At 35.5% G+C, this 120,522-nt stretch overlaps 4 protein-coding genes and 1 long non-coding RNA gene across 9 annotated transcripts; 1 reads left to right on the top strand and 4 right to left on the bottom strand.

Moving 5' to 3' along the window:
• Nucleotides 1-15,822: 15,822 nt before the first annotated feature.
• On the bottom strand, nucleotides 15,823-45,737 carry LOC127867472 (tetratricopeptide repeat protein 30A-like). Of its 3 annotated transcripts, none has more exons than XM_052408630.1 (17): nucleotides 45,580-45,737; nucleotides 45,257-45,322; nucleotides 44,530-44,739; nucleotides 44,143-44,199; nucleotides 43,252-43,320; nucleotides 41,834-42,005; nucleotides 41,297-41,425; nucleotides 39,796-39,828; nucleotides 38,111-38,313; nucleotides 35,902-35,967; nucleotides 30,538-30,657; nucleotides 29,615-29,691; nucleotides 25,720-25,930; nucleotides 24,769-24,840; nucleotides 20,433-20,536; nucleotides 18,131-18,339; nucleotides 15,823-16,854 (listed from the first exon to the last, which is right to left on the bottom strand). In XM_052408630.1, the coding sequence occupies exons 1-17, from the start codon at nucleotides 45,631-45,633 to the stop codon at nucleotides 16,730-16,732; spliced, it is 1,977 nt and encodes a 658-aa protein (XP_052264590.1). In that variant the 5' UTR covers nucleotides 45,634-45,737; the 3' UTR covers nucleotides 15,823-16,729. The 3 variants fall into 3 exon arrangements, with proteins under 3 accessions (XP_052264590.1, XP_052264588.1, XP_052264591.1); XM_052408628.1 differs by having other exon boundaries at nucleotides 39,787-39,828; XM_052408631.1 differs by lacking the exon at nucleotides 39,796-39,828 and having other exon boundaries at nucleotides 45,580-45,736.
• On the bottom strand, nucleotides 34,038-35,868 carry LOC127867473 (uncharacterized). The gene is made up of 2 exons (XR_008043509.1): nucleotides 34,942-35,868; nucleotides 34,038-34,491 (listed from the first exon to the last, which is right to left on the bottom strand). It is a non-coding gene; the product is annotated as an uncharacterized LOC127867473 (long non-coding RNA).
• Nucleotides 45,738-51,928: 6,191 nt separating the features above from the next.
• LOC127867474 (uncharacterized) lies at nucleotides 51,929-66,497 on the top strand. The gene is made up of 8 exons (XM_052408632.1): nucleotides 51,929-51,962; nucleotides 53,693-54,409; nucleotides 55,917-56,062; nucleotides 57,366-57,536; nucleotides 59,203-59,238; nucleotides 59,708-59,803; nucleotides 62,364-62,454; nucleotides 64,964-66,497. The coding sequence occupies exons 2-8, from the start codon at nucleotides 53,722-53,724 to the stop codon at nucleotides 66,292-66,294; spliced, it is 2,559 nt and encodes an 852-aa protein (XP_052264592.1). The 5' UTR covers nucleotides 51,929-51,962; nucleotides 53,693-53,721; the 3' UTR covers nucleotides 66,295-66,497.
• Nucleotides 66,498-77,039: 10,542 nt separating this feature from the next.
• LOC127867475 (uncharacterized) lies at nucleotides 77,040-110,603 on the bottom strand. Of its 3 annotated transcripts, none has more exons than XM_052408635.1 (7): nucleotides 110,468-110,603; nucleotides 103,522-103,576; nucleotides 94,836-95,518; nucleotides 94,343-94,472; nucleotides 88,092-88,275; nucleotides 86,876-86,954; nucleotides 77,040-82,818 (listed from the first exon to the last, which is right to left on the bottom strand). In XM_052408635.1, exons 3-6 carry the CDS (start codon nucleotides 95,491-95,493, stop codon nucleotides 86,898-86,900), a joined length of 1,029 nt encoding a protein of 342 aa, XP_052264595.1. In that variant the 5' UTR covers nucleotides 95,494-95,518; nucleotides 103,522-103,576; nucleotides 110,468-110,603; the 3' UTR covers nucleotides 77,040-82,818; nucleotides 86,876-86,897. The 3 variants fall into 3 exon arrangements, with proteins under 3 accessions (XP_052264595.1, XP_052264593.1, XP_052264594.1); XM_052408633.1 differs by having other exon boundaries at nucleotides 94,343-94,475; XM_052408634.1 differs by lacking the exon at nucleotides 103,522-103,576 and having other exon boundaries at nucleotides 94,343-94,475; nucleotides 110,468-110,578.
• A 2,030-nt stretch (nucleotides 110,604-112,633) lies between these two features.
• On the bottom strand, nucleotides 112,634-120,219 carry LOC127870298 (adhesion G-protein coupled receptor G2-like). The gene is made up of 3 exons (XM_052412930.1): nucleotides 119,695-120,219; nucleotides 116,656-117,407; nucleotides 112,634-115,625 (listed from the first exon to the last, which is right to left on the bottom strand). Exons 1-3 carry the CDS (start codon nucleotides 120,008-120,010, stop codon nucleotides 113,190-113,192), a joined length of 3,504 nt encoding a protein of 1,167 aa, XP_052268890.1. The 5' UTR covers nucleotides 120,011-120,219; the 3' UTR covers nucleotides 112,634-113,189.
• Nucleotides 120,220-120,522: the final 303 nt, after the last annotated feature.

A 120,522-nucleotide genomic window follows, 5' to 3' on the forward strand; every position in this document is an offset into this window, starting at 1 on the left:
AATCCAAGTAATCTTTGTTATTCGTCACGAAATAACCACATATATCACAAAGAAGCAGGGATAGTTGTGCACCTCGTGATCGACTCGATAGTTTGAATCGAAAGTGAATTGTGTGTGAGTTAGCTACGTTGTAAACAAATGTAGTTCCTTGTATTATACAACTTAAGGTCATATTGATATCATAAAACTTAAAGGTTTGCAATTCAATATGATTAAATTTGTAATTAATAACGCTCGACACTTGGTTACAGAACGATATTCTGATAAAAAATGATTATTTGATCAGCGGTTATTTTTGGAACGGAGTAATACACTGACCTTGGTTACACTACAGTCATGATCAAGTACGACAAACACTCATGAAAACTTATTTTGTTTAAATAAAAAAAGTTTACTTAATAAAAAGTGGGATAAAAAGAATAATAGGTCAGTGTTGATTATAGATCAGGTTTATCATGCTCGGCACGAAAACGAAAAAGCACTCGCCAAGGCTCGCGCTTTGTTTTCTAAGCCTCGCATGATAAACCTGATCTATAATCAACACTAACCTATTATTCTCTATTTAATTGTCGCATATCATGCTGGGTTTTAGGGAAACAAAATCGCAGAAAATCTTGACTGTCGACTGAATTGTCGCGCGTCGTATTGAGCATCGAGAGAATGTCGCTTGAATGTCGCGAGAATGTCGTGTGTCGACATTCTCTCGACGCACGATATGACGCGCGACATTCAATATGAAATATCGCGAGAATGTCGCCTGTCGACCTAAAAATCACACGACATTCTCTCGACGCACGACATTCTCTCGGCGCCCAATACGATATATCGAGCCAAAATCGCGCAATTGTCACTTGTCGACCTAAAAACCCCTAGGTCGACACACGACATTCTCTCGACGCTCAATACGACGCGCGACAATCATGCGACAATCAATTTTTGAGTGTCGCATATCGCGATGGGTTTTAGGAAAATCTTGGACTGTCGACTGATTTGTCGCCCGTCGTATTGAGCGTCGAGAGAATGTCGCTTGAATGTCGCGAGAATGTCGTGTGTCGACCTTCGAGCGCGGGACTCGACATTCTCGCGACATTCTCTCGACGCACGACAAATCAGTCGACAGTCAATATGATATATCGCGAAAATGTCGCCTGTCGACCTAAAAATCACTAGGTCGACACACGACATTATCTCGACGCTCGACATTCTCTCGACGCTTAATACGATATATAGAGCCAATATCGCGCAAGTGTCATATGTCGACCGTTGTGGGAGTAATTTTTTCATCTGCAAGCAAGGTGCTATAGTATTTTTTTTCAGCTTAAGTAAAAATAGCGGCATCTAGTAGCAACAATAACAGCAGCAGCAACAGCAGAACAGTAGCAGCAGCAAGCAGCAGTAGCAACAACAGTATCAGCAGTAGCAAAAGCTGCAGATGTAGTAGCAGTAGCAGCAGTAGCAGTAGTAACAGTATTAGTAGTTGTTGTAGTAGTTTGTAGTAGCTGCAGTAGAAGCAGTAGCAGCAGCAGCAGTAGTAGCAGCAAGCAGTAGCAGCAACAGCAGCAGCCAACAGTAGTAGCAGTAGCAGCAGTAGCAGGAGTACCAGCAGTAGTATCAGTAGATGGAGTAGCAGCAGTAGCACTAGTAGCAGAAGATGCTGCAGTAGTAGTAGTAGTAGCAGTAGTAGTAGTAGTAGTAGCAGAAGTAGTAGTATTAGTAGTAGTAGTAGTAGTAGTAGTAGTAGTAGTAGTAGTAGTAGTAGTAGTAGTAGTAGTAGCAGTAGCAGCAACAGCAGTAGCAGCAGTAGTAGTAGCAGTAGCTGCAGCTGCAGCCGTAGTAGTAGTAGCAGCAGTAGCAGCTTTAGCAGCAGTAGCTGCAGTAGCAGTAGTAACAGTATTAGTAGTTGTTGTAGTAGTAGCAGCAGCAGTAGGGATAAGCAGTAGCAGCAGCAGCAGTAGGCAGCAGCAGCAGTAGCAGCAGCAGTAGCAGCAGCAGTAGCAGCAGCAGTAGCAGCAGCAGTAGCAGCATGAGCAGTAGCAGCATTAGCAGCAGTAGCACCAGTAGCAGCAGCAGTAGCAGCTGTAGCAGTAGTAGCAGTAGTAACAGCAGTAGCAGAGGTAGCAGTAGTAGTAGCAGTAGTAGAAGTAGTAGTAGTAGAAGTAGTAGTATTTTAGTATTATTATTATTATAAGTAGAAGTAGTAGTAGTAGTAGTAGTAGTAGTAGTAGTAGTAGTAGTAGTAGTAGTAGTAGTAGTAGTAGTAGTAGTAGTAGAAGTAGTGGTAGAAGCAGCAGTAGCAGTAGTAGCAACAGCAGCAGCAGTAGCAGCAGCAGCAGTAGAAGCTGTAGCAGCAGCAGTAGCAGCTGTAGCAGCAGCAGCAGTAGCAGCTTAGCAGCAGCAGCAGTGGCAGCTGTAGCAGAACTAGCCACAGAAGCAGCAATAAGAGCAGTAGCAGGGGTAGAAGCAATAGCAGTAGTAGCAGTAGTAGCAGCAGTAGCAGCAGTCGCAGCAGTACCAGCAGTACCAGCATTAACAGTAGAAGCAGTTGTAGCAGTAGTAGCAGTAGTAGCAGGAATAACTGCAGTAGCAGTAGTAGCAGCAGTAGCAGTAGTAGTAGGTACAGTAGTAGCAGTAGTAGTAGTAGCAGCAACAGTAGCAGCAGTAGCAAATAACTGCATAAAAATTGCATGCTATGCATTTTCCAGATTTTTCATCAAGAGTCATTAACATGAACTTGAATTGTTATCTCTTTCAGGTAGTATATGCCCATGGCAATGTTGAGTGCGAACTGCACATCATAATTATGATATTGGTTCTTGTTCCATGAACAATGTAATCAAAGCACAATGCTCTATAATCTGTAGATTATGTAACTTTTACAGTTGTTTATTAGTCTGTTAACAACCAATTAGTGTAATAGCCTTACATATAGATGATGCAAGTGTTGTTTATTCATAGATAAATAATTCATGGAACTGGGAAATAATTTGATCTGGAAAAAAATGAAAATTGGGAACCTTGATTCTGAATTTTGTCAGACAGTTTTGTTCCGTGAATATAGGGTATCATGTTTTGCGTTCATTATGTTACGGATTTTGTTGTTCTTCTGGTTTAAAATATATAAATAAATCACATGAAGAAAAAAGAAGCTAGTTGTTAAAATTGTATTTCTTATATAATTATATAACACAGCAAAACATAACTGCAAGAATGTTGAGTGGACACATTATTAAAATAAAAGTATCGTTCAATCCAGTACAATAAAATATGCATCATTTAACAAGGACAAATCATAAATTATTACATGCAACTGTGTCATGAATCAAAAGTAGAGAGCATTTAGACGGCTATAATCTAAATAATGCATGCGCCTAAATTGTTTTACCAGATTGCATGTTCAGTCCACACTAATCAGGGAGACACTTTCCGCTTTTGTCGTATTTTTCTATGAGCGAAAATCCAGTTATGGCAGAACGTATCGCGCCTGTGCGGACTACACAGCCTAATCTGGGACAACACTATGTACATGCATTAAAATCTCTTTTTACAGAGCGAGTCTCAAGTATTTATTAAATGATTAATTAAGTCTTCTTACGTGATTTTTTAAGAAACACTCCAAAATCTCTCAGTAAAACATGATTTATTTGATAGCAGGCGCAGGAAAATTAATTAAACTTGAGTAAAATTATTTAGGAAATGTACATGAAGTTCCAAGCTTAACTAAACAGCACTTTCATTTCAAGCTATATATCGAATAAATGTCTTGTTACTCGATAGTGTGCACGAAAATCGTCGATATTTTCTGGTATTCCCATGTAATTTGGTACTGTTTGATGTTCTTGTTTTGAGAGAGTATACTCAAAATAGTTAGTATACTGTATTATTGAATAACCCATCCAAACTAAAGTGCATTCCATCACTCACCCTACCAAACATGCGTATTACAGCTTCCGTTTCCAGACTAAAGTGAGCGATCGAAGTCGACCCTAGTTTACAGTAAAGATGGTATAGTTTTACGGCAAACGAAGTTAAACTCCTTGTCTCTAATATAGATAATAGCATATAAAAAATATAAAAAATAACAAAAATATGGGCTTCCATCCTAAGCTTAGAACCAGAAGACAACATGTGTTTATTGCATGGGATTTCAGCCGAATAAACATCTTAATGTGACTTGAACACTAACACGTGGGTGCAAAATAGCGTGAACCCAAACAACCATACTCGCAACAATCACGCACCAATGACTAAATTTTGACTACTACTCTAGTAGTGCTATTTTACTGCTGCAGCTACTACTCCTACAACAACTACTTATACTGTCAATGCTGGTGATGCTGGTGCTGCTACTGCAATGCTACTGCTACTATTACTATAACTTCTACTACTTCTACTACTACAAATACTTCTACCACTACTACACGTCTCACTACCACTTCCACTATAACCAGTCTCACTACCACTTCCGCTACTACCATCACTAATACTACTACTAGTACTGCTACTGCTACTACTATTACTTCAACTACTACTACTACTACTACTATTACTACTACTACTACTACTACTACTACTACTACTACTAATACTACTACTACTACTACTACTACTACTACTACTACTACTACTACTGCAACTACTACTACTGCTACTACTACTGCTACTACTACTATTGCTACTACTGCTGCTACTTCTGCTACTACTGCTACTACTGCTACTCCTGCTACTGCTGTTACTCCTGCTACTGCTACTACTACTGCTGCTACTGCTGCTACTGCTGTTACTGCTACTACTGCTGCAACTACTATTACTACTACTACTACTACTGAAAATAATAATAACAAATATAATAATAATAATAATAATAATAATAATAGTATTAATAATAATAATTATTATTATAATAATACTGCTACTGCTGCTGCTGCTATTGCCGCTACTGCTGCTTCTGCTACTGCTGCTGCTGCTGCTGCTGCTACTGCTTCTACTGCTGCTACTGCTACTACTGTTGCTACTGCTGCTACTGCTGCTGCTGCTACTGCTGCTACGTATGCTGCTGCTACTGCTTCTTCTGTAGCTACTACTACTACTACTACAACAACTACTAATACTGATACAACTGCTACTGCTGCTACTGCTGCTACTGCTACTACTGCTGCAGCTGCTGCTACTGCTGCTACTGCTGCTGCTGGTGTTGCTGCTGCTGTTATTGCTGCTACTAGATGCCGCTTTTTTTACTTAAACTGAAAAAGTTACTATAACACCTTGCTTGCATATGAAAAAATTACTCCCACACCGGTCGACATACGACACTTGCGCGATATTGGCTCGATTTATCGTATTGAGCGTCGAGAGAATGTCGGGTGCGTCGAGAGAATGTCGTGTGTCTACCTAGTGATTTTTAGGTCAACAGGCGACATTTTCGCGATATATCATATTGACTGTCGACTGATTTGTCGTGCGTCGAGAGAATGTCGCGAGAAAGTCGAGTGTCGCGCTCGAAGGTCGACACACGACATTATCGCCACATTCAAGCGACATTCTCTCGACGCTCAATACGACGCGCGACAAATCAGTCGACAGTCAAGATTGTCTGCGATTTTTTTTCTAAAACCCAGCGTGATATGCGACAATCAAATATTGATTGTCGCATGATTGTCGCGCGTCGTATTGAGCGTCGAGAGAATATCGTGTGTCGACCTAGGGGTTTTTAGGTCAACAAGCGACAATTGCGCGATATTGGATCGATATATCGTATTGAGCGTCGAGAGAATGTCGTGCGTCTAGATAATGTCGTGTGATTTTTAGGTCGACAGGCGACATTCTCGCGATATATCATATTGAATGTCGCGCGTCGTATCGTGCGTCGAGAGAATGTCGAGTGTCGCGCTCGAATGTCGACACACGACATTCAAGCGACATTCTCTCGACGCACAATACGACGCGCGACAATTCAATCGACAGTCACGATTTTCTGCGATTTTTCTCTCTAAAACCCAGCGCGATATGCGACACTCAAATATTGATTGTCGCATGATTGTCGCGCGTCGTATTGAGCGTCGAGAAAATGTCGCTTGAATGTCGTGTGTCGACCTCGAAGGTCGACACGCGACACTCAACTTGGCCATATCCTAATTCCGTAAGATTGTCTTCTAGCAGCTTCGGATGAACGGTGTAGTTCTCATTACAATCGTGATACATCGGCTATCTCCGGACTCCTCCGTTAGATAGGCAATAAAATTTAAGCAATAAATCGTCTGCTGATCCAGAGTGCGTTCTTCCGACGCTACCCGAAGCAAGTCTCGCGATAGCTCGTAAATGTTCGGATATCATGGCGGGATATTAGCATGGAATATGTCGCACAAAAAATACAAACGAGCATTTTGCATCTCGTTAAATCTATGTTACCATACCACATCTAGCGTTAAAATTTTGGCTGTTTCTAACAGGAACACTGAATTTGTATGGGTTAACTTTTTTCCCGAAATATTTTTCGAAATATTCATTGATTTTGAGTTTTGAAAAAAGAAATTTTAACGTGATTAAAAACACGAACATTGGCAAATTGTTATGGGTCTGTGCAGACTCACTCTGTTGCCATCCCTTCAAATTCCGCCTTTGCTCTAGAAAAAAAGTCGATATAGCGCTTTCATTCAATAAAAGCTGAAATGACATCTCTCGTAATTCACTGAAAAGCTAAACAAATTGCTGCAGATTACAGAGCAGTGAGACGCGATCTGGCTATTAATCTACGTTATTCTAGACATATGTAGCCTGCATTCTTTCTGTAACAAAATACGTGCATTTTCTTCGCAGACAACGTTAATGGATTGAGAACATGTCTCAAATGTGTGTGTAAATACCATAACTATAATTTCATGTTAAATTATTATCATAATTGCCCTGACCTCTCCATCTCAACCACAGTCATTAATGCGTACGTGTAGGTCACTAAAATACAGATACATTATTGAAACCTGTACAGATAACGTCACGTTTGCACTTCATTGAAGGCTACCTGGAAGACTTTTAAACTTTATGAAAAGAATTGGATCACTTCGAAATCCAGAATGTTGCTGCTTTTCATGCTCTCATCTTTTTACATCCAACGTGTAAATGAAGTTTTAAAAAGAAATGTTTCTTGTATGAACGGCTGGAAAGCAGCAATTGACAGTTTTAATTGCATTGTACTGTATACGACAAGCTCCTTAATTTCGCATTAATTACTACAATCCACCAAATACTGATTTGAATATTTCATGTCTGGCTTTGTGCTTCTTTTCTCTAGCCACACGTTGTCTGCATATCTGCATAACTTTTGAAAATAAGACATGATCTAATAAAAATAAAAAATAAAAATAACAGCTTTTACTTTTTTCCAATTAAAGTACCAGCAATTGTATCGGACATTTGAATATATGACTACAGTGATTTGTTAAAGGGGCCTTTTCATAGATTTTGGCATGTATTTTAGTTTGTCATTAAATGCTTTATATTGATAAATGTAAACATGGGATATTAAAAGCTCCAGTAAAAGATAAGAATAGAATTAAAGAAAAAAGCAACCCTCAACGGGGCTCGAACCACTGACCCCTGGAGTAAAAGTCTATCACTTAGACAACTCGGCCATCCGTGCTCATACAATGATTAACTAAACATGTACATACCGCAATATAGTTTAAATGATAATTTGAAGGAAGAACAAGAATGTTGAATAAAAATCTTCCCAAAGATTCGAACCTGGGGCATATGGAGGTATAATTTAACGGTTTACAGCTAGACGAATAAGGCAGAAAAGAACCAATATTTAAACATCGCTTTAGGTGAGGAATGTTTTATACATTGTTTAATATCATTCACACATTCGCGTAAGAATATTAAACATTTGTTTCTTTTGGAAAAAAAGGAATTTATAAAGATTGATTTCTGGAACCATATTGCAACAAATACACAACGTCAATCTAAAAACACAATAATACGCCAGTAGTACTGATTTTATTGATTTAGACACGTCCCTTGGTCTCATATGTGCGGCTGTACGTAGAAGAAGGCGGATTAATTTGCGGTGGTACTTCAGTGGTCGATATAAGTGTCAGTAGCCTTTGACGGATGAGACAACATTGCAAGACGGGCGAACCAATCATGCCTTGGTCATCAGCCATTGTCTCTTTTTAATCAGGTCCCAGCAGTTGTTGTCCAAAGAACGTCCGTGCTTCCATTACAGCCGCTTTAGTAACGACGCAAAGCTATTTCTGCAATGATACTAGTTCCCCTATAGTGCAAGTAAAACAAGTTAAACTTGCAATGCTTTTTAAACACCCGCGCACACTGATGGCACAGGATATTTAACGCTGACAGAAAAAAAAAACATAATTATTTAAGCATATCCAATGACATGGCCACATTATTTCCTGTATTAGATATATAATTCTATGCGATAATATCATTCTTCCAATACATTGACAGGTACTTATCGTCGTATTTGAGTAAATTTGCCGATTCAGTAAAATCTCCTCAGCAAGTCAACCCGTCAAGAAACTTCAAATGATGTAAGTGCATTGTTACTTGGGTTATTTGAACTCCGGAGCGTCACTTAGGACACATTAAATTGTCTTTTACAAGTCGATGCTATCATTATAAAGGTTATAAAACGCATCTAGATCCCGAGAGATACCTTTCCTTGAATATCCAGAGTTGAATTTGGTAGACATTTAAGCTTACCATTTGAATCGCGATTATTTCCACATTGTTCAAATGGTGACATCGAAATTTTTGATTGCGATTACCACGCATTTTTTAATTTTGATAAGTATCTTTATATTTCATATTTATATTTGTGGTACTCATCTGGAGAGACATTAACCGATTTGTACAATATTGTGTCTTCGAATAATGACGACACTATTAGGAAATTAACATGTTACCTATTCCATCTTTTAAAGGCGATTAACACTTAAGAAGTATAATATTACATTTATAGAAATATTGAAATTGTATTATATTGTGTTATTGTGTTTTGTATTACGGGTCGGTGGCCTTGATTTACTAAATAAACTCTTCTGTTCTGTTCGATGGTTTTCTTATTTACTGTCAGCGGGATATATATCGCGTTTTCAGCTTCAGAGAAATTGGCGATATGCATACAAAAACTCGAGAATATTTGTCAAGCCGGAAACTTAGGAATTAACAATGATTGTGATCGTTGCCAATATTTTTAACTCAAAACAAAGTAAATTTTTATGTTAAAAATATGTTTATGGGAAATATTCTTTAACAATAAATATATTGTACGTGGAAATAATCCAATAAGGAATTATATACACGCATGACGTTGGTCAGGGATTCGTTTAAAGCACGTGTTTGCTACATCACATAAGGCAACCTGAGCAGCTGAAGGACTATATAAAACCCGAAACAATTCACGAGTACGGATATATTATATCCTTGCGGGACAGTCAGTGTACATGTATAATGGTAGTCATGCAGAATCAAGCTTAATTTTTTTACAAAATGGAATAATCTTAAATACATATTATTAAAGCATGCAACAATAATTTAACCATAAGTTTTTAATATTGCATTACACTTTGAGAAAAACAACACTAGAACTCAGAAACTTGATTCATGATTAACACTCATTGGTCTGGGTATAACGATGTATAAGCAAGATATTTAGCACAGACCCGCATTTCAATTTTAAACTAACTGTTATTTATATGCTACATCGCTTATCGAATAATCCTTACAAGAGATGATTTAATGGTTTAAGTCGGTAGATAGATATCAGAGCTTCTCATTAAATATTCTTTTTTAAAAACCTCGCGACTGTAGTGTACACATGTTCCTTTTAATATTAATTCAAAACAGCGATTCTCTGATAACCATTCAAAAGTATGCCTTTCTTTTTCCAGCAATCGCAACTGTCCCTAAAACTAATATTTCCTGCGCTTTCGTGAGCTTATAAGCTGTTGGTTTAGTGTTTCTGTCGCTTGCGAAAGAATTTGAGTGTCTCAGGGGATTTCAGCAACAGCTCAAAACACAATACAGAACGCTACACAAATCGAGTCACTGTATAATAAACAATCACAAACGAGCAAAGAAATATAATACGAGCCCTGTTTGTATAGTAGTTTCTCGTTATGGTGCATATTTTCCAAAACGGGAAACATTTACCCCTTTAAATGACATTATAAATATAATCATACATATATGTTCCAGAATGATCCTAGCATACATGTATTGCGTAATTATTTTATCTTCGTTAGATTTTAACTGGAATTTCATTAATACAATAACACGGATGGACCACCTGTGTATGACAAGCGCAGTATTAATAAGATAATTACAAAATATCGTTATCGAGTGAAAAGTTCGCGAGGTCTGTGATAAAGGTCACTAATTTCATATAAGACACTATGCATTAACAGTGCAAATGCTCGTTTGTCTTTACAGTGCAAATGCTGCTCACTAGGCCTTGAAATAACCGATTCAAGGTTATCAGACCTGGAAATAATAGGCATGCAAGACGTCATCTGACTTGACAATATAAAGAAGTGAAACTCCAGCTGCTTGAGCAGTATTGCATTCTCTGTAAATTCAATTTGTTGGTCCTTTATTTAAGGCAAGTGACCAATTGCCAAAACAGTACGAAATAGCACAATACGAAACAACATACACACATAGAAGAATAAAGCTGGGGTCACCGCCTTGGAACGGTCAATGCAAAGCATTGACAAACATCATGAGAAAAACAAGTCGCGTTTCCAATTTTGGAAAGCCACTGAGGTTGTTACTGAAGGTTCAGATGCGGGCATTCGATTCATGCACTCGGTCCATGTATTTAGTTTTAAGAAATCAGAATCGAGTTACAGGTGTCTGAACATCTAACAGGCATTAGAATGTGTGTACAACTACACGTAATAAATTCATACCTTGCTTGCTCACAACGGAAGTAACATCAATAATAAGACCGATTAATGAAACTCGTTACTTAAGCAATAAAATTGCTAATGCTTTTTTATATTTTTGGTCATGGTCCCCAAATATTATCTGTGCAGTAGAATAGTACTATAGTACTGTACAATCATAATGCAAATCAAAAGCGTTTTTGCAACCATTTGATGAATTATTTTCGTTTATAGTAAGTATATGTAGTTGAAAGAAGTGTCATCAACTTATTAAAATGGCTGTGATTACATCTCAAAACAAATTCATTAGTAATGGCCTTGCCATCAGTCTTGTTTACTTTTTAATCGGGTCTAGCATTGATTGTATATTATCTTGTATATTATATTGTAAATTATCTCTCATCGCACAAAATAAAACACTTTTTTTTCAATGTGTGTTACACCAGCGGAAATCAGAACGCGTGTAACTATCTGCATCATAGGCTCCGTCAAGGGAAGTTTATATCATGTTTTAAAGCGGGTATATACGATTTTTTATATGTGTTTAATTGTAATATATTGATAAAATATGTTACAATAACACAAAATAGGCAAGAAAAATTATACATTAAAGCCGAATTTCATAAAATGCAGCAAAGACAAATGAGCGCCACGAGCCGATTGTGACGTACATTATGTTCCTACAATAACCGAAGCATTCGTCTTTGTATTAGGATCGGAGATAGTGTTCGTGTGTCGTATGAATAGATATCGTTGCAGAATTTCAAATAAACCGTTAAACTAAGTTTAGATGCACATCGTACATGTATGGCATACATGCTGGCGAATTCGGCTGTACAGCCGTTTTCAATTTCAGAATTTAATATCTGGCTTATTTCGCATTTTTCGACACATGTTCTTCTTAACTTTCATTTTAATTTATATTGAAATACATTTACACCGTTTATATAAATTCATAAATATTTGACTAAATCGTATATACCCGCTTTAAATGGCAAATCGCAGAGCTTTCTAACCATCCGTGCGCTCAATTGAATTTAAATCATGTCGCTGTAAAAAAAAATATATTTGCAGAACCGTAACGTATTATCCACAGCTTCATAATTGTGGTCGCCTTGCAAATAATACAGTTGGTGATTTTTAATAATGGTGAAGTATGACTGGTGTTATGAAATTAGTGTCCATGACGTTTCTTAAAAAATGGTGTTAAAACGGAAAAATATGATTTAAAATAATATATCAATTTTCAGCAATAATCGCAGTTGATTATATGTAATGATGCAACTTCAGTCAGAACAGGAGGAACAACATGATCTAGTATGCAAATTATCCTTCAGGAAAGAAATACATTTTTATTTTCATCCAAAGTGTATGATAAAACGGAACTTATATTAAATGCTATAGGTGTCACTTATGTCGATATCTTGCTCAATGACGTTTAAAAAGACTTTAAAGCGCTTATATAACATGTTTTACCTGTCGTAATTTTTAATTAACTAATGGTATTTATTGACGTCGTAGCTGCTTTATTCGCCGTTGAAGATTTGATAGGTTTGGTCAAACGTTTCACCAACAGTACGACTGGCAAATGACCGAACGTACAGGGTTGGGGCAATATCAACCATACAAAAAAATGCACAAACCGAGAAATAGCATTACATTGGCATAGACTCACATGAAATTATATATAATATAGAGAATTACGGTGTTTTTATTTTCGACACGGACTACACATAAAAGAAACTGCACATGTACTTCACTTTACCATCACATCAAAAAAACATTAAATGAGAAACGATCTGGGATAAAAACAAAGTCAAATCTTAAGAAATTGTAAAAAAAAAGGGGGGGCGTATACTTTTTGCCCACCCTTATAAAACCGCTGTTGCTCTCGGAAACGTTTATATTGCGATTTGAATCAATAAAAGATTGTAATAGATGGAACGACATCCCTCACACCACTCTTAAACAAAAAACAAATTGCAGTTGATTACAGAGCAGTGAGGGACACATTCTGGCTTTTAATTGTTATCATACTAGACAAATGTACAGCCTGCATTATTTCTGTAGCAAAATACTTGGCTTTTCTACAGATACGGAAAAGTGGGTGTATGACAAGTTTCCATCGTGGTCATCTCATTAATCAGCTTATCTCCTACGCAAATGGCAATACAGTAAGAAAAAACAAGTATTGTAATCAGATAAAATGATAATGATTGCTTACATATTTTTATTTATTCCATAGCGATTGACAAGAATCGGCTAGTTCACTCGAAATTTAAGTGAGAGATTTTTGTATACGGTTATATTACACACGCAAGTGTTGTGAATGAGGGTAAATTGGAACAAGTGACTATCAAAGAAATACTGTTAATGGATGTGTTCGTATATTCGTTGCTTTGATTGAAATACGTACAGGATACCATTCGATTTATTAAATGCAAACATAAAACGAACACTACGGTTCTTATTGTTGGTTGGTAAAATCAAATAGATATGCACGATGAACGTTCAACATTACATATAATCAGACCAAGCCATGAAAATGGCTCATATTTCCAATATTGCAAATTTGCGAAATGCGAGGCATCTTTTATAGGCAAATGGTTCAATCGTAAAAGAAATTCTGAGCCAAATAAGAATATATGTGACCGGGTTTATTAGAATCGTGGCATCTCCTGGGACACATTGCACGTAAATACGATAAGACCGGTTTGCTTTCCTGAACGAGTCTCTGTGGGATACATATCCTTTCTTGAGTCAATTACATTTCCGATATGTCTATGGAAACTACTGGTAAGGCGAAGACATTAGTTTAAACGATGAACAAAGGACTGAAATATTCCAGCAATCATTGCGAATATATTTAATACGAATCAAAGCGTGAAATTGGCGATTATTTTATATGGACATTGTTTATCAGAACTTATAGGTTGTACTCGGGATTTAAGCTATCAATGTTCGAAGTGCCACTGATGACCATACTTCATTAAAACAACTTTATTCCATCGCAGAAATCACAACCTGGCAGTTTTTTGCGTCTTATTCTGGAATAGTTAGACATGAAATAGAAAAATTGATTGCTATGAGCAAAAGCATACATATGTTAAGAGTAAAATATTGATTTTTCTTAAGTGATATATAAAAAACAACATCAAAAAACTATATCTATAGTGAGTACACTTTTACAGTAATTGGTATGTCTATTTCCCTTTACCTTAATTCCATTGATACTAATATGTTGTCCTTTCGATGCTTTTAACAAATACAGATAATATAAAACATTTTATATGTGTATGTTTGTAATTGCGTCAAATTTGATGTGTTGAGACTTCAAATATTGAACTACTAGAAATACTCAGAAAGTATTCCAATGTGTTGAACTCCATATGCAAAAGGTCTTCGACTTCTAACTTTTCAGAATTTCATACCATTCCTATTATGCCATCGCTCATGGAGACTGGACCCGTGAGCATAATAATTCTTATTGATATATAGGGCCACTTAAATGGCCGTCACAATTCATCACCGCAAATCGATTGGCATGAAGTAGTAATTCATCTACCATGGCGCCGTCATAAGCTTTCTTACACTTTGGCTCATACATTAGAAATCTGCGCCACAAATATTGCCGATTGTTTCGGTAAGCTTGTATATAATGTGTAATTGATTTGCTTTTGCAGATACCGTAGCGAAACATGAAACACTTGCAAAAGAAAGTAAAATATCAGTGAATTCGTTTCACACTTCCTGGACGGGCAAAGCTGCAACTGTTAGCTCCCTCAGCGATTATGGGGCATATTTTATATATGCTTCTCACGTATGTATGTGCGTGTGTGTTTCAAAGTTTATGAGGACCTTCCGCGCCCGAGGCTTCACTATGAGAGGACCCGGAGTGTGTCCCAGTACTCATACTTAATGAACTCCCATTAGTGGGGTCGAACTTTAAATAAAGCTGAAATATCCAGCTTTTTGCATGTAAATGAAATGCATCAATGTTAGTGGTATTGTGTTATTTTGGGAAACCACAGTACCCCGAGCAAAGACCACCTGTCCAGTATGGTGACCACCGACCACTTACATGATGGGAGCGGGGTTGAACCTCGGTCTCTCAGATACCAACCACTTCGCTAACCGGAAAGCCCAGTATGCATCTCAAATCAATACTCTGCTTTAAGTACACGACAACCCTGTGAGGTAAATAGGCTTTCTGTAGCAGAGATATTGCAGACAGTAGATGACTGATAGTGCATTATCTGTCGACTACAGAAACCAGAGCTCAGACAAATGGAACCATTTCCTGCATTTGCCAATTGATAAAGTTCGATAAATTGCATTTCACATTTTTCTCATCATCAGTACTTTTGTACTTTATTGGACAGGAAAGTGGGCATTATCACTTTCAGTAGACCAAAGAAATTGTTTTTTGTGTGTTTTTAACACTTTTGCCAAAACAAAATGTGCTTACATTTAATGCCGAATTCAGAAACACAATTACACGCAGTCAGGTTTTGATTTACAAAAATGTCAACATGATTCATGATCATGTCTGTGAAAATGTTGTTGTTTGTATTTAATACCAGACTGCGTTTTGATAAACTAAAATGGACGCGAATGAGTCGGCTCGAATGACATGAGCAATGCTCTGTGAAAACGGGGCTAAATGCATGTGCAACTGAGACTTATCAGGTACGACACTGTGCTTCTATATAGTAATTTTCGCTATAAAGTAGTCTTTTCATAGCTACACTCAAGTTAAGGGGGAAAGTGTGGTCCCTGATTAGCCAGTGAGGACTGCACAGGCTATTCTCAGACAACACTTAACGCACATGCTTTAAGACCTGTTCTTCCCAGAGCAAGGTTTTATACATAAACAAAACAATCTAATGAAAAAGACACAAGTCAAGTAACAACAGCCTTGCAAAACAAAATACTTTATTTTGAACGGATATTTAACAGATATACACACACATTTGGTTCTTTAAAATATATTTTAGTTCATACTTATTTCATACAGTCATAATACATTAAGGGCAGTAAATGGTAATTATATTTCGTTTTGATATCTTCCAAAACCTAATAAACTATATTACTGTGTATCTAAATTATATATATTTCTATAAATAAAAAAAAATACGTAACTTTAAACAAGCCATAAATAATTTATTATGTTCTCACATAAAAATAATTAGCTATCACCAAATTAAATATCCCCTTGTTTAAAATAAAACCAGGAGTGGCAGATAATCATAGTAGTTGTAGAATTATAGTTTCATACAAACACAGTTTTAGTTAAAGACTGAATTTAATGTGAATTACACTAAAATTTAATGAATAAAGATTAACATACCCATTATACAAGAAAACTCTACTAGTATAAAATGTTTGGTTGTATTCAAATCTAATTAACAAAAAACATTTGGCATATTAATCCATTTAATAACACAATTTTTACATAGATCTATTTTCAAACTCAGATCCAGTGTGGCTCTTGAAATGTTCACTCCCAACACCCATGAATAAACAACCTTTCTGCCCCTATTAACCCTGGCCCGCTCAGAACCAAAGTTAAAATGGCTATATACAATCAACATAAAACAGCCTGCAAGTAACTCACAGTCTGTTCAGGTTTTATACTGATTGCAGCTCATTAGTACATTGGGCTTGGAAAATGAAAGCCTTAAAACTTATATATTATAGTTAGGATGGTCTTTAATTATATTTGATTTTCTACTAGACTAGAACAGATCAAAGTAAAGTGGTTATTTGAGCAGGAAATGGTTAAAATCTGCCAAGGTAGGCCACGTGTAGGCCCCTGGTGGCCCCTAAATCAGCTGCAGCAGCAGGCCCTTGAGCAGACGGGCCTCGTATGTGACTGTGTTCTTCCCAGGGTGCATGGGCTCTGCCTCTAAGGGCTGCTCTATAAGGGCCTTCACCTCCCGACCATACACTGCAAGGGGCCAGAAATAAAAGCATGTTATAGGAGTTATTTTTTTATAATCACAGCTGTTATTGACAGGAACTATTCAAAACGTTTTGCCATCAGAAAATTCGACCCTAGCAATTTCTAGCTTATGGACAGAAAGATTGTAGGACATAAGCCCCCCAGGACAAAACCCCCCCAATGAAAAAATGAACATTTGGACAATTGCCCCCCAGTAGTAATAACAGGTAGGATATAAGCCCCCCAGTGCTTATTTTGCATCTGGATATTTGCCCCCCAGTGCTTATTTTAGGAGTGGACATTTGCCCCCCAGTGCTAATATCATATGTTGTTTCCATTAGACTAGTATATCTCTGTATTTGGATTCAGTATTATTTCATATCTCATAAATATATAATCATAGAAACTTGGATCATTATAATTCGAAATAAAAAAGGTCCAGAAACTCACTTTAATTGCTTAATCTTAGGTAAAACAAACATCTTAAAGAATTTGAATTGTTTTTTAATTAATCAATCAAAAGGATTATCAGCTTGTTAGTGGTGTTGCATGTGGCTTTGATCATATACTAGTTAATGAAAATTAAAGGCTTCTGTATTTAATCAATCAAAAGGATTAAAAGGTGGTGATAATTGGACATGATTATCTGCTCAATCAAGTAATGTCGTTTAAAATTAGGCACTGGGGGCAAATGTCCACTTCTAAAATAAGCACTGGGGGGCAAATGTCCAGATGCAAAATAAGCACTGGGGGGCTTATATCCTACCTGTCATTTCTTCTGGGGGGCAATTGTCCAAATGTTCATTTTTTCATTGGGGGGGTTTTGTCCTGGGGGGCTTATGTCAGGATCCCGGACAGAAAATAAATGAGGATATAATAAAACAAAATTGTTCTTTCAAGGAGACTTCCAGCCCATCAGGTATTCTTGTCATGGGAATTCAGGCCAACAACGAATGTACAAATGGATTTTTATATACAATTTTGTGTAAAATGGCTCTTTTTATGAAGATATTACAAGCCAGTGTATTCTATAATGAGCTACTTTATGAAGCCAAACTGATTACGAAAAATTTAGGTACAAAAATAATTGAGTTATAAAGTACACAACGTTTTACAGTACATGATAAGTTTGTATGTCAAAAGATTAAAATAATTGTAGTTAAACATCTTACTTTCTCAATACAGGTTAGGTCCAAACAATGTCTGTCATATAGTTAACAACATTTAACAGTACCTGTAAATCATGCATGTTGAAAACAAAAATTGTAGTAAAGCCTCCTACTTTCGCAGCACTCCAGGAACTGAATGCACTCCTGCACGACAGCGTCACGCATCATTATCATGTGCTTCGACATGTTCTCGATCAGCGAGAGGAAACATCGCTTGGCATAGTACCAGGTGTCGGTGCCCAGCTTCTTGTTGTACGGCTCCAGGCTCTTGATCACGCGGGAAATGCCAAACTCGTAGTTGCCCTTCGCGCAGTACAGCGTACTGTAAATCATGAAGGTGATATCTATGACATCTTGTTCAAAACATCAAAAGTCCTTTAATTTTAATTTACAGGGGGGAAGGAAATAGGAAATGTTAAAGATTCTATCCATGCCATCTCATTCAAACCACCATAGGCATCTCATTCAAAACATCAATGGACCTTTTTTAAATCTTAATTTGACATAAAAAAGATCAACACACCAAAACAGTAGAACAATGATGATTATACAGTAATTACACAAGTGATAAAATATGTTTAAAAAACAAAAAAAAAAACAATTTGAAAATGTTTAAAAAACATTAAAATTAAATTAAATTAAAACTGCAAAAGCTTTAATGAAAATGCAGTTCAGATTTATAAAGTATGTAATGAGCTTATTAACACTGAATATTTCACCTTCAAGACTCTAAGTTTTCAAGCACTAATTTATTGTTTAAGTCCAAAAAAAGAAACAATATAATAGTCGCTACTGATTGTGAACATAATTTTGACTACTTTGACCATTTACCACTTAGAAGCAAAGTAAAAATTGCTATGTGCAAACGGCATAACACCAGATTGTATGCTGTTTGCTGCTAATCCAAGATATCTAAGGGTTGGAAATGAAGCCTTTAAAACTTGAATTTAGTAAGAAAGGTCTTAAATTAAATATAACTTTCTAGAGTACTACAGATGCGTGAAAATACGTATCTAAGTGGTAAAGGGTTATAAGGTCCTCTTTTTACATCCCATCTACGCTAACCACCTACCCAATGACAAAGTTGACAATACACAGATGGTAGCTCTTACATCCCATCTACGCTAACCACCTACCCAATGACCAGGTTGACAATACACAGATGGTAAATCTTACATCCCATCTACGCTAACCACCTACCCAATGACCAAGTTGACAATACACAGATGGTAAATCTTACATCTTAACTACGCTAACCACCTACCCAATGACCAGGTTGACAATACACAGATGGTAAATCTTACATCCCATCTACACTAACCACCTACCCAATGACCAGGTTGACAATACACAGATGGTAAATCTTACATCTCATCTACGCTAACCACCTACCCAATGACCAAGTTGACAATACACAGATGGTAGATCTTACATCTGATCTACGCTAACCACCTACCCAATGACCAAGATGACAATAAACAGATGGTAAATCTTATATCCCATCTACACTAACCACCTACCCAATGACCAAGTTGACAATACACAGATGGTAAATCTTACATCCCATCTACACTAACCACCTACCCAATGACCAGGTTGACAATACACAGATGGTAAATCTTACATCCCATCTACACTAACCACCTACCCAATGACCAAGTTGACAATACACAGATGGTAGATCTTACATCCCATCTACACTAACCACCTACCCAATGACCAAGTTGACAATACACAGATGGTAAATCTTACATCCCATCTACACTAACCACCTACCCAATGACCAAGTTGACAATACACAGATGGTAGATCTTACATCTCAACTACGCTAACCACCTACCCAATGACCAGGTTGACAATACACAGATGGTAGCTCTTACATCCCATCTACGCTAACCACCTACCCAATGACCAGGTTGACAATACACAGATGATAAATCTTACATCTCATCTACGCTAACCACCTACCCAATGACCAAGTTGACAATACACAGATGGTAGATCTTACATCTGATCTACGCTAACCACTACCCAATGACCAAGATGACAATACACAGATGGTAAATCTTACATCCCATCTACACTAACCACCTACCCAGTGACCAAGTTGACAATACACAGATGGTAAATCTTACATCCCATCTACACTAACCACCTACCCAATGACCAAGTTGACAATACACAGATGGTAGATCTTACATCCCTTCTACACTAACCACCTACCCTATGACCAAGTTGACAATACACAGATGGTAGATCTTACATCCCATCTACGCTAACCACCTACCCAATGACCAAGTTGACAATACACAGATGGTAGATCTTACATCCCATCTACGCTAACCACCTACCCAATGACCAAGTTGACAATACACAGATGGTAAATCTTACATCTCATCTACCCTAACCACCTACCCAATGACCAAGTTGACAATACACAGATGGTAAATCTTCTTCTGCGGGTCCTGATAGGCCACCTGCTCCTCCTCCTTCTCGATCTTCCTCATCAACTCCTCAGCCTGTAACATGCCACCCACGAGATTAAATGAGACGCGTTCTGAGAAAACTGGGCATAATGCATGTGCGTAAAGTGTCGTCCCAGATTAGCCTGTGCAGTCCACACAGGCTAATCAGGGACGACACTTTCTGCCTAAATTGGATTTTTGCTAAGAAGAGACTTCATTTAAATGAAATATGTCATAAAAGCGGAAAGTGTCGTGCCTGATTAGCCTGTGCAGACTGCACAGGCTAATCTGGGATAACGTTTTACGCACATGCATTATGCCCAGTTTTCTCAGAACAAGACACAAATCTATTAATTTGATGCATATGCCTAAAGTATCGTCCCAGATTAGACTGTGCAGTTTGCACAAGCTTATTAGGGAAAACACTTTCGGCATAAATTCCTCAGCATGCAACATGGCATGCAGCTAATTGAAACACGCTCTGAGAAAACTGGGCATGACACATGTGCATTAGATGTTGTCCGACATTAGCCTGTGCAGTTTGCACAGGCTTATCAAGGACTGCATTTTAGGCCAGCTAGACTGGATTTGCACCTACTTATTATAAACAAAATTTTGCATTTAAGCAAAAAGTGTTGTCAGTGCAGACTGCACAGGTTAATCTGAGATGAAATATTACTGAAAGCCGTGGGCTTATTGAGACAGTCTTGTATCAGAAACCGCTACTGGACCATTACTAGCGGATGATACGGAATAGAACTTCAAGAGTGAATTTTAGTATTTTAACATGTTGACCATTAAAGTCAACCATCACATGTGCACCAAAGAAACATTGACCCTATCATTTTGGTAATAATGGGGACTATAACAAAGGGAGACGTTATCATTTGGATCGAAAAATGGAGATTGCAACGATTGTAGGACATAAGCCCCCCAGGACAAAACCCCCCCAATGAAAAAATGAACATTTGGACAATTGTCCCCCAGTAGAAATCATGCAGTGTCCGACAAATCCATTGCCCGGAGCCCGGGGGCTACCAAAATTTTTCATCGGGCTACTGAAATTTTCCAGCTGACGCCCGCCGGGCTACTATAAATCTATAAGAGCGGTAGCCCGGTTTATTGACAGACATACGTAGAATAAACACGCTGACCATGTGTTTGTACACTGTGTATTGCTTATAATCCGATAACAAAGTGCAATCAATTATCTAATCAGTCACCGATCACTTGCGGTATTGTCTTAAACAGTAACAGTGAATTTTAATCATCCAATCAGAATCAACATTTGTCGTCTGCTAATAATATAATGAGAGCCGGTTGGATAGTTGGCGCACATGATGCAACATCATTTCGCAGTTTGGAATTCTTTGTTAACCGCAACAATGAGTAATAGCGACAACGTTTTTGATGTCGTTAAATATCCAAGGACGCCAAACATTAAATAAATCTAAACAATAGCGGATTCTTCAAAACGGTAATGAAACCGAAAATGAATATTCATAACAACGGTGTGAACGCGGTTAACACCTGCTAATAAGTTTGCATAGTCAATTAATAATTGGATAAATCGACTGTTAATCAATAATCCCATATATGTCCGATTTATATTTTTAAAACCAAATTATGGGTGGGTAATATAGACGATAAGAGTCATAAACACAAACGTTTGAAATTTTCTAAAGTGTCAAATGAATTTCGGCACATGGTTCTATTTAAAGCAAAGACCTATCAATGTATATTGATAGGTCTTTGATTTAAAGATATGATGAAATAAGGTACCAATCAGGACCGTACGTTGTATTGCAACTTGCGTAAATCACCTGCCACGGTTTGCACGCGTTGTGTACAGCTATTTAAGGTTACAAAATTCTACATTTCATAAATGAATTTCTTTGTCCAGATTAAAAGCGCGCGAAAATTGGCGTGGGTGTATTTATTTGTAAAATTATAAAAATTTCGTAGCGGGTACAACATTGAAATCATTTAATTTCCATTAAAAGTTTCGTTGTGAATTTCAACTAAAGAACCGGGGTATCTCGCGAATTATTTGGCATTGACATTTCCTCTTAATAAAATATAATGTAAGCACGCTGTATCGTTACCGATACGCTGTATCAGTTCCTTCATTATTGAAAAAATTATTGTATTGTATACTGACTGCACACGATTGTCGTAACATACGGATGCAATACGTAAATTCGGACAGTACTTAAAGTCAGACACAAGTAAATAAATGATTTAATACTCTTGATTTCTTGAAACTCGGTATTTGTTGTTAAAAAGGGCAATTGCATTGATTAACACCATACGAGTCAATCGTGTTGATCATCTAAACGCTTTATTTACGTTTCCGACTTAACGTGCTGTCGGAATTTAAGTACACATACATGTGCACATACAAGTAATATCTACATGCAGTATATGATTTTCTTTGGTAAATTTACATTTAAGTACACGGTGCCTGTACTGTAACATTAATTTACGATATTGACTGTGTACATCCGACTACTTGCTGTATTATGTATATGTATGTATACATATTATGTATATGTAAATGAAGAAATAAAATAAAGATGAAAACCTGCCTCATCATTTTGTAGATAAAATTTTTATGGGCTACCAAATATTTTTATTGGTAGCCCAGTGGGCTACCTGAAAAATAAGAAATTTGTCGGACACTGCAGAAATGACAGGTAGGATATAAGCCCCCCAGTGCTTATTTTGCATCTGGACATTTGCCCCCCAGTGCTTATTTTAGAAGAGGACATTTGCCCCCCAGTGCTAATATCATATGTTGTTTCCATTAAACTAGTATATCTCTGTCTTTGGATTCATTATTATTTCATATCTCACAAATATATAATCATAGAAACTTGGATCATTATAATTTGAAATAAAAAAGGTCCAGAAACTCACTTGAATTTCCTAATCTTAGGTAAAACAAACATCTTAAAGAATTGTTCTTTAATTAATCAATCAAAAGGATTATCAGCTTGTTAAAGGTGTGACATGTGGCTTTGATCATATACTTGTTAATGAAAATTAATGGCTTCTTTATTTAATCAATCAAAAGGATTATCAATAATAATTATCATAACTTAGTACAAATAATGATAATTAAAGTGAGCACATATAACAACATTTAAAGGCAATTATTTTTGTAGTTACATTGTTTGAGTGACAATTAACTAAAACTTAGTATATAACGAAACTATCACATTTCAAATGATACATTTCATCATGGAAATTATTAAGAGTAATAAAGGGTCTGAGAAATTACTGAAGTATGGGTACTCTTACACCAAAAAGAAGTCTCGTAAAGAATCAATACATTGGGAATGTTCCAAACGCAGAAGCGCTTCATGTAAAGGAACCTTGACATCTAATCTTGATGTAAGTATAATATTAAAATGCTATTTGTTATCTTTGCTATCATAACTTTTAAAATAGCGATTTGCAAAATTAATTCCAGACAGTATTGCATAACTTCACAAATTTAATTATTTGAAGTAAAGGTAAATGTAGTATTTGTAAGCTTTACCAACATTCAAAATATCAATTAATTTACATAATTAATTCCAAACAGTTATACAAAACGTCACAAAATAATTTTATATATAATCAATTAAATGTTTCATTGCTATTATCATTAGTTACAATATTAAATAATTGTTTTTATATATTCAGGTTACTATGGTCACATCATCCATAACACACAGTAACGATGCTGACCACTTAGCCATAGAAGTTATGAAAGTCAGAGAAGGGATCAAATCCAGTGTCGCCTTATTTATCCCTTCCATTATTTAAGCCTTTCAGTGGTGGTAATTGGATAAATGGATTATCATCTCAAAGGTTTTGAGTAATCAGGTGGTGATAATTGGACATGATTATCTGCTCAATTGAGTAATGTCATTGAAAATTAGGCACTGGGGGGCAAATGTCCACTTCTAAAATAAGCACTGGGGGGCAAATGTCCAGATGCAAAATAAGCACTGGGGGGCTTTTATCCTACCTGTCATTTCTACTGGGGGGCAATTGTCCAAATGTTCATTTTTTCATTGGGGGGGTTTTGTCCTGGGGGGCTTATGTCTGGATCCCGATTGCAACATTTTGTCAAACCTGATAAAGTGAAGTAAATGAATCTCCAATATAAACTGAAAAAGATTATATGTTTACTTTCAAATCAAACCGTTTCAAGACAAGGGATTAAATATTTATACCAATTACCAAAATAAAAACATAGTTTATTTGAATTGCACACAATTATATCTTCTCATTACCTCTTCATTCTGGCTGGTCATGATATAGGCTACACACAGGTTGGCCAGGACTATAGCACTGACGTTCAGAATCTGAAACAAACAATCCCATTTTTACAGCCACATATTTTTTTCAAAATTTGAAAAATTAAACATTCAAACACAAAAACTTTAAACAAATCCCCTTAGACTAAGAAACTATAAAATACAATAAACTAAAATAAAATAAACTAAATGTTGGTCTATTTTATGACAAGTTAGTTAAATATAAATTTTCCTCCTGAAGAAAAAAGCATAAAAAATACAAAGACAACAATTAAATTACCAGTACATTGCATGGTAAATCTTGACGGTGGCTTTGTAAAAAACATTCAAGTATTTAAAAAAGATGTCATATTACCAAAAGAAACATTTAAACAAAACAAGTATAAAACAACAAAACTTATTATACAACAACGCCATTTCAACAGTGTTATTAAACTTCAAAGAAGGACACAAAGGGAAACAAATCCAGTTAGGCTTTAATAGAATTTGAATATTATAAGTTCAGGTTCGATAAATCTTTTTTGCACTTAACGAATCTACAATTTATGTATAAGGAAGGCATTCAAATGTAGACCAAACTGACTTTAATTCAAAGAACAATAAGAACATTTAAAAACAAAACGATACATTGCAGATTTGTGAAACAATATATTGTAACCCTTTCCTTCTCCGAAGCATAGTGAACATGGCTATAAGCAAACAGAATAAAACCAGAACAGCCTGTGAGTACCTCGCAGTCTGTTCAGTATTAATGCTGTTTGCTGTTCATTAGTAGCTTATGGTTGGAAATAAAGCTTTTAAAACTTGAATCAAGAAAGAAAGGTCCTTAATTTATTGTTATTTTCTAAGGGACTCAAGACGCGTCAAAGTGCGTATCTGAGTGATAAAAGCTTAAAAAAGCACATCTGAAGTCTATGCATGTCTTACGTTGTCATAGTTTTTCTTGACAATTGGTTCATAGAAGCCCGTTGCCTCCTTGTACTTATTCTCCTGCATGAAGAGCACATGGGCCACGTTGAGCTTCCATGTGTCATGCTCATTACAGAACTCTACTGACTTCCTGAAGATCTTCTCAACTTGCTGATAGTTCTCCATGTCCCAGTAGATCTTAGCCTGCTGCATCAGGATTGGGATGTACCTGGGGTGAAAAGGAACAGCCTTAATATTTGTTGAGAGCACTGTGGGAGGGAATAGGAACAGCCTCATAAATGGATGAGACACAATCTACCTGCTGGTAGTTCTCCATGTCCCTGTAGATATTGGCCTGCTGCATCAAGATTGGAATGTACCTACAGGGGGTAAAAATGAACAGCATTACAAGGGGGGGGGGAATAGAACAGCCTCACTATACCATGTAATGTAACATGCCGGTAGTTGGTCATGTCCTAGTAGATTGCAATATCACCATTGATCTTGGCCTGCTGCCTCAGGATTGGGATGTACCTGGGGTGTAAAGGAACAGCCTCACTGCAGGGTAAATAATAAACACCTCGCTATATGGTGTAATATAACTTTCTGCTCTACATGCCCCAGAACATCTTAGCCTGCTGCATTGTGATCCGAATGCACCTGCAGGGAAAATATGGGTCTTCATTCAATAGCCCTTCTGTGACTTAAAGGGGCCTTTTCACAGATGTTGGCATATTTTGAAGTTTGTCATTAAATGCTTTATATTGATAAATGTAAACATTGGATCTTAAAAGCTCCAGTAAAAAATCAAGAATAAAATTTAAAAAAGGAAAAAAAGTAGCCGGTACCAGGGCTCGAACCAGTGACCCCCGGAGTCCTGGAGTTAGTCTGAAGTAAAAACGCATTAGCTCTCTCGGCTATTCCGCCAGGTATACACAATATATGTATTTTATACCTTATATAAGCAATCTTCGTAGTTTCGTAAATTTAAACGACAACAACAGAACTCTCCAAATTCAATCGTTTCGCGTTGCAACGCTTGATAATTTTAAGGTTTTCAAATCGTCAAAAGATACATATTATGGCTATATTGGACTATGGTAAATGTTCAGTAATACTGTTTCCTCACAAATATCATAACTAAAACGGAATTTGCGAATCTGAAAAAACTTCTTTCAATTTTTTCAATTTACCAAACCGTGAAAAGATCCCTTTAAGTATATAGCACAGACTTAGACCAAATAAATATTACTTCAGAGTTTGATTTAATTAAGTCTGTCAATGGTGCTTATGTCAACAGCCTAACTGGTCCATATGAAGAATGATGTTATTGAGGTGTCAAATTTCAAGTTAGACTTAACAAAAAAATCGTTGAATTGACATCCCCCCAAAAAATAATTTTGTGACAGACATATGGACAACGCAAATTCAATATCCCTCCGATAAAAATAAAGAATATTTAGAACATTACAGTTTTCAGGATATTTTATTCTTAGACTTAAGTCTAGGATGGATTGGTAACAAGGTCTGTTTGTAAAACATGCATGCCCCCCTATATGGGCTATAAGTTGTAGTAGCAGCCATTGTGTGAATACGTTTTTTGTCACTGTGAACAGTGTAGTAGTAGTAAAAATAGTAGTAGTGGTGGCAGTAGTAGTAGAAGTAGTAATAGTAGACATGGTAGAATAAGTGGTGGTGGTGGTGGTGGTGGTGGCGGCGGCGGCGGCGGTGGCGGTGGTGGTGGTAGTGGTGGTGGTGGTGGTGGTGGTGGTGGTGGTGGTGGTGGTGGTGGTGGTGGTGGTGGTGGTGGTGGTGGTGGTGGTGGTGGTAATAGTAGAAGTAGAAGTAGTAGAAGTAGTAGTAGAAGAAGTAGTAGTAGTAGTAGAAGTAGTAGTAGTAGTAGTAGTAGTAGTAGTAGTAGTAGTAGTAGTAGTAGCAGTAGCAGTAGCAGTAGCAGCAGCAGTAGCAGCATTACAATACCAATACTTAAGAATTATCAAATGGGAAAAGGTAACCTAGCACTGGCAGTAAATATGGTGCTCATTTACAGGTCAGATTTGGAATCTCTGCTGTAAAATGAGATTTTGAATGAATTAAAGGGAGGCAAATCTGTAATAAAAAGAACATGCATAAACCGTAGTTGTTTCCCTTGTTTGAACCATGCTAAATCCTTATAATGCCTATTTCCAGTAACTGTGACCTTCACCTGTGACCTTGACCTTTGACCTAGTGACCTCAAAATCAATAGGGGTCATCTGCGAGTCATGATCAATGTACCTATGAAGTTTCATGATCCTAGCCCCAAGCGTTCTTGAGTTATCATCCGGAAACCACCTGGTGGACGGACCGACCGACCGACCTACCGACCGACCGACATGAGCAAAGCAATAAACCCCCTCTTCTTCGAAGGGGGGCATAAATATTTGCCAAGAAAAGCCTCACTATTGGTACAGGGCTAATTTGAGTAACATGCCCTGTGTTCCAACAATATATGGGCAAATGTGATAAAATATACACTGCTTTTTCCATCTCAACGAAGCGCCAAACAATGCCTCTTTTCCCCAATAGAAACCCTTTCAATTGCACACTTTTCCACAATTTTTAAATTTACTGTGGATAATTCTTGCCCAATTTTATTAATAATTATTTGACATATTAAAATGCTTGGTACTTTCATCCTATAAAAAATGGCTTGTAATAACACACAAAATGTGAATTTACATATTAAATTTTAATGAGGCCTCATTTGTGAGGATTATGAAAAAAAGATAAAGCAAACAATTTAAAACATATAAAACATTAACTTAAAGATATATAAAATTCTGCCCTTGTTTATTGCAAATAATTTATAGTTTCATAATGTAATATAATACAGAAATAAATGTTAACATTTCATTTTTGCCAATTAACATTTACAGGAAAACCAGAACACTAAGCATTTAAAGAGCAATAAACGGTAATGTTATACCAATAAGAGTCGTGGACCATTGATATATGTTGTGATCATGTAATTGACCTTTCTGCTAAGGACACAGATGGTGGTGATATTATGTAAGGTGACTATTTTATGTTGAGAAAAAAACATCTTGGGAAATGTGTATAAGAGAAGATCCAACAAGAGCTGTCTCCATAGGATAACATATGCCCCCGATAAACACTTTGATAGCAATAATGAGCATTTTTCGAAACCTAAACGCATTTTTCGAAACCTAAACGCGGACCCTAAGTTCAAGGTCAAAGTCAAAGGGGTCAAAATGTGTGTGCGTATAGAAAGGCCTTGTCAATATACACATGCATACAAAATATGAAGGGACATAGAAGTTTTTTTTCTAAACATAAACGCAAAGTGTGACGGACAGACTGACGGACGGACTGACAGACGGACAGTGCGATCACTATATGCCCTCCTTCAGGGGCATAAAAAATTATACCCAGCTTTCAGGACACAGCTCTTTTTTTCGAGATACCAGTCCTTTATATCATTTATCAATAGAAATAATTTGGAATAATAAATTTATTTGTGTAAAATTATTTAGGCTTTAGAAATAAGTAGGTGTCTAAATAAATAGTATTGCTAATCAATTCTTTGCAATAATTTTTGCTTCATAGTTAAGAAGAGCCTTGCTCTGAAAAAAACGGGCTTTTATACATCTGCCTAAATTGTCAACCACAATTAGCCTGCCCAATCCACATAGGCTAATTAGGGATGACACTTTCTGCCTGAATGGGAATTTAATTTAGAAGCAATTGCCTTCAAAGGAAAAATATCATATAAGCAGACAGTTTTATTCCTAATTAGCCTGTGCAAACTGCACAGGCTATTATGGAACAACACTTTAAGCACATACAATTAACCCAGTTACCCCATAGCAAGGCTCACTGGTAAGTTTTCTCTATTCCATAAGAATTCTACCTTTCCAGAGCTTCGTCATATTCATTCACAGCTTTCTTCACTGCCTCATCATCATGATTGGTCCTGGCTTCTTGCACCTGAAAGATGATCAATAGATTTTCCTTCTCTAAAAGCTGCCTATTATTCATGTCAGTAACATGTCCTCCCAGATTAGCCTATGAAGTCCACAGAGGCTAATCAGGGAGAACACTTTCAGCTTAAATAGTCGTTTCCTTTGAAGGAAGTCTCTTCTTAGCAAAATAATCCTATTAATGTTATCATGTGTTTATTGGTTAAGCTGTTTTTTGTTGTATTTTTCTTCAGCACAGTAATTTTTGTCATTTAACCATGGCTGGTTAGAAGTGGAAAAACCAAGATCCATCCATAATATTAGCACTTGAGGCATGCTTTTGTTATAAAATTTTTTAAATGACATATTACATACATACAATTGAAACATAGCTAAAACTTGAGTGCTATAGAGGGACTGTCCACTAAAGTCCCAAATATATAAAAGCAAACTTTCCAGCTAAAATAAATGAGAAACAACTTCTACTTAAAAATCAATACTAAAGATCTCCAGACAATTTTAGGAATTTGAGAATATACAGCACTTAAGACTGATAAAGAAGAAACACCCAACAGCCAGTTTAAACCAACATTTTTTTACTTTTTAAAACCTTTCATACTAAGATATGAGCTTTAATGCGTTTTAGTCCCTTAGAAAATCAAACTCAATTTAGACTTTTCTTAGCACATTCAAGTTTTAAAGGTTTTATTTCAAACCCAAATAGTACCTCTATGGACGAGCAGCAAACAGCATAAAACCTGAACAGACTGCGAGTTAAACGCAGGCTGTTCTGGTTTTATGCTGGTTGCATATAGCCATTTCCACTTTGCTTCTGAGAGGAAAAGGGTTTAACAAACGTGTTCAAAAATGCTACCTGTTTGGTGAGCTTGCGGAGAGTTTCGGTCTGCTTGGTGGCCATCTCATCTAGTTTCCTGTACGCCTCTTCTGGGGACGTCTGCCTCGTGATAACGGCCTCCAGGAAGTCATACAGGTACTGAGAACACAGAGCATATCATACAGGTACTGGGAACACAGAGCATATCATACAGGTACTGGGAACATAGAGCGAAATCATAGGAAGTTGTACATGTACTGAGAACAAAGAGCAAAATCATAGGAAGTCATAAAGGTACTGGGAACACAGAGTAAAATCATAGGAAGTCTTACAGTCACTTGAAACACAGAGCAAATCAAAGGAAGTTGTACAGATGCTGGGATCATAGGGAAAATCATGATACACAGGTACTGGGAACACAGAGCAAAGGAACACCGTGCAAATACATGTAATGCCATTCAGTCATATGATGAGGTATGTGACATGTCAAGCCAAAATGGGTCTTTTGTCATCTGCAGCCAGCATAGCTCGAGAGCAACCCGTGCAATTGCATAGTCTGGTTTGGAGCTAAGCTGTCTGCTATAAAGTCATGCAATGTTTTGTGGTCTCATTAGCGGACAGATTAGCTCTTTACCATACTGCACTGCTCATATTTGAGTCATTGTGCTAGCGGACAGATTAGCTCTTTACCATACTGCACTGCTCATATTTGAGTCATTGTGCTAGCGGACAGATTAGCTCTTTACCATACTGCACTGCTCATATTTGAGTCATGGTGCTAGCGGACAGATTAGCTCTTTACCATACTGCACTGCTCATATTTGAGTCATGGTGCTAACGGACAGATTAGCTCTTTACCATACTGCACTGCTCATATTTGAGTCATTGTGCTAGCGGACAGATTAGCTCTTTATCATACTGCACTGCTCATATTTGAGTCATGGTGCTAGCGGACAGATTAGCTCTTTACCATACTGCACTGCTCATATTTGAGTCATGGTGGACAGATTAGCTCTTTACCATACTGCACTGCTCATATTTGAGTCATGGTGCTAACGTTAATGATTTTCATGTGGTTGAGTGTGTGTGATGTTTTTTCAGTTTTTATCAACTTAAGAGAGATTTTTAAACTAGTTTAGCTAAATTAAAAAAATGCATTTTTGCCCTGATATTAAATGCTGGCTTTCTTGGTCTATTGAGAGTCCAGAGTTTAGTTATTTTTAACAAATATAATTATTGGTTCTCACACTGAATCTGCCTCCAAAAACACTTAAGAACATTATCATTATGAAGCAATTAATCCTTAATTGTTTAAAAAAACATAAGCAATTGCATTTGATTTATACTAACTTCACCCATGCATATACAACAAAGACTTTTTTTGCGGATTAAACAAAATGAAATTAACATGGTGAGATGGTTTATTGTGATTTTACAAAATATTACTATTAAAAAAACCCAGTTCTACTGCATGCTAGACCTTGTTTAATATGTCATAAAACAAATACAAGTATTTTTTATTTTAAAACATGTGTATTTTAGCTTTTTGAGCATTTTGCTTGGTTACTTTATGTGCGACAGATCTATTACTTTAATATGCTGAAATGAGATTGCAGAGTCCACTAATTTCAAAGAATTAAAAACAAACTTTCTAGTTTTATCTTGAAGCTTAGACAACTAGTAATTTTCTTTGCTGATTTATTAAATTCATACAGGAAATTTATTCGTAAGCAAGCTTTACAAATTCCTAAACTTGTATAAAATATGGTATAAAATTTAAACTCATGTCATGTCATATATATACATGTACTGGATGAATTTCGTGAAAACAAGCAAATTCGTTGAATTGGTATCCCCCGCCATTATACTTCTGGACAAGTTTTCTGGACGGATGGACAATGCCAACATGCATCATCCTCTTATCCATATATATACTCATACCAAGTTTCAATGAAATCCGTCAAAGCACTTCCAAGATATGGCTCCGGACACACAAAAAGCGTTTTTTCAAGATACAAAGGGCCATAAATCCGTTATTTTATGATGGTATACAATGCCATTTGGAGTGCATCATCCTCTTATCCATATATATACTCATACCAAGTTTCAATGAAATCCGTCAAAGCACTTCCAAGATATGGCTCCGGACACACAAAAAAGCGTTTATTCAAGATACAAAGGGACATAAATCCGTTATTTTATGATGGTGTACAATGCCATTTGGCGTGCATCATCCTCTTATCCATATATATACTCATACCAAGTTTCAATGAAATCCGTCAAAGCACTTCCAAGATATGGCTCCGGACACACAAAAAAGCGTTTTTTCAAGATACAAAGGGCCATAAATCCGTTATTTTATGATGGTGTACAATGCCATTTGGCGTGCATCATCCTCTTATCCATATATATACTCATACCAAGTTTCAATGACATCAGCAAAAGCACTTACAAGATATGGCTCCGGACACAAAAGTGCCGGCCGGACGGAAGGAAGGATTGAAAGAGGGACGGACAGATGGACGGACAATGCCAAAACATATATTGTTATGTGACTGTCTATCTGTGTACAAAAGGTACTTGAGAGTTTGTAAAAACATCTATACATATACAAAATGTATACCTCAGAAATAAAATAAGATATTCCATTTTTTCATAAACATGAAAAATAACTGAACATAAATTATATCCAACAGATTAAACAATTTGTTTTCTAATTCCATTTCTTGCTCACTGAATCATGACCTTAAAATGTTTGTTACAACATTTGCCATTTGGCTCATGAATAGCAGTACAAGTTGTCTTATCATATGATAAAATATCTAATAGGAGACTCAAGCTATGCCTTAATCTTATGCTAGCAATCAAACAAAATACAAGTACTTTCCTACTAACAAATTAGCACAACGCAAAATAGTTTGGATTCAATATTACATGCAATAAAACAGCAAACACAGATGCAGAAAAATATGAATTACGACAGAAATACTCAAACCTGCGAACTGCTGAGGGACTTTCCTCGTGAATACTGTAGTAACATTTCAAAGAACCCACACTTAATGCACAAAACTAGCATATATCTTCTCCACACAAAATCTTTTAAAAATTGGGCTTAACTTTGCAATTTCCAGACATCAGAGTTTATGAGCCTTTTCATGTACTGATACTTAATTGAGGGGTAACTTAAAAGCTACCATTTAAAAGCCCATCATTTAACAATATAGCTTAAAAAGATGGTTTCTTCTGTTAGACAAAATAAAAAATTATAACAATTAAACTTTAAATGTTCAAAAGTAATTCAAAAATGTAGAACTGAACTTGCCTGAAACCTTGGCTAAAACAAGACATTAAATAAGTGTTATTACTGCAAACACTGACTGTATATAAATTAAGAAAATAATTAATTTTCTAAAGTAACATAAATACTCAAATTTAAAGAAAATTATGAAAAATATTGCGTAAAATAAAGTTAACACATAACAAGATATGTGTTTGTCAGAAACACTATGTCCCCTACTGCGCTGCTTTAAAGCTATATATTTGATCTTTGATCTTGAAGGATGACCTTGACCTTTCACCACTCAAAATGTGCAGCTTCATGAGATACACATGCATGCCAAATATGAAGTTTCTATCTTCAATATTGCAAAAGTTATGGCAAAATGTTAAAGTTGGAGCAAACAAACAAACCAAAAGACAGGGCAATAACAATATGTCCCCCACTTATTGTGGTGGGGGACATAAACAAGAGCACCGCATAAACGGGGGCCACGCTCGGCTGCAAAAGCTTGTCATAAAATATATATTTTTTTTTTTAGGAGTCACAGTGACTTGACCTTTGACCTAGTGACCCAAAATGGGTGTGGCATGTAGAACTCATCAAGGTGCATCTACATATGAAGTTTCAAAGTTGTAGGTGGAAGCACTTTGATTTTAGAGGCAATGTTAAGGTTTTTGTTAAAGTTTTATATTAGAGGTCACAGTGACCTTGACCTTTGACCTAGTGACCTAAAAATGGGTGTGGCATGTAGAACTCATCAAGGTGCAACTACATATGAAGTTTCAAAGTTGTAGGTGGAAGCACTTTGATTTTAGAGCCTATGTTAAAGTTTGATATTAGAGGTCACAGTGACCTTGACTTTTGACCTAGTGACCCTAAAATGGGTGTGGCATGTAGAACTCATCAAGGTGCATCTACATATGAAGTTTCAAAGTTGTAGGTGGAAGCACTTTGATTTTAGAGGCAATGTAAAGGTTTTTGTTAAAGTTTTATATTAGAGGTCACAGTGACCTTGACCTTTGACCTAGTGACCCAAAAATGGGTGTGGCATGTAGAACTCATCAAGGTGCAAAAACATATGAAGTGTCAAAGTTGTAGGTGGAAGCACTTTGATTTAAGAGCCTATGTTAAAGTTTGATATTAGAGGTCACAGTGAACTTGACCTTTGACCTAGTGACCCAAAAATGGGTGTGGCATGTAGAACTCATTAAGGTGCCTCTACATATGAAGTTTCAAAGTTGTAGGTGGAAGCACTTTGATTTTAGAGGCAATGTTAAGGTTTTAGCACGACTCCTACAGCGGACGGCGGACGAGCTGGCTGTGACAATAGCTCAGGTTTTCTCCAAAAACAGCCTCGCTAAAAATCAGTGTTCCTTATTGCAATAACCAAAATTTCAAAGTTAGATGTGGTATTTTAACATAGATTTAACGAGAAAATGCTCGTTTTTATTTTTCGTGCTACAATATATTCCATGTTAATTTCCCACCTACATATCCGAACACTTACAAGCAAATGCAAGACTGGCTATGGGCAGCATCGGAAGAACAACGTATTCACGAGAACTATGTTGTACTTCCCGAGCTGCCCGAAACCAATATCTCATTCTCTCATAAATGTACGGTTATCGCAGCACATGAAATATATTATGACCAAACAAAAACTAGCATTTTGTATTGCATTTAATCTATGTTACTATATCACATCTATTGTTAAAAGTTTGGCTAATGCTATAAGCAACATTTATTTGGTATGTGTGACCTTTATTTTTCGAAATATTTGTTGATTTTGAGTGTTCATGGGCTTCATTTCCAACCCTTAGATACTAATGAGCAGCAAACAGCATAAAACCAGAACAGAATGCGAGTTTTTCGCAGGCTGTTCTGGTTTCCTGCTGGTTGCAAAAGCCATTCTCACTTTGCTATGGCTGGGGAAAGGTTAAAACTGCCCACACCAAGGTACACGAACTCAGAATACAAAATGAAATTCATCAGAATTGAAATGTTCACAATGCATACTGCCATCTTAAAGATATCTTTGAGAACAAGTACAAAGTTTACGACGTAGAATTACACCACTAGAAAAAGGGACGTCAAAGTTATGCAACACAACAAAGATTACTCACTGATGACAAGAACTTGTATGTCAGATGAGCATTTTCTGCCAGAACATCTGCCGCCAAATCATAGTACTGCAATAAAAACATTCACTTTTTCAAAAATGCATGCAATATGCAATACCATTTTCTTATGAAAGCAGATCCATACATTAGTTTATATAAATAAATGAGCCTCGATTTGGGAAAACAGGGTTTAATGCTTGTGTGAAAAGTGTCATCCAAGCTTAGCCTGTGCAGTCTGCACAGGCTTTTTATGGCAGATACTGTGAAATAACATGGTATTTTTTTGTTTAACCCTTTACCACTTAGATACGTATTCTTACGCATTTGTAATCCCTTAAAGAATTACATTTAATTTAAGACCGTTCTTACTAGATTCAAGTTTTAAAGGCTTCATTTCAAACTCTAAGATACTGATGAGCAACAAACAGCATAAAACCTGAACAGACTGCAAGTTACTCGCAGGCTGTTCTGGTTTTATGCTGTTTGCACAATCCCTTCTGCAAAAATCCAGTTTAAGCGGAAAGTGTTGTCCCTGATTAGTGTGAAGACAGCATAGTCTAATCTGGGACGACACTTTACACATATGCATTTAGTCACGTTTTCCCAACGGGAAGCTAATATATAACATGCGCATTGAGCAGATATGGCAACAAGGATAATTTTCAGTTATAAGACATAATCAGTAAATTCAGTGATGTTTTTTTGTAAGAGCAGAATTCCCATCATTTCTAAACAGTTTTATGTACAGAAGTTATTTTACATGAACTTGAGATTTTTCTGGTTACACCCCAACACATCGATAGCACCATGCAAATAATCTATTCTATAATTATACTATAAAAGAAACCAGCTCATAGATTGTTTAATCATAAACAAACCGCTAAATGTCATTAAGTGATCTACACTCAAATACATAAAAAACAAGACATTTTTTAAAGCAACCATTAAAAATACACTTATTAAATGATAATCATAATTTTGAATTTATTATGCTGTTTTAAACATAGTTATGCCCCTTTAAAAGCGACCTTAACTTCCTATAACCTGGAAAAGACTCATTTAAAGGCTGATTTCTCTAGACCCTTGCTCTTGGAAAACCAGCCTTAATGCGTGCGTGTAAAGTGTTGTTCCATATTTACTTGTTCAGTCCCCAGTTCTTATCTAGTAGGACACTTTCTGCTTTTATGGAATTCTTTGGAATACAACAACAACAACAACAATAAACACAATGGGTAATAAAGTTGTAAACAATTAGCGCTAATCATTACTATTCTACCTAAAAGACGTTAACGCATTCTTAACAGCTTTACTTCATTCAAATTTACAACAATGTCACATGTTAGTTAAGTATATTATATAATGTGCACCCCTTTGTGTCAAAATCGGACTTATACTTCACACACTACCCACCTCATATTTCACATATACCACCCATCTCATATTTCACACATACTACCCATCTCATATTTAACATACTACCAACCTCATATTTCACATATACTACCCACCTCATATTTCACATATACTACCCACCTCATATTTCACATATACTACCCACTTCATATTTTACATATACTACCCACCTCATATCTCACATATACTACCCACCTTGTATTTCACATATACTACCCACCATAGATTTCACATATACTACCCACCTCATACTTCACATATACTACCCACCTCATATTTCACATATACTACCCACCTCATATTTCACATATACTACCCACCTCATATTTCACATATACTACCCACCTCATATTTCACATATATTACCCACCATATATTTCACATATCCTACCCACCTCATATTTCACATATACTACCCACTTCATATTTCACATATACTACCTACCTCATATTTCATATATAACTACCCCACCTCATATTTCACATATACTACCCACCTTGCATTTCATGTATACTACCCACCTCATATTTCACATATACTACCCACTTCATATTGCACATATACTACCTACCTCAGAGTTCACAGAGACTACCCACCGCATAGTTCACATATACTACCCACCTCATATTTCACATATACTGACCCACCTCATATGTCACATATACTACCCACCTCATTTTTCACATATACTACCAACCTCATATTTCACATAGTACTACCCACCTCATAGTTCACATATACTACCCACCTCATATTTCACATATAATACCAACCTCATATTTCAATAATACTACCCACCTCATATTTCACATATAGTATCAGCAGATTGCCGAACGTCTCTGGTGGGAAGGGGTTCTGCTGCAGGAGGAACTGCAGTTTTTCAAAGCCCTGGGTCGGGTCCTGGTCCATGTTCATGAGTGCTTGGTTGTGGAGGGAGACTGCATCCAGTTCCTCCTCTCCACGTGGCGGCATGTCGGTCAGGGCCTCGCACGCCGCCTCAACTGAAAATAAGTTGATCATATGTGTCTTGTTCTGTGAAAATTGGGCAAACTGCATATGCGTAAAGTGTTGTCCCAGATTAGCCTGTGCAGTCCGCACACGCTAATCAGGGATGACACTTTCCGCTTTAATGGTATTTCCGCTTTAATGGTATTCTTTGTTAAAAGGAACTCCCTTTTTACCGAAAATCTAGTTTAAGCGGAAAGTGTTGTTTCACATAACAAGACACATAAAGTCTGATTTTCAAGGTAGAGGAAGTGAAGTTTAGAATAATCAGCCATTTTTTTAAAGAAAGTTTTACATTTTCATTTTGAAATATCAGTTATATAATGTATTATTCAACATTCTATCACCTTTTTTACAAATTAATGTAGAATAAAACATGTTTTCTACATTTAACATATTTTTATCCAGTATGAAAATATGTATCTTTTCATTAATATATTTAACATGTATTTATAATATTTAACATTGCACGCAAAATGTTTATCCTGCCTTTAACATATTTATTTGTTATAAACATATTTATCATGTATTTAACACAATATCATTTATCATATACTTAGTGTATTAATCATGTGTTTAACATATTTATCATGGGTTCAATACATTTATCATGTATTTAACATATTTATTGTGTGTTAAACATACTGATACAGGCCAACAAGGTTTAACTGCAGTTGCAGTGCAGTGATCTACATGTACCAGTATATTATCACAAAACTGTCAAAACACTGCACTGGTCAATTTACAAACAAGCTTTTTTACATTTCAGATTTATTTACTATAAACACTGTAAGTGGATTTATATGTTTATTAAAAATCAAGTTCACATTTCTTGTATAAAAATATGAATTTCCCCCAAAAAAGACTTATAATGGTCACCATCTTGGAAGCACTGCCATCTTGGAAGCACTGTCATATTTGGGACAGAAAGTGTAGGTCAATATTTTGCATATTTTTTTAATTAATCAAACATATTAATTTTTCACTGGAAAGAAAAAGTTTCTGCTAATAAAATATTTCATGAAAATAATTCAGACCTGTTCATGAGTGTTTTTTTTATATAAATTATTCGACTTTCGAGTTTTATAGTCATGTACAATTTTTGTAGAGGGTCAGCTGACGATCACATGACATGTAATGGCCAGATCAATAGCAGTCTCTAAGGTATTTTTTTGTAACAAAGAGAATTTATCAATAGCACCTAATTGGATGATGATATTGTAACTTACTGTCCATACAATATGGTAAAAATAGGACTATAAGGAAATCAGAGGGTCGACAATACACTGGTTTGTATTTACTTTCTTGCAAAATCTTTGGCAATACATGTATACACATGTAACAAGAAAATTGAAATTCGACCATCACTGATTAACAAAATGTGTAGGAACCAGAACAATCAATTTAACTCAGGGAAAACTAAAGACAAACAATAATTCTTTAAGATGTTAACAATGAACCTTGCTTACCATACTCACCTGCATTTGTATCCCCTCTCAGAGTTGCATTTGCTAATATGTGAGTATGAAATCAAGCCACTTTGAAAACAATAAGACACTAGGCAAAACTTGTAAGGCACAAGTTGGTGCTTGTTAACTTTTGTCGCATTTAAGGTCACATCAAGGAAAAAAACTCCCAAGAATGTTATAAAACCCCCTTTTAAAACTTCCCTTGCAGGGAATATGGCAATAACATAGCACAAAACTCAAATTTGTAAATCAATTGCCTGGCCCAAGTAATCACCGTTCTGTCTTATTTGTCTAAATTAGATCATTAATGACTATCAGGAATTTAACTCACACAGTAAGTATATGGAGGAAACATAAAGGGGGGGGGGGCATCTAGAAAGTAGATCAATTCCAAGACTGCAATTTATTTACGTGTTGTTGTAAATAATAGGAGAATAACAGTTAATGCGGCTCGATCATTTCACTCTGGCTCAAGTGAAATGATACGGTTCTATCATTTAACTTTGTCTAAGAGAAAATTAGGGGAGACTAACGTTAATAATTAGTTTTAACAATATGTTAACAATGACATAATAACATATATATACAATTAAGCGTCAAGGATGCGGAACTAAAACACTCTTTTCTAACTACAGCAGTAAGGGACAATGGTGGAATCATATGACCTCATATTTATGTAGTAAAAATACAAAAAAAATGCTGCACACTGTGTCTGTCAGGCAAAGCTCGCACATTTCATTTTTTATCGTTAAAACCTAGTAAATATATAGAGATATTATGTACTTCACAAAGCTAACCATAATTTTAAGTACATAAAGGGGCACGTTAGAGTTATGTTACTTGGTCAGTTACCTTGCACAATGGCCCTTAACACATATTTGAAGTTTTGATTAAAAACTGTGGTTAAAACGGTAAAATGAAGATGTTGCACATTTACCTTAACCAAATCTTGTATAATAAAAAGGGGCCATAAATCTGCTAAATTGCTTAGTTATGAAACTTGGTCAGTGACCTCATATGACCCCAAAGACATGTGATTAGTTTTTATTGAATAACTGTTGCAGAAACAGTGATAGGGATACGGTAACCAAATTCCCGAGCACTAAAGGGGGGCTTATCTCTTCTAAATTGCAGGTCAGATGAATTGAACTTAGTCAGTGACCTCACAACATAACCCAGAACAAATGTGTTGCGTTTGACTGCCTGTAGTTGAAACAGTGAAATAGACATGATGCATGTTATTCACAGGGAGGATGCCCACTCAAACATTTGGGTAAGTAATAAAGCTCTGACTATTTGGTTCATAACTGAGCCGACTAAAATCCCTTATAGATGCCGTAAACACATCATTAATTTTTAAATGACTATGAATCTTACTTTCAAATTTATATTTGGGGATCAAGTATCAACTTCATGATACAAGTAAGTTACTTTATGTTTGCAATTTATTATTAGGGAGTGGATTAATCAGGCACGTAAGTAATGTCAAAGGACATGCAATGCAGCTTACAGTTCTTCAGCTGGTACTCGATGGCAGCCTTGAGGTTGAAAGCCTCCACCAGGGCTGTCTCATGGAGGGTAAGTGAGTTACCCACACTGCGGACATCAATACCCTCAGTTGTCATGCCAACGCTCAACTCTGAAATATACACAGGAATAAAACAAATATGAAGAATTAAGTTGACAGTGGTATAATCTATCAATATGCCAAATTTGCCACCATGACAGTTGTTATCTTGGATAGTTACTGTTTGCAAAAAAAAAATGTGTGAAAAACCTGAACAAACTACTATAAAAATCACCTTCCAAAAAGCTCTAATTTGACTTAAGACACCAGTTAGACACAAAAGTTTAATCAAAATAGGTTTGGAATTAAAAGTTTATCCATACATTACAATGGAAAGGATACACTATGGAAGGAATTTTGATGTAAAACACAACGTGTCAACAAGAGGCAACCTCTAACATTCCAGCAGTACAACAGACACAGTAGATGATGGGGGCATAAAATAAGCCTTCAAAACCACATTTCTTCACATGTAAACACCTGGATGTTCTTTTATGCCTTTCTCTATAATGTCGGCAATGTGCTTGAGGGCTGGGGCGTACTGCTTCATCATGTAGTGACACAGGGCGATGTTGTAGGCCAGGTCAGGCTTGAACCCAAGTATCTGGATAGCCGTGGTGAACTTCTGACACGCCTCCTGGTACCTGTGCTCCTGTGTAGAAACAACATGTAGTTTAGAATTAATGTTACTGTAAAATAATTGCATTGGTCTGCATTTAATGGCGTGGTTTTACAAAAAATTACTTTTGCATTGACTAGAAAATTTGTGGATAAGAATTTTCAAAAAAAATATATTTTCAGTCATTTTTTTATGTCTTTGTGCTTTATTTGTGGATCGGTCAACCCATACAATCATAGAATATTAATGTCACATAAATAATAATTATTTTGAAGTATTTGTATACACTTCATTAAGTAAAATCTGGATTCTACACCAGATATTCTTGATTTTGTTTCCATGGAAGAACCAGTACTTGGTATGGTTCTAAGAAAAGCAAATCATATCGCATTTTTGTATGTATCAAACTAGTTTAACCCTTCCCATTTAGATACGCACTTTCATGTATTACTAGTCCATAAAAAAATCTAATAAAATTTAATAAAATGTATTTATTTCTAGATTTCGGTTTTTCAGGCTTCATTTTTAACCTGGTGATACTGATGAGCAGCAAACAGCATGAAACCTGAACCGACTGTGAAATACTCCCTGGGGGTGCTGGTTTTATGCTGGTTGCATATAGCCACTCTCACTTTGCTTCTGAGCAGGAAAGTGTTTAAATAAAACGCATTTGTATTTTATTGATTGTCTCTAAGGGCTGATGACTCATGAGGCATGTTTAAATTTGTGTTCATGGTGAAGCAGTACATGTACTTGGTACTGTATGAGGAAAGTTATTCATGGAGCACCTTTGCAGGGATCAAACTAGTTTAAGTAGGAACCATCTATGTTAAAATCTATAAATTATTGTTGGTTTTTAAACGAGATAATCCCAATTGCATTTTCCGGCTAGAACATATACTTGGTATTGCCAGAGAAAGATTAACACATTCAAGAAGGTTCATGTATTCAAGCAAATTTCCTGATCACAAGGTAGACACCATATTTATTATTCCAAATAAACAACATGACGTAACATCAATTTGGTTCACCTCAAAACATATTATGACATTTTCACATGTAATAAACAAGAGAAAAAACAATTCCATCTAAAACAATTAATGTTAAAATTGTGCGATTTTGCAAAATCTCTACTATTTGTTTTCCCTTAAATACTTTTATATTTTACCAGATCTAGAACATATGCATTAGTTAGACATTTATTTTCTGGGTTTAATGAACACGCAAAAGATAGGTCTCAAGACGAATAATATTGGTTACACAGTATATATTGTCTTACCTTAAACAGCAGGCAACCCAGGTTGATTTCTGTGTCCGGATCATCTGTGGGACATTGCTCAACAAGACTCTGAAATACAGCCGCACTTTATATATGAGATAGGCTCTAGGAGAATGGATTTATTATATGTGCATTAAGAGTTGTCCCAGATAAGCCTGTGCAATCTGCACAGGCTTATATTGGACGACACTTTCCGCTATTAAAGAATTTTTGTTTGTTAGCCCTTTGCAAGTTTATGCGGAAAGTGTCGCCCTTGATTAGCATGTGCACAGGCTAATCTGTGATGACACTTTGCGCACATGCCACTAAGAATGAAAAGTACACATGAGATGACTGGACGTGTCTTTTTTTCCATATGTTTATCTTTAAAAGATGGGATGGTTATTTAAATGTGTGATATTGTTCAGGGGTATATCATTACACTTGCCCACTTGAATCATCAATTAAAATTTTGAAATACTTTCCCAACCGGACAACCCTTTTTTTAGACCAGTCTGCACCTTTATATTGTAACAGATGCTTGTCTGGTAGCAACATGATAAAGCTGAGTTGTTACTTGATACTACATAATGCAATAATCATACTATACTGTTTTCACAGTAACAAGCTAATTTGCTGTCATGTAGGGTAAATATTTATATTGGCATCATTGATATTCCAAACAATATCAAAGCAGATTGATATTCACTAATTATTTGGGGAAAAATCATGTTATGGAAGGATATCTAAGCAAAACTGGAAACTTACAGCAACTGCAAATATTAATCAGGGCATAATGATTTTGTCAGTTGGTAGACGTGTGGATTAATATTCCCACATTTTGACATCCATGTTGTTGTTATCTATCTTCTCGCACACAGATACAATATATCAAACTTCCAGCATGCATACCTTAGCTCCAGGCAAATCTTCTTCACCATATTTTATGGCAGCTTGAAGTTTGACCACCTGAAATTAAATGGTTAATGAGGTACAAAAATTCTTTGCAGAAAGAGCAAATGTGTAAAATATTTATTATTTAAACAAAAAATAACATAAGAGTGGAAAGTGTTGCCACGGATTTGGCTCTTCCTGTGCAGACTGCACAGGCTAATCTTGGCAGACACTTTAATCACAAGAATCATGCCCAGTTTTCCTTTAGCAAGGCTCAGTTAATCAAACCTCTGCCTGCCTAGCTGGGTTGTCCATCTGGCAGAAGACCTCTAAGCATTGTAATTATAACTTATTATTATTGATCTCACAACAAAAATCCATTCATCATAACAATAAGCTGCCTACCTCAGCCTGCCTGGCAGGGATATCCATCTGACAGGCAACCTTCATTGCCTCCTGGTACAGGCAGGCCTTGTAGAGGGCCTGTGCGTAGTACAGCTTGTAGTCCTCTATCTCTGGGTGCATGATAGACAGCTGTTCGTAGCAGTCAGAGGCGTTTACAAAGTCCTGCTTCTGGTAGTAGCAGTAGCCAAGAAGGGACAGGGCTGCCCTGGACTGTGTTTGGAAATATTTAAAATTACTTTGGTTTATCCTATTGATTTCAGTTTGAGTGCTTGGAAAGCCTTAGACTTATAGATAGACCCTCCCTGGCCTTGACATTTACTTCAGACCGACTGACCGAGTTAATCAAAACATAGGTGTGGACAAGGGAAAAAGGTAAAGGTCTTATTTGTCATGTATTTCTATACTCTTAAGTCTAATAGCTATATTTCCCAATATATGACAGGCGAACATCAATTCGGATATTTGGCACTGAATTAGGGAAAAAATGTTGCCTTTGGAAATATGACAAAATAAAGGACATAAACTGAGCAAAAAAGCCCTGTGAACACACTTTGTAGAGGACCTCTTGATTATACTACATGCAAAATTATAAAAGCGATTTGCTTGGTGATTTCAGACAAGATTCTTTTAAGCAGCAATATTAGTAGCTAGATCACTCTGTACAGTACTAATGCTTTGCTGATAAACGAGCATGTCTTTATTTTTAAACAACGTAGCACTGACATACCCTCTGATGAGTCTGTAACTGAGTGTTCAACACCTGCACAGCTTCGCTAAACCTCTGGTCTTTGATCTGAATAAAAATACCTGGTATTGCAAAATAAAAGAGTGCCAACGTTTTAAGGTTTGAGCTACATTGATCTGAGGACTATGTATAAATTTTGTAAAAAAATGTTAGCACAGAAAAGAATGTTAACAGTTTATAACCTCATTCTCGAACACTAGAAACACACCACACAACTTCACAAGATGTCATAAGAATTTTTACCGCTATCAGCGAAGTACATTTTGATGCAAAAAATCACATATGAAAGTAAAATAAAATAATACCATTCCATATATGGTTGACGTAAATTCGCCTTCTTTAATTTGAATTTGGGCCATGATGACTGTTACTTTTACAACTGTCAAAACTGTTAGTAGTGCGTCGTCAGGAATGCTTTGCAATGCGCATGCGCCTAGGTGATTGATACCAACTAGACACGCGTGTTTATCAAGTTACCAACCGATTTATTATAATCAATTTCCGTGAAACAACAAAATTAATATTTCACTTAGCACATTTTAAGCAAGCAAGTAAGCTAACCTTAGTTACATTGGTATTTTTGCTTTAATAGTTTTAAATTATAAAATACATTTCTTAGTTAATTCAGAGAACTAGTTTATCTGGTTAATTATATACTGTATTGATGAAAAAATATGCTCACAATTGTTTGTTTTGTGTTTAATAATGCTAAAGAGGGGCTAACACGGCTTTGACTACATTAGAGCTTTCGGTTGATTAACTTTGGTTGTTTACATTACAGCACAGAACCAGGGACCTATAGGTCCCTGACAGAACATATCGCTCATTCATCATAAAATTATCAGTTGCGGAGCAAGAGAAACATTAAAGGCGTGGCAAACCATGAGCTGATTAGGTTTGGGAGTCGAGGACATGTCCCACGTAAATTTGTGTTTATCTGGAAAATATTTGTAGCGTTTCTTATGCCACTAATATCACGATCGAACATAAAATCACACGAATCATCGTCGCTCTTAAAAGGTTTATTAGCTGCCTTAAGTTACAAGTTTTATAACTAATGTAAATCATTTAGTGTAATCAAACAGCTAGCGATTCATTACTTACGACAGGCACACATGTTTTGGGGTTAAAGAGACTTGTGTCTGCATTTATTTGCAGTTGATTGTTTTCGTATATAGAAGGTGTGTACGTGTCATTGTTCATCAAGAACATTCGGATTTTTATTCCGTTTGGCGATATAATTTATGATACTTGTAACATGAGTTACGAGTAATATTGTGAGATATAAGGTAGGAGACGTTAGGCTATGTGCAGCACAAATGCGTTAGGAACGCAAGGTTACGTCGGAATGATGCACTCGTTTGTGTGTGTATCAGAGTTTATTTACAGGTCCTACATGATGCACTCGTTCATTGACCGCTCGTTACTATAGTCCTACTGCGCTTGATTGGTTTTGTTATAAACTACTACGCCAATGAGATGCTTGACGCGGTGTAGTCGAATTTGTTCTTGTATGTCTAATACTCTGACCAACGACATTCATCGTCATTCAGCTCAATCGTTTTTTTTTCTAGCTGTGTTCTTTCTGAGATATGAATGTGTGTTTTTTATTCTACTATTTTTTTCAAACGGGAACTAGCCAAACCATGAAATATTTTCACGTCCAATCAACTATAACGCATACGTTAATCACAGTTTAATAAGAATTCCTTAGTATTAATAGCATTTCTACATCAAATAAAAAGTGTTTTATCCGCAGTCTACCGGTATGTTCTTTTGAGTCGTACACGCTGATTTTAGAAACGCCTTTTAAATAAGTATTATTTAAAAAAATATTCATAATAGTCAACCTATGCGTGTTCTCGTTGTAATATACATATTTTATTCATTTGTACTGCTTGCATTTAATCATGAGTTCATCCGTGAGGCATTTTTCATATATATTAAACGGGACGTGTATAAGCATGCCACTAGACTTGAGTGAGCACTTAGTTGAAAATGTACTACACCTTAACTTAATGGTTTAAGAATAAAGAATATTGAAATTATTTACTTAAAAAATACTGAATAAAATCTGCATATATTCCCTTTACAGTAATTGCGACAACAAGCCTCTCAATATTGTAGCGTGTAATGTTGGCTAGGTGTGTCAACGTACTTCCAATGGTCGGTTGGTCAAGTAATACCGGTAATTATATAAGGGATATAATTATGTAAAGAAGATTATGTATAACAAACTATGGGAACATGGAATTTCTAACGAAACATGCAATACACAATTAACTATACATGTTAATCTACAATAAAATATACATTGAAACATTTCTATGGCGAAGCGTTCTGTACGCAATACTCGTTAACCAAAATTCAATTGCAAACGTCAACTTTAAGCAGGAAGGCAATGCATTATAAATTGTCTTAAGCGAAACTTTGTCAGCTTCAGTGAAATTTCAAATTACTACAGTAGTGAAAAAATGAGACGTGGTTTCGCGCGCAAGAATCAGTCTTAGATCTATTGACATGGTAAAAATTCACAAAAAAATAATGGCAATCGCTTCTTTATATGCTGGACAACTTGCATCAAACACACTAAGAGCTTGACCGAGTTCATCGATTCTGATTATCGCCAAATATTTTTTTAATTATCTTACCTCTTTGAAAAATGCATGGATTTCCTTCCTAAATCCGCCGGGTGGCTAAAATGTTTGTTTAAATATGCTCAACATTATCACAAAAAACTTAATTAAGTTACACAAGACATGTTAGGGAGTGGAGGTTTGGGTCCATGCTTCCCGTGAAAAAAATAACATTAATAAGTTCTCTTATATGCGTTTTAGAGATAATTGGCTATATATGTGCAGCGAAATTTATGCGAAAATAGCATACGTTTTGCCAATTAGCAGACAACCAACCAAGTCGCATTTTTGCTTGTATATTGCGATACTAGTTTTATATATTTCAAAATGCCCTTGACAGCTACAAGACCTGCAACAAAGCCAAACTTCGTAATAGCCAATGTAAATAGAGCGGCATTGAAATAACCATAGTTGAGTTCATTTTTCCGCGTGTATTGTTTTTAATTAACATCTCTAAAAAAAACTTCAGTTCTTTACTGTTTACCATAGCAGCTTCACTCTAAAATATATCTTCAATGGCCTCTTTGTATGGCTTTGTCGAATATTTGAAACAAAAATGATATTGAATCATTAAACCATCTTTATAATATGTCCATTTATTATTAATTTCATCTGAAGCATGACAAATGGCCAAGTTAAGCTCGATTTGTCATTGGCGGCTCGTGTATTACTTAAATGTACCCCTGGGTATTCTTAAGTATACTTAAATGTACCCCGTGAACGGAAAATATACTGAAACGTACCCGATAATTTTAACGCTAATTTAAATTGGTCGTTGTCGGCTAATGTGTTCAAATTGTGTTCATATTTATGTCAAAATTCTATAAAATGGCCTCTTTATTATCGAAACTCCTACTCCTACTCAAAAAGCCTGTTGATGGTTGTTTTGTTCAAAGCGTTTTTTTTGTATTCTGTAGTGCGTTTTAAGACATCGGATTTAGGGCGGGAATAAAACTCGGGTACAGTCTAAATTGGCCGGGTACGTGTTTTGTATATTTTCCGAACCCGGTGTACATTTAAGTATTCTTAAGAGTACCCGGGCTACATTTAAGTAGTACCCGAGCCGACAATGACCAGGTGCGAAATCTAAGGAGAGAACGAGGGTTTCGGTTGCATCACGTGTCAGGTATTTGCGAATACTTTTGATCTTAAAAAAGTTCAACATTTCTACACTTGATCTTTATGTGATCTTTAAAACTCAAAGTATTATCCAAATACATGTATCATGGGTTGATACACCAGGAAAACATAAAATCAATTTAAAAATCAATAAGTCTCGTATAAAATTTCAGGCACGCAACAGCGAAATCGGCTACCTTCCCACTTGCTGAAGCGTCGATGAATGATTTTATCGTGTGTACATACTGTAGTCTAATGATCACATGTACAATTTCAAATAAAAATATTTACTCATAACTGAGATATTCAAGTTTGAAAAAATGCTGCGCTCGAAAAGTCATCAAGTGTAGCGCAACGCTATATAATTGCAATTTAATTTCAATTTCATCATTCTAGGTTGGTGTTTACACCAGGAAAACATAACATTAAGCAGAAAAGCAATACCTCTCGTATGAATATTCATGTTGCAACCCGGTCGGTCATTAAGACGTGTAAGATAATCACTGTCTATCATCACCACCGGAAATAGATAACCAGCGAAGCGAAATTAAATATCACGCAAGAGGTAGTGCTCGTGAAAAGAATAAAGTTTACCATTTTTATCGCGAACGTTTTTAAAAAAACTGTGTGACAAATTAATAGTGGACATATCAACTTATATCGTAAGTAGTTGGGAGTTCTTTATTAATACATTCGAGTGTTGAAATAGATCAATCATCAGCTACCTGGTACCGAAAATTAAGTTCATTTGGACATCTTTTTTCCTTTTGTCCGAGGAAAATATAATAATTTTTCCGAATTGTTCAATGGTGCGCAAATAGAATTATAGAAACTATCGGTTTTTGCCTGCTTCAGCCCAAAAATCAAGTTAGTATGCAAATGTTTGGCTAAAATATAAACCTCTTTGTTTACGGCAAATAGAACCTGACGTGTACGGCGTATAGCAAAATAAAATTGAATTGTGTACGGCACATAGTTTTGAGTTTGTAAGGGAAAATAAATGAAAACTTCGCAAATACGTGACCATCTTGGTATAAAACAAATAAATACACTTATATTCTTTACGATGAGACCGTTTATGGCCAAAGAATACGTCTGATGCATTGTTGATATTTTAAAAAAAGCTTTGTTTTACGGGCACCTGCTACATAGAAAATAACAGGTTACTGTCCGATCTTTTTGTAATATATCAGGCAAGGCTTAGAATAATATATCGGCCTGGCTTGCCGAGTCGTAATTTTGTTCGTGCCGAGCCTGATTTATTACAAAAAGATCGGGCACTAACCTGTTTTTCTGTTTATCATACCTCTACGTCCCCGATTTTTAAGAAATAATGAAAAAATCGCTATAAACAGAAACACAGGTTACTGCCTGATCTTTTTGTAATATATCAGGCTCGGCGCGAAAAAAATTACAGCTCGGCAAGCCTCGCCGTTATAGTATTCTAAGCCTTGCCTGATATATTACAAAAAGATCAGACAGTAACCTGTAATTCTCTATAGATCAGGCAGATATCAATGCGGTGGTATGATAAATCGATCGACCATTGTTCAGTCCGTATTCTAGTTTAATACGATTCTAGTGTATTTCATCGTAGTTATGTTTCAAAATTAAGACGAATCGATAAAATATTTACTTACAAGTGGATTCCAATCAGGATTTTATATTCAACTTGTGTAATTATTGGAACTTGGCTGACTTTCTGTTCACAGCGTTGTAGCGTTCAACCGCAAAGTCAGCACATGTGCTGTGTTTGCGTGTTTATTCGGGGGCAAAAACTAAGTTTAAAATTAAGATTTATACATCATTAAATCGGGCAAAAGTCCGCCTTTAAGAACATATATGTAAATTGAAAAAATATTTTCTGAAAATCATTTTAATTTGCGACAACTTTGGCCAATACGCTGCAACTATTCGACGTACATGACTAAAACTATTCACCGTACACGACTTTTGCCATAAACAACTATTCGCTGTACACTACAGTTATTTTAATTTAATAGATTTTCACGAACAATAATCAAACCAAGACAGGAAATAGCGTTAAGATGGTATATATTGCATATAAGAATAGGAAATCAACTCCATACCCGGTTGCAAACCATGTAATCATGAAAGAAAAGCTGTTTCTTCGAGAAGTTCCAATTTCAACCCGGTACCAAGCAGTCATAAATTTGTGTAAATAGCGCTTCATCAATACGAATTGAAAGATAGATACACATTTTTGAACAGAGTTATCTTTCTGTAAGATGCCTAACACGCACTGGTTATCCAGGAGCGAGTTATTATTAGATATTTTAGGTAAATACTGACTGCACTCCATGATTGGTTTGTTTACGTTCGCTTCGCTGGTAATCTATTTCCGGTGGTGATGATAGACAGTGATAATGCGTTTTACTTTTCACATTATTTTTTTACGATGTACGATTTTGAGAATTTTACTTTTTCAATGATTTTTTTTAATTTGTAATGTTTGATATTATAATGTTGATCAATTTCAATTAAATTTACATGATGTATTAGATATGTGTTGACATAGAATGAGTCCAATTTTCAACAAAATACGTTCTAAAATAAGGGAGCTATATTGATTTGAATATGTGTTGCGTTAGAAACGTCTCCAAGTGTATATTATTTTGAAAACAATAAATCAACGTGTTAAAAAACAAAGGGTCATTTAACTTAGCCGTATAAAAACATAAAATCCTCATTTAACTCGTTTAGCCTCAAAATTCTACTGCGTTCTGCACAAGAAGATGTTACATGAACCCTCAAATAAAATGGTAGTGTGAGCGATGATCATTCTAATTATAGTATCGAACAGATTTTTAAAAAGTTATCTTTGGTATCTGAGGTATTTCGTTGTTGAGTTAACAATACAGCGTTCAAATGACAACGACTAACAATAACAACAACAACAGAAAACTTGGCACGTGAGTAACAATTTAGGTTTACAGAGACATTTAAATGGCCTATATATTGAAGTTATATGCGTTCTAGTTGTATGAACTTATATTTTGATTTTATCAAATTTAAGAAGCGTTAGAGTCAATTGTCCAACACGCATGACCCTGTGTTAAGCGTCTCAGCATTTTCGGATAAAAATAGTTTCGGACACTGTCAGGTTACTTTTTGTTCAGTGACATGTTAATGATTGGCGATTCTATCTACAGTATAGCCAACGCGGAACAAACGTATTTCGCGATCCCCGGCGGCAAGTCGCAACGATTCGATGCCGATTCGGCCGTTCAAGCCGCGTCAGTATGCGGCGGCAAGTCGCATATCGCCGCAAAGCTTAGCATATGTCCGCCGAGACATGCCAAGGCAAGTCGCGATGTTCGACATGACACCGAGTCAATGTGCATCTTCAAATCAAAATCTTTTAAAAATGATTAGTTAGTCAAAAAAAAATTAAAGAAAAAATATAATATTTAAAATCATAATTAATTGAATGTGCGCGGATTCAAAATAGATAAAATAGTTAATAAAAAAACATCCGTTTCTAGAGAAATTGCTGTAAACCGGATAGAAATAATAATTATTTTAAAAGAATGCAAATTAAAAAATAATCAAATTTATAAAAACAAAACACTATTATCACGGGCATGTATTAATAAAATTGCTATTAATCATTTACCATTGTCATTTTTAGAATCGGCTAAAGTACTTTAAGTTACTTTGTGTGCGTTTATTGCGCCATATGATTATTGTCTTTATATTAAACGATCAACAAACATATTTGTTTTGGGTTTTATTTTTACGACAACACGTATTAGCATATAAGCATATTAAATGTGTCCCCAAGTAAGTTTGTTTCCCGCCCGTTGTGTATGTATTTCACACATAAACAATGTCACGTAATTATGTACAATTATTTTCCCTTTAATATCGAGACATTAATGAGACTAGGCAGCTGTTATCGCACCCACGAGTGGTCAAGGCTTTATAATTGCTTGTTGTTTTTGCTATTATATTTTAGCTGAGACAATTAGTAGTTTTGAAGCCACATCAATAATCAACACTTAATTGTTGTTCTGTTAATTATCAGCTTATTATAACTATTGTTTGACTATGCGTATATAAAGTCGTTTCATTTTCTTTATATTATACAGTTGATATCGCTAATCATTACCCGATAATCCCGTATATTCCAGTTTTAAAGCAAAGTCAATTTGGGTAATTTTCAACCATTTTTTGCAAACAATACCCTTGTATGAAAGATGTGTGTAGCCTAATGGGTTATTCCTATGTAATTATGGCAAAATAGGGCAATCTCTTTATTTGCGTAGAGCTGAATATTGTGATAATTTGAATGATTCATTTTTATTTAAATCTTTTATTTAAACATCAATGGGAATGTTAAGCAGTCATTTTGGTAAAATATATACTTTTGAGAATAGGGATTTTGGCTAAGTTTTGAAAAAAAATGGCTTGGCAGTTTTATATTGAAATGAATCAGGAAAAACTTCAATAAATAAATTATTGTGAGGTAATTATTGCAAACAAATGGGAATGAGAAACTTGCCTACATGTATGAAGACAATAAGAATGGAAGTACATACGATTTTCTAACATAGAAGATGCTTACAATTACTTTCAGTAAATTTTAAATTTTAAAGCTAAAAAATGGGATTTTGATACATTATATTTTCTTTTCTTTTAGATTTTAAAGAATCAATTTCTTATCAAAACATGGAAGAAGACAGGCATGGCGATGAACATTCAGGCATGGATGAGTTAGATTATTCACAAGAAGATATTGAGTTTGCACTGTATTCACAGATACATTTTGAAAGCAACCCAGACGCTTCAAATATTTCTTCATATGCAGAAGTGGAAAATAAGGATTTTATAGTTAACAGTTTCACCTATGATGTAATTGGTGAAAAATCATCAGGGTTTGTTTCTTTACCTACAACTGTAGACACTATTTTGCAAAAATGCGTAAGGGAAAAATATGATACTGGAGCTGTCAGTGATGATGCAATAGAATTATGTTTTGTCAACAGAAAAAATAAAGTAAATTCAAATGCTATCAAAAAAAGAAACAATGAAGACAAAGCCAATAAAGATCGAGAAAACATGACATGTAAAGGATCCAAGTGTGTTGAAATTTTATCAAAAACAAAATCAGACAACTTTGCAGAAGAATCAAAGCTTGGACACAGAAAACACAAAAAGAAAGTTGGTTCAGCATATGGTGCAAAAACTAGAACTGATTTTGACAAAAGCAATCATGCGCACGTTATTTTTGTGTCATCATCAGAGAGTACCAGTAGTGACAGTGATGATATTTATGGCATTCTTGGGGAACTGTCAGAGAATGATTCAAACTTGGAGATGAATGTTGAGCAGACTGATTTGTTTGCTGAAACAAGGAGTATGTACTAATGTGTTACTTACCTAGTAAACTACTCAAATTGTTTATTTGTTTGATACCCACTACACATTTTTATACCCCCATTACCATTGGTAATGGGGGCTATATAGGAGTCACTTTGTCTGTCTGTCTGTCTGTCTGTCCAGAAATTTCATCCGATCTTCACCAAACTTGGTCACAAGTTGTATCTAGATGATGTATAGGTCAAGTTTAAATATGGGTCAAAAACTAGGTCACAGGGTCACTTAGTGTGTTTTAAACCGAAAGTTTGTCCGGACCATAACTATGTCATTTATCGTTAGATTTTAAAATAACTTGGTACGTGTACATTTGTTCACCATCATGGACGGTGTGTTGTGTGAAAAAAGTACGTCAACATCTCAAAGGTCAAGGTCACACTTGAAGTTCAAAGGTCAAATGCATGTCCGGGCCATAACTTTTATCATTTATTGTGAGATTTTAAAATCATTTGGAAAATTTGTTCACCATCATTATGTCACGTGAAAGAATTACGTCGATATCTCCAAGGTCAAGGTCACACTTAGAGTTCAAAGATCAAAAATGGCCATAAATGAACTTGTCCAGACAATAACTATGTCATTCATTGTGAGATTTTAAAATCATTTGGCACATTTGTTCAGCATCATTGGCCAGTGTGTCGCACGAAAGAATTACGTTGATATCTCCAAGGTCAAGGTCAAACTTTGAGTTCAAAGGTCAAAAATGGCCATAAATGAGCTTGTTTGGGCCATAACTATGTCATTCATTGTGAGATTTTAAAATCATTTGGCACATAATTCATTTGTTCACCATTATTGGATGGTGTGTCGCGCGAACGAATTATGTCGATATCTCCAAGGTCAAGGTCACATTGTGAGTTCAAAGGTCAAAAATGGCCGTAAATGATCTTGTCCGGGCCATAACTATGTCATTCATTGTGAGATTTCAAAATTACTTGGTACATTTGTTCACAATCATTGGACAATGTGTCATGCGAAAGAATTACGTCGATATCTTCAAGGTCAAGGTCGCACTTGGAGTTTAAAAGTGAAAAATGGCCATAAATGAGCTTGTCCGGGACATAACTATGTCATTCATTGTGAGATTTTAAAATGACTCTGTACATTAATTTTGTTCACAGTCATTGGACGGAGTGTCATGCGAAAGAATTCAAGAGTTCAAAGGTCAAAATGGCCATAAATAATAATTCTTAAAAATCACCATTTAGATTCTCTTGTTTTGTGAAGACAGCTTGCAAAATAGTCTGTGTCAATGCGGCATGTAGGGGTATATGTCACGTCTGTGACAAAGCTCTAGTTCAGTTATGCCCCAATGTATTGGGAATGGTTATATTTTGTTATATAGTATGTTCTGACTCTTTTCCTCTGTAAAACATTTTGTCTGATTTAAGATATATCATATAAACAAAAATACTTGGATAATCTTAAGATGGCTGTTTAATATTGTAGACAGTTTATAAATTATACAACATCATTCTGCTTGTTAGATGAAGATAAATGGGCCATTAGTACAGCTGACAGTCACAGTGCCCAGCTAAAAGGTGGTGTAAAAGGTCGCTACTTCAAGGAGGGTCTGCGCTGTAACAACTGCAACCAAGTGGGACATCTGTCTAAAAACTGCCCTCAACCAAAGGTAAGAACAGATACCATACAACCATGCAATTTGTTCATTCTTTGGTAGACATTAGCACCAAGTCTACTACTGGACAGGACTTGTGTGTTTGTTTAAAAGTTTATGGAGTCCTTCCGTGCCAGAGGCTGCTTTATTTGAGGAACGGGAGTATGTACCAGCCAGTGATTTGTTTGCATTTTATTGTATAGGCTGTGCCATTTCGATTAAGAGAAATAGCGTGATAAACCGTGAAATTGCAAAAAAATAAAACATTATTAATATGATTTTAAATAACAGATTCCATTTATTATGTTTTATTGGCCAATGTTAAGTGCATGGTAACTTCATTTTTTTAATGTAAATTATTAAGTGCTACAAAATTATATTTCTATATAATAAACTCAATAAACCAATAATTGTGTTGATTGGAAAAATGTTGCATCTTTTGGGGGAAATTTTGATCAGATTTTTGTTAAAAATATTACTTTTTATGCCCCTGAAGGTGGGCATATAGTGATTGCACTGTCCGTCTGTCTGTCTGTCCGTCACATTTTGCGTTTATGTTTATGTATTTGTTCTGGCTCTCAATTGTATAGGCAAGCTCTCAGAAGGCACTCCAAATTATTAATATAAGAATTTTGGTGATAAGTGATACCGGTAAATTTAGGTAAACAAACAATATTTTAAGGGGCTTTTTCACAGATTTTTTCATGTATTGAAGTTTGTCATAAAATGCTTTATATGGATAATTGTAAACATTGGATTTAAATAGCTCCAGTAAAAAAACAAGAATAAAATTAAAGTTAGAAAAAAAGTAACCCTCAACTGGGCTCGAACCACTGACCCCTGGAGTAAAAGTCTATAGCTTAGACCACTCGGCCATCCGTGCTCATACAATGGGCGATGTATTGTATTACTTATGAAAGCAATCCTCGAAATATCCCAAAATATAACGACAACAACAGAACTCTCCAAATTTTTTAATCATTTTTCAATTATTTGTAATTTTCTGGATTTTTTTAAATACTAGTAGTCAAAAGATGCATATAATGGATATTGTAGAGCATGGTATGTTTTCAGTATTACTGTTTCCTCACAAATATCATAGCTACAACAAAAATTTGCGAATCTGAAACATTTTTTTTTTATTTTGTAAATTTACCAAAAACTTGGAAAAAGTGCCTTTTATATAAAGACATATTTATAATTATTTGCCTGGGGCTTTACTTGTTAAAAGTAAAACAAGTCATGAATAATATGCCACCCATTTATAAAAAGTACAATGCTGTTATCATATATGTGACCATCATTTTCGCCTTTGCAGAAGATGCCAGTGTGTTCACTGTGCTCAGATTCGGAGCACACAAGTCGCACATGTCCGAACATTTTCTGTTACAACTGTGAGGAGCCTGGTCATGACTTACGTGGTTGCAAGGCACCCAGACGTCTCAACATGGTGTGCTTCCGCTGCAATATGAATGGGCATGACCAGAAGGTAAGTGACAGAAAAACTTAATAATTCAGTATCATGTTTAACCCTTTACTGCGCGGATATACACATTCTGCTGATTTGTAGTCCATAAGAAAATCATATTAAATTGAAGACCTTTCTTACTTATTCAAGTTTTAAAGGCTTCATTTCCAACCCTAAGATACTGATGAGAAGCAGACCTTAACAAACTGTGAGTTGCATATTGCCATTTTCACTTTGCTTGTGTCAGAGTGTGAAACGTTTTTATGTCCCCCACCACTATAGTGTGGGACATATTGTTTTTGCCCTGTCTGTTGGTTGGTTGGTTTGTGTGTTTGGGCAAACTTTAACATTTGCAATAATTTTTGCAATATTGAAGATAGCAACTTCATATTCGGCATGCATGTGTATCTCATGAAGCTGCACATTTTGAAAGGTCAAGGTCATCCTTCAAGGTCAAAGGTCAAATATATGGGCCAAAATCGCTCATTTAATGTACACTTTTGCAGTATTGAAGAAAGCAACTTGATATGTGGCATGCGTGTGTATCTCATGGAGCTGCACATTTTGAGTGGTGAAAGGTCAAGGTAAAAGGTCAGATATATGGGGACATAGTGTTTCTTAAACATATCGCTTGTTTTTTGTAAACTTTGAACATTGAGGTTAATTGTACGTTGTTGCTGGAAAAGCACATTTTGTCATCCAGTTTCGCAGCAATTGTTGTTGTATTTCAAAATAGTGTTGCAGGCTTTAAGATAAGCCAGAGAGATTGTTGTTTTCAAAAAAACTATTACGGGTCTTATGTGGAAAAAGTAGTTCATAAAATCCTGAAATTAAAAAAATTCAAGTCGTGAAATATTTAAATGTGCCAATTTGGGTCTTCTTAATTCCTGGGTACATAATTGCACATACCCATTACAATATTCTTTCACAGGCATATAATACCAAAATTACCATTTGTACTGAAGTTGGTATAATTAAAGAACAAAATATCACCAAGAGCATTAACAATAAGTTGTTATTGTTACTTGAATATAAAATTTAAAATACTTTAACTGTGAAGGGTGTGTTTATTATTGTCCCCTACCGGTTTCACCGGAGGGGACTTATGGTTTGCGCTTGTGTCAGTCAGTCTGTCTGTCACACTTTTCTGGATCCTGTGATAACTTTTAAAGTTCATATGCGCATCATTTCATTTTGTTCCTACGTCAAAAATTCTGGTTGGTATGACAACAAATAGACTAGAAAGACTGCTGAAAATTGTGGTTTTCTGGATCCTGCGATAACTTATAAAGTTCTTCATATTTTTTCATGAAACTTGAAACATGGATAGATGGCAATATGGACATTATGTACGTCATTTCATTTTGGTCCTACATCAATAATTCTGGTTGCTATGGCAACAAATATTTTTTTAAATTCTGACAATGGTGAAATTTCTGACAATGGTGGAGCCGGTAGGGGACATATATTGTTTGGCAATAGTCTTGTTAAATCAGACGAGCTATCAGAGTTTGAGTTTTCTTTTAGCTAACCTTTGACAACTGCAGGCACCCATGAGGTTGATGATCATGTTGTATCATATTTTTTGTGTAGCTATCATTTTGTTTTACTGTTTGAGCAGTTTGTTTTCAGTGATTGAAAATACAATGTACATGGTAATCTGTTGTTGTTGTTGTTTGTTTTTCAGAAATGTCCTGATGTATGGAGGCAGTTTCATTTAACAGTAAGTGTGTACCTTTTCACTAAGACTTGCATATGAGCTGCATCATGCGAAAATGGATCTTATGCCATATCATTCATAGCCAGCATAGCTCCAGATCCGCCTGCAGAAATAATGCTTGGTTGTCAGAAGCTCCACTGTCTGCTATAAAGATATGCAAGGATTTGTTGTCTCATAAGCAATCTATGTAGCTTTTGACCAGTATGTGCGCATGTGTTAGCTGCTCTGGAGCCACCCTGGCCACCTATGGTATAAGACCCATTTTTTCATGATAGCAGCTAATTTGTCATAAGTATTCTACTGATCATAACAAAATACAAAACAATGTATTTACCATTTAATTTGAATAGAGCTTCTCAATGGTAGTTGTCTAAAATGTTTGGAATGTTAATCAATTTCAAGTCAGAATATTTTGTTTATACTTTAGACTTCTTTCACAGTTTTGTTCTTTTAAAAGTTATCATGATTTCAGACGGAGTCAGGGAAACTGCAACAACCAAATTCAAGAAGGAAGAGGAGGATAGCTTTATCGTGCTACAACTGTGGGGAAACTAAACATTTGGGTCATGTGAGTCAGGCCTTTTCCTGGCGTATCTACGGGTCCGTTAAACTGACCCATTCCCAAATCAAAATTGCCAAAAAAAATCCCACTTTGATTATTGTTCCAATTTACAAAATATATATATGTATAACAATTTAAACAAGTGTCTTAAGAATATTATATCTCAATTGTATTTTAATTAGATCTGATGAATTATATAACATTAACTGTAATTTATATGATTTTGTTCTTCTAATTTTAATAAAGAGTTCTATTAAATTATTGTTTTTCCCAAATCAGTGTACTTTTCACACGAAAAAATTCCCAATCCTGAAATTGCTTTTTTTCTCAAAATGGCATAGAAAAGCCCTGTGAGTTTGAAATGTAATGGTATAAGTGTAAAAGTAAATAAGGCACATTTGAAATGTTTGAAAATTGGAATTTTGTAATCACAGGATTAGCCATATTATAATTAATGATATGATGATCAAATTTGGCATAGTATTAAATTGTTTTTGAACCTTCACATTAAAGTTGACAAATGCTTTTAGTAAGCTTAAAATACTTCAAATCAATAACTTAATGTTGTGCTTTGTATGACACTACTCTGGCATGGTTTATGTAATTGTAATCTTAAATTGTACACTCCTATAAGGCTAGAGTTTGTCATAATTGTTAAAGGGGAAAACTGTTTCAATTTTTTTACCAAAAAAAAACAAACTAAAATAATCATATATTTAATATTTTTATTTCTGTGTGATTCCTCTCAAAAGCATAGATCTAAAAAAGAATGTTTATGTTTACAATATTAAGGCCTAGTTTGAATCTGTCAAATCTAGGTAGCCAGGTCAAATCTTAAAAAAAATTGTTATCACTCAAGAGGCCATATTTTTATCCTCAATTTAATGAAACTTGGTCAGAAAGTTTATTTTGAAAATAATGAGGTAAAATTTATTCTTTTTCACATTTTCAAAAAACAAGGTCTTCAGGTAAAATCTTAGAAAAATCTTGTTTACCCTGTAGAGGCATTATATATGTCTCAATCTTTATCAAATATAGTAAGAATATTCAACATGAGAATATCAAGGCCAAAATGGAATCGGTGTTAAGTGCGTCCAAAAAATAAGGTCGTCAGGTCAAATCTTGTTATTATATCCTCACAAACAAAGTTTAGGGGGGTATATAGGAGTGAGCTTGTCTGTCCGTCTGTCTGAAGTTTAGGGGGGTATAATAAGAGTGAGCTTGTCTGTCGGTCGGTCTGTCAATCCGAATTAAGTGTCCGCTCTCTAATTCAAGTTGTTTTCATCCGAGCTTCACCGAACTTGGTCAGATGTTGTATCTTGATGATGTCTAGGTCAAATTTGAATATGGGTCATTCCAGGTCAAAAACTAGGTCACAGGGTCACTTAGTGCGTTTTTAAACATTGAGCATGGTGGCCGCTCTCTAATTCAAGTTTTCATCCGAGCTCACCAAACTTAATCAGAAGTTGTATCTAGATGTAGTCTGGGCAAAGTTCGAACATGGGTCATGGCAGGTCAAAAAATAGGTCATGGGGTCTCTTAGTGCATTTTAAACATTTAGCATGGTGTCTGCTCTCTAATTCAAGTAGTTTTCATCTGATCTTCACCACACTTGGTCAGAAGTTGTATCTAGATGATGTGTAGGTCAAGATCGAACATGGGCCATGCTGGGTCAAAAACTAGGTCACGGGGTCACTAAGTGCGTTTTAAACATTGAGCATAGTGTTCGCTGTTTTTTGTGAAGACAACCTGCAAAATATTCTGTGTCAATGCGGCATGTGGGGGTTTTTGTCACGTCTGTGACAAAGCTCTAGTTATCGTAGAAACCAGATTTATGACTCAATCTTGATAAAACATGGCCAGAATGGTTATCTTGACTATATCTACACAGAGTTGGATTCTGGGTCACATGCAAAACTGTGTACCACATTATTCAATTGCATTTTACTCCATACATATAAAAACAATTACACCATTCTGTATTAGTTTTGGTCATGCAAGCTTTTAAATCACCCAATCTTTTTATATATATTTTTTTATCTGCATGAACTAAAGATTTATTTGAGACCATTTCCTTTTTCAAGGTAATTTGAACTGTCTGAATTTAAAGGCTTCTAATTGTTTTAAGTTTTCTGGTAAAAAATACATATGAAGTGTACATTAGAAAGAAATTTATTTTTTATTCCCTCCTCCTACCCTAAGTATTACAAAAATGTATAGTTAAACATAAAAGAACACCTGCCTAAGAAGTGAATAATACTTGCCATGTAGAATGAGATGATGAACATATGAGAAAAGCGGGTTTAATTCATGTGCGTAAAGTGTCATTTCAGATTAACATGTGCAGTTCGCACATGCTAATCAGGGACAAAACTTTCCACCTAATCTCAACTTTTGCTAAGAAGAGACTTTCTGTAAACAAAAATTTCATAAAAGCAGAAAGTGTTGTCCCTGATTAGGATGTGTGGGACTGCACAGGCTTTTATCTGGGACAACACTTTGCGCACATGCTTTTCACTTAGCAAGGCTCATATGGATTTGAATCATTCTTAGTTGTATTCAACAGGAGTGTAGGGAGGAGAGAAGCAACAAGTTCATGCGAGTCAGCACGCCCTTTGTGTGTCGCTACCAGATGGACCAGGGATTTGATGATATGAGTAAGTTTGTCCTAGTTTAACATATGTCAGCATGCCCTTTGTGTGTCTCTACCAGATGAACCAGGGATTTGATGATATGAGTAAGTTTGTTCTAGTTTAACCCTTGTCAGCACGCCCTTTGTGTGTCTCTACCAGATGAACCAGGGATTTGATGATATGAGTACGGTAAGTTTGTCCTAGTTTAACCCATGTCAGCATGCCCTTTGTGTGTCGCTACCAGATGGACCAGGGATTTGATGATATGAGTAAGTTTGTCCTAGTTTAACCCATGTCAGCATGCCCTTTGTGCGTCTCTACCAGATGAACGAGGGATTTGATGATATGAGTAAGTTTGTTCTAGTTTAACCCTTGTCAGCACGCCCTTTGTGTGTCGCTACCAGATGAACGAGGGATTTGATGAAGTGAGTAAGTTTGTCTTAGTTTAACCCATTACTGGCCCCTCCATGGTTTAAATTTGCCCCCTATTGTCTTTGTCTGTTGTTTTATCAAAGCTGATTATGGATTAATACAGATGAAGTTTTTCTGCTCTGTGACTAGTACTACAGCAGGGTGCATGCAGTATAAATGTGATATGATATGAAGGTTGTTTTGGGGGTGAGGAGAACAATGAAAGAGAATTAAACTAGGAAGGGGGGGGTGAGGAGAACAATGAAAGAGAATTAAATTAGGAATAATTTTGTCTCATTCTAACTTTTTAGCTCAGCTGAGAAAAACAGGCACATAATGAGCTTTTGTGATCACTTTTTGTCAGTTGTTGATAGTATGTAGTCAACATTTACATTGTGAACACTCAAGAGGGTTCATTTATTGCCCACTTTTCATGGAACTGGTAAAGAGCATTTGTCCAACTTATGACTATACAGAGTTTTAAAATAGGTCACACAGGGCCAATACTATGTAAAATTAAAGAAAGTGCATATGTGAAAACTCCTGAATTTTTTTCTATCTTCATAAAATTCACTCACAAAAATGTGTTAAAATGATATGTTGGCAAAGTTTTAAAATGGTTTTGGTTCATTAGTTAATAAAGGGCCGCCAGGAGGCGTGGCAGTTTTCCTTATCAAGCTATAGTGAAACCTTGAGACATCTCTACAAGTGAATTTTTGTGTTTTCCAATCATCCTTTAATTTACCAAGAACATTTGTTCTAAACATATCTGGGCCTTGTTTGAAAATGAGTCTTCTCCTTTCAAATATATGGTCACCAGGAATGCAGGACATTTTTTTATGCCCCCTTTCGAAGAAAAGGGGGTATATAGTTTTCGCACTGTCTGTCTGTCAGTCTGTCTGTCAGTCTGTCACACTTTTTGTGTCCACTCTCTAATTCAAATAGTTTTCATCCGATCTGTACCAAACATGGTCAGAAGTTGTATCTAGACGATATCTAGGTCAAGTTCGAATATGGGGCATGCCGGGTCAAAAACTAGGTCACGGGATCACTAAGTGCATTTCAAGGATTTAGCATGGTGTCCGCTCTCTAATTGAAGTAGTTCTCATCTGATCTTTACCAAACTTGGTCAGAAGTTGTATCAAGACAGTATCTAGGTCAGGTTCGAATATCGGTCATGCCAGGTCAAAAACTAGGTCACGGCGTCACTTAGGCATTTCAAGGATTAAGCATGGTGTCCGCTCTCTAATTTATGTGGCTTTCTGATTTATTTTGATATTCTAAGACATTTTTATGCCCCCGAAGGAAGGCATATAGTGATCGGACTGTCGGTCCGTCTGTTCGTCACACTTTGCGTTTAGATTTCGAAAAATGCTCATAACTTCTATGTGGCTTCAGATAGCAATTTCATATTTGGCATGTATGTGTATATAGACAAGGCCTTTCCATATGCACACAAATTTTGACCCCTGTGACCTTGACCTTGAACTTAGGGTCCGCGTTTAGGTTTCAAAATCTGCGTTTAGGTTTCGAAAAAAGCTCATATTTTCTACCAATCGTTTATAGGGGGCATAAGTCATCCTATTGTGACAGCTCTTGTTCCTTATATGACATTACTTCACTTAAATTTTCAAATTATGTATGACAAGCAGTTTGTGGCGTGCTATGTGTAACACGTGTCTCCTTACCTCAAAGGTCAAGATCACACGTGGAGGTCAAAAACTGGCAACTCATTTCCACAACATAAAGGTGATAGGTGGATTCTGACACTTATTCTTAGATCAATAACCAGCACGGAGTGTTGGTAATAAGGGACTAATAGTTAATATATCTTTACTTAATACCCTCACAGTTAATATATCTTTACTTAATACCCTCACAGTTAATATATCTTTACTTAATACCCTCACAGTTAATATATCTTTACTTAATACCCTCACAGTTAATATATCTTTACTTAATACCCTCACAGTTAATATATCTTTACTAAATACCCTCACATAAAAAACACATTCAAGTATATTGTTGCAACCCAATAAATTTATTTGTATATAATGTATATAATATCAATATGATAAAGGGAATTTCAGAAATGGTTAACAATTTAACGCCTCTTTTGTAGGTGGGAGGAATGAGGGCTGGGAAGAAATGGGGTCAAAGCGGAGACGGCAGTATGATGCTCCACAACACAAACGATTTAGTAGTCCAAACAGGGACGAGTTCAATACAGACATGGAGAAGGATAGTGGTAATAGCAATTTAAGATTATATGAATTAAGAAAATTACGAAGTCTGGATGGAGATACAGATCTGCCAAGGCCTCCGAACAATAAAGAGAAATTTGATAATAGAAGCGAATACCTGGATAGAAGTGTTCCTTCTAATGAGAGCACCAGTTGTATAGACATTTATCCTATTGAAATGGATTCAGGACACATTGGACCCGAGTCGAAAAGATTAAAGACGGGTTATTGTGGGGACAAGTTGGAAAAGTTGAAAACTGCTCTTCAGTCAACAATGCAAAGGGTGCCTGATTTTGTTCCCTTAAGGAAAGAGGAAATGTTGCCAGAGTTTATTTCATACAAGAAAGAGAAAAGGTTGCCGGAATTTCTTACGTCCAAGACAGATAAAAGGTTGCCGGAATTTATTTCATCTAAGAAACAGAAGTTGCCTGAGTTTATTTCTTTCAAGAAAGGTCGATCAAGCAATCCTGATGGTGGGAACAACTTTGATAATCTGAGAATAACGGTGAAAAGCGATATCAATGAAATGGACATGAAGATGGAAAAGAAGAAAAAGCAAAAGACAGATGACAATGAAAAAGACGTGAAGATTAAAAATAAGAAAAAGCAAAAGACAAATGTCTGTGCAGAAAATTTAAAAGATAAAGAATCCAAAAAGGTTGGAATGGGTGATGGGGAAAATATCAGTGAAACAGTGGTCAGGACAAAAAGTGTTAAAAGTAAAAACAAAAGACATACATCAAATCAGGATTTATTGAACACTTTGGGAAAATATTATGATGAAGGTATTCGAAACAAGCATAAAAAGTTAAACAAAAATGTGCCTAAAAGCAGTACTTTCACTGAGGTGGATTTTCCAAGGTCTGCAGTTGACCTGTCAGTGACCTTTGAGAGTGGCGATATTGGCCTAAGCAGGTCAGATGTCAGGAATAGAAATGTCAAGGTGAATACTAATGACAGTAGTAACCCAGATGATTTATTTTCTATTCAGAAACTGCATAAAATAAAGTCAAAGTTATCGCAGGGGGAGAATGTGAGTGAAGTACAGGAAGATGGGGACGTCAATCATCAGGCCTTTAACAATGAATGGTGGAACGAGAAAAAGAGACCAAAAACGAGAATAAGAAATAAAAGAAAAAAAGAAAAGGCAAAGAAGAGAAAGGGAACGTCCAAATCTTCTGTTACAAATGTTACTGTTGATATTAATTGATTTATTAAGACAAAGTTATTTAAATATAAGTAACCCTTGATTAATTTATGCATTATGAAAAGTTAAAAAAGTTTTTGGTAACTGTTTTTAATTTAGGTCTTAAGACTAGGCTATTTAGTTATTTTTGTTTTTGGTGACTAATGTCACTGCCCCATATGAAAAGTCTTAACCAGTCAGGTAAAATAAATGATTGAATACATGAATTATTGAAGTATCTTTTTAACGGAAATCTAGTCCAGGCGGAAAGTGTCGTCCCTGGTTAGCCTGTGCGTCCCTGGTTAGCCTGTGCAGACAACACTACACACATGCATTAAACCCTGATTTCCCAGAGCGAGACTCATGTGGAGCTACTTGAATAATCTTCATGGAGCTACTTGAAAAAAAAAATCATTGACTTTCCTGGTGATTGTCTATTTCACTAGCACTAATTTCAAAATTAGCTTCTAAAAATAGCTTCTTAAAAACAGTAGTTGTTGTTGCAAATAACACATATTGTCAGTCTAAAATCTGATGTTGATCTTTTTTATAATTTCTTGGTTTGCCTGAAACATTTATAAGCCAGAAGCATATGAATGTAATTTTAGGGGGAAAAATCCAGCTCTTCTGGCCTTGTGCTTTAGCTCGACATTTTGTCGGGATTAAATCGTTCAAATTTTATTCAAGGGCACCCTGATCGGTAGGTTTTCGGGATCCCGAGCAATACAAAAATATGATTTCTTACCATGCAGAAATCGAGTTAGGAAGAGTATAAATGCCTACACTGACCCATTTGATGATACCCCACAAGCGATTGGATCAAAACTTGTACATGGATTCGAAGTTTTGTAATTGTGTGCTTTATTATCAATCATAAGACGTTCATGCAAATTTCCAGAAAGTATTACACAGCGAATTATTTTTCCTCGTGAACATACGTATGTTATAATCATCAAGACTTATGCCTCAATCACAAATAATCCGGTAGCCGGCAGGTATGTCCGATTTCCAGACATCGGGAAGACTGGACACGTCTGAGCCTTGCGGTGAGTGACACAGCTTAATACCTCAGTTAATCAAAGCGCTGAAGGCACTGAAGTTGTTCGCTGGCAACTTTAGAATTTTGGTTGCCTTGCTCAAGAATAACTAGCCTAGAATCATGTACATGTTGTGTTATGTGTATCTAATACTTTATTTTCTTTATATTATTTATCAACAATTTTGCAAACACGACAGACTTTTAATGCATCATGTCTTGTGAACCGGAATTGAATCATTTCCTAGGCCTAATTAATCCACAGTCGCCAATTTGTATTCTATGTTTAATTGGAGTGAGTTGTTTCAAGCTTTGAAAAAGCTAGTTGCCCTACTTTTTAGCCCAACTGTTACCATTTTTTGAAATTGAGTGTCCTGTGCCTAAATCTACTGATTCCAGGCTAACAGGCAACCACTAAACCTGTAAGTTATTCATGATGTAACATCTGACAGTGTATTGAACTCACTTGATTTGCAAGTCTGAAGACATAAAGTGAACCTTTCAACATTTTTGTAAATTGACAAAATTAAACGATTTAATAATTTTGATATTTCTGTTGCTGTCGTTATATTTTTTCATACTATGAGGATTGCTTATATAAAGTATAAAAACATCTCTCATTGTATGAGCACGGATGGCCAAGTGGTCTAAATGATATACTTGCTAGTATATTCCATGGGTCAGTGGTTCGAGCCCAGTTGAGGATAACTTTTTTTATTTCTTTACTTTTATTCTTTTTTTTATGGAACTTTTAAAATCCAATGTTTACATTTATCATTATTAAGCTATTAAAGACAAACTGTGAAAGATCCCTTTTAGATGTTTACTAAACCACAAGGTTAAAACTTAGAACTCCTTGGTTGTTTATTTGATTTAAGTGATTTTATGTATTTGCCTTGTCAGCGAGGTTACTTTGAAGACTCTTCAAACGAAAAACACCATACAATCAGAAAGTGTCGTCTTTGATTAGCTTGGGCGCACTTTACAGGCTAATCAGTGTGCTCAGGACACCACTTATTTGACCTACATTAAGCCTCCTTTTCCCTGAATACAGCCAATATGTACAGATTTCAATGACAAACTGGCCAATGTCGTCGCACGAGCTGTTAAAACTATTGATAACATACACACTCTGTCTGCAGTGTACCAGTGGTATAAACAGGCTAGTCAGTGTGCACAGGCCGATGCGGTATTTATCGTTCTTAGCGTAGTTAAGAGCAGACTGAATTGAATTGTACGACAATAACATTCGTTATTCGCAAGCGAACAACAAACAAGAAATATCTTTAAAAAAGATATACGGCGTTGATAGTTCAATGAATGAGATCAAGGATAGCGAATGTCTTTTTTTCTGTGCAGTTCTTAGCTGCATCACACGCAGTACGGGATGTTACGCGGAGTTTACGCGGCTTATTTTACATTATAACATATTGCTGGTCATAAACCTATAGATACAAAACAGAAAACCAAAAGAAGAATGGAAGTGAAATTAAAACATACGAGTCAACCGGCCACACGAGAAGTTTCCGTATTTATAGGCGCGTTCTTCGAACAACCTGTTTTAGTGGTTTGTCGGGCATTGCTATTTGATTCGATTATTAACAGTATCGATAATCATCGCGCTCATGCTTAATACATTGGTCAATATGGTGGATTAATTATTGTTAAATTAATCAAAAATAATATTTATAATTGTATTGTTGAAAACCCATTAAGAATCTACATATTTCTGGTCTAAAGAAAATTCCAGGTCACCTAGTTCACGGATAGCGTATTTATTATATAACTATTATTTTACTGGCCGCGAACTCCGGTGATGACCTGTATAATAAACTCTGACATCCATACACTGGCCGCGAATTGACTCGGGTTGAAATGCAATGTATTAAAGTGAGGCCTCGCTTCCACTGCTCTTTATACTTTTACATGTTAACATGTTGACAAGAATATGGAAGTAAGTACTAAATATGAGAACATAGCCTTTAAATATAAACGCGTTGCGCTGGTAATTCTCTGAAAATAAAAGGTGTACGCACAAACTGTATTGATGTCGAGAATTGAGTGTAAAACTGTTCTATCTATTAAGCCTTTTCATTAGAAATACAATTGTTTCATGCAGTAAAACAGTGTTACAAAGACGCGGATATGTTTCCAATGTTCTGGTGGAATACTCAAATCAGCCAATGGAATAAATGAAGTGTATTCATTCGTACCTAGCCGCGGGAAATTTTATTTGAATTTTATTGGACACTTACAAAGGTCAGGAGAGGTGAAAAGCTGGCTTAATACAGCTTACGCCGAAAAATAGAGACCGATCAGCGGACAACGTATTTTTCCACTCATCGGGCAGGCGCACGGACATCGGGTCAATTTGAAGCATCGGGCGGCGTCCGGATTAATTTTAAGTCTCACTGGAAATTTAAGTCGATGTCGGGCCCGGGAAAGAATCGAGTAGAGCTCGAAAAAAAGATGGGACGATCAACGCACGGTTATCACCCCGCGATCGCCCGATTTCGGATTGATTGTACGTGTATCATGAGCTCCGTCCGGCGTCCGTCATTCATCGTGCGTAGGCCCTCCGGCAATCAGACGTCCTCCGACCGACGTTAATGTCTCTAGGAAATTCCTTGATATTTGCCGATACAAGTACAGTGCATCCTATGTCGGGCGATTGCCTGGCGACAACCGTCCGTTGATCGTCCGATCTGTTTTCGATCTCGACTCGTTTTCTTCACGGGACTTAATTAATCCGGTCTCCGCGCGATGCTAAAAATGACCTGGTGTCCGTGCGATCATCGTGGTCCGCTGATTGGTCTCTTTTTGTGACTGAGGTATTAAGTACTTTTCATGCATAATAATTAATAAATTAAAAGCCATTGTTTTATTCTCTGGGCGTTTAAACGCTCAAAGGGTCTATCGAAAATGGCGCCACTGCGTAATAGAAATAAATAACACCTTGCTTAGTTTTATGTTTTACATGTAGTTAAACGAGTATCAAGCTCAATCTTTTATCTAATTTTATTAACTCACTCAATAAATGGTATAGAAGATACGGTTTTATTTCAGTATAATATCTCATCAGTTCAAAAGTGGTCATATAAAACATTATATTCCGACAGAAAGTTACCATATATCACAAGACCCGTCATTGAGGTGCATAGTAAATACACATAGATCGCGAAATTGATTCCCGACACGGACGCGCAAGATGTGTCGCTGTATGCCCACAGTTTTAATAGTACCGTTCCATTGGAAATACTATGTGTGCTTACGTATAGACTACCCATTCAAGCGACTTTTATTGTGAAAACGGTTGTTATGACAAACACGTACAGCGTGTACAAAAGGATATGTATGGTTTATTTGAAGACTTCGAAGGCTAACATATTTATTTATGTGTTGTTGTTTTTTGAAAGCCTGCGTTGATCCCGCTAATACATAAAATTATATAGTAGATTCTTACTGGTGATTTTATATTTTTCGCGAAACTTTCACTTTTTACAAATTCAGCCCACGTCGGATGATTGGGAAACCATGTCGTCGAGAAACTTTGAAAATCTTTCGCCGGCACAATTGAGCATTGCATAAAACTGGTAACTGAAAAGCGTGGAACTTTCATAGCTTCGGTCGGAAAAAAATGTATTTTAAAAACTGTATAACTATGGACAAGATACTGCCAAAGTAGCGGGTAACCCGAAAAATGCTTAATTGGTTCCGATAAATAGAAAAAAAACAAATGCAACACCATGTCGACTTTTTTCTTAGTTTGTGATAACGACCGCATCTAGTTGGATCATTTTGATTACGTTCATGGAGAAACAGTTTTGTAAATTGGTACTTTATGCAAAACCCTCTACAAATACTTTCGCATAGTGAAAGGTACATAGACTTATTAAATGCTTTTTTTGTAGATTCACTCGGTTAAAAGAGAAAATTGTATTTTAAATACAAATTTCAATGATCATGTAAATAGCATTAATGTTAAAGGGGCCTTTTCACAGATTTTGGCATTTTTTAACTTATTCATTTAATGCTTTATATTGATAAATGTAAACATTGGATCGTAAAAGCTTCAGTAAAAAATCAAGAATAAAATTTAAAAAAGGAAAATAACATTGCCCGGAGCAGGGTTCAAACCAGTGACCCCTGGAGTCCTGCCAGAGTCCAGAAGTAAAAACGCTTTAGCCTACTGAGCTATTCCGCCGTTTACACATAATTGACGTATTTTATACCTTATATAAGCAATCTTCGTAGTTTCACAAAATTTAACGACAAAAACAGAACTCTCCAAATTATTCAATCGTTTCTCGTTGCAACGCTTTATAATTTTTAGGTTTTAAAATCGTCAAAAGATGCATATAATGGCTACATTAGACCATGATAAATGTTCAGTATTACTGTTTCCTCACAAATATCATAACTAAAACGAAAATTTTCGAATCTGAAACAACTTTTTTTAATTTTGTCAATTTACCAAAGCGTGAAAAGATCCCTTTAACAATTCTGTGACAATCGTGCCTCGCATATGGGCTTTATACCTTAAACCTCTAGTTTATAAGAAATATGGTTATATCCGAACTCTTTTAAATGAAAAAGATTCATCCCAAAGCTATGTACTCGACTTCGCTATATCTATATTAGCATGGGCGGCCAGGACTAGACGTCTCAATGAATTTTGATGTGCATATAGAAATAAAACTATTTTTGAAAAAAAAAAGCAAATATATAAGCCAGTTGGATAATCCCAAATCTGGCAATGTACTGGCCGAATCATATTTAACAACCCACAAATAAAATATTGAAATCGGTTGTCACAATAATGTGCCAAGACAGAATAAATCAAATCGCTGAAGGCACTGAAGTTGTTCGCTATTGCATAATTTAAGACTCAACTCATTTTTATGTACCCCACTATAGTAGTGGGGGACATATTGTTTTTGCCCTGTCTGTTGGTTGGTTTGCGCCAACTTTAACATTTGCAATAACTTTTGCAATATTGAAGATAGGAACTTGATATTTGGCATGCATATGTATCTCATGGAGCTGCACATTTTGAGTGGTGAAAGGTCAAGGTCATCCTTCAAGGTCAAAGGTCAAATATATGGGTCAAAATCGCTCATTTAATGTACACTTTTGCAGTTTTTCAATATTCAAGATAGCAATTTGATATTTGGCATGCATTTGTATCTCATGGAGCTGCACAATTTGAGTGGTGAAAGGTCAAGGTCATCCTTCAAGGTCAGATGTCAAATAAATGTGGCCAAAATCGCTCATTTTATGAGTACTTTTGCAATATTGAAGATATCAACTTGATATTTGGCTGCATGTGTATCTCATGGAGCTGCACATTTTGAGTGGTGAAAGGTCAAGGTCATCCTTCAAGGTCAGAGGTCAAATATATGTGGCCCAAATCGCTAATTTTATGAATACTTTTGCAATATTGAAGATAGCAACTTGATATTTGGCATGCATGTGTATCTCATGGAGCTGCACATTTTTAGTGGTGAAAGGTCAAGGTCATCCTTCAAGGTCAAATATATGGGTCAAAATTGCTCATGTAATGTCACTTCTGCAATATTGAAGCTAGCAATTTTATATTTGAAATGCATGTGTATCTCATGGAGCTGCACATTTTGAGTGGTGAAGTGTCAAGGTCAAGGTCATCCTACAAGGTCAAACATCATATAGGGGGACATTGTGTTTCACAAACACATCTTCTTCAAAATTAATCAACACACGCCATTCAAATTTATAAAGAGTGTGTTTTAACGCACGGGTCGAGATGTGTGTGCACTTTTTATCATCCTATTTATTTTATAGAGATAACTTAGACAAAGTAATAACAACATGGTCCTTTTTGACGTTCAGAAAGCACAGTAAGTATGATGAAAATGGTAATGAAAGCTGAATATAAAGAAAATCTGCAATCACCATCATATTAAATGAATATTGTTTGAATTTCGAATACCTATCTTACTAAGAATATATTTTCATTATGGAAATTCCCTGTACAAAACTTTTGATTTTTGACACCATATACACATTCAAAATATACAATAAGATAATTGATGAAAATAAATAAAAAATAAATCTGCGAGCAATACTTTTTACTCACGAATTAGTTAGTCATAAAGACAGCCCTGTTGACCCGTACTTTGTTGTTTATGCATTACTTATTACCCTAGCAGTTCACACGGTGTCAACAACTCTGACCTAAACATGGGTATAGAGCAATAATGTTCTATTTCGGCATAGCTGTTTTACACAGCTTTTCACTTTAAATGACTTTTACATAACGCCAGCAGACACGCATGAATATATTCTAATATTTCATAGGCTGATTCGAGATAAAATCTCTGAACTTTGGCTACATCATCGTGTCTGTGCTCAGAGCAAAGGATATATCACTATTCAGTGTAAGGAATTGCGGACTTCTCCCTGTATGTTCAAATGACAAATTCTGGCCCTGTTACAATTACGCGTTAAAATCCATCTCGCAGAATGTCAGGGTCAGTACTCGTTCACTAAATCGTCCGGTGAATATATAATTAACTATCGATAAACACAGTTTTGCTTTGAAGACGAGAAAACAGACAAATTGTATAGTGTCCGATAAGATGAAAATCGTTTAATTATCCAACCACAAATCTTTGCCGTACTCGGTCAGCACGTCTAGAAATCGTTCCTAAAGGCCTAGATAGGCTGCCCTTAATTACAAGTTTGCTATTTTGAATACAATTTTGTATCGAAAAGCATTGTGCTAAAATGTGCCATTTACAATTCGCGATGAGATTTTTATTGACCCTCGTCATGCGAAAATGGGTCTTATTCCATATGCGCCCATCATATGTATAGCCCACTCAGCCTGCGCATCTTTCAGTCTTGTCAGGAGATACACAATAAGACCATAGCACATTGGATGATTTTATAGCGAACAGCATCGCCTCTGACCAGACTTCGCAAATGGACAGGTTGGGATTAAGATACGCTGGCCGAAACGCATAAGACCCTTTGTCGCATGCACGACATGAAAGTGTGATTTAAATGTGTCAAAAGAAAACTGCGCGTAAATCAGATATTACCATACGATATATTTTGATGGTGAAGAAAAACACTCATAATAAGGTTTGTGATGACACATATGATGTGCACACCCATAGTATATGTTGTATCTACTTACACTAATACGTGGTACTTCCGTAGTATAGTTTTTATCTACTTACACTAATGTGTGGTTTGACAATGATAAGTTGATAACAAACATTTCATGTGGTGAATATGTGCCTAACAAGTTAACAAACACGATAGTAATTTAATAGAAATTTAATTATTTAGACACGTAAATTGCCAAACTTTATATTAAAGTCAGCTTTTACGCCGACTGCCTTATATTCGGTTTTAGCGATTACAAAGCATTTGTGTTGTTGTCTATAATATACCTGTAGTAATTGGTGAACTCATGTTCAACGTTTTATTAACTGGGAATGTAAACAAACTTAAACTTCTACTATTGCGTTGTTAGCACCCGTGAATACAAAAGATCGCCGCTATCTGTTGAGAACAAAAGAATGTTTCCCAAAAACAGCAAAAGTAGCATGCACTATGAACGGATTAACACAACATCCCACTATACTTGTTTATTAGCATGTATTTATAGCCTCAGATGCGGTGGTTATCGTTCTTAGCGTAGTTAAGAGCAGACCGACTTGCAACGCGTATACTAACCTTAGTTGTTCGCAAGCGAACAACTAAATGTAAGCACATCTGTTGCGCTCTGTTCACGTACCGAATGCGAATATTTCGGACATTATAAGGAGAAATCTGCACGTCTAGCTGCGGCCGAGATGCCTCTAGTATACTCGAAAGTTTTATCAAGGTGCATTCGTATTCTATAAATAGATTTTTTATAATATAAAAATCTTTGCACAAGTTCGTTATTATATTGTGTGCTCTTCATCGATTGTGTCCGAAAACCGTTTTTTTTTCACTGGTGCAGGCCAACAGTAGAACCAATAACCTCCAGCCGTATGGACAAACATAACAAAAGTCTCATAGTCTCGATGTTGACCAGTCAGTTGCCTAAATTAGCGCATGTGGTTCGTTTAGTCCTATTTGCCGCCAAAAGTAACTAAGTTATCCTTTTTTTAAACCCTATTAACACTCAAATTCAACAAATATTTCGTTCAATATAAATACGTAGTTCTCACGAATACGTCGTTCTTCCGACGTTTCACGAAGCCTATCTCGCGTTCGCACGTAAATGTTTCGGATATCGTGGCGGGAAATTTAAATGGAATATATTGTGGCACAAAAACGAGCATTTTGTATCGCGTTAAATCTGTGTTACAAGACCAGATATAGCATGGAAATTTTGGAACACTAATTTGTATGTGTTAACTTTATTAAACGAAATATTTTGCGAAATATTCGTTGATTTCGAGTATTGTGATAAATATTGCAAACATCAATACTAAATGCTTGTAATTGATACGTGGTACTTTTCGATTCAATATTTTAATTAAGGAAATGTCAATTCCTTAAATGGTTTGAATAAAGATTAAGGAGCTGGTTCCTTTTCTCTTATTCAGCCCTGAAAAGGAACTGGGTTATCATTTAACAAGACTATTGCCAAGCAATAAAAGTCCCCTACCGGCTTCACCATTGTCAGAAATTTCACCATTGTCAGATTTTTTTTAATTGTTTCCATAGCAACCACAATTTTTGACGTAGGAACAAAATGAAATGACGTGCATAATGTCCATATTGCCATCTATCCATGTTCCAAGTTTCATGAAAAATATTACGACCTTTTAAGTTATCGTAGGATCCAGAAAAAAACACATTTTCAGCACTATTTCTAGTCTATTTGTTACCATAGCAACAACAATTTTTTACGAAGGAACAAAATGAAATGACGTGCATAATGTCCATATTGCCATCTATCCATGTTCCAAGTTTCATGAAAAATATTAAGAACTTTTTAAGTTATCACAGGATCCAAAAAAAAAACATTTTCAGCACTATTTCTGGTCTATTTGTTGCCATAGCAACCACAATTTCTGACGTAGGAACAAAATGAAATGACGTGCATAATGTCCATATTGCCATCTATCCATATTTTAAGTTTCATGAAAAATGTTAAGAACTTTTAAAGTTATCGCAGGATCCAGAAAAGTGTGACGGACGGACTGACAGACAGAGCGCAAACCATAAGTCCCCTCCGGTGAAACCGGTAGGGGACTAATAAAACTAAGTAGCATGCAGCCTATTTAAAATTAGAACAAAGGTTCTGGGTAAGATTGGGCAAAAATGTGACTACATAGTTCACAAGGATTCACTATAGCCAAATGAGAAAAACTGCCCCCCCTCCCCCCATTCAGACCAAATGTTAAAACGAACCGGAAACATATTCCAACTCGGCCGAAATATCATCGGTACAAATGTTAAGAGCACGCTTTATGACTTCCTGTGTATTTCTGTTTACTTTTTTTAAACCCCACATGACCCACTTTCTATCTGGTATGAGTTATCATTAGGATAAATGTTCCAATCATAGTGACACCAATAATATGCCACAAAGATTGGGCAAAACATGTGGAATATAGAGTGCTAACAAGTGACACTTTTTACTCAGTATAGCTTAAATGGGGCTTGAACTAAAATAAACTAATTGAATTCCTCTGACTACTAAAATGATCATGAAATGTGTTATAAATAAAAACACTACAATGGCAATATTACATACAATTTATTCATGAGTCCTCAAATATGACATAGCAATTATCAAAAATTAAATAAAGCTATTTCAAGTGGTCCGCTTATAATCTTTAGAATATTTAGGCCATACTATTAGTATATACTGGAAATGATAATCAAAAATGAACACATTTAATGTACAAAATTTAAATAAATTGTTCCATCATGTTCAACCATTTACCACTTGCAGTATGGTTTATTGACAATAAATAAAATCATAAATACATACTATACTACAACATTTGCAAATCTAATTTGAAATAATTATCACAACAAAATGAAATTACAAAGATATATAAAATCTTAACTTGTGCATCCCATACAATGTGGAAATATATGTAACATTTATTTATAACGGAAGTACAAAAAAGTGACATATATGCAAAAATAACTCCAATTTAAGTTCTTATAAGTCCTCAAAATTAAAACTATCGATGATTGGAGCAAACATTTGAAAATATGCTTTTATTCTACAATTCACAACTGTAAATATAAAATAAAATTAAATAATACATAAAAAATTTTTTTTTTACTTTTGTAAAAATATAACCAGGCTCAAACTTAAGAATTTTTTTATTGGGGCCCTGAAATGGCAGATGGCACATCATAGCTTAAGCTGGAAAATTATGATATGAGAAGACCATCAGTGTGCTGCGCTGGATGATATGAAAGCTTCAATTCAAGGCTACAGAAGTTCCTCAGATGCAATTTACATTGGTGCAAATTTTAAGACTTATTATTATGTCAAGTCTTATAATTGTAAATTTGAATCAAAGGATCTAGCACTAGTAATACGTTTTCCATGAAATGTTCCCAATTGCTCTATGATTTATCTGACAGGCATAAGGGCAATATTTCAAAGCTAAAGAACTGGTTTATCAGTGTACTCCTTCTGCTGTAACATTAATTTTTATTGAAAAGCTTTAAGCCGCTGCAAAACCTTTTAGCAGTAGAAACCATGACTGCCGGTCTTCTTAACCCTTAACGTTGTAACCATGTTTAATGTATAAGAAAATATATTTTTTTAATCTAGATAAGCCATTTACTTGAGTTTGATTGGGAGACCTTAAAATTGTATTTGTTTCTCTACATGACTGCCATGGGAAATGCAAGTTCTATGTTAAATAGTTATTATTTTAGATTTAAAAAATCCTTAGAGAAATTTCTTAAAATAATATTATTCTTTAAGTAACTGGCTGTTTTCTTATACTTTGGTCTAATCAAGCGCATTTCACAATTCATAACAGACACATATAATATTTTAAACCTTATTCTTAATAAGCCCCCAAGATTGAAAAAATGTAAAAACAGTTGTGAATTGTGGAATAAACGACAACCTGTAAAAACAATTGCTTTAATAGGGAAAGCCACAAACCTTTACTTTGGAAGCAAAGTTTTTATCATTATTTTATATATTATTTTAAAAATAAAAACTCTGATATGTCAGTACACAAGAGACATTTCAAAACTAAAAATCAATGACAACCTGTATATAATGCCACAAGCATGTCACACGTGCCATATTCCACATTTATAAACACAACTGGCTAAGGGAATCATCATTATGTAACATAAATATCAATACATCAGCTGGACAAGTGAGCAAAAGGCCCTAAAGCGCACACCTGAGACCGAAAGGAACTTAACAGGTTATTTTGTCTAACTATAGCCATATAAGGAAACCTACAAACCTACCACCAGATGCTCTTTTTGGATATTACTTAACTATCTCGAAACTCTGCTCAGATATCATTTGAACACATTTTCTGGGCACATTTTATAATCATTGGGTTAACAATATGACCACTAACGTGTGTCACTGTACAAATGTATGGAGAACTCCCTTACTCCCTGCTAGCCATGCTATTCAATCAATCAGAACCATTGTCTGATATATTTTGTAAACAAATATGACCACTAAAGAATTAACAATGTTTCATTATAGAAATATATGGAAAACCATTGTGCCCAATTGAGTGTTCACAAGGGAAGGTTTACCAAAGGTATATAAGAAAATTCACCCTTTCGAACTCAGCCAAGATGTCAATAGAACTAATATTCTACCCAAGATTTATGATGATCGGGCATGATGATCGGGCGAAAAAATAAGACTTCTAGCTTGTTCACAACTTTTCACATTATCCATGTAAGGAAAACTGCTCACAACCCCCAAGCAGCCTTATTTTTCTAACGGACTGGAAACCATTTTCAACTTGATAAAATAATCATTACGACAAATGTTCTGAGCAACTTATTCTTAAATTAAACCTAGTGACCTAGTTCTTGTCCCCACATTAACAGGTTTTTTAACTCGACTTAGACATGAATTGGACAGATGTTCTGTCCAAGTCTTATGAAGATCAAGCAATTAATATGGCCTGTAGAGTTTTCACAGGGGATAATTTTATGACGCATGATGAACAACAGACAAAAGGTGATCACAAAAGCTCATCATTAGCACGTTTTGCTTAGGAGAGCTAAAAAGTTGACAAAATATTTGTCTTTCCTCAATGTCACAAGGTAAACTTAGACACAATGTCACAACGGTGGCTACAAAACTGACCATCAGACAGCCACACATTTATGCCTAGGTCTCCATGACAACAAGGGATGTCAATCTTTGAGACAAACAGTATGACCAGAACATAATAAACTGACAATCACTTTTTTATCTCAAAAAGTCATCTTAAAATAAAATTATTATTATTCAATATTAATACAAATACAACATAGTGTCTTCGGTTAGTTGCTTGTACCATAAATTGCTCTTAACATAGTACTCTTCATCTTAACCCTTTGCATGCTGGGAAATTTGTCGTCTGCTAAAATGTCTTCTGCTGAATTTCTAAAATTAGCATTTTCTTAGATTTTTTTCAAAGAACACTATCAGAATAGCAAACAGTTTGGATCCTGATGAGACGCCACGTTCTGTGGCGTCTCATCTGGATCCAAACTGTTTGCAAAGGCCTTTAAAATTCGGTTCCAGCACTGTAAGGGTTATATATAAATGTATCCAAATGGGTTAGGATAAGGGTATCTTCCTTCAATCATTATAACATGTTATAAATGTACATCATTTGCATAGAAACGAATGGTTATCTGTTCAAACAATGAGCACTTCCCTAATAGCGTAAACAGCACTAAAAATGATGTTAAACACATGAATGAACAACACTAAACTATTTACACAGTGTATTATTGACTGCAAATGCGTAGAGGCTGAATGTTTGTACACTCAGAAGCAAAAAGAGAAAATGCTATATGCCACCAGCATAAAACCAAATCGGCCTGCGGGTAATTTGCAGGCTGTTCAGGTTTTATGCTGTTTGCTGCTCATCATCATCTTGGGCCTGGAAATAATAATGTCTTTGCTGAAAATTTTCTTTAACCTTGTTCTGGGAAAACATAGCTTAATGCATGTGCCTAAAGTGTTTCGTCCAAGATTAGACAACCTTATCAGGGTAGACACTTTCCTTCTAAACTAGATTTCCTATAAACAAAAACTTTCCATAAAAGCTAAGTGTCGTCTCTATTAAGCCTGTTATCACGACACTTTAAGCACATGCATTTCGCCCAGTTTTCAAAGAACACGGCTCTCCCTTAAATCTTTGAAATCCATCAAGTTCTCTGGATATCATATGATGACCTTGTGTTTCATCATATGAGTACAGCAAAACAAGTGTTCTTTTGTTGGGGGTATGGTTTAAAACTCAACTCACACTGCAAAAAGCAAAAAAGATCACAACAGGAGAAGCAAGAACACATTGCAAATTAATTAACATTCGCTAAGCTTACACATTCATAAAAGATGTATAACTTTTTTAATTTCTCATAAATACAATAAAATTGCAACCTATACAATAAGTTGTTAATTATGTTTTTCAAGTTAAAGTTATTCAAAAATTTGGAAACTTTAACTGTCACTGATATGCCTGAACCTCCCCCCCCCTCCCCCTTCGTGCCATTTTGTCACAATTCATTTGCGTTTCAAGAACCGCTTTCTTAACAATGCATAGTAACCAGCTTACACAACTGTAATAAAGTGTAGGTCGAAATATTCTCTGCAGATAAGAAATGGTCATTGGGTAGAAAGACCAACTAACGAACAAATACCAAAAAACATACACTCCCATTCCTAAAACAGGTCCATAATTGTCTCATAGTATTCTGATATGTTAAGCATTTTACAATTATCCTTAATATATTACATAAGTTATACATTATAAATTATATAAACACTCACTCACATACAGACATATCTATTAAATTTATTAAATACCAACTAAGCATATAGTACCGGTATGAATGACTTTTGTGTGACTAGAGCTGTACCTCTATTAATGTAATGCAAATACAAACATGTATCCTTCTTTCCTATGTCATCCATTCCTATAGATGTGTCAACCCAATATTTTGTAAAACATTTTACATGTATATCTCAGATAAAACTTCAGTTATTTATCTATAGAAAATTTTCTCACACAAATGTTGTTCTTTTGGATTAAAAACGTGCGATTTTGAGATTTTGTTTGGAAAAAGACAATTTAACAAAATTTAACCAAAATTTGTGGCACGTGTAAATGCAAATATATTTGTTTACATATTTATTATTATTAAAAGGTTTGTTAGTCTAAAGAAGATTAATTCAATGATTTATATCAATATTATTCCACTATTTCAGTTATGATTTATATCAATATTATTCCACTATTTCAGTTATGATTTGTATCAATATTATTCCACTATTTCAGTTATGATTTATATCAATATTATTCCACTATTTCAGTTATGATTTATATAAATATTATTCCACTATTTCAGTGTTTAACCTATCAAAATGATGACTGAACAGATTGATATAAAATATGTGAACAAATCAGGGTTGCTAGGGTGCCACACAAAAAAAGGCCTCTTACTATGGAAATCAGGCTATTTGTTTTGAAAATCTTCAGGCTATGTATTTATGTATTAACAATGATGTAGCTGTCAAACAGTCTGTCCAAAAATATATAGCTTTATATATATAACTATGTTAATAAAAAAGCTACAGCAGATGATCAGTATATATCCAAATAATTAATAATATTAAGAAATTATTTAAAACGCCTTTACTATTTAGACGACAATTGCTTGTTCAGCATTATATAATTATCACAACCAGAAAATGTATTCAGACAATTGTTTGGGTTACCTTAAAGATTGAGTAATTTGTTAAAATTCCTTCAAAATCAATGTTGATTCATTATGTATACAACAGCAGTATTAAACCTTTCCCACACAGAAGCAAGGTGAAAATGGCAATTTGCTTACAGCATAAAACCACAACAGCCTGTGAGTAACCTCGCAGTCTATTCAGGTTTTATGCTGTTTGCTGCTCATCAGTATCTAAGGTTTGGAAATGAAGCCTTAAAAACTTAAATCTAGTAAGAAAGGTCCTTCATTCAATGTAACTTTCTAAGGGACTAAAAATGTGTCAAAATACGTATCTTAGTGGAAAAGGGTTAATTGACCTAAAAAGCAACGCAGTAAGCACACTACATCACGATGTGCGGACGAAACAATCAACAGATACAGATGATGTGTTCTGCAATAATAAGCATCGATGACCACAAACGAAGATGATTGATCGATCACAAGATGTCAGCTGCAATAGTGTCAGGTTACCACTGAGATACGCTGTCTTCATCTTTTGTTTTCTAGGAAAGACCAATCGTGAGCATTGCGGGTAATGACGACATGTGGAAATGATGATTGCACTGAAAAATCAAACAGAGGTTCAATACTGCATACATATGAATATAATGATACATATGATCAAAATGATAATATTATGTACTGGTACTTAATGATTGGAAATGGATCGACCAAAATAATAACTTAATAAAACAAGCTGCATCCCATCTTAAAAAATACTTTATTTCTACTTTCTGAAAAACACTACAATACAATATAAATGTGTGATCATTCAAACAAAATTTAAATCACTATAAAAAGTACTAGATATTTTACTCATTTTAAAGTCAACTAGAGCTTTGTCACAGACGTGATGTATACCCCCACGTGCCGCATTGACACAGACTATTTTGCATGCTGTCTTCACAAAACAAGAGAATCAAATTTATGGCGATTTTTAAGAATTATAATGCCATTATCATTTATGGTCATTTCGACCTTTGAACTCTTGAATTCTTTCGCATGGCATGCTGTCCAAATTTTTTGCCATTTTTTTACTTTTGATCTCCAAGTGTGACCTAGACCTTGGAGTTATCGACATAATTCTTTCGCATTACACATCGTCCAATGATTGTGAACAAATGTACCAGGTATTTTTAAAATCTCACAATAAATGACATAGTTATGGCCCAGACAAGATCATTTATGGCCATTTTTGACTATTCAACTCACAGTGTGACCTTGACGTTGCAGATATATCGACTAATTCTCTCACACGACACACCGTCCAATAATGGTGAACAAACGTGCCAAATGATTTTTAAATATAACAATGAACAACATAGTTATGGCCCGGACAAGCTCATTTATGGCCATTTTTTTACCTTTAAACTCAAAGTGTGACCTTGACCTTGAAGTTATCGACGTTATTCTTTCGCGTGACACACCGTCCAATGGTGGTGAACAAATATGCCAAATGATTTTAAAATCTCACAATGAATGACATAGTTATGGCCCAGACAAGCTCATTTATGGCCATTTTTGACCTTTGAACTCAAAGTGTGACCTTCACCTACGAGATATCGACATAATTCTTTCACGCGACACACCGTCCAATGATGGTGAACAAATGTGCCAAATGATTTTAAAATCTCACAATGAATGACATAGTAATTGCCCAGACAAGTTCATTTATGGCCATTTTTAATCTTTGAACTCAAAGTGTGACCTTGACCCTCGAGATATTGACGTAATTCTTTCACGCCACACACCGTCCCATGATGGTGAACAAATTTGCCAAATGATTTTAAAATCTCACAATAAATGATAAAGTTATGGCCCGGACAAGCATTTAACCCTTGAACTCCAAGTGTGACCCCATGACCTAGTTTTTGACCCGGCATGACCCATATTCAAACATGACCTATACATTATCAAGATACAACTTGTGACCAAGTTTGGTGAAGATCGAATGAAATTTCGGGACAGACCGACAGACTGACCGACAGACCGACAAAGTGACTCCTATATAGCCCCCATTACAAATGGTAATGGGGGTATAAAAACATACATGTAATCTCTATATGAAAACCATTGGCCTGAAAGCTAGTGATAACTTAAAGCAGACAAAATGTATTGGGTGTAAATATGGCAAACACAAATACCATATTGTTATGGGTAAAATTTGCACGATTTTTCTATTTTCCTATTGCATGAATGATAACGCAATCCATTTGATATTTATTTCTAAACCAAACAAAAAAACAGCACTGCATAACGGGTGCCACGCTCGCTGTGAAAGCTTGTCAGATTTTTTTTTTTTTAGAGATCACAGTGACCTTGGCCTTTGACCTAGTGACCCAAAATCGGTGTGGCATGTAGAACTCATCAAGGTGCATCTACATATGAAGTTTCATAGTTGAAGGTGGAAGCACTTTGATTTTAGAGCCAATGCAAAGGTTTTTACACGCCTACGGCGGACGGCAGACGGCGGACGACACGACGAGCTGGCTATGACAATAGCTCGGGTTTTCTCCGAAAACAGCCTCTCTAAAAATTTAAAGATTACTTATAAGGATATTTGCTGATTGCTTGTTTCTTGCTGTGTTCTCTCAATCCCTTTTTATTACCTTTTCTGATATTCTGTATCGTACAGTACTGGTTTCATGTCCATTATATATATATATGGGATAAATAAGGCAAGGCATAACACGTGTCTATCAACCGAAGCTTTAAATACAGGTATTGTTTGCATTAAGATTACATCTAAACCTCCGTTTTTTTGTAAATACAGCAAATTATCAAACAAATTTGCACAAGTTCATTCCCTGTCAACCAATGCTCATATTGAATCCCCAAATCTCTGATGCAAACACTTTGTTTGCCTACAGGTGTGCATTGTTTTATTATTGTATTGGCAAAATGGAATCATTACACAATGGAAACAAGCTATGGAAATAGACACTGATCACCTCAAACATGTTGCAATGTACCTTAGCGTCATGTTCAACTAAACCAAACTTCACCCTTTCCCACTCAGAAGCAAAGTGAAAATGGCTATGTGCAAACAGCATAAAACCTGAACACCCTGCAAGTCTGTTGAGGTCTTATGCTGTTTACTGCTCATCAGTTTCTAAGGGTTGGAAATAACCCCTTTCAAGCATAAATTTAGTAAGAAAGATATTCAGTTAAATAAAACTTTCTAAGGGACTACATATGCATCGAATACGTATCTAAGTGGCAAGGGGTTAAATCAAAATCCCTCATTTTTGGGCCTTTGAATTGATATACACTTTTTATGTAGAAAATCTAAAATACATGTTGTTGATAACAAATGTTCCAATTCATGAGCTCTTCAAAGCTTCTCCTTCATGAAATTTGGTCAGGTTTCGCATGTGCAATACATCAAGAGATCCAAACAAAAGTGCAAATAAGCTTCAGAAATTAAAAAGTAAAATATTAGTTTTAACAAGAGCTGTCAGAGGACAGCACGCTCGACTATTCGAGTGCTTGACAGTATAACGTAAGCCATCATTGGGAATTTGTTCATATTCCATAATTTATTAGACAATCTTTCAAAAATAAAAAAAGGAAAAAAAATATATAAAAAATTGGGGGGGGGGGGTAGGGGGGTGAGAGGGGGGTATAATGTGGGGTGTGGTAATTTATGAGATGGTGCTTAAAAAAAAAAAAAATATCGGGGGGGTGGGGGGGTGGGGGGGGTGGGGAGGTGAGAGGGGGGTATAAAGTGGGGTGTGGTAATTTATTAGATGATGTTAAAAACAATAAAAAAATTGGGGGCGGGGAGGTTGGGGGGGGAAGGGATTCTGGGTAGGGGCGTGGGGTATTGTTTGGGTGAAATCCATTGTGGTATTCAGGTAAGTGTTGTTTTGTCAAAGTAATAATAAAATGTGATCATAAATAAAGAAGTAATGGCAATTTTAGCAAAATGTTCAATTATCTAAGTGTAAAAGGGGCCATAATTATGCCAAAATGCTTGATACAGTGGTCTGCTCTTGTTTATAGGTTGGGGTCATGTTGGTTAACAAGTATGCAACATATAAAAGCAATATGTCAAAGGATATTGGAAATATTTGGGGTAGTAAGCAAACTTTAACATAGATTTATCAATAATATGCATATTCTACATTGTAAGTATAAAAGGGGCCATAATTATGACAAAATGCTTGATAGAGTTGTCTGCTCTTGTTTATAGGTTGGGGTCATGATGGTTAACAAGTATGCAAAATATGAAATCAATATGTCAAGGGACATTGAAAATAGTTGGGGTAGTACGCAAACTTTAACATTTGCTGCATATTCTAAGTGGAAAAGGGGCCACAATTATCACAAAATGCTTGATAGAGTTGTCTGCTCTTGTTTATAGGTTGGGGTCATGTTGGTAAATAAGTATGCAAAATATGAAAGCAATATGTCAAGGGACAAAGAAAATATTTGGGGTAGTACGAAAACTTTAACATTTGCACGCTTACGCAGACGCTAACGCCGACGCCAAGGTGAGTAGGATAGTTCCACTATATATATTTCATATATAATAGTCCAGCTAAAAACTATTCATCAAGATAATGTCCAATGTATGGCATATAATATAAACAAAACTCTACAAAGATAAGCAATTACCATAATGGAAGGAATATGTATATTATGCTGAAGACGACAACACTGAGACACTGGTTCCTACTTCACCCTCCTCTCCGTCCTGAAACAGTATCAAACATCAAGAAATTCATCTACTGAAGTAGTAGTAACAAGACTTTTGCTAAGCAATATATGTCCCCTACCGACTCCACCCGAATGATTATCAGAATATTTTTTTGTTGTTGCCATAGCAACCATAATTTTTTACGTAGGAACAAAATTAAATGACGTGCATCATGTCCATATTACCATCTTTCCATGTTTCAAGTTTCATGAACAAATATTAAGAACTTCTAAAGTTATCGCAGACTCCAGAAAAGTGTGACGGACTCACAGACACACAGAGCGCAAACCAGTAGAGAACAATAATGTGTTTATGATTGGGCATAATAAAGTCTACACACCTACACTTGATGGTTGATACCTAATTGAGTTTAATAAATTGAGAAATGAGCATTAACATGAGAAAACTGACCTGAATGCATTGGCCTTATGAGTGACCCCAAATTAGCCGTTGCAATTTGCACTTACTAATCAGGGACAATACTTCCTGCTTGTATGAAATGTAAAGAGAGTCTCTTTAAAACCAAAATCCAGTTTGGGCTGAAAGTGTCATAACTGATTAGCCAGTGCAGTTCGCACAGGCGAATAAGGGACAACACTTTCCGCTTTTATGATATTTTCATTATACAGAAAATCTCTTCTTGGCCAAAAACCAGTTTAAAAGGAAATTGTTGTCCCTGATGAGATTGTGCAGACTTCACAGTCAAATCAGGGACGACACTTAATGCACATGAATTTAACCATCTGTTCACAGAGCATGGCTCATTTGTTAGTTTCTTTGGTAATGGCAACCCTATAATTCAGGCTAAGCATTGCCATTTAAATCAGTGACCAGTGAAACTCCAGGGCCGGTACTCACAAACCAATTCCAAGACTTCATGTCTATTAAAAAATAAATACTTTTCTTTTAACTGTAATGTTATAAAACTACTTGCAAGTAAAGTCTAGCACGACACTTGACATGTGTAATTGTATTCATTGTTCAATTAAAACAATATGTTAATGATATAATGACCATTTTTAGCCTAATAATATGCAAACTCAGATATATTTTTTTTAGTCTAAGAGTATATTTTATTTTAAGTTTAAGAAAGGATTGGAGAATATGGGCCCTTGTAAGCAGAGAGTTTGTTACCTGTATAACCTCGGTCAACTGGCTCAGCTTCATTTTCAGGATCTGAATCTCATCTATGATCTGTGAGAACAGGTCAGCGTCAATGATGACCACCTCTCGTCCGTTCATTGTCATCGTCATAACCTCAGGTTGCTGGAGACCCGAGGAGATCTCGAAACTGGCCTCAGAGCTGTCAAGGAATGACCTGATGAAGGAACATTTGACCAATGAAACATCAGAATGTTAGAAGTCAGTCGAGAGATCTCGAAACTAGCCTCTGAGCTGTCAAGGAATGACCTGGTGACAGAACAGATGACCAATGAAAATGTGAGGATCTTAAAACTTGCCTCCAAGCTGTCAAGGCATTACCTGGTGAAGGAAAAGATGACGAATGAAAATGTGGAGATCTCGAAACTAGCCTCCGAGCTGTCAAGGAATAACCTGGTGACAGAACAGATGACCAATGAAAATGTGAGGATCTCAAAACTTGCCTCCAAGCTGTCAAGGCATTACCTGGTGAAGGAAAAGATGACCAATGAAAATGTGGGGATCTCAAAACTAGCCCCCATGCTGTTAAGGAATCCCAGGTGAAGGAACAGAGGACCCATGAAAATGTTGGGAAGGAGATGTCGAGATCTCCAAACTAGCCTCCAACCTGTCAAGGAATAACCTGGTGAAGAAACAGATGACCTACATGTATGAAATGTCGGAATGATAGAAGTCAGGGGAGAGGAGATCTCAAAACTAGCCTCTGAGCTGTCAAGGAATGACCTGGTAAAAGAACAGATGACCAATTAAAATGTTGAGAACCAGCTGTGAGACTGTGATGGATCAGCTGAAAAAGAGATGGACTAATAGTTTAATCCTTTCCCCTTAAAAACGCATTTTGACCCAATTGTAGTCCATTAGAAAATCAAATAAAATTTAAGATGTTTCTTCATAGATTCAAGTTTTAAGGGCTTAAGTTCCAACCCAAAGATACTGACAAGCAGCAAACAGCATAAAACCTGTACAGCGTGTGAGTAACTTGCAGGCTGTTCTGGTATAATGCTGGTTTCATATAGCCATTTATACTTTCTTCTGAGTGGGAAAGGGTTAAGACATAGTCATAAATCAAGAAATGTGGTCACATACACTTATGATATTATGCCTCTTTTAACAGATGCACAAATTCAAGATTTTAAAAGATAGAACTTATTTAAAGAGTTGAGAAATAAATGCATTTAATTGATGACAATTAAGAATCACATTGCACAACTGACGTAAATAAGTAATGCCTCAGTCACAAATAATCAGGTCGCTGGCCGATGTGTCCGATCTCCAGGCATCAGGAAGACTGGACATGTCAGAGACGGTTTTTTCCGAACATCAGGCTTGCCCCGGCCGATGATTGCACTGTCCATGGGTCATTTTTGTAGCATCGAGCCGCGTCTGGAGTAAATTTAAGTCAAACTTAAAATTTTACCCACATCGGGCCCGGACAGGAATCGACTTGAAATCGAAATAAGATTGGTCCATCATCACACGGTTATCGCAAGGATATCGCCGACATGAGATTTGTTGTATGTGTATCATGACGAGCTCCGTCTGGAATCCGTCAGTCATCGTGCGGAGGCCCTCCAGCAATCAGATGGTCGCTGACCGATGTTTATGTCCCTGTGAAATACCTTGAATTTTGCCGTTACACATACAATTAATCCGATGTCTGGCGATCGCCAGGCTATAACCGGGCATTGATCGTCCAACCATTTTTCAATCTTAATTCGATTCCATCCCGGGCCCAACGTCGGTTAAAATTGTGAGAGAGACTTAAAATTAATCTGGACACTGCCTGATGCTACAAAATGACCCGGTGTTCGTGCGATCATCAGCAAGGCGCCAGCCCAATGAGTGTAAAAATGCGTTGTCCGCTGATCGGACGGTGATCAGTCCCTATTTGTGACTGAGGTATACAGAAGAACTTAAAACTGGCAAATGAGTAGACCTCTGAGTATATTCTACATAATTTAAGTTACAGAACTGATGAATTCATAACTTGTTGCACTGAAATAGAGAACATTTGTTCCTTCCAGTATGTAAATTATTTTAATAAATTAGGAACTCTGAGTTATCTAACAAATTATTGGACCATGCTCTGTGAAAAGGGGGTTTAATGTATGGGCTTAAAGTGTCGTCCCAGATTAGCCTGTGCAGTATGCACATGCTAATCAGGGTTGACACTTTCTGCTTTATTGTATCTTTTGTTTTAAGGAAGACTGTTCTTGATGTAAATCCAGTATAGCCAGAAAGTGTCGTCCCTGATTTGCCTGTGTGGACTGCACAGGCTAATCTTGGACGACACTTTACGCACATGCATCAAACCCCCTTTTTATAGCGTGAGGCTCAATTATTTTAACCAGCGGCAAAAAAATCGAAATCATTTTACAGTACGACAGATAACATTATCAATCATATTCACTGTTATATTTGAATGTTTGAAACAGTGAATTATTTTTTTCTAATCACTGCCATTTCCCTATAAACCACAAAAGAGCATCAAACAAAATATATTGAGACTGAATTACGACACCAAAAAAAACACTGAATACCTGTACACATTTCATGCACCATAATATTTCCTTATAATGATATCTTTTGAAAACAAATGACAATAGGAATAGGTTGTTAATTATAAAAATATTAACACCATAGCATGCAAACGAGCATTACAGGCTTTTTCCGCTCCATTTTGGGAAAACGCCACACATGAATTTTGGGAATTTCGCGTCGTGAAAACCCCCATTTTGGGAAAAAAAATAATCGCAAAATTGGCTCAATTGGGAAAAATTATTGCATGTACAAAGTGTTTTTTATATTTCAAAGAAGCCGTTAACTGGTAAATAACGACTATTTTGATAACTTATTATTAAAATTTTACAAAATATTATGAACATGTGTAATAAGTGCAGGTTTTTTAATCTGAATTTGGGGAAAGGCCTGACCTTTTTTTAGGTGAAAAAATAGCGCGAAGCGCCGGATTTTGAGGAAAATAAGGAAAGTCTTAAATAATCATTAACATATTTTACAGTTTTTAAAACAAATTCAAGGCAACAAATAATTAAATTATGCAATACTTTCTATTTTCTACACTGGATCAGGTTAACTCATATATTTATTATTTTTTTTTTTGCAATTGGGAATTTTTTTTTTCAATTGGGAAAAAAACAAACAGATTTGCATTGGGAATGGGGCCGAATTTCGGACCCGTGGCATAGGGCGGAAAAAGCATGCATTAAATATCAAAATATCAGAATCAAGAAGATTACACATTTCATTAGACTCCTAAACTCACAAAATAACAAAATAATAAGCATAAACTTGATATGTTAGAAAAAGGAGTAAAAAAAGAATATATAATCAGGTAAAAAACATCAAAAGGATTTTTGTTTCTTTATGAAACAAACAGTCATCACTGTCAAACTCTTACTACATGTAGGTCATATCAGTCTATGAAACCAAAGCCAACATATATCAACAATTCATTCATGTTAAAGAAAATGACATGCCATAAAAAACAGGTGTTATCATCAAGTTCATGAAAATTTGCACCTTGTGTTTACTTCCTTCTAGATATAAATTATTAATATTTTCCCTTTTGAATTACAAATGGACGCACATTGTTTATTCATACAATGTTTAAATCGGAGGAATAATTATTAATTATTTTATAATAACCCTTAGGATAATTACACTGAGCTTTTATTTAAAAAGTTAGAAATAAAATACAGTTACACAGAATAAATCTTGACTCAGAATGTAGTGACCACAATCATTAAAAATATGGAAATGCATTGTGAACAATTACTAATGTAACAAATTACTAATTAACGTAACAAATTTAGAACAAATATACATACATGTAAGGTCAATTGAGAAGACTTTGTTTAAGCAGTTTAAAATTAAAACAATTCAACCAACTCTGTTATGTTTTTAAAGCAAAAGAGAAAAACAAAATCTTTCTGACTGCAAAATATAGGAAAAAGCAAAGTACGGAAAAATGTAAAACAGTAAATCGTTGACAAAGTTGACCAATAATGGGTTTTTATTTGTGGTGGTAAACAAAAGCAAACGGCTGCATTATCTTATTAATAAATTGTAAACAAAAAGACAAAATGGGAGTTTTAGTGTCAATTGTACTTAAAAGTTATAACAACTTTTGAAAAATCATTGATACATGTAAATAAACGTTCAGGAAACAGAAAACATTAAGAAAAAATATCAGTTAAATTGATATTAAATTTTTATCTCTTTATTTCTAAATTTTAAATGCCAGTATTTCCAGGTAAAACTATCGATTGGGAACTTAGGGACTAGATTTGGAATTCTTTTTGCAATTCGGAATATGACCAAATAACAGCTAAACAAATCAGCCAAATAAAGCTTTGTACTGATCAAGTAACCCATCAAGCAATCAAAATCAAATACATGTATATATTTTACTGTTTATAGTTATAATGTATAAAGATGGTTCTTAAATAGTTAATGATGGACAGCTTCATGCATGTTAAAAAAAAATTCATGACTATTTTCAACTGCGATAGGAAAAAAAAGGTTCTTTTATTTTAATCATTATACATTCAGCCTGGGTAATACATACTTGAGAAATAATAAAAACATGTATATTTGTTCAGTATAAAATATTAGATAAACTCATGATAATATAAATAATTGTCATCTGGGATGCAAGTAACTTAAATAAAATAAAAGTTAGCATGTGAAGATAACCAATTTTTAATTTCTTAAACAACAACACAAATCATATGCAAGGCATATTTTGCTTGGGAAAATAGGGATGGTGCAAGTGAAATATGGAGGACTACATGTATGTGACATGCAAAACAAAGTAGTTGGTGTATTAACTACATGTAGCTAGCAAAATCATAACAACCATGCAAAACAGGGATGTGTTCTACCAAATAAAATAAATACAGTGTTATTGTTCTAATCAAGAAAATGTTGAAAAATATTTAAACAAGCAAATTTGTTGAATTGATATCCCCCGCCATGATACTTCTGGACACGATATGGCTCTGGACACAAAAAAAAGCATTTTTTCAAAATACAAAGGACCATAACTCCGTTATTATTCGATGGTGTACAATTCCATTTGGCGTGCATCATCCTTTTATCCATACATGTATATATACTCATACCAAGTTTCAATGAAATCCGCCAAAGCACTTCCAAGATATGGCTCCGGACACAAAAGTGCCAGACGGACGGACAGAAAGACGGACGGATGGACAACGCCAAAACAATATCCCTCCGCCTATGGCGGGGGATAATAAAATATGATAGGTACATACAAAAAAGGTAATTTTGCTATCATTCATATATCTATCCAATAAGCAATGAATTTGACAAATATAATTATAAGACTTGACAAAGAAATATAAGCTAAACCGGATAATCATTAAATTGTATAGCTACATGTACTTATTATTACACAAAACAGGGCTAAGCCTACATTCAAATTTGAGGGAGAAGTTTTTCTACCTCGGCTGAAATAAAGGAGAAGTGAGGCAACTTAAAGTAGAAGTGGTTTCTGTTCAGTTTTTAATTAACTCTTTACTTATTTTATTAATACACCATGCCCATCATCATAATGATTAATAATAAATAACTCAAATTTTGGCAGTTAATTGTATGTTACTATTGTATTTACATGAGTTAAATTAACATAGTATCCGTCAATTTATGGCTCAAAGTTAATTAATCTCAAAAGGAGCAGAAGTCACTTCTCCTTTACATGTATGTCGAGTGAGATCCCCAATTATTTGACTACAGTTTACCAGGAATGTAATCGATTAAGTTTGGCAGAACACATGAAATTGTGAAAGCAAACTGCAGAAAATACACATGAACCACCGTAGATTTGTTTCCTTTTAAACCGATACAGTATTTAAACATGAAAGCATATTTATACCACAAAATCTCTCTTTTCAAGGAAAAAAAACAAAGATAAGCAATTTTAAGGGTAGTGATACAATTCAAAGACATACAAAAAAGGTCAATGGTTAAATTAAATGATTGCTTTGTTTAAAAGAAACTTTTTTCTTTGGCATTACATCCATAAAACTTAAGTGTAATCATTTCTCATTAGTTAGTAAAAGTGCTTACCAGGTAATTATCTGAAAAATCATTTGAAATTTGAAAACAATTACATGTCTCCATATACAGAAAGGAAGCAAATCTGCGGTTACACTCAACTCTTACCTAAACCATAGTCTCACCTGTGATCCGTGGGACTTCCAACAGACGATGGCCTATGCAGGGCTAGTCGGATTTTATCAAAGTCAGGCTCAGACACTCTGCTATGCTCACTAAGTCGGTCTATTGATGTGACCGACTCTTTAGTAGAGTCTTCTAATCCAGAAAAATCAAATTGAAATTGAAATGAATCAGATGAGTATTTCAGTCTGTTCCCGTCACCGCGTTGTTTAGTAAAATCATTACTACTTGCCAAAGCAAAATCAAAAGAATCAAAAGTGGCCAATGGAGCATTATACAAACTTATGTCATCGCCTAAAATGGTTGAGCACATACTTTTTGTACGATCTAATGAGATAGCCAAAGAATCTATCCAGTCTAGACTGTCAGCCGATTTCCAAGACAACCTTTTACGGCCTCTAGGTTGTTTATTTAATTTTTTTAAACTGGACTTCAACAAACTTTGTGAGCTAGAATGATTGTTAAACCTTGAAAATAAATGACCTTGACACTCACCATGGCCACCCACGTCACTACGGGAGACGGAATGTTCTGATACTTGATTTATTTGTTGCGAGCGTCTATCGGTTATACCCATACACAAGTCAGAATACTTGCCAGCTTTTTCTGGTGACGTTTCACTGTCTGTTTTATTCGCATTCCATACGTCATCGACAAGCTCAACCCTTGACTCAAAACTATCTGAGTACGGATCAACCCTATCACAGTTCTTACAGGACAATTCTACAACAATACCGCTATCGGATGCAGATACTTTTCCATCGGGAACATCCATATCCACATGTTTACTGAGCAATGCAGTTCTTGCATCTGCAAAATCATTTTCCCCCCATTCGGTTTCTATGGCTAGACACTCGTCTTTGTTGACAAAATCTTCAAATGTTTTGGTCTCAATATTCTTGTTTGCATCCCGTGTCAATTTTTCCAAGCTTGTCTGCTGACTTTTGTTGAGACAATTGTCAATGTTCGGGCATGGAATGTGGCTGTCCTCGGTGTAAATAGTGTCACTAAGGTCTTTCTGGATTTCTGGCACAACCAAGTGATTTTTAACCGAATCTGCATGCCCATTCTTTTCTCCCTTTTTCTCCTTGGGCCTCTTCTCCTTGCTTTGGGCCCCAGCCTCGTGACCAGCTTTGGAATAGCAGGTGCCCATGTCTACTCTACATCATAGCACTCCTCTGAAATTAAATCGTCATAGAGATGACAAGAATAACCCATTCTCACATTCATTCTGAACATGTCCCTGAGAGATTGATATCCTAATATGGAGTTAGATTGAAGCTTACGTTTCTTGAAAATAGTACTATATGTGAAAGCAATAGAGGCGGCAGTTAATAAACAACCAGGTTATAAGGATTTCACAAAAGATCAACAAACTTACTAAAATTAGCATTACTCATACTGCAGTATTTACAAGGAAATGAGAATTTCCAACTACAAACACTTTGTTGCTTGAAAGAATCCTTTTTTCTCCTGTTGTTTTTATTACCTCACTAGGGAGTACAAAAACACATTTTTGGACAGCTTGTAATTAAAAGAAATAGATAAAGAAACTTACTTTTAAAAAAATCATATCAAAGAAAAAAAATAATTCCTGTGATTAATTTGGAAATCTGTTCGTACAGGTCATTTCTACGGCTCTTTTACATGTTTAATAAACATAAACGGACACAACACACCTGCTCAGATACTACCCGCATTTCCAACCAAGAGACCAATACCTAATTACCTGCAGTGCTGCACAGCCGAAAATGCTAACCTACACTTATTGTCATTTATCAGTCTACGGGCTTGTAATCTATAATCAGGCACTACACTTATTTAACCTGATGAGCCCAGACCTTATTTCCGCAAAATATTGAAAGCAAAATGCAATAAACTTTTGTTATTTCGTTCAAGTGTACCATTCGGAGTGTAATAGCTGAGTGCTCTTCTCCATCAGTTTCATATATATCACATTTTTCAGAAAATGATTTAATCCATTGTCATCCTTCATTGTTATTCTCTCTTCCACACTTCAACTGTCCCATACTTTTGAAGAACAAGATTATGACCTAAAGCACTAAAAAATTTATTCAAAAGAGCTTCATATGCATGTCATTCTTGTTCTTTCACAGTTTTACTTGTTGTCCTCACATGCCACACAGGCTTAAATGACAATAAAATCGTGACTATACAATCAATAAAAAAACAAATATCTAATAAAATCGTGACTATACAATCAATAAAAAAACAAATATCTACTGTTTTATTATCTCATTTAAATCCTATTACTCCCAAAAGTAATAATTTCTATATTTTTTCCAGGTAAAACCAACTTTATATCCAATAAATCAGTTAATTAGTCCCATTTATTGTAGCAAAGCTTAAGTACAAAACTAGCTGTAAACTCATAATACCAATAATTTACTGACATAAGAACTTAATTGATACTGATCTAGATAAGAGTAAAAAGATACTTGATCTTGAGACATATCAAACATCAGATAAAAAATCACGAACTGATATAATTAACAAAAATGCAGAACAAATTGTAACATAAAGTTTACAAAAGAAAATGTCATGTCACTCGACAATTATTAAGCCTTTTCTTCTGACCTTATACATGCATGAATATCTGATTTTTTACAACAAATACATCATTATTAGATGGTCGCTTAGCGACCGTCTAAGATAGTTAGTCTAAAATTCAGGTCGATACGCCTTAGCTACTAGGAGCCCAATACCCGCTTACTATGCGTATCCGCGTGAGAAAACGTTCTATAATTTATGCAAGAGGTTTGAGTTCTCCAATTATATTCATTCACAAATGGAAACATGATATTAATATCGTGTTAAATGAAATAGTTTCAAACGGTGCTTTTATAGAAAAGAATCAATAAACAATGATCGTATTGTACGTGTCGCGGAGGAGATTGTTTATGAATAAAATAGTCCACTTTCTGCAGCGTCTTCATGACATAGTATTTTTGCTCAGTCCATTCATAATATGAGGCTATTAATAGATGCGCCTGTCGATAAACAAAGGAAAGTCCACGGGCGATAACAACGCAATAGGTTATGCTCTCACATACACCTCAATGACGTAGTACAGGTCGTAAATTGAGGCTATTAATAGATTCGGGAAAAAGTTCACGCTTATTTATATTTTCAATTTATAAAACGTTGAATGTAAGTTCAACAATAACTTCAGCGATACGATAGACAAAAACAAAAAAATGTTTCATAATCGCTAAACCAAAATATAACAAACAATTTATAATAATAATACGAATGACCTGTTTCGTAACCTCGTTCATGCTACTACAGCGGGTATTTCTGGAAAACGTTCTTTGGTTCTCAACAGATAGCGGCGATCTTTTGTATTTACGGGTGCTTGCAACGCAATATTAGAAGGTTAGTAGAAGGTTTAGCTTGTTTATATTCACAGTTCTTAATACATAGACTGGTGGTGACTGCAAATTTTCTTTATATTAAGTTCTCATCACCATTTTCATCATACTTTCTTATAATGCTTTCAGAACGTCCAAAAAGCATGTTGTTTTTATTTTGTCTAAGTTATTTCTATGAAATAATAAGGATGATAAAAAGTGCACACAAAACTCGACCTGTGCGCTATGACACACACTGTATAAAGTTGAATGGCGTGTGTTCATTTCAAACTTGCGATTGATTTTGAAAAATGAATTGCGTGTTAAATTATGCAATAGCGAACATCTTCAGTGCCTTCAGCGCTTTGATTAATAAAAAGAAACGTAATACCTTTCTTATTTTCATTCTTGTAATTCCAATAAACACACCATGCAATGGGGGATAATATCAGTATGTTTTTTTTCGAGAACACTATCAATCTGTTCTCAAAAATTCAAAAAACAAAAGATTTGTTTTCAACTGCACACATTCTTAAACACAAATGCAAGAATGCAATTACATTGTAAGCTCCATGAAGGACAAAAATGCTTTCATCTTCAAGACCAGAAGAAACTATATATGTTAACAAATGGCTTTTGTTTACAAAATGTGCTAAAATATGCAAGTGAATACATCTCAGTTTCATTTCCATCCATGCAAGAAACAATAAAACAGCTGTACAGAAGTTATAGCCCAAATCAATACTCCTATGTACCCATTATGGGGCAGCCTATTCCAACAATAGGCCACTTGTTTACTCTGACAGATTGAATCAACACAAATTGAACATCACCTGAGTTAATATCCAACCAGAGAATTTTATTTGATTAATACTGGATAATAAAAGACCAATATCCCTTGATAGAAAATGCTTAGAACTTTTCGTATGGAAAGTTTCCAAAATTTATAAATACTGAACTGAACATGCTCAACAAAGATTTAGATCTAGATAAAATGTATTGATACCAAGTTTCTGGCTTAACATAATTTTTCTATCAAAACCTTAAAGTCAATTAAGGAAGTTTCACAGGTTTGAAAAAGAGTGGCTCTCCATCTTTATTTTATATGTTGAACATTTTATCATAAAAAGCAATTTTGGGCGAGTTTTGCTGAAGCGGAAGTTTAACCTACATCATTTTGTGACATGAAGGCATTTCAAAATGTGTATTTAAGTTGCTGTGATATTATTCTGATCTGGACATTTTCAGTTAATGTTTTGTGTACAATAAACCAACTGCGTTACCATAATCTGGGTAAAATCTTAACCCATGTTTACAACAAGATGCGTTTGTGAAACACAATGTCCCCCTATATGATGTTTGACCTTGAAGGATGACCTTGACCTTGACCCTTCACCACTCAAAATGTGCAGCTCCATGAGATACACATGCATTTCAAATATAAAATTGCTAGCTTCAATATTGCAGAAGTGACATTACATGAGCAATTTTGACCCATATATTTGACCTTGAAGGATGACCTCCACCTTGACCCTTCACCACCCAAAACGGCAGCTCCATGAGATACACATGCTTGCCAAATATCAAGTTGCTACCTTAAATATTGCAAAAGTATTCATAAAATTTGCGATTTGGGCCACATATATTTGACCTCTGACCTTGAAGGATGACCTTGACCTTTCACCACTCAAAATGTGCAGCTCCATGAGATACACATGCTTGCCCAATATCAAGTTGCTATCTTCAAGATTGCAAAAGTATTCATAAAATAAGTGATTCGGGCCACATATATTTGACCTCTGACCTTGAAGGATGACCTTGACCTTGACCTTACACCACTCAAAATGTGCATCTCCATGAGATACACATGCATGCCAAATATCAAGTTGCTATCTTCAATATTGCAAAAGTATTTATAAAATGAGCGATTTTGGCCACATATATTTGACCTCTGACCTTGAAGGATGACCTTGACCTTTCACCACTCAAAATGTGCAGCTCCATGAGATACACATGCATGCCAAATATCAAGTTGCTATATTCAATATAGCAAAAGTTATTGCAAAATGTTAAAGTTGGCGCAAACCAACCAACAGACAAACCAACAGACAGGGCAAAAACAATATGTCCCCCACTACTATAGTGGGGGACATAAAAAATCTTAGATTTAAGCTAGAGTTATAGAAGCCAGACCTTACCAAAAACACACATCGCGGTACACCTCCCTCTTTCCTCTGACAAATAAAACCCCAACCCCATCACACTGAAGAAGCAGACTAGTATAAGCCTGTCAATATTATCATTTGACCTTCATTTTGAGAAAACTGTGCAGTTGCAAAGGCTAATCAGCGACCACACTTTCCACTATCAGTTTTTGTGTTTAAAAGAAGTATCTTCTAACTGAATTTCAAGTTTAGGCAGAAAGTGTCTTCCCTAATTAGCTTAATCTGTGACAACACTTTAAACACATGCATTAAGCCACATTTTCCCAGAACAAGGCTTATTTAGAATTTGGTTATGAATATATGAGGTTATTAGAAAGGCACAATATTTCATTTAAAGGGGCCTTTTCACAGATTTTGGCATTTTTTAATTCATTCATTAAATGCTTTATATTGATAAATGTAAACATTGAATCGTAAAGGCTTCAGTAAAAAATCAAGAATAAAATTAAAAAAAGGAAAAGAACATTGCCCGGAGCAGGTTTCGAACCAGTGACCCCTGGAGTCCTGCCAGAGTCCTGAAGTAAAAACGCTTTAGCCTACTGAGCTATTCCGCCGAGTACACATACATGTACTTGGCGACAAGTTGGCGTATTTTATACCTTATATAAGCAATCTTCGTAGTTTCACAAAATTTAACGACAAAAACAGAACTATCCAAATTATTCAATCGTTTCGCGTTGCAACGCTTTATAATTTTTAGGTTTTAAAATCGTCAAAAGATGCATATAATGGCTATATTAGACCATGGTAAATGTTCAGTATTACTGTTTCCTCACAAATATCATAACTAAAACGAAAATTTGCGAATCTGAAACAACTTTTTTCAATTTTGTCAATTTACCAAAGCGTGAAAAGATCCCTTTAAGAAGCCAGCCTAAAACCCCTTCCAAGCCATCTGAAAAAATGTCCACAGTATTGATTAATAAATGATATACATGATATTGACAAACTCAAAAATGCTTCCAGTTTGCTTTGTACCAGAACAGACACAGGTGCCAATCAATAAAAGAGTTCTTGGACATTAAATACACATTACAATCATGGACATTGACATTTATTTGAATGGAAATCAGATGCCTAGATGTTACTTGAAATTTCAACAGAGAACAGCAATTATAACCTTATACCCATAAATATACTGAAATAGATTTTTGTGAAATTGATGCAAACAAACATAACTAAAAAGAGGATGACAAAATTAGCAACAGACAAAATTGTGGTTATAATTTCGTTTTTCCAGAAGATATTATTGAAACATATACATGTAAGAATAATGATGCAGTCAGTGCTGTCATAGTGCTTGCAATTTCTTATTGTAATAATGTTTCTTGACATTTAATACTGTTAAAATAAATCATTTTGCATTCAGTAAAAACAACAAAGACAAAAATGATAAACATGCAAATGTTTCACAGTGCTTTATATACCACGTCAAACTTTAAACACCATTCATAATTTTTAACATATTGCACAGTTTCTGGTCACAACACTATACAATCATAGGAAACAGCTCAATCATTTTCAGCAAAGTACGAATGTCAGCCCAATTTACATTTGCCTTCATTCTTATGTTAACCCTTTCAGTGCGGGAACCGAATTTTGAAGGCCTTTGCAAACAGTTTGGATCCTGATGAGACGCCACAGAACGTGGCGTCTCATCAGGATCCAAACTGTTTGCTATTCTGATAGTATTCTTTGAAAAAAATCAAAGAAAATGCTAATTTTAGAAATTCAGCAGACGACATTTTAGCAGAAGACAAATTACCCAGCATGCAAAGGGTTAAATCAATTCCTTCCTTGTAGGGCACTGCTGTTGAACTTATTGCTATCATACAACAAACATTTTACAAGTGCAATTAAAAGCAAATGAATTCCTGCCAAGACCACACCTTACATTCTACAAAACATTATAAGGAAATGAATTCTGAGTATTCAATGGGCTCACTTAATGACACAATATACAGACTCCCAATTGTTTTTTACTGCTGAGATAACTTCAATTCAAGTTGTCCTTATTTCTCTCAATAGAAATTAGAAAATGCTCTATTAAAGGGACCGTCAACCACAAATGACAAAAAAACAAAGTTCTAATATACTGTATTCTTTTACAAATATTATTATTAGTTTATATTGATCAAAATATAACGACTGGTATATGACATTACTTGAAAAAGTTCATATTTTAAGTATGTTCGGTAATAAAATTTTGCAATGTGAAATCATAAGTACATAAGCGAAAATAGGGGACATAACGATATACACAATATAAATAACGCAAGTAGATTGATCATTTTATATATAAATTATATACAATTCACTACTCATGCACAATTTGTATTCCTCCAGGGTTTACCACGTGATGATGATGATCAATCTACTTGCGTTATTTATAGTTAACTGGTAGTTACCTGGTACACATACCCAGTAAAATTTATTACCAAATATACTAAAAATATGAAAACATAACTTTTTTCAAGTAATGTAATATAAAAGTAGTGATATTTTAATCAATATAAACTAATTATTGTAAAAAAATACCGTATTTAAGACGTTTCTTTTTACGTCATTCGTGGTTGACAGTCCCTTTAAACTATGGGAGTATCTTCCTTAATGAATATGTAGATTAAAATGAAGTTCTTCATGCATGTTAAAATGCCAATAGCATTTACATTTTTATGTATTATTATATTATAATTTTGTTTTGCTGCGTATCAAACAAATTCTTTCACTAATTTTCATTCAATCTTTGCTAAGCAATGTTTAATATATTTAAAACTTTAATTACATGTATATTACAATAATAAAATTAAGAATTATAACACGGACTGTGTTTGACAATTTAATCGGATTTTGTTTTACAATAAACAAGGTGAATACTGTAACATTACAGAGAACATTAAGAAATACAAAATAAAAATAAGTTTAAAGTTTATAATTATTATTTAATTCACCCATAGATTTTGAGATAAATAAAAAAAATATATTTTTCAAATTGATTATCCTTCATTATGATTCATTATGATTAAGTAAACAAGAGCATCGCATAACGAGTGCCAACGCTCGGCTGCAGGTGCTTTTTTTAATAAATGAAAGCTTGTCAGATTATTTTTTTTTTAAAGGTCACAGTGACCTTGACCTTTGACCTAGTGACCTAGTGGCGTGTAGAACTCATCAAGGTGCATCTACATATGAAGTTTCAAGTTGTTGGTGGAAGCACTTTGATTTTAGAGCAAAATGTCAAAGTTTTAGCACGACGCCAGCAGACGGCTGACGGCGGACGACGAGCTGCCTATGACAATACCTCAGGTTTTCTCCGAAAACAGCCGAGCTAAAAACTGACATATGGTGCAAACAATTCTTAAATTGCATACTTCATATTTACCAAAGAAAACATTTTGTGGAAGTATCAATGTGACCTTCTGAACTTCAATTACATCTACATGTACATGTATATACGATTCTAAGACAGTTATCTTTTTTTCAAGAAGCCATAATTTACCACACTCTTAAATTTCTAAGTCTCGTACATACAAAAGCATATAAAAGCATGCAGCTTTCATACTATTACACAAAAGTGCAACATACCTATGAAATCTTCTATAATGAACCATCACAATTTCAACAGAACATCGCCATCAGTCTGCAAGAAGATAACACAAAATGTTCATTTTTTGATACAACAATAATTATTTTCTTCAAATGGAATATAAGATTTTTAAAGAAATTAATTTATCCAAAGTTTAACTTGGATAGCTCATTACCAATGTATTTTATAAATATTATTATAAGTTTTTTACATTCTTTCCTCAATTTCTAAAGGATAGAACATGTTAATAAACACATACACATATAAATTATTGAACTTTCCAGCGCAAAGCCACTAAAAGACACCCTCGAGTCAGTGTAAGACCAAAAACTCACATTTATCTCAAATTCCATGTCACAACTTTGCTATAAAACATCACCTTTGGCATAAAAACATCACAAGGATCAACAGAGATCAACATCAATATTTGTAGCACAGGCTGAGGTTTTCCAGGAAAACTCATGACAATGTGTTCCACATCTGTCATTCAGAGAAGTGAGTCATTTCCCAGGTACATGTCAGATAACAACATAACTACCGGTACTACTTCATCACCCTGCTCCAACGCAATGGGGCACAAGGGCTTACCAGCCATAGCTGGGTGTAGCAGAATTTTCTCAAACAAAAGAAAAGATTGCCTAACCAGGCAGACTAACCTTAACCCATTTATGCCTAGTGTCTAGAAAAAAGGCCTTGGCAAACAGCATAGACCCAGATGAGACACTGCATGATGAGGCGTCTCATCAGGGTCTGCGCTGTTTGCTTACAGGAATTTCTGTAAGAAATATTCTAAATATAGAAAAAAATATACTAGACATCCGTAATTTTGGAAATAAATTGATCCAATTTAGAAGGATGGGAGAGTCCATTATGCATAAATGGGTTAAGGTTGTATGCTGTTGCTGCTCAACAGTGTCTTAGGGTTTTAAATCATAAAGCCTTTAAAACTTGAATCTTTGTAAAAAAGGTCTTTAATTTTATTTGATTTTCTAAGGGACTAAATGCATGTCACTAAAGCTTTCATTGAACAGAATCAAATTTCATAAAAGACAATAATCTAAAAAAATGCAAACAATGTACTTTTGGGAAAGTTTTTAATTTGAGCAAGATAAAAACTGGCAAGCACTAGGAACAAAATAAATGTTACATTTTGAAAAATAGTTATAAATCAATGTTTGATAAAAATAAATGACAAGAAACCGTCGGAGACGGGTGATGCTCCCAAAAGTTTTTTTTTGTCACAATATTGCACTATATATTCAGATAAAAGGAAACGTCTAGTAGTTGGGGGGACAAGAATTGCACTATATGTACAGTTTATAGAAAATTTCAAAGGGCTATAACTCTGTGAAAAATCATCCGACCATAACCGGCTGATAATATGCACATCTCCTGTTGGTAGTGAAGCTTCCCAAAAAGTTTCATTGAATTCCGGTCATTAGTTGCTGAGAAATAGCCCGGACAAGAATTGTGCACGGACGGACGGACACACGCACGGACAGACGAAGCGGCGACTATATGCTCCCCCCCAAAAAAAATTTGGGGGAGCATAAAAATGAATGCATCATTTTAAAGCAGAAGTAGTTTTTAAGGCATTTGTGTGTTGTTGCAAAAAATGTGCTTAAACATCCTCCTTTGAGCAGCTGGCCTTATCAGCCTTATCTCTAAGTAGAGTGCATCACCAGTACTTTCTCTTTGAAAGATCAGAGATAAGCAAAACGAGAGCATATCTTGTAAACCCATCAGAAACTGAAACCAGGAGTAATCAGTTCACCACACCAGTTAACAAAATGTACAACCCTTAGAGCTAAAGGGCGCACTCATGTTAAAGCTAAAATATCAATAGAATCTGTGGTTACATAGTCAGCTACATCAAGGATTTCAATTGAAGCAGATTCCCACTTTTTGAATGATGCAAGCATTTTTACAATTTTCTTGCTTTGGATTTCTGCATATTATTTGCTATGGAATATTTTGATGCAAATAAAAAAAGAATCAGAAGGAAAATAATCATTTACTTTAGTATTTGGACCATAAATACCTTCGACATCTCAACATTTTCAGCAAAAGGTCATTTGACTCTTTGTTTTAACCCTTTGCATGCTGGGAAATTTGTCGTCTGCTAAAATGTTGTCTGCTGAATTTCTAAAATTAGCATTTTCTTCGATTTTTTTCAAAGAATACTATCAGAATAGCATACAGTTTGGATCCTGATGAGACGCCACGTTCTGTGGCGTCTCATCTGGATCCAAACTGTTTGCAAAGGCCTTCAAAATTCGGTTCCAGCGCTTAAAGGGTTAACACTCTTTTGAAGTCCCTGTTCATATATCTCAGCATTGTTTTCCTTCTTTACAAAGTACCAGAAAACGGCACTTTGCCAATTATGAAAAAACCTTAAAATTTCCCAATTGCTGTAAAAAGCATAAGTAAATATAATATTGGCACTTGCCAACATTTAGTTATCATTTTTAAAGAATTTGGGAGCAAAAAAATCAAATACACCAATTTCTCAATATGAGGACTTCAAAACCTATTGCCCCAATTTCAGGGTTTTTCGCGCAAACTCTTCCCAATGGGCTGGCACTGGTACTTTTCCCATGATGAGGCATAAAAACAACATGCTGTATCTAGTTTTGTTTTGGAATAAAACTGTTGAAGAAGTTTTGATAATTTTACATCACTGAACACATATAACAAATTTTACATCCGTATACTTCAACACTTGAGAGTGTGTACATGCATAACTTACTTTTTCATTCACCAAATAAGCCAATGGCTACAAATTTTTACCTATTTGGCTAAAGAAAATTATACTTAGCTACAACTTGTTCATCATTAAAACTTATAAAACAGCACAAATAAGAAGAAATTTGCCATAGCCCAAATTAGAAGAAATTTGCCAAAGAAAGAGGAATTTGACTAAAGAAGTTGTTGAGCCCCGACATGTAATATCATACATACATCTTTTATATGTGAACACTTACATGTAGCTGTTGCTGCACATTAACTAGATTTAAACTAATTATCCAAGTAATTAACCTTAAAACAGATAACCACTATGGATCACAGGTGTCTTAGTTATACAGCACTGCCAGTATGATGCACTCTGACCATCACTGCAAGACAGCCAGTTGTGTTGCAACAGGAGTTTGTAGATGTGGTCTTGCACTTGCAAGTCAGTTTATTCACAACTACATGTAAGAGACAGTTGTGTGGCACTGATATTCAGTTCTGACACAGTTGTTTTCAAATGAGGGTCAGTTGTCTAACATTTAAAGCGAGATGTCCCCTCCAAAGATCAATATTTATGTAAATGTGCATAGTAAAGAGTATCAGAGTAGATTCTCTATAAGAACATGCATGATTAGTCCAAGTGTCTTCCATTAAGAAATATGACTGAATTCCAAATTAAATAAAGTTCAAATTCGCCTTAAGGCACTCATCTGGGACCCCAAGTAACTTAACTGTGTTGAGAGGTCTGGTTCACTAGGTTTTACAACAAAACTGTATAAACACCTGGAGGCAACCATTTTTTAACAGACCACAGTCAGGTTTCACTCAGTCCAGATAAAACAACACTATTTTTAGCATAGGTGCGTTTACGCACCTATGCTTATGGTATATACCACATTTCGAAAATCCACATCGATCGGTTGCCCTTTATGAAGCCTTACCTGATTAAAAATCAGACGAAATATCTATTTAATTTAGTATATGGTCATTCTTACAATTTTTTTTGGGAAAAGTTTTTCTAACGTTTTCTTCCAAGAATATTGCTGACACCGTTTTTAGTGAATTTTTCTAAGACCGTTTTATGTTAAAAAATCTTCTTATAACCTAAAACAAATTTCGTTCGTAAAACAATTCTATCTGCACTATAAATCTCAATCTCCTACGCAGTGGCCTCCCTTATACTAGAAGTTACTGACCGGGCGAAGCAAGGGAAGTAACTTCTGTGAGGAGTTTCTATAAAAATCTGCATTCAGACATATGTATTCAGAACTCAATCTGATGTGCACGTCTGCATCTAACGCTTACCACAAGTTTTACGACAAATTCTTGACGCAGACGAATAGGGTAGCGTCTTTTTTCATTGTGAAAAGAATAATTCGATACAGATCTGTCCGTGCTTAAATTTTGAAAGGCTTGGGTAATTATTTTTCATAAGCGTTTCAAACACTGATGAAAATGGAAAGATTATCTATTTAAATAGTCGGTAATTGTTTGAAATTATTGATTTGAGAAATTCGCGGATGGCGATATCGAACTAGATTATACCACGTGACGCCATTCTTCCCTGTATCTTGCACCTATGCTTTTAACGCCATCGGCGCTCTCGTTAGGATAATGTTTACCAGTTTTCTCAAGGCATCAGATGCAGATGTATTAAACTGAGTTTAGGGAAAGAAATGAGCTGAGGCATTAAATATTATAGCAGTGCTCCAGCTAGTCCTAAATGGAAGGGCGCACTGCCCTGCCCTTCCGAAGCGCCACCCTGCCCTTCCTGCATTTTCAAGGACCCGCCCTGCCCTTTTATTTATATTTAAAAAGGATAATTTATAAATCTCTTATTACATTGTAGTAATTAATTTATTCCTCATTGTACACATTTTATTTGCAAGGTTTAATAATAATGGGAATAATATATTCTAACAATTATTAATAACATAAAAATTAATATGCAACAGGGAGCATTCCAGATTCGCCAGCGCGCTTGTAAGTGCCCTTAAGACAAAATAGCCCACCTCTGCCCTTTTCAAATCCTAGCTGGAGCACTGATAATATATAAGTTCCCTAAATGAGTACACTGAAAAAAATATGCTCTCTGAATAAATAAACACTATGACAAAATATCCTTTGTAACTTTTTTATTAGAAATTACCAGATACAAAAGTGTTTTTAATGTTTTTTAGATACATGTATATTGATCAATTTAAGTTTCATCAAATAAACATAATGTCGTAAAACATGCTGAAAAATTGTTTTGCAAGCATTTTTAACCACTGAATGTTGGTTTTCACAACTGTGACCTACACATGTACATTGATTTGTGTGTTTTGTCTGTCACATGGCTGTTAACTGCATTTTTTCCGGACGATATATTACTAGTTGTGTTTTTTAAAACACAAAAAAGTCAAGTTAAAAACACAAACCAGGGACATGAGGGATGTCTGTTTTTAGTCATTGGCCAAATTTATTTCCACATTTATCTAATTCAGCAAACCACACTCATTCCCATTTATTCTTTCGATCCTTTACTGGAACCTTTGAGCTTGAACTTGGATCAAGAAACTTCTTTTTGTGTTCTACTTGGAAAAGTTACAATTTTTGATGTTAGCGCTTGTTTGCGGAAAATGATTTGATAAACGATCATCTGCCTTTATTTTACTGACTGATTACAATGCAAAGAAAGATAAATCTTTTGGGCACTTGCTTTTGTTAATATACCGAAAATGCCGCGAAACAAATTTGGCAATATCAATTAAAAAGTGTCTATTCATATTTCAATGTTGTTGTTTTTTCTTGATAAACGTTTCTTTTTGCTTTATAACAAGATACAAGAATCTTCATTTTACGTCGGATATGTTTATTTACCTCATGAGCTATTTCCCGACCGACGTAGCATTACGTAGGTAGGCTGCCATTGGTTTCCGCTGCCATTCAGGTAAATTAAATGTGTTTTTGAAGTTTATTCATTGCTTTCCTTAATTTGTTATGAACGACTTCTGTTTACTGATGCACACAAAATCTGTGAAAAGAACTGCCATTGTGTTTATGAAGGGGTGCATATGGACTCCCAGAGCTGCCACAGAGTACATTTACATGGACTAGTATCTTTAGAATAAGCCTTTCCCCATAAATATGGAAGCAAACATAATCAAATTACTTTGAAATGTATACTTATCAGGGGCGTCGAAAGCAAATTGACATTGGGGCGGCGGAGGAGTTGGGTATGGGAGGGCGTATCCCGCTCCCGTTGGTGGGAGTCTGGAGCCTCCCCCGGATTTTTTTTCAAATTTTAGCATCAAATGGCGCAAGCTAGTGCGTTTTTATGCCTGATACCTGACCTTATACACGTCTATTGCAGGCATATTCTGAATGACAAAAGTTGTGACAGACAGACAATCGATGGAGAAGTGATCTCTATATGTCGCAGTTTGTACTTTGTAGCAGGCGACACAACGATAGGGACCATGTGGGTTAAAATAACGTTCTTCTGAATTTTTTTCCCGCAATTCCGTTTTGGAAATTTGAAATTCGTTGGTTTGGAGTAGACATATTGAAATAAGATTTTTAGAAATATCGATTTACTTTGAGTTATTTCAATTAATTCAGGTATCTTGAGGTATCTTTAATTTTGTGATAATTAAGGACTATTGGATACCGGCACATTTGTTTCATGTCATACTTTCCTTTATATTAATAAAAAGAAGCAAAGGCTTAGATCATACCAACAATTTAAGATTCCCAGGTTTAATTACTCATGAATAAAGGGATTATCGTTATAAAAGAGATCAATAAATTAACAACATAATTGACACGTACACTACCGCGGGCGGGTGATGGCAAACAACAATACACGTGTCATAACCACGAAAGCGTGATTACCTTGCTTTGTGGTAAACATATTTTCAAATATACGGGTATTGATATGGAAACAAAAATAAAAAAGGTCTTTTCCGAAATTTCCTTTTTGCCGAAAATATTTGGGCGGCAGCTGCCGCCCCTGCCGCCCCACCTCCGACGCCTCTGCTTATAAGCAAAAATGTACAATTGAAAAATGACCTTCCCACAATTTGTAATGAATCACTGAATGGAATCTGAAATCTGGAAAATTATAACAGCATTTCTTCACACCCCACCACCAGTAACATAGTTTCTGGTTATAGCTAAAACCATATTGCAGCAAGCTTTAACACTTCACAAGTGTTATAAATTACTTACCAGCTCATTTTTCAAAGAAAAATCTTTGATTAACCAATGGAGTAAGTAAAATTAACACAATAACACAATAAACTATCGATTGCCAAAATCATTAGGTAAGCTTGATTAACTTTTCAATCTGTGCTCGATTAGCGGCTAAGTACCAGTAATAATATTAAAGGCAGACTACACAACACTTAACATAATGTTGGACTATTGTAACACGGCTACAGGACGTCTCAACAAAGCGAAAATCATCTCTTTCCCAAAAAGCCATATTATTAAAGTTCTTACTGAACATTTCCAAAGCATATTAACAATAATTCGTGTTATATTTTCAAGTTGCGTTGCTCAACTTGTTTTGTTCAAATCTATAAATTGTATCAATGGTGTGTGTAATTAAATGCTAAACTATGTATTGTTCGTAATAACAGGGACCTATACAAACAAATGTGTTTGTATAGGTCCCTGGTAATAAATATGTTTAAACTACGTAGAAAAGTACTAATACAATATGTTAAAAATTTTCAAAAAAGGTGACGTGAACGATGATTTTTTAAAATAACTATTTAACAACAATCATTAATGTATATTGGATTTGAAAAATATACATGGTGTCTATGATATGTGTAATACCAAGTGGTTATAATAGCAGAATGTAATATTTAAATTGTGTGAAGTATGCGAACATTGATATTTGCGTTCACCTAGGTCTATATACGTAAATCGTATAGATAGATTTTGCTGATGCGGGAATAATATAAGTTTATGCGCAAAAAGCAAAAAAGACACAAAAAAATGCATAAAATGTATATGTCACAACTTGTAAAAAGCTCTTACCGGTAATCGCCGTATGGTGGTCGCAAACCAGTTGGTGCGAAGAATGTAGAAAAAGCAAAACAATTTGTTTCAAAGTAAATTGTTTGATATTGTTTATTTTTATTACATTGAATTAATATTCAATATTTGGACGGACCGAGTTTATGCGAGCATTTCATAGTAACTCTAAACGTATCTTTCACGGAGAACCTGCATGATGTTGAAACTATGTATATATAAGATCTGTGAAAACATTGTTAAATTATAAGTACCAAAATAAAGTATTTTTTAAATATTCTGTGAGGTCTTAATTCTTGAGAGACAATATGAGTCGCGCTCTGAAAACACAGAGCAAAATGGACGTGCTTGAATTGTCGTCTCAGATTAGCACGTGCAGCACGTGCAGTCCGCACAGGCTAATAAGCGACGACACTTTACGCCTAAACTGGATTTCCGTCATAAAGCGTCCTCCTTTAAACGAAAATCAACAACAATTACCACTGGAACACTTTGCGCACATGCATTTAACCCCCTTTTCACATATCTCGACTAAAATGTTAACTGCCGACGTCCCACAACGTGATCAACTTGATGACGCGAACGCTCGCGCTCTTTCGTGGACTTAATGTCATGTTTGTATAAAAGCATCACTCTGTGAAAAGGGGGTTTATTGCATTAGCTTTTAGTGTCGTCCTAGATTAGTTTTTTGTAGTCCGCACAGGCTAATCAGTGATGACACTTTTCGCTTGTATTGTAGTTTTTGTTTAAATGAAGACTCTTCTTTAGATTAAAGAATACTCGTCTTGACAGGCTAACCTCGGATGACACTTTACGCACATACATTAAGCCCCTTTGTATCAGAGCGTGGCTTATATTGAATGTGAAATAATGCAAATAAAAGGGAAAATGCAATAGTTATATAATGTACATTTTATTTAAGAGCGTTGTTCACAATACTGAGATATATTTGCACTAGTGCAAAGTTGGCATGCTCGTTTTATGGTATGTCAGCATCCATATCGTCACCTTTGTGTATGCAGTGCTGTTAAATAATATGCAATTATTAAGTAAGAAAAAATTCACATCACAGTTAGTCTTGGTTTGATGACAATTCTTTGGCTATTTTACGTGTTTTATTTTTTGTTGTTTCGCCGCTATTAAGGAGTTTTTTGTTTCTTGTTTTCGGGCCTAAAAAGTGTGGATTGAAACAATGCAATTTCATACCAATATCGAATAACATTCAAAGAACACCATTGCGTTGTTGTTAATCAGCATCGTTATTGCGCAATATCACACTTAGTTACCTATGGCATATTGCTTTTAATAGACAGACAGACAAGACAAGACAAGACAAGACAAGACAAGACAGACAGGACATACAGTTTATTTTGACTTGTACAATATTCACCGTCAACAACGGTAGGAACAAAGTTTTATACATATTTACAAATAAGTTACTTAGCTCACAAAGTGGCGTGAGCACAAATTAAATATAACCTCAACAAAAACAGAAGAAAAAAAGAAAAAAGAATAAAGAGGATGAAATGAACTTCATAACACAATTCACGTTCAATACATAGCTGTACAATTAAATCGACAGTTTAAAAAATGCAACAGCATTTTTTCTGCAATACTTTCAATCTTTATTCCAAATACTTTATTTCCGTTTCCTTATGGTAATTGCGATGTTTTACACATGAATATGTAACAATGTAGTTTCTTTTGTTTTCTCATATGGCCATATATAACAGGTTCATTTCCATCAGCAATCTATTACTTTCATACAAACCAAATGTAAAATGTTTCTTTAAACGGTTTTAGATTGTTTTTACACAGTATCATTTTATGAAAGTTCAGATACAACACACCAATTAATCGGTATTGCACTTTTGACATTAAACATAACGTTTATGTACAGTTTCATCTATACATCGATTTCTGTTTGTGTTCTAGATATTGACGAAAAAGTAGAACTCCCCTCCGTTAGTGTCATAGATATTGACGACTGGGGCGTTTTCTTCCTCTCCGATGTTTGGGCACATAATTTCATTTTGTATAAGTTATACACACGCTTGCTGCAAACAAACGAAATGAATATTAAAACGCCTTGCCCATTAGATAAAATGATGAACAAATAAACAAAAACTGAAATCTCCGTATACGTGTAGATGAAGCCAAAAATCCAAGAAAGGCCGGTCAACGTGGAAAGCTTTGCAAATATTGTCAAATAATTGCGTTTTGATTCGGCCGAACTTTGAACAGCGGGGTTCCTTTTAATCTTGAAAATTACTATGCAAAACATGGCAAGATTCGATAGAATTATAAGAAGAACGGGGAGAGAAAAGGTATATCCCACCATTTCCAGCATAGAAATGTAACAATTGCCATCTCCATAACCTACATCGGCATTGTTTGTATTGACGACGGTCACAGTAATGTTGATTGCTACAAACAGCAGAGATCCGACAAATGCGTATACAGTGTATACACATGTTTTCCAAACGTAGCTTTGTTTGAATGGAATAGCTTGCATGTTGGTGAACGCACGGAACATGTGCCAGCAACAGACATTCATCCAGAAGATTACGAGAAGCCAGAAGAAATGCACGAGCGCCCCGATGAACTCACATGCCCAAGAAGGAACATTAGCATGTTGTTCTTTGCCAAACTGGAATAAAACCTGCGCGATTATCAGACTGATCGTTAGACCCATGTTGTTAATTCCTGGCTGTGTGCGTAGTTCATTGAACAAGAAATAGGTTAACAAGGTAATCAACAGACACGTAACTGAGATGATCATGCATGCAAGACTCAGTATGCCTGTCGCAGTCACGGGTTTGCGATCTGTTGAACGATCAGTTTGTCTAGTCTTACTACCGTTAAAATATGTTTTATAAATTTCCCAACATACTTCAAACGTTTCGTTGGTTATCATGTGTTTTCCGTAATTAACGTATTTACGATCAATCATTGCGCCGTTTTTGAGTCTAAATGCGTTATTTTCAATGGGATTTATTTCAGTTAAATTTAAAACTACGAGTGGGCATTTGAATCTCGCAGTGAGAACAGTACTGGTGGTCGTGGCTTTGACTAATGGAGAATTAAATAAAGGTAAAGCTTCACTCAAGAGTATGCCAGAAACTGGATCGAACATCTTGATTTCGAATTCATTTGAGTCGTCTGATATGTAGAAATCTACGAATTCAAAATTGAATGTAACATTAAAACGGGATGATGTTGATGCTATAGCCATGCTTGTTTCGTCAAACTCAAGGGCCTTGTCCAATAAGGTAACGCTGTTCTTTGGGTTTGAATTTTTTTTCTGTAAATTCATTTCTATCCTCACAAGAAAATATTCGATTGTTTCTGGAGATGCCGCTACCGTAGATGTCCTTTCATTGCCCTTAATAGTTGGTACTGAACCAGGCATACGATTTGGTTGAGGAGCAGTGCTGGGTAGAGGTGTATACATTGTTGGTAGCAATGTTGATACATCAATCGGAATTCTGGGTACATCAGGTTGACATGTAGATACATCAGACGGAAATGAAGATAGAGCTGGTGTAAATGTAGCAACATCAGGTGGAAATGTGGTTTCATCAGGTGTTAATGTTGGGGCATCAGGTTGAACTGTAGGTAAATCAGGTGGAAATGTGGTTTTATCAAGTGAAAATATGGGAAGATCAGGTGGAAATGTGGATACATCAGGTGAAAATGTAGGAACATCAGGTGGAAATGGGGGTACATCAAATGGCAATTTAGGTACATCATTTGGAAATGTGGGTACATCAGCTGGAAATGTGGGTGGATTAGATAGAAATTTCAATACATCCGGTTGAAATGTGGGAACATCAGATGGGAATGTGGGTACATCAAGTGGGAATGTAGGAACATCAGGTGGAAATGGGGGTACATCAAATGGCAATTTAGGTACATCATTTGGAAATGTGGGCACATCAGCTGGAAATGTGGGTACATTAGATGGAAATTTCAATACATCAGTTTGAAATGTGGGAACATCAGATCGGAATGTGGGTACATCAGGTGGGAATGTAAGTGTATCAGGTGGAAATGTATGTGCAATTGATAATACAGATGGAGCGAGAATGTTCTCATTTAAATTGTAGAGTATTTTAAAACTGTATACAGCGTCATACAGTTCCCAAATCTGTAACATTTCTGTAACCTTGCTTTCTAGCAAAACCACAAATTCTCCAAGAAGGCTAATACCAAATGGTGTTTGGGGTGTGAATTTTAGATATAATTTAAATGACACCCCATCAAGCGTGTCCACTGCGTTCACACATTCGCTGCCATTGAATCGCTTTGGAAAGCGACAGAATATGTCTCGGCAGGTTTCCTGAAATACAAATATGGGAAAACATTAACCAATTGCATGCTGGGAAATTTGTCGTCTGCTAAAATGTAGTCTGCTGAATTTCTAAAATTAGAATTTTCCTTGATTTTTTTCAAAGAATACTATCAGAATAGCAAACAGTTTGGATCCTGATGAGACGCCACGTTTTGTGGCGTCTCATCTGGATCCAAACTCTTTGCAAAGGCCTTCAAAATTCGGTTCCAGCACTGAAAGAGTTTATAGGAGCTCAACGCATACCTTGTAACACGGACTTAAAATCTGATACAACTACAAATTAATTCTAACAAGGAAGTGGTCAAACAAAATAATGCTCGTTTTAGAAATATATTTCACGTGAATATGTATTATATAAACAAGAAAATTGCATGTTATGTCCTATAAGTAACATAATATACCTTTAACATAAAACGGATGCCCAAACAAGCTAGGTAATTAATATCAATCATATTCCATTAGGAAAACTTTTAATACCTCACTGTTCGTGAAACCACGGTGTAAGTTGTATAGGACCAATGAGATTTAAAACGACTAAGCAATTCTAAGTACTGTCTATCGGTACTTTGTTTATGCGTTTACACTAAAATTCGCCCCCTTGGTGCAAAAAGGTACCATGTGACATTGAAATTAGAAGGCACCTGGTACCTTTTTGCACCAATTAGGCTGCACCAATTAGGCGATATATACTATCTAATATAACATGTACAACACTAAAGATCGTACACTATATCAACAATAAAGTAAATGCATATATTTGGAACGTGCTCTATGAAAAAGGGGTTTAATGCATGTGTGTGAATTGCCGTCCCAGATTTGCCTGTTCAGTCCGCACTGGCTAATCAGGGACGTAATTTTCCGCCTTTATGCTATATTTCGTTCACTGAGAGTCTCTTCTTAGCAAAAATCCAGTTTAGGCGGAAAGTGTCGTTCCTGATCTGGGATAACACTTTACGCACATGCATTAAACCCCATTTTCACAGAGTACGGCTCATTTATTAAATGGTTTATTTATTACCTCATGTTCGTCGAAAACCTGTTCAGACGAGCAGCCGGTCGGCTTGGAAGTGGGCGGTTTCCTTATATCTGGTGTGAACGCTAACAACGAGGAAAACTCGGGAAATATATGATGACTATCATGAGCAGGAATAGTAGAGCAATAGTTTAAATCTATGATGAAGGTGTTGCACAGAAAACAGAACACATTCTTAAATTTTACGTTAAAAGTAGACGTATAAGCTCCGCATGCCTTTTCTAACCAAGGGTCATATGTAATTATGTTTCCAGTGGCATTGCATCTGTCGATTTCGGCACCAAGGCATGAAGATGTATGCACTTCGTAGACTGGTTTCGGTTTGAATATAACATTGCATGTCTTTGTCAGCAAGATGGCTTTTATAAAGCCCTGGTTGTGGTTAGACGCTGCCAAAATAGAGGACGCTTCGTTGGCGTCTGTGCACTGTACACTGGAATCCCAATATACTAAATTACCACCGTTGGCTGGGAAGGTGCCATCTGTGTCAGTCACTAAATTACATTGCGCACAATATTTGTTTGCGTACGTGACATTTGTTATAGTGTCAAGGACGGGAACATGAATCTCCAACTTGTTTTCCGTCCTGATTTCACACAAAGAAATAACTTCTAAGCTGGATCCAGTTTTCGCATAGTAAGGATGGCACTTTGAACGCATGTAAAAGTGGTTCTCGGCTCGGAAAAATCTGCCTTCTTTTCGCATCTGGGCCATCTCACATGAAAAATAGTTTGCATCTGTGGAAGAATATAATACATAGAATTGAAATAATTATTATTTGTTCAACTGGTTTTTATGCATTACAAAATGTAGCCGGTTCACTTTAAGTCACATTATTTACTGTTTACAATTTTTATGATTAACATATTCCCTACACTGTTTTCCTACCTAACCAGTACGCGGTTGTAATTAGAATGTATCCAAGGATTTCATTGCCCCCCATACGACTGGAAAATGTTATTAGAAAATATGGAGATACTAATTGCAGGGCCGTACCCAGGATTTTTTACTTGGGGGGGGGGGGGCAACCGGGGAGGGTTTGGGAGAACTTACAGGTTTAAACTGACGAATATCTACATCAACTCTCGTATTGCTTCCACCATTTTTTCACAAATCAATAACGTCACAGGTTTTTTTTCTGATTTTTTGGGAAAGACCTTGTCATTTTTGAGGGAAAAAAATGTTATTAGAAAATATGGAGACACTAATTGCAGGGCCGTACCCAGGATTTTTTACTTGGGGGGGGGGGGGGGGCCAACCGGGGAGGGTTTGGGAGAACATACACCATTTTTTCACAAATCAATAACGTCACAGGTTTTTTTAATCTGATTTTTTGGGAAAGACCTTGTCATTTTTTAGGAAAAAAAATGCGCGAAACGCCTAATTTTTGAGGGAAATAATGTAAGTCTTAAATAATCAATTTAACATATTTTACTGTTTTCAAACAAATTCAAGGAAATAGATAATTTAATTATACAATATTTTTCTACACTGGATCAGGTTAACTTATTTAATGAGATCGATTTGTTGTTTCAATTTTCATTTTTTACCAATGAGCCATTAATAGGTTGAGATTACTCAATTCTCAATACTCAATTATTTTAAATACTGAATTCTGCCAAATTCTTATCTGTTGATCGGCAAATTTATGAATCTGTTTTTCTTTTAAACAAACATGTTAACTATCTCATCGTAGTCTTTTCAGTGATTTCCTTTCAAAAAATATAAATACTCAGTTTTAATACCTTTGTCAGTGTTTTTGTTCCGGTTCAAATTCAGGGCACTATTCTCAATGCAAAAAGTATATATTGGGACATTAAAATTCCCAATAACAGGTTTAAAAAAAAAAGTAGAAGGGAAAATTACGTCTAGGGCCTTCTCAAAGAAGAAAAAAACTTGCGACGGCAATTATCAGACCATAGTCTACGAACTCCTGTAGCAGTTGCTTCCATTCGCTGCACGTATCAAAATACATGTTACATCAACCATCGATAGATGAAGCATTCATGATCACAATGGGGGACTGATCGGGGATGTGTGTACAAGGCGATAAGAAAACATTGCCTAGAGGCTTATCTCGATTGGCGAGCGTTAATTCCCTTGTTTATCAGGGACAATAAAACATAGCTGCTCTTTTGTTTTGAGGGAAAGTATACTGTGGGCCCTTGCACGAGAGAAAAAAATGCAGTGGGTCGATTATTTAAAAAAAAAAACATAGTTCGACAGCCAGCTGGGGGGGGCCGGACCCCTGGGCCCATGGCCTGGGTACGGGCCTGAATTATTGCATTCACCGACTCTACGAATGAAGAGGTTACCACGAGGTACCCTAAAATGCCCCATCCTAAAACATTTAAATGATTTCTCAGATTTGTGTTCTTGGTAGTTTTTATGTTATATTTAAATTACTTATTTAGCGCTACACATACGCAATTATATATGCAATTGTATAATCGTTAAAAAGACAGAAATTTAAAATATCGATTATATAAAGAAAGTTCTATACCTTCTTTATTTGGAGATTTATAACACCTTAAACAAAAAAAATTTTTACGAATAGAGTTTCACTTAATGCCAGGGCGCAATACACAATTTTAATCAAAATCTATTATTCTAACGGTAGAAAAACAAAAAATACAATGTCATTGGTCAGAGTATGAGGTGCAAAATAAAATGCAGAAAGCAATCCTAAAGCAACTAACAAACCATTTTATCAAAACGTTTATTAAAAACTGAAAGATAACAAAAATGAACAATTAAAAATTAAACACAATATCGAAAATAATATTTATTGGCTATATTTGCTCTATTCACGAGTGTGAATGTTCAGAACCAGAGAAATCTCTTAAACGTCTTTATTCTTAGAAACGACAAGGAGAACATTATTTTTATAAAATAATAATACTTGAACAAAATTACATTCCGCCCTTTTCCCCCTCCCATCCATCTTTTGATTTTTTACAGAGTGACAGTTAAACAACTGATTCATTGTGTTGTCCAAAATCAACTTCAGCATTAAGAATTTACCTTCCAAATTTACTTGGTCTAAAATATTCGGGCAACACGTTCCCTTTTTGGCACAGGAAGCGACGTCACAAGAACATTCTCTGCAGCATTGCGCGGGTGGAATTTCCGGCCAATGGAACTGCAAGCCGTTAACAAATGTATGAACAAGCTCACTGTTTGTTTCGTTGATCTCTTTTCCGCACGATATGTAATTATCGCACATTGCTGATTGCACGAACGCCATAATGGCTATCTCCGTCACGTTAAACGCACCCGGTGATGACGTAACGAGATGAACGCAGACGTTCAAAAGTGTTAGATGAAGTTCGTACCTCATTGCGTTGTTTTTCCTTTTATTCGTGTATACATAAATAAATATATATACATATAATCAAACGTTTAACACCACTTCAGCCTGTTAATGCATCATTATTGGAAATAACGACACAGATTTCAAAAATGCACCACCTTGCATTATTTTGCCCAATCTTTAAAAATGATCGAAACGGGTGTGACATGCTCATAAATTGTTATCACCACCCCAGCTTTACCGGTGTTTCTGAGTTGTTTCTATGTGGCCGCACCTTTTAATCTTTTTTATGAAAACTGTCACGTAAGTGATTCTCACCTTTTACTCAATCCAATGGATTCGCATACGTATACTTATTGTTTTGGTACGAAGCTTCTTGACATGTGCAATTCACTCTTACTGAGACGAGCTAACGGCAGATAAAGCAAGTATAGATTGGGCGATTTTTCGTTCATGAAAAATCACGTGGTTTTAATTTCATTTATTGCTTGTTACTACGCGAAAGAAAAGGTCAATCTAATAACACTTTATAATGTTGA

The sequence above is a fragment of the Dreissena polymorpha genome, chromosome 2 (assembly GCF_020536995.1).
Source record: "Dreissena polymorpha isolate Duluth1 chromosome 2, UMN_Dpol_1.0, whole genome shotgun sequence".
Lineage (NCBI taxonomy): Eukaryota > Metazoa > Mollusca > Bivalvia > Myida > Dreissenidae > Dreissena > Dreissena polymorpha.

Bases quoted from the DNA above. Each gene is read 5' to 3' on its own strand.
- LOC127867472 (XM_052408628.1), bottom strand. From the start codon at position 45,633: ATGGCCCAAATTCAAATTAAAGAAGGCGAATTTACGTCAACCATATAT. The intron at 42,006-43,251 runs GTAAGACAATAT...GTTTCTACACAG, and splicing joins TGGGTTGCCTGCTGTTTAAG to GAGCACAGGTACCAGGAGGC. The intron at 39,829-41,296 runs GTAAGCTGCATT...CTCACATATTAG, and splicing joins CGAGTACCAGCTGAAGAACT to CAAATGCAACTCTGAGAGGG.
- LOC127867474 (XM_052408632.1), top strand. From the start codon at position 53,722: ATGGAAGAAGACAGGCATGGCGATGAACATTCAGGCATGGATGAGTTA. The intron at 56,063-57,365 runs GTAAGAACAGAT...TCGCCTTTGCAG, and splicing joins AAAACTGCCCTCAACCAAAG to AAGATGCCAGTGTGTTCACT. The intron at 59,804-62,363 runs GTGAGTCAGGCC...TGTATTCAACAG, and splicing joins AAACTAAACATTTGGGTCAT to GAGTGTAGGGAGGAGAGAAG.
- LOC127867475 (XM_052408633.1), bottom strand. From the start codon at position 95,493: ATGGGCACCTGCTATTCCAAAGCTGGTCACGAGGCTGGGGCCCAAAGC. The intron at 94,476-94,835 runs GTGAGTGTCAAG...TTTCTGGATTAG, and splicing joins TAGTGACGTGGGTGGCCATG to AAGACTCTACTAAAGAGTCG. The intron at 88,276-94,342 runs GTGAGACTATGG...TTCCTTCATCAG, and splicing joins GGAAGTCCCACGGATCACAG to GTCATTCCTTGACAGCTCTG.
- LOC127870298 (XM_052412930.1), bottom strand. From the start codon at position 120,010: ATGAGGTACGAACTTCATCTAACACTTTTGAACGTCTGCGTTCATCTC. The intron at 117,408-119,694 runs GTAAATTCTTAA...ATTCTTCCACAG, and splicing joins AGACCAAGTAAATTTGGAAG to ATGCAAACTATTTTTCATGT. The intron at 115,626-116,655 runs GTAATAAATAAA...TTTGTATTTCAG, and splicing joins AGGTTTTCGACGAACATGAG to GAAACCTGCCGAGACATATT.